At 37.4% G+C, this 144179-nt stretch overlaps 2 protein-coding genes across 6 annotated transcripts; both read right to left on the reverse strand.

Moving 5' to 3' along the window:
• Positions 1-2042: 2042 nt before the first annotated feature.
• Positions 2043-74491, reverse strand: LOC149795147 (TATA box-binding protein-associated factor RNA polymerase I subunit B-like). 2 transcript variants are annotated; one of them, XM_089964869.1, is made up of 15 exons: positions 74239-74491; positions 61710-61848; positions 59626-59719; positions 53601-53713; positions 48247-48347; positions 42356-42464; positions 37899-38063; positions 36361-36482; positions 28913-29009; positions 27261-27393; positions 24107-24272; positions 21034-21080; positions 20084-20168; positions 17089-17189; positions 2043-6370 (listed from the first exon to the last, which is right to left on the reverse strand). In XM_089964869.1, exons 2-15 carry the CDS (start codon positions 61794-61796, stop codon positions 5373-5375), a joined length of 2418 nt encoding a protein of 805 aa, XP_089820995.1. In that variant the 5' UTR covers positions 61797-61848; positions 74239-74491; the 3' UTR covers positions 2043-5372. The 2 variants fall into 2 exon arrangements, with proteins under 2 accessions (XP_089820995.1, XP_089820994.1); XM_089964868.1 differs by lacking the exon at positions 74239-74491 and adding an exon at positions 63631-63752.
• On the reverse strand, positions 66272-74222 carry LOC149795148 (uncharacterized). Of its 4 annotated transcripts, none has more exons than XM_089964873.1 (8): positions 69873-70058; positions 69314-69495; positions 68750-68909; positions 68240-68476; positions 67900-67966; positions 67519-67647; positions 67053-67136; positions 66272-66445 (listed from the first exon to the last, which is right to left on the reverse strand). In XM_089964873.1, exons 1-8 carry the CDS (start codon positions 69995-69997, stop codon positions 66350-66352), a joined length of 1080 nt encoding a protein of 359 aa, XP_089820999.1. In that variant the 5' UTR covers positions 69998-70058; the 3' UTR covers positions 66272-66349. The 4 variants fall into 4 exon arrangements, with proteins under 4 accessions (XP_089820999.1, XP_089820997.1, XP_089820996.1 ...); XM_089964871.1 differs by lacking the exons at positions 66272-66445; positions 67053-67136; positions 67519-67647; ... (1 more) ...; positions 68240-68476; positions 68750-68909 and adding exons at positions 70377-70546; positions 70779-70911; positions 71080-71343; ... (1 more) ...; positions 73058-73525; positions 73708-74222 and having other exon boundaries at positions 69320-69495; positions 69873-70059; XM_089964870.1 differs by lacking the exons at positions 66272-66445; positions 67053-67136; positions 67519-67647; ... (1 more) ...; positions 68240-68476; positions 68750-68909 and adding exons at positions 70377-70546; positions 70779-70911; positions 71080-71343; positions 71458-71720; positions 73058-74222 and having other exon boundaries at positions 69320-69495; positions 69873-70059.
• Positions 74492-144179: the final 69688 nt, after the last annotated feature.

The following is a 144179-nucleotide window of genomic DNA, read 5'->3' on the forward strand; positions in this document are numbered from 1 at the left end:
TGCCATGCTGGACCAGAAGCAGCCATTCGCATCTGACGACCCAAGAGCTATTAGTTGGCACAAAGCTATTGCAGAGTTCATGGCAGTAGATATGAAACCATTTTCCATTGTTGAAGACATTGGATTTTGATGTCTGATGGCCAAGGCAGAACCGTGCTATAAAATTCAAAGTCAGAAATACTTTTCCACATCTTTAATACCTGACATGCATAAGGCGATACAAAGCAAGGTGCGTGATTTAGTTTCTGCCCAATCTGACCTTAGTTTGACTTCTGATACGTGGTCAGACCCATCCATCAGCATAGCCTTGTTGAGTCTTACGGCACACTGACTGATGGAAGACTTTCTGGGGAAACAGGTGATTTTAGCAGCAACGCCTCTTGATGAATCACACACAGGAGAATATTTGGCGAGCAAAGTGGACAAATTATGACAGGAATACAACATTCCAAAAACTCATATCCATGTTCTTCTGCATGATGGAGGTGCAAACATGGTTAAAGCAATGTGTCTGGCTGAAAACAACAGCATCAGCTGTTTTGCACACACCATGCAGCTCGCTGTCAGTGATGGCATTCTGTCGCAACGAGTTGTCAAAGATGTTTTGGCAATCTCACGATCTAAAGTCAGCAAGTTCTGGCACAACAGCAGCTCGATGAGCAGCAAGAAAAAACTGGATGTCCGGACATGCAGGAATTCTACATACAATATGAACAAAACCAAGTCTTGGGGGCTTATGCTACTCTCTATGACCTGCCTAGCCTAACAGCCCAACAGTGGGTCTTGATTAACAATATTGTGGACATGTTAGGTCCATTTGCAGACATTACCAAGGAAGTAAGTGATAGCCAAACAACAGTATCCATCATTCTTCCTATGCTGAAAATGCTCCAAATGTTGCTGGCTCAAGGGCATAAGCTAGTCAAGGTATTCAGACACTGCGCCATGGTATGTTGACGTCACTGAACACAAGTTTTGCTGACATTGCCAGCGATAAGAAGCTTGTCTTGGCCACCACCTTGGATCAGTGATTCAAACATTGCCTAATCAGCGAAGAATAACTTGTGACCAGATTCAAAGAATGGCTTAGAACAGAATGCATCATAGTTGCATCAGCTAACAAGCACGAGGAACCCCCATCCAAAAAAAGAAAAACTGAAACTGAAACAAATGCCACTGGGCCATCAACGTTGCATATCTGGGAATTTTTACTGTGGCCTGTGACGAACCTGTCTGTACCATCAACGAAACAACCCATGTGGATGATGCTGTTGATGCGATGCTTGAATTGTATCTGGCCAGCCCTCTGTTGCCACGAGAAGAAGACATATACGGCTGGTGGAATGCTCACAGGTTTCAGTTCCCCATCTTGGCCACATTAAGTAGACTATTTGTCTGCACCAAATTCAAGCGTTTAGTGGCGCAGGGCAGATGTTTTGGATTGTCCTGGATCATTACTGGCGAGAAGGGAGAAATGTTGCTGTTGTTTAAATACAACCTACCTCAACTAGGTTTTCAGTATTAGCTGCAGCCAGTGGACAGTGACGTCTAGCTTTAGTCTTAAAGCATGCGTATTATTAATTTTAATTGTTATTGGGCTATCATTATTAACATGTTTTAGTCATTGATTGAAATCTAGTAATGGTGACCTGCATCACTGAATGTAAGTTAAAAGACTAGCTTAATACATTTTCATTCATTTATATCTTGAATTGGCAAACCATAAGTTTTATCATGTTTATTGTAAAGTTTTTCGTGTTTTACGTTTGCGTCATCGTTGCTTTCTGTAAATAGCAATGTACTTCTTATCCGGTTTCTATTTGTTTTTGTATAGAAGTTCAAATTCACTTGCCGCATAAACAACCTTGTTATAAGTCACACATCAAAATACCTGCTTGCGTTACACTAATAGGTTTACGTTTCTGAACCAGTCATTGTTATAAAACAAATAATAATGAAATAATCGGTCTCATAATCGGTATTTGCAATTTTAATAATTGGCTATATGCGGTATCAGCATAATTGGTAAAAAGTGACATCAGTACAGCTTTATATTTTATTCATGAAATAAAACTGAACACAGGATAATTGTTATTGACATATTTCTATAATAATCCTGGGCAAAAGTACAATCAAATTAATTGCATTATGTATCAAAAACAACAGTACAATGTCCTAATAACATTGAAGATAGCAATAGTACATACAATCAGCTTATTTGCATTATGTATCAAAACCTATAATACAATGTCCAAATAACACTGAAGATGGTAATAGTACATACAATCAGCATATTTGCATTATGTATCAAAATCAATAGTTGAATGTGCTTGTAAACGGTGTCACAAATCAAATATTTAGAAGCATTCAAGATGAAATGAGTGCATTATTCTTTTATTTAAGATTCAGAATTAAACACATAGTTCATATTTATATTATAAATAATAATCAGTATCAATAATTGTTCATACACAGATCTGGTTTATGACTATACCCTTGTTATTCACATGGGAACAAAAGATGTTTGAGTTTGGGTGTCCAAAATGTCCTATAGAAGGATTTGGTATCACAAAGCCTAAATTCTTTAGAATAAATACATACATCCATCTTAATCCTTCAAACTTAATCCATTGTGCATGCTGATTACCAATGCACACAGATCAAGTCCAAACTGACCAAAATTTTGCACAAATTTCCAAAAGAAATGAGTCTAAGTCACAGTGATTTACTAATTACTTTAGTGTTAGTTATATAACATAAAACAACATGTACCATATTTACTCACTCTGAAGTCAAGCAAAAGTGCAAACAACAAAGATCCTGATAGCATAATGCACCTGCAGATCAGGGTCTGTATTGTTTGTTCTACTGATTACTCATAACAAAATGCACTGACCCTTATCTGCCAGTTCATTATGTGATGGCAGATCTGGGTCTGTGGAGTTTGCAATTGGTCTCAACTTAGAGCAAGTATATATGATATAAGTTTTGTGAAAGTGAAACAATTCTTAAAATCACACAGTCAAACATATAATGATTATTGGACATCACACACTTTTGACAGTTTCAGGTGAGGCAAAGCACATAATTCTTTTAATTTGATAACATAAAATTTGTTTCTACTAATCAAATAATTCAGGTCTAAAGACTGAATAAACACAATAATATTCATTACTGGGATAGAGTGAAACTTGAATTGGCTGATCTCTATCTCAGGACACATACACATGCAAAAGCAAGTGACTTGTCATCTGAAGGTACAGTGTGCTGAGCAGAACAGCTGTGTGAACACAATGTTATCACTGTTTTGGCAGGTATTGTGGCACAAAGCAAGTAATTAACATGGATCTGGGTGAGTTGATACACATCAATGATAACCATCTTTTTTGAAAACAATGCCTTTGTCCAACGGACATTTCCTTATAAACAGCCCAACACTGAAATTTACTAGTCCTGGGTAAAGAACCGTCATTCTGTAAGAAGTGATTGTCTCAAGAAAACACATGCATGAGATAGGGAGTGATTACTGTCTACGATATGATGGCAATATTGTGTAGATACAGGTGTAGGATGCACACTATCCCTTGACTGACTGTCATGCTGGAAAATCATTGGTACAACAATGAACGGGTAAAAGATGTAGTGTGCATACAAATGACATCATTTATTTTTAAAAAAACTTACTTGGAAAAAACATAAAATCTTTTAATTAATTCCTTGTTATTTTAGAAAAATTCTACATCTTTTTCAAAAAGTCAAAAAGGGTGAAAATTTTATAATCATTTACTTTAGATATATAGCATCTATTAAGGTAATCTACAAGTGAAAGTTAAATGAAAGCAAACATCATAGTTGATATCAAGATAGCTTTTGCATGAAGACTGCAATAAATTATCTTGGGATGGACAAATGTGTGGTCATTATTCCCAAGCCATAACACATAAGGGACATAACTCTTGCAATAATCATCCAAGTCACCATTGAAGACAGACAACATAATCTGATGGTTTAAATACACAATATATATTAAAACAAATTTTTAAAAATTGAGTGACAAAATACATATACAAGGTTTCATAATCTTTTTTTTACTGGTCTATGTAAAAAAAGGGGAGCTAATTCAAAGTTTACCAAATATCAAAACAATCTGTCAAACTGAGAGTCAAACTAATTGCAAACAAAATATGTGTTCTACTTATCATTACTGCTGCCAAAAAGGCAGAAAACTCATTAGCACCTCACTGTGGTCTGCTAAGAGCATCTTGTGACATTCATTAAAAACAGAGATAAGTTGCCCAGACAAAGGCTATTATTGCTCAAAGTAAAAAATGGACAAAACTCTTTCAAAATCATGCAAGCCTCACTGTGGAATGGCATGTGCAGCTTCATTTCTTAGTGAAAAAAGACTACTAATAACAAAACAAAACACAGAACAAAAGAATCTGTAAAAATCTGAGAGATGAGTTGCACAAATAAGACTTGCTGCATGAACAGATTGACCAATGGATGGCAAAAGATTATTGATATGTACTCTTGCCTTTACAGTGGGAGATATAAAATTCCAAGGAACATTGTTCTGCCTTATTCTGTCTCCTGTTTTGTTTTAATTTTCAGAATCATTATGCCATCTAGTGTTGAGAGTATGCTATCTGATTTTAAAGGAAAAAGTCACATGATCACTAGTGCAAGAACAAGGTTCAATCTGCCATTTCTGTAAAGCGGGGAGCTCATTGTTGAGCTCCAGCATTTTCAAGTTCTATCCACTCTCATTGCAACCTGGAAAATTATGTGAGTACTTATTAATGTGATAACAGTAGATTCTTTAGACATGATTACTAATACAGTTTGCAGTTTTATCAGTGAATTTCTTGTGGCATGCATGAGGACACATTCTGGAGAAAACCATTCAAATGTGAAGTTTGCCCTTCAAATGTTAATTTCTGTATTCTGTAATTCAGATAGCAATAACAGAAGCCCTTAGTAGTTTCATCTGATGGCTAACTGAAGTATGTTTAAAGATATTCAATGATGATGTAAGACTATAGTAAATCAGTATACATGAGTCATTGCGACTATATAGCACCACCCACAGATTTGTACATTTTACGGTCTAGTTTAAGGGAAGGGTATACACACTACATATTATCATATGTGTAAATCTGCATGCCCCCAGTATTCAAAGGTATAATGAATATCGTATCTCCTTTGTGTTTTCTTTCAGTTTTACACTGCTACCAATTACACAAGAGACTGTTCAGTTTACAAGGAGATAAATTCTACTAGATTCATGTCATCATTTATGTCTTCATATGTTTCAATGAAACTATTTAGTCATGCAGCATTATGTGTAATGAGAACAGAATAAATATTAATTATGTAAATGCTTTTAATCTTTTGTGCACATAATTTTTCCTACCCTTTATTCTTCTAAGCTGTAAAGTACCTCTCTTGCTTAGATCCTCCATGTCTGCAATCAGGGCTACCTCAAACTTGCGAACTTCACATTCTAGTTCTGCTTCGGATGAACCAATTAAAGTACTGCACACCTTTAAAAGCCATTTCATGGAATGGGATATGGTCTCACCAGTTTTATCAAAATTTAGAAGAAATCTTTCATGTGCTACAGTGAGAAGACCAATCAACTCCTCATAACGTCTATTATCAATAATCTGACCATTTGAAGGCATTTTCGATTTTATCAACTGACATACAGATTCTCTAATAGAATGGTTATGTGACCTTTTTCTCTTACTTAATCTCAACTTTTTGCTGCTTACAAATCCTTGAGATGAGAACAAGTCTGCTGAGCCATAACCCTTCTCAATTTCCTCAGCATCTTGATCCGACTCAATATCTTCCTCTGAGCTATCTGCATGACAGCTATTTATTGTGACCTTTGTCAATCCCAAGTTACCAAGGTTATCCAGAAAAGTGTCTGGGTTTGTAATATATTTCAGTGTACTGGTTTGAAAAAATTTGGACTTATCTGTCATGGATGATGGAAGAAGTGGTTCTTGACTCAAATCTGAACCTAAACCAGATATGTCTCCCTCTCCTAGAAGAAATCGAACTGGATCTTCATCAATCAGAGTAGATATTAAAAGAGGATCACAGGATTCATGTACATTTAGCAACTTCTTCCTTTCTTCAGACTGGTGTGCTAATCTTTTATCTCCAGATTGACTACTCTGTGACTCCCTAAAGAATGATAATTCTGGATCATAATAATCACCACTGTTCTCCGTCTGCTTCTCTATTACATCAGTTTCTTTTCTGAACAGATACTTAAGTTGTTTATCGATTGCCCATTTCTCTGAAAGCTGGGTGAATGGTTTCTGAAGCAAATCCCTTGTATCTTCTCTGGCCTTTCCTATAAAAAGAAAGTATTGGTATTATTTGAAGTTAATATTATGTTAATAAACAAGGTCAACTATATATGTAGCTTCTATCTATAATATGACTGGGCATGAAAATGGGTCATACATAAAAACTTGTGATTGGGGCAAAATCTCTTTACAACCTCTATAGAATATGATTAGCAGTATAAATAGAATCTTACACAAGTACTCATCAAAAATTAAAGTTATGAAACAAGTCTGATAATTTGTATCTTCTGCGAGCCTTAGTGAGCAAAATATTGAAATTACATGATAAATTTCATAAAGTTCAATTGAAATGGACACAAATGTATGTGTGTGTGTGTGTGATTTGGATTTTTAATGTAGCTTTAACTATTTTCCAGTCATATCGCTATGATGTCTGCAGTGTGACAGTTTATAGTGACATCTAGCACTGGGGCATCATGCCACAGACATGTACCATGATGTCCCACCCAGTCACATTATCCTGACACTAGGCTGACCAGTCCTAACACTAACCTCTTAATGCTGAGCGCCAAGCAAGGCAGATGTTAGTACCATTTTTGTAAGTCTTTGGTATGACTTGGCCGGGGATCAAACCCACGACCTCCCGCATCTGACACAAATGTAAGATTTATTGAATGATAACAAAATACTAATTTTATTTCACCAAACCAAAGAATAGTATCATGAAATTGCTTTGAAATATATTTGGAAGGTGCTCTGGATAGAGCAAAGGCAGTTAATAGCTTTTGCCAGAAAAGTTTAATCTCATCAAACACATTCTGAAGCAATGAATTCTTGGGAATAAATCTCCCAAGATTTTTGTTCTCATTAGTGGTACTGATGGCTTATGGTCAGTTTCAAGTTTGAATTGTGACCCAATCATATAATTAAATAGCTTTTGAAGCATTCACATGCCCCAGTGATTGCCAAAGCCTCTTTTTTTATCTGAGTGCAGCATTGCTCAGTTTCTGACATATCTCACAATGTGAACGTTACCGATCTCAGAGTGCTACTGTGTTTCTGCCACAGCACAGCACCAAGTCCAAATGAAGATGAATCTGTAGATACAACTGTTTTTCTATCTGGATCATAATGTACCAAAGATATCATTTCTTGCTTGATATCTGTAAATGCTTGTTCTTGACGTAGACCCCAAGTCCAAAATTTTTTACTTTCCAAAAGCTCATGTAAACGTTTTGATTTTTCTGCCAAATTTGGACTAAATCTGCCAGGCTGATTTGCCATACTGAGAAACTGGCATTTATCTGTTACACATTTCAGAGTTTCCAATGCGTTATAGCTTTGACATTTTTTCAGGATCAGGTCGGTAACCATTTTTATCAACAACATGCCAAGAAACCTAAACGATGACCTTGAAAATTCACACTTTTCAGTTTTCAAAGTGACACCAGCAGTTTCAATTGATTACATGACTCTTTCTAGTCTTTCTTCATGAATACCATCCATAAGAAAGAGTGTTCTGCAATGTTGCTCTAGAGTTTCCAACATCCTTTTCTGAAAAAATTCAGGTGCAGAACTGATTCTGAATGGAAGGTGTTAAAATAAAACCTAGCAAATAGAGTAAAGAAAGTTGCAAGGTGGCGTGAATCTTTCAAAAGGTTTATTTGCCAAAAGCCTGAGTTTGCATCAAGTTTGGTGAAATATTTTGCACCTGCTAGCTTTGCAAGGGACTCATCAACTGGTGTGCAGATGCAGGAAAATTTGACTTTTGCTGCTTATTGGACCCACAATTTTCCATAACCCTTTTCTTACCCGATATCTCAAACTTATCCTACTTCTTTCAAATTTTCATCTGTGTGCAGTTCTGACTAGTCTGCTTTAGATCTAAGGGCAAACTCCAGTTCTGAAAGTGGCAGTTTTGATCCAAAAGAAATCCGGTCTAAAAATGTATGTTTTTCCTTTGTATCTTTTAATGTGAATAGAAAGTCTTCTTTATTTTATATCAATGTAAACTACACCTTTCTCCTTTTCTGAATACCATCAATTTGTTATAGAGGTTGGATGCATGGCAGAAGCAGGGTACAACCTGATGGTGCATAAATGAGACAAGCAGGGATAATGAGTTAAAATTAGTATTTGAAATGGATGGAATTCCTTGAGTATCTCTGACAGATCACTAAATGAAATATTATAAACTCAGTTTATTAAATGCACAGATGTTTGCTGATTGTACCAACTGTAAGGCTTAGGGCACGGTTTCCACGAAACCAACAGTCTTTGGATGTTTCCTCTTCAACCAGTTCTCTACTATTTTTACCTCAGGAGAGAAACTTTCCATAACAGTAGTTATGCCCCATCACCTAAGGTGTTATTTTGTGTACATGTAATGAGGTCCCAATAGTCATCATATTTTCGGTTTTACATTTAATACTATTAGCCAAAAGCTGCACATGTTTCTGTGAGAAGGTGTGAGAAAAAACAGCAGACTCTGGAATAAGATACCATCAGTCCGAAAAGAAAAACCTTTTTCTTCTAACAAAATATTTTTCTTAATAATCTGTATCCCAGGCTAAATTTTTAACTAAGAAACCAAGTTACCTGTCCACAAAGGTGGCAGTTATGGTGATTTCTCCTTCTTACAGGGACCAACACTAAATCATGTGAATGCTTCAGTTACTACTGGAGCAGAGTGTATGCACACTCCGTGTATTATGATCAGGTATATGACACCACGTGTATGTGGATTTGTCACTTAAGGCACCACTTTGGAAAATCCTAAACAACAATGCAATGGTTTGTGAACTTGGTTCCCCTTACTTTCTGAGATAATTCACCACAGGGTTGTTGGACAGGATGAGAATGCCCCTTCCATGTAGTTTCTCTAACAACCCATGAAATGCTTTCAGTATGGCTTTCATCTCGAGCATGTTGACATGCAAAAGATGATCCTGAGTTGGCCACACTCCACTGGCTTCATGGAATGATGGTATGAGAGGTGTACCACAGTCCTCTGTGCTCAAATCTGTATACACCATGACCAACAGATGTTGCACCTGCAACGGAACACTCAGTGTCAGCCAACTGAGGCTGTCCCATCTTCTGCATCTTTGCTAGCCAAGGTTCTGATAACCCTATCTACACCTTGGTATATTGAACAGATATTTCTGTGCTTGGGGTCTGTGAATTTCATTGAATGCGGCAGCAAGCCACCGCATCCAGTCAAAATGAAGTTGTTCAAATCTTAACACTGTTTCTACGTGATGGAGACAAGGGGAGCATGCAACTTGAACAGACTAATAAATAAGCCATTTTCAAGTGCCGGTCCGTGTTTGCACAAACACTTTTCACTCAAATACACCTGTAATGGCATCACTCTTCTACGTAGTCATACTTTTGATGTTAAATTTACAAAGTTTCCTTTTAAGGACAATTGCCACCACCATTTTCAGCCAATGTACAATGCACCATACTATTGGTTAATTGGCATTATATTTTAAGGGAGGCAACACATGAAATCCAATAGATGCCACTAGGACAAAGCACCAATATAGCTATTCAATCTGCCAAGTTGTAGATAGGGTTATCGGAACCTTGATTAGCGAAGATGCATCTTCTGTGTTGGAACATCAAATATGTAGAAACTATTATATGTTGATCCAAGGGGCAAAGTCTAAGCTACCACTGGGACAACAAAATGATTTGTGATAGTCTCATAAAAAGTACAACTAGAATGATGCCACATTGACCAAACCTTGCAGGTGTTGAAATTCTTGGGCTGAGAGACTGTCCCATATAATAATTGGAGCCACCACAGAACTAATTTTTTATGCCCATTCCTGAAGGTGACTTACTCTGTTTACCTATGTTTTGAACTCCATAACTAAATGGATAAAATACTTTACCTATGTTTTGAACTCCATAACTTAATGGATAAAATACAGAGTTGGTTTGAGCTTGGATTTTTCCTTGTTGACAAGAAATTCAAGTCTGAGAAGGAGAGTAACAAGGGTTATCATGTTTTGCTTCAAGATATAACTCCCATGGTGTTTTTAAAAATGTTGTCCAGGTAGTCAGATTGCACAGCTGTGGTGGTGGTCTTGAAATGGGCCATGATCCTATCATAAAACATGTGAAGACTCAGGGAATAATGCTGAGTCTGAAAGGGAGTGCCCTGAATTGGTAAACTGTCTACCTGAAAGCAACTGCAAGAGCTTCCTGGAAGTTTGTGAATCAATATATATAAGTACACATCTTGCAGTTCTGTATTGATTTGGAAGTCTCCTGCTTGAATGGCATTTTAAACCCATCTTGGAGTTTCCATTTTAAACCACGGGGACTGAATGAAATGTGAAGGTAATTAGGTCTATGACTGGTCAAAAAGTGTCATTAGCCTTGGAACCAGGATCAATCTCCAATAAAGACCCCATGATTTTAATGCAAAACATCTGCCATGAACTAACTCTGGGGAGGTTTTTAGTTGAAGGGACCTTGGAACAAGGAAAGGGGTGCACTTAATTTGATACTGAGGCCCTCTGTCAACTTATTATCATGCTTTCCATTTGACAGTGAATAATAGGAGCCCTCCCTCCACACAGATATCTGACAAGGAAGGCATGAAAATAGAGCCATTTCTTTTAAGAGGGAGGCTGTCATGGAGAGAAAATAGGGCAAAAACTATCATCTTATCACCGCATCTTTTCCACTTTTGTTCTTGAAAACTGGGTCTTCTATGGATATAGGATCAGTAGGACTGCTCGCATGCCTGCTACGTCCTTGGAGCCATTCTTTTCCTCCTTTTGTTGCTTACCTGACAAACCCTCATCAGTGCCTGAGCCAATGTGTTCTGTGTCATTAAGCACCTTCCAGTCAACGAAAGCTGAGTTGGGATTTAAAAAGCCTCCTACTAAAATCTGATGGCTGGGAAAAGATGAGTATCTTGACACCTGTCAGCAACTCACCCAGACTGTGGTAGGAGTTTGAATGCTGGTTGGTTCTTCCTAATTACAGGGTTCCAGCCACAAATTTAACAAAAGATTCCAGACCTTTTCCAAACCAGAAAGATAAAAATTGCCAGACCTTCTTTCAAATCCATATATTAGAACTTCTCCCCAATGCACAGGAGCAGTCACATAACTGATTTCCAGCTAAAATGGTTGTAAAAATGGAAATTTAGGACGTTTTCATGATTTTCTAGTCATATTTCAATTTTTCCATATATTTTTAAGACCTGGAAATGCAATTTTCAAATTTTAGACCTGCTCCAGATTTCCAAACCTGCATGGGAACCTTGTGATTACTAAATCAACTGATGTCAGACCTTGAGACTAGGGTGTTGAAGGAAAAGGAAGAGGACAAAACTCTTTGGTAACAAGAAATGACTTCCTCAATTGACGCTCAAAAGGTAGAGGTCTTCTTTTGTTTTAGTGAGATCAAGCAAAGGTGATGGAGCTCCAATGCAATCTGAGAGACGAAGCTGGCGTAGATTGTCGTAAGGGGCTGACCACAATGCTCAGAGAACATCCTGACTTGGACAGTTACTTTCAAACAATCACTAAAGAATTACCCTCTTTGAGTGGCAAAGGCTTCAGAGAACAGTGAATCCATAGCCCATGTGTACTGAAGCATTGAGCTGGGCACCGGGTAAATTAAGTGACCTATGGCACTACACTTGGGATGCTGATCCATGAAAGTACCTGTGTGGTTTGGGGTAGGCATAAATGGTAACATCATCTGTAGTGATGACCTGTTGCTATGTGAGACATATGTCAGAATCCAGTCATGTGTTATTTTTCTAGCATGATGTTGCTCAGCTTTTTGTGTTAGGATGGGATAGGGATATTTGATCCAGAAAACTGGTCCATCTGATGTGGGATATAATTTCTGAGTAGGCTTGCTTTGATCTCGATCTTGCTCAAATGATGCTAAGAAAGGTTGGCCATAGAATCCATGTGGTATCAGGTTTATTGGTTCTGCTGAGAAAGATTGGCCACTGAATCCATGCAGTATCAGGTTTATTGGTTCTGTTGAGAAAGGTTGACCATCAAATCCATGTGGTATCAGGTTTATTAGTTCTGCTGAGAATGGTTGGCCATCGAATCCATGTGGTATCAGGTTTATTGGTTCTGCTGAGAAAGGCTGGCCATTCAATCCATGCAGTATCAGGTTTATTGGTTCTGTTGATAAAGGCTGGCCACTGAATCCATGTGGTATCAGGTTTATTGGTTCTGTTGAGAAAGGTTGACCATCAAATCCATGTGGTATCAGGTTTATTGGTTTTGCTAAGAAAGGTTGGCCATTGAATCCATGCAGTATCAGGTTTACTGGTTCTGCTAATAAAGGATGGCCACTGAATCCATGCGGTATCAGGTTTATTGGTTCTGCTGAGAAAGGTTGGCCATCAAATACATGTGGTATCAGGTTTACTGGTTCTGCTGAGAAAGGTTGGCCATCAAATACATGTGGTATCAGGTTTATTGGTTCTGCTGAGAAAGGTTGGCCATCAAATCCATGCGATATCAAGTTTATTAGTTCTGATGATAAAGGTTGGCCTTTGAATCCATGCGGCATCAGGTTTATTGTTTCTGCTGAGAAAGGTTGACCATCAAATCCATGTGGTATCAGGTTTATTGGTTCTGCTGAGAAAGGTTGGCCATCAGATCCATGTGGTATCAAGTTTATTGGTTCTGATGATAAAGGTTGGCCACTGAATCCATGCGGCATCAGGTTTACTGGTTCTGCTGAGAAAGGTTGACCATCAAATCAATGTGGTATCAGGTTTATTGGTTCTGCTGAGAAAGGTTGGCCATCGAATCCATGTGGTATCAGGTTTATTGGTTCTGCTAATAAAGGATGGCCATCGAATCCATGCGGTATCAGGTTTACTGGTTCTGCTGAGAAAGGGTGACCATCAAATCCATGCGGTGCCAGGTTTATTCGTTCTGCTAATAAAGGTTGGCCACTGAATCCATGCGGTATCAGGTTTATTGGTTCTGCTAATAAAGGTTGGCCACTAAATCCATGCGGTATCAGGTTTATTGGTTCTGCTAATAAAGGTTGGCCACTGAATCCATGCGGTATCAGGTTTATTGGTTCTGCTGAGAAAGGTTGACCATCAAATCCATGTGGTATCAGGTTTATTGAATCTGCTGAAAAGGTTGGAAATTGAATACATGCGGTATCAGGTTTACTGGTTCTGCTAATAAAGTTTGGCCATCGAATCCATGCGATATCAGGTTTACTGGTTCTGCTGAAAAGGTTGGAAATTGAATACATGTGGTATCAGGTTTATTGGCTCTGCTAATAAAGGTTGGCCATCGAATCCATGCGGTATCAGGTTTATTGGTTCTGCTAATAAAGGTTGGCCATTGAATCCATGCAGTATCAGGTTTACTGGCTCTGCTAATAAAGGCTGGCCATTGAATCCATGCAGTATCACGTTTATTGGCTCTGCTAATAAAGGTTGGCCATCGAATCCATGTGGTATCAGGTTTATTGGCTCTGCTAATAAAGGTTGGCCATCGAATCCATGCAGTATCAGGTTTATTGGCTCTGCTAATAAAGGTTGGCCATCGAATCCATGTGGTATCAAGTATATTAGTTCTGCTGATAAAGGTTGGCCAGTGAATCCATGTGGTATCAGGTTTATTGGTTCTGCTGATAAAGGCTGGCCATTGAATCCATGTGGTATCAGGTTTATTGGTTCTGCTGATAAAGGCTGGCCATTGAATCCATGTGGTATCAAGTTTATTGGTTCTGCTGAGAAAGGTTGGCCATCGAATCCATGCAGTATCAGGTTTACTGGTTCTGCTAATAAAGGATGGCCACTGAATCCATGCGGCATCAGGTTTATTGGTTCTGCTGAGAAAGGTTGACCATCAAATCAATGTGGTATCAGGTTTATTGGTTCTGCTGAGAAAGGTTGGCCATCAAATCCATGCGGTATCAAGTTTATTAGTTCTGATGATAAAGGTTGGCCTTTGAATCCATGCGGCATCAGGTTTATTGGTTCTGCTGAGAAAGGTTGACCATCAAATCAATGTGGTATCAGGTTTATTGGTTCTGCTGATAAAGGTTGGCCGCTGAATCCATGCAGTATCAGGTTTATTGGTTCTGCTAATAAAGGTTGGCCACTAAATCCATGCGGTATCAGGTTTATTGGTTCTGCTAATAAAGGTTGGCCACTGATTCCATGCGGTATCAGGTTTATTGGTTCTGCTGAGAAAGGGTGACCATCAAATCCATGCAGTATCAGGTTTATTAGTTCTGATGATAAAGGTTGGCCACTGAATCCATGCAGCATCAGGTTTATTGGTTCTGCTGAGAAAGGCTGACTATCAAATCCATGTGGTATCAGGTTTATTGAATCTGCTGAAAAGGTTGGAAATCAAATACATGCGGTATCAGGTTTATTGGTTCTGCTAATAAAAGTAGGCCATCGAATCCATGCGATATCAGGTTTATTGGCTCTGCTAATAAAGGTTAGCCATCGAATCCATGTGGTATCAAGTATATTAGTTCTGCTGATAAAGGTTGGCCATTGAATCCATGCAGCTTCAGGTTTATTGGTTCTGCTGAGAAAGGTTGGCCATCGAATCCATGCGGTATCAGGTTTATTGGCTCTGCTAATAAAGATTGGCCATCGAATCCATGCGGTATCAGGTTTATTGGTTCTGCGAATAAAGATTGGCCATCGAATCCATGCAGTATCAGGTTTACTGGTTCTGCTGAAAAGGTTGGCCATCGAATCCATGCAGTATCAGGTTTATTGGCTCTGCTAATAAAGGTTAGCCATCGAATCCATGCGGTATCAGGTTTATTGGCTCTGCTAATAAAGGTTGGCCATCGAATCCATGCGGTATCAGGTTTATTGGTTCTGCTAATAAAGGTTGGCCATCGAATCCATGCAGTATCAGGTTTATTGGCTCTGCTAATAAAGGTTGGCCATCGAATCAATGTGGTATCAAGTATATTAGTTCTGCTGATAAAGGATGGCCACTGAATCCATGCAGTACCAGGTTTATTGGTTCTGCTGAGAAAGGTTGGCCATCGAATCCATGTGGTATCAGGTTTACTGGTTCTGCTGATAAAGGTTTGCTACTGAATCCATGTGGTATCAGGTTTATTGGTTCTGCTGAGAAAGGGTGACCATCAAATCCATGTGGTATCAGGTTTATTGGTTCTGCTGAGAAAGGTTAGCCATTGAATCTGTGTGGTATCAGGTTTATTGGTTCTGCTGAGAAAGGTTGGCCATTGAATCCATGTGGTATCAGGTTTATTGGTTCTTCTGAGAAAGGTTGGCCATCGAATCCATGTGGTATCAGGTTTACTGGTTCTGCTGAGAAAGGTTGGCCATCGAATCCATGTGGTATCAGGTTTATTGGTTCTGCTGAGAAAGGTTAGCCATTTAATCTGTGTGGTATCAGGTTTATTGGTTCTTCTGAGAAAGGTTGGCCATCGAATCCATGTGGTATCAGGTTTATTGGTTCTGCTGAGAAAAGTTTGTCAAGATGAGGTGTTGAGTGATAGCTGTTGCTGTCACTGACTGAAAGAATATCGATCACTTCATGACTTTTGAATTCATACTCTTTGAAAAGCGAATCATTCACCGCAGTGACATCAGCATGTATACTAACTGATTCTTCAACCCTCAAGGTGTGCATCTGCACCTTCTCCTGTACTTCCAGTACTACAGCCCATTGATATTTGGTCCAAGCATCACATTTCTGACAACATGAGCAAGCTAAACATAAAAATTCACCTGTAACAAGGGCCCACAAGGCAGCCTATACAGAAAAATACTGATGCATTGCTATTAACACATAAAATCGATACTATAACAATAACTTTGATAAAAACTTAGCTGAAGGACCAATTGACTGCCTATGCAGAAATAAATCACTGAAGTGTTGCTTATGATAACAACAAAGTGGATGCTATGATTGGATTATATACTTGTATGTATCCAATCTGAGCAGAAATTATACAGCAATTTGAGATTTCAACAGCACACACAATACCTGCACATAAAATAAAGCTACACCAATGTGAGGGGACAAGCTAGCAACCCAATCAAGTTCATACGAAGACTGCCTACTTGTGTGAACAACAATGTTATAATTCTACAAAATACAGAAAATTTAGCCTTCAAAAGAAAACAACAAGGAAAAGTTGGAAAAGTACAGATGGGTTATACTTCCCTTTCAAGAGACATTGCTCAACTTGCTTTAGGAAGAATACTTCGACAATTCTTGTAGGTTTGCATTGTGAGATCTCTTGTCAGGAGACAGCACGCTACTCAGCACAACTGAATTATTCAGGGGAGATGAATCTATCTAACTACCACCTATATGGGTGGGTAACTTTTCACTTCTTAACTAATAAGTTTAGCCTGGGAGGGCTGGATTTACAAAGTATTTATTCTCGTAAAGTATTATGATAAGGTAAAGAATCTGAAATAGAAAATGACAAAAACGACTGTCAGTAGAGGCAGATGCAAGAAAAAGTGATTTCCCAAAATTTTCAGTGAAAGACATCATTAAAATAAAGTATACAAAAAAAATCCAGTGCATAAAAATTATCGCTTGAAATTTTTTTTGATGTCTAACTAGTATAGTGTCCCAATATTCATGGTAAATATGATAACCTAGTCTTAGATGCATCAAGTTTCCTCTCAACTCAGAATAAATTTGATATCTAGTCACTATAAACTACTGGTATCAACAGAGATGACCAGTATGCACAAGTACCAAACTGTCTGACTTACTTAATTTGTATGAGAAATGGACTTCAACTTTTGGGTCTCCCTGTTTCATGTAGTAGTACTGCTGCAGAATGCCATCCACAGTGTGTAACTCAGACAAATCTCTGAAGTCAAAACAATACGCATCACTACAGTGTCACTGAATTAATTTGATCTGTTTCTTTAACCTGACATGTAAAAGTTAAAACATCATTAACATTCTTAATACCTACAAGACTGTTCCAAAATGAATTGGAACTTTTGCAAAAAAAATATTTTTTTAAAACTTATTTTCTGTAGCCTTACCTTTAAGACAGTATATTCAACAAATGTTGTTCTTTGACCAATCAAAGTACAGGTTACATTGGCAGATAAGTAAAACTATAGTGGTAAAACAGGAACAAAGTGTCTGCTGTCTCACATTTACTTTTTTTTTAAAAAATATTCTTAAAAAATAGGCTTGGTGGAAATCTTTTTTTTCCTTCTCAATATTTTATATCTGAAAGCACAACAACACAGACTTTTATTTTCAGTCCCCAGAGGTTTTAAATTTAATTACTCAGTTCAGTTTGAAAATCAGAGGAATCATATGTACACATTCAAAAAATAAAAATGTGTTTATGGAAAACAAATAAACTGAAGCCAAGTATGCTGTAGAAACAGAGTTAAATGAAAACTTATTCAGTGTACATGAAGAGTGAGTGACCTACTTTTGGTAGTAAGTGTTACACTCACCCAAATACATTCACATATAAAGTTGACTGAAGCTAACAATACCTCAAAATTTTACAGAGATTCCCCATGAAGACAGTATTTCAGGAGTCATAATTATGGTAAGGTGGCACTGTAATTACAAAAATTAAATCAAAACACCAAGTTTTGTGTGTCCAACCATTCCCAACGCATGCTAGACTCACAACCTGAAGGCTAAAAGTTTGGATCCCACCATCAGATCAGCCCAGGTCAGTTACTGTGGTGTGTCCCTGGATAGGTACTTTACTCCAACTGCCTTGGCATTAAATAAACTTTACATGTTGCTGACATAAAACATCAAACCACTTCAAGCCGACCTACCCCAAGAAACTGACCTAAATAGCAAAAGTGAAGAATGACATTTAGGTCACAGTAACTTCTTGTTGTTAAATAGTGCTGTAATCATGCAAAGTTGCATGACTCTGGGTTTAACAGTGCCTTAGAAATTTACCTTAATGCAAAACTTAACCAAAATCATGTGAGCATGAAATCTACAACAAAGGTACCTACTTTTGATAAATGATGTTGTTTTGACTTAGATCAACATAAAAAAATAAAAATAAACAACTCTGGGTCTAACAGTGCCTGAGAAACTGGCCAATGTTACCTAAAGTTCATGTTTCCGGGACATCATTAAGCTTTGTTTAATAAAACTTAACCAAGTCCCTGAAGGTTAAATTTTAGGTCACAATGACCTACTTTTGGCCAAGATGCATCTACATCCAAAGGTGAATGGCTATGGCTAACAGAGCCTGAAAAATTTAACTAAATGCAAAATGTAACCAAAAACAAAGAAACACTTGATATAGGTCAGTGACATACTTTTGGTTGAATCATACTATACCTGCTAAGATGCATCAACAAAGTTGCATGACCAAAAAATTAAATTTGACCTAAACATCAAAATTTAACCAAGGTGTAATGGTTGAATTGCCAAGGGTAACATTATATGTCCCCTTCACATTTGTGGTAGGAGATAATGAAAAAGGAAATTATTTGGAGATTTTATGTGTGATTTACAATCAATTTATAGACATTTTCAAGGGGAACTCTATTTATGCCCCATATCTATGGAGAGGGTATATAGCTTTACTGATGCTTGTCCTATTCACTGATGTCATGATATCTCATTTCAAATTTCACAAATTTCATTTCCTCTCAACAAGTTTTGAAGTACCTAATCAATAAAAGCAAATTTTGGTATGAGGCTTTACACTATGAATACCTAGCAAGAGTTAATATTTTTACCATTTGTAGGCAAAGTTTATGGGGAAGTTTTATTGCTCCCATTTGACTTTCAACTTGCCCTTTAATTTCATTTTCAACTTGCCCTTTAATTTCATGTTTTTTCAAACAGTCAGTGGACTGAAATCAAATTTGGTAAGAGGCTTTACATTAAGAAAATCTTGATCAAAATTGATTATCACCATTTTCTGGCAAATTTTTAAGGAGTTATGAGCCTGTGTTACCTTGACCTTTTTGGCCTTCAAAATAAATTTCACTTGTTTATTTTTTAAGGACTTTGGGATTAAAATCAAATTTTGTCTGAGACTTTAACTTAATAAGCCCTAGGTTTAGTTTAATTGTCACCATTTTCCAGAAAAATCTTACAGACTTATGGCCCTGTTTGATTTTGCACATGGCTTTTCAATTCCTTTTAGCTCCTTAACTTTTTGTGGTGCTAAAAGATTTAAAATAAATTTACTCTCAGGCTTACATTAAACCCAAGTAAAGTTCAATTTTCACTGTTTTGGGGTTTTATGGCACCTATGTAACTGAAAACTTTAATTTCCACTCCATAACCTATTGAAGCACTTCATGAACCGAAACTAAATTTGGTTTGCAGCTTTATATTAAAATAATTTGCATTATTTTCTCACAAAACAAAATGGAGTCAGTATCATTAGTAATTTCTCATACTCAAAGCATAACTATCTTCATAGATCAAAATTTTCAGCAATATCACACTGCTTTCATCTGTGAGTAATGTTGATCACATGATCATGAATTGTCCAGAGCAAGGAAGCAACCTTTCCAGTTGTACAATGGTGTAATGACCCCTGTTTGACTTTGATCTTTGCCCTTGAATTGCATCATATCAGCAAGGGCATCAGTGACATTTCTAGATTTCGGTTAGACACGTCTTCTACATACAAGTTCTCCATGCATTTCTTTTCCAAACTATTATCATTTATATATGCTAAAGAGATTTATAAAATCTGACAGCATCCAATGTTTGTCCACTGCCATAAAGTCCCAGACTTACATTGTTTGCAATGAATAATTCTGGCAACTACTCAATTTCTGATCCATATGTTTACACCAGTCTTCCCACACAAAGAGTTGGTGCCCTGCAATACAAAAATTAAAGATATTTACCATGCAGAAATTTGGCAAGTAAAATTTCTATAACATTTTTAAGTGTAAAATGTAACACTTAAAAATGTAAATTTTATATATCTATAAAAGAATTACTCAGGGCAAAGGGCACGTAACCTCCTGAAGTTTTCTATTTAAAGGTAAAAAAACAAGACTTGCTGATTACACTGAGTATCAATTAGTCAAAGGCAGAATCTTGTACTGTTACATTTTTCTGTTTTCCTAATATCTGCTAACAAAACCAGCTATTGCTAATTAAAGTTTGTCACACAATGGTTGTTGTTTTGGGTTCAACACTATTTTTCATGGCTACTGGTGGAGGAAGAACTCCCAGAAAATACTGGGAAGAACCACCAACATAAGGGAAGCTACTGGCAAGCTTTCTCAATTACACATACTGGCTGAACCTGACACTCAAACCCATGCAACACAGGTGAGATGGCAGTGATCGGTAAAGGCAAGTGCTTTAGACCACTCAGATACCTGGGGCCATCTTGTGACATACTGGATGAACTGATAAATATACATGTGGGTAGATTTAATAACATTACCAAGCCACACCCACCCAATCCACCTACCCTAACTAAATAGCAGAAAAAGGACTACTTAACAAACTATGACACCCTTGCCAAGAAAAGAACTGCATTAAAAATGTCAGATATAGGTATTACTTTTTCTGCAGCAACAAATATGGCAAAAGCATCATGATTGCCAATGTTAAAGTCTTGTCTTATGCCTTTGTATCCAAGTTTTTGCAAGCCAGGTAATGGATGCAGGTAAGACAAATGACTGTGAAGAATACCAGTTATTCTGTAGTATGATACTAAAGAAACTTACAGTTTTGAAGAACGTTCACCAACTCTGCAGCATAATTGGAAATCATTCTGAAATATAACCATATATTAGAAAGTCATGTTTTTTATTGAAAAAAAATAAAAAAACACAACATTTTGAGTAAAAAATTCAAGTTCATGCTTTATGATAGTATTAGAGTACTAAGTGTAGTACATTAAATGGTTGCCCCATGTTTACAGTCCTCCGTCAAGGCGTTCATGATCAATTCTCAAGATTATTAATTAATGGATATTAATGACCTTGACCCTGGTTTGCAGTCCCAAACAAGACTTAATCTGCAGAAAATCATTATTTTCATTTTATACATACCATGACCTTGACCAATGAGCTTTTTAAATTCCAAAATTGATAGACTTCTTCTTTACTCTAAATGTAAGCCATCCACAAAATTCAGCCAAAGAACACATTTTTTGTTATTTAAAAAATATCAAATTTTCTTTTGAGCAACAATGATCTATTAGCTACACAATCAATTCACCTCTTCTTCGACCACTCTGGTGGCCTAGTGGTTACAGGATCCACCTTGGATGCGGGAGGTTGTGGGCTTGAACCCTGGCTGAGTTATAACAAAGACTTATAAGAACGGTACTAACAGCTGCATTGCTTGGCACTCAGCATTAAGAGGTTAGTGTTAGGACTGGTTGGCCTGGTGTCAGAATAATGTAACTGGGTGAGACATCATGCTACATGTCTGCAGCATGATGTCCCTATGCTAGACATCACTATAAACTGCCACACTACAGACATCGTAGCAATATGACTGCAAAATTGTTAAAACTACGTTAAAATTCCGACACACACACACACACAACTCACCTCTTCCTTGCCTTATGTGCAAGCTCTCTACAGGCTTTGGCTACAGTACATAGTCTTGAATTAGAGCTATTATACCAAAACAATTGTTTTTTTTCTGTGACAATGACCCAAACCATGCTTCTTTCTCACCAAAAGTATAAGTCATCCACAAACTTTGCTGAAGGTGCATGGTTGAGAATAGAAATTACCATGCAGAGACCACTTTAATATTTTGGCCAGATCCTTGGACTTTGACCATTTTTTAAAGCCAAAAATCAATCGATTTCAACCTTACTCTAAGTTCCAGTCATCCACAAAGTTACATCTAATGTGTCATGCATGATGAATCTCACTGTGCAGAAATCATTTTTCAACAATTTTTTTTGAGATTTGACTTTATAACCCCAAATCGATCAGTTTCTTCCTTACCCCAAGTGTAACTCATCCACAAAAGTTTGATCCAGGCCTGTTTTGCAGAACTAATGTTATCCTGCTGAAACCATTTTTCTCCTTTCAGTTGGTGACATTGACCTGTGACTCCAGAATCTAAAGGTTTCTTTCTTATCCAAAGTGCAAACTATTCACAAAGTTTGATTCAAATATTATTGTATAGAAACCATATATTTTACTCAGTCACAGTGATCTTGAATTTTGACCTTATGACTCCAATATCGATAAGCTTCTTTCTTACCCCAAAACATGTCATTTACAGAGTTCAGCAATAGTAGATGGTGGAGAACATGAGATACTGTGAAGAAACAAAATAAGGAACAGACTGATGAATGGACATCATATCATTTTACACTCTACCTCTCAAATCCAATCCTGCTAAAAAATGAAGTCATATTTTCTGTCTTTTATATTCTAGATAAAGGGCAATAATTCTTACCCATTACCTCCCCTTACCACCACTAGGTTTAGCCAGTTTTTAAGCTGAATGAAGTGCCACTGAGGGTTCTCAAGTAGCAGGGTAGATGGGAGGATCTTTAAGTAATGTGATCTGGTAAGTATTCTTGGAGAAAGAAAACTTACCATCAAAATTTGCATTCTCTTTTGAATATATTCTCCAATGACATTAAAATTAGGAGAATACATAATAGGAAGAGGCTCGCTAAGCATCCTATCTATATCACATGTATCTTTCTAGGGAAGAAAGATTGGATTCCCTATGTGAATGGTAACTTGCTCCTACCTAAAGTCTATGGTCACATGAACTGTGACTGCTCTATCAAGTTATGGTAATCATTGTACTGTTCATGGAAAAGTTTGGAGTTTAATTACACAATTGGTCTCATTCAAGCATGCTTTCACATGACTTTGAGAAATCTGTCAAACTAGGGTCAATTAAAATGCTTCAAAGAACTCTATTTCTGACAGAAGGTGCTTCCATAAAACTTTGTAAATATGAAACTACAAAGACATCTTTCCCTATCTGAGATTTTTTTGGACATGCAGTTTATGCATGCAGTAAGATAAAATTAACATGAAAGCTTAAAAGAATATACCTGGACATCACTTTGTAGTATACAGATGCCAAATAAGCCAAAGCAGGTGGTGTATCTCGATCAGTAAATGAATCTGTCAAAGTGTGTACAAAACGTGACATCACCTCATCAACATAATGAAGAAAGAAATCACCTCATCCCATCAGCCAATGAAATAACTTCTACAGTAAGTGAAAGCCTCATTCTGGTCCTACAAATTTTACCAGACTCATTTGGTCGAATCTCAAGGAACCACACAAAAGTTTGGTTGAACTGACAATGGCAGTATCAACTTAAAAAAAGATTTGTAAGAGTGATTCTGACTGGTCAGCTGCATCTAGTGAAATGCACCAGCACTTGGCCCATAACTGGCTTACTGACCCACCATAGTGTGGAGATGGAATTAGATCTGAACCTTAGCTAGAAAAGAAGGTCCCCAAATTGCTGTCTTGCAAAATTTAGTTCCCTACCATCCTTTTTTAAGTTAAACATATAATTTTGCCAACAGAAATAGTTTAGCACAACAGCAGTATGAATTGTACTGCATTTCAGATTCATTATATATTAAACTGTCTAAATTGCTACATATATATATATATATATATATATATATATATATATATATATATATATATATATATATATATATATATATAAAATATATATATATATATATATAAAATTATAAATAGGCTGCAATTGAAATACATTTTTTTTTACAAATCCAGTTGACAAAATTGTATGAAAATTGTGTAATTTATAGTATTTGTTCATACCTCTCTGTTGTATCATCTAGTCCAAGGAGCAACTTGAGGGTGATGATAATATACGACATGGCCATGCCCTCCCAGAATGGCAGCCTATGGTTAAATAATGCTGGCTTATACTGCCAGGTGAAGCTCTGACACTGAACAAGACCCATAACATAGCCATGCATCTCCGCTGAAATAGGGATCAAATACTCATGTTGGATAATTTTATATGTGTAATTATAGAAATATGCACCAATGATTTGGAAATATTTTGTGGTTGTTTTGACATGTGCATTTTGCTGCACAGTTGGCTGCAATGACAAATTAGCCATTTAAAACAGATTTCATATCAAAATACACCTGACTAACCAGGGATTATAGAGATAAAACCAACTGTTTTTTTTAAACCTGGACAAGAAGTAACCCATATTCTAATTCAGACTAATACACTAATTAGTGAGGCCTCAGGTGGCCAAGTGGTCGAAGCTGCTCGCCTTTACAGATCACTGACATTTCACCTCAGTTTATGTGGGTTTGAGTCTTGGGCTCAGTTAATATGGGTATGTGAGAAAGTTTGCCAATAGCTTTCCATGGGTCAGTCGTTCTTACTGGGGTTTTCTGCATTTCTCCTCCACCAAATATACTAGCCACCATGTATAGCCTATCATGTGCTGAAAAACCCATAATAACAACATCTTACCTTTTCCTGAAGATGGAAACAGACTATTATGGCTCTATTACCACACTGGTTTTTAAAAAGGATACCTAATAAATTTATTCCAGCATGATTTACTACCTTGGGAACTTTTCTTGTTGAAGATAAATAACTTTCTTCTTTTAAAAAAAATCTGATTGGTGTCCAACAAATTTTTTAATTACAGTGAAATGATTTTTTCCCCCTCAATTAATTTGACTTCAAAAACAGTGGTCATTAGTTTGCTATAAAATTTAAAGTCAACTGCTGTAGCAATTTTGTTGCTTGTTGGTATGCTTGTTCCTATCTTACACTGAATGTATGATGAAAAGCTAAACATGACATCACATATAAAAATGTTCAGTAACAGACTTGTCAGATTTCTCTACAAGCAATTTTATTATATCATAAACAAATTTCTGGAACATGCCTGATTCATTCTAAAGATGCACAATCCAGTATTTCTGATAAGAAATATTCTTGCAGGGTGTAGTTAAGTTAATAAATGTCAGGCATTAAAACCACTAGGTAAAACAGAATGGCAGACAATCTATGCTTCAAAAGTCAAAATGCAAGTATCTAATTTATGATCCAAATACATGTGATATATGAAAATGTGTTACTGTGTAATTTATTATAAGTGTAAAATACACCCACCCACCCCGAATGAAGGCTTGATTCTAATTAATGCTGAGTTGTCATTTATCTGACAGGAGTGGGAAGTGGAAGCAAGGAAGGTAACTTAAACACACTGTTAACAATCATCTGCTCACATGCTTGTTGTTGTTGTTGTTTTAGGGTTTAACGCCATTTTTCAGCACACGATAGGCCATACATGGTGGCCAGTATTAATGGTGGAGGAAGAACCAGGGAAAACCCCAGAAAGAACCACCGACCCATCAGAAGCTACTGGCAAGCTTTCTCACATACCCACATTAGCCGAATCCGAGACTCGAACCCACGCAGACAGAGGTGAGATGGCAGTAATCCGTAATGGACAGCACTTTAGACCACTCGGTCACTCGGGGCCCCTCTGCTCACATGCATAGCCAACAATGACAGCAATGAAATTTGCAATGCATACTGATGATGGTAATTTGGCCAAAAGAGTTCAATTTGTGATGTTGTTGTTATTGTTTTGGGTTTAAAGTCGTTTTTCAGCACATGATAGCCTATAGATGGCAGCCATTATAACTGGTAGAGGAAGAACCCAGGAAAACTCCAGTAAGAACCACTGACCCATGTGAAGTGTTATGTATATTTGATTTAATTTATAACTGTTTGTAAGTTTTAAAATCTTTTTATTTTTTAATTTCATTTTATGTCAAAATAATGTAGTTTTGTTTACTAGGAACTCAATACTTTTCCAGATAATTGTTTGACCTTGACTGATTCATTTGTAAACACATAAAGCTGACCTAGTTCCCAACCTTAATTCACAATTACAGTCGGGTTAGAAATTATAAATCAATGAATGAATTGACTAAATTCCGTGCACTTTTTATCACATTAAAGGTTTCCATTATTGAAATCGGTAAGGGGGTACAAACAAACAGGTTAACAACCTTGGACAATTTTATCTGTGACTATGGAAAGAAATTAAAAATTTTGGGTTTATTTCAATTTTCAAAGACTTTTAAAGACCTCAGTGTAATCTGTTCGATTTTCCCAAACTTTCAAGGCCTTGAAAATGCTACCTTATTTTTCCCAAACTCTCAAAGACCTTCAAAGACCGTATGAACCCTGTATATGTGTGCTCATTGAGAATTCTTGAACAAAGACATTTCTTAAAAAATTTATTCAGATTTCCAACACTGGAGTGTTATTTCTTGTGTTTCTTCAAGGAACTGTAGATAACAACACTGTACCAGATACAGCACACCTCATTGCCTTCCATCTTGGATTCTTCATCGGGACTCAATCTTGAATTTGTTAGAACATTTCATTATTAGGACTTCTAAAATTTATGCGTAGATTATTCTTGTATTATTTTTGGATATGATTCTTAAAACCTTAAGTTCTTATTTTATGTATTTGTACAGAATTTTTCCAGGGAAATAAATTGTTAAATTTTTCAAAGTTTGTTGTTTTCACTCTTTTTTGTTTTACTGTTTATTCGAGACTAAACATGTAACATAAGAGAAGCTACTGGCAAGCGTTCTCATGTATCCATACTGGCTGAACCCGAGACTCAAACCAATGCTGACAGAGGTGAGACAGCAGTGACTGGAAAAGGGGAGACCTTTAGACCATTTGGCCACTCAGGGCCCCCTTTTTGAATGTTATGACTGTCTTGAAATCCATAAATACTGAGCCAAAAAGGTGGAGGAGGAGGGTAGTATGGGTTTCAAGATGGTCACAACATTCCTTCCAGAAATTTAACATATAACTATTAATATAAACAGATATTTAATTGCTGCATTAAAAACTGATACTTTTTTAAAATCAAATAATTCGCTTCTTATGAAGGAAGTAACTTGTTACCAGGCAAGTCCAACTGCTGGATGTAGCGACTGATCAACTGTGTCATTGGAATTTCTGGGAAATTCTGTATTTCTAAGAAAACTGCTAAGTTACCAACCCCCTTCTGAAGGGACTGCAGAGTGGGAACTCTTCTCTGAAAAATAGATTTAAATTTTTTTTTAAAATTTCAAGGTCCAAATATTGGGGAATTTATTGAGGTAAAGAAGGAGGAAGCTTGTAAATATTATGCGATAATTTAGCACATCTGGTTAACTCCTGGTGTGTGTGTGTTTTTTTTAATTAGCTTGAATTCCGCACTTATGTATCCTAAATAGATCCCATTACAAAAAAAAACTCCAAAAGAAACAAGGTTCTGAAATGAGTAAGCTGCATCTTGTTTTGTTTTGGCTCAGTCTGAATAAAATCAGATCTCCACTGTTATACATGAAGGGCTGATTTTATCAACCAATTAGATGAAGTCTTATAGCTTCATGTTTGGAGACTGAGCAGTGTGTTTGAAAAGCATGAATGTGTACAAACAATTTGATTCACTTTCAGATTTTTGAAAGCTGCATTTCCATTGGCTAATTCAAAGGTCACCAGAACATGACCCATAAGTGGTCGTCTTCAGATTTTCATGTAGGACAGCAGAGATCTGATTTTATTCAGATTGGTTTTGCCAAAAACGAAGCACAAAATAATTTTCCCTAGATGCGGTGCTCATCAATAAACCTATTCTTCATGAAATGAACAAAAAAATACAGAGTCCCTTGAAGACACTTACACTCTTGTTGCTGAAAAGTATTTCTAGGAATTCAAAACAAGAATATTTCTTCATTGTAACTGTTGAGTGCTAATTTGATCTCTGATATTCTTAGCCATTGGGGAAGCCATATTGGACATAAGATTGGCACTATTTTCATTATAATACTTTCACTGAAAACAGTATGTGAACATAACCATCCATTCAGGAGTAGTAAGGACAAGAATTTCATGATGTCTGCCATGGTGGCCATAAAGGATTTCAGACTGGAACCATTTTCATTTAGGTCCAACTAGATAGCACATTCTGGCATAAACCCATTGTCCATATGACCATCCGTCTAAAAAGATTTTCAAGACGTCTACTAAAGTGACTAATTTGGAGGTCATATTAGCATGACTTTCATTTGGGAATAACTAGACATGATAAAAGTCTTCCTATGAAAATCCCAAGTCAGTAAGACTTTCCATTCTGGAGAAGTTGCGATAAGATTTTCAAGATGCCTGCTAAGGTGGCCTTACTGGTATTCTGATCAGCATAATTTTTATTTAGAATCAACCAGGCATCATAAGAATTCTGGTGCAAACCCATGTCGATGTGACTTTCCCTTTTGGAGGAATAGCAATAACAGGATTTTCACCAGTAACAATGGCACCATTTTCATTATGGACCAAATAGACCATGTGATGAATGAAGGTGCAAAGTTTCATAAGAATTCTCCAAGTAGTTAAAGCAAACTAGTGTAATAGACAGATGACAGATGTCAGTTGAAAGACAACAAGCCATCCTATAAGACCTTCTGGTCTAAGACCAGTACAATCAAAACTAATATGGAAAAAAGAAAACCTCTAATAAAAATCCCATCAACAATAAAAATTTAAATAATTACAGATAACTGATGATTACTTACTGATCCAAACAGCCTGTCATCACCAACAAAACGTTTCATGTCACTGGGCAAAACTGAGGCAAGATCAAAGTATGGAAACTTCCTGCTCTTTATCCATCTGAAAGAAAATCAGCCTGAAGATGATGAGCTTGATATCATATTCTTTGATTTATTTTCTCCTAATCTAAATCTCTTATTTCTTTTTCTTTCAAAAGCAAAGTTTTTTTTATAAATTATATTTCCCTGACAAAACTTACCTGATCAGAAAATTTTAGAATAATTTTCTTTGCTACCCTCAAATCCAGTAATCCCAGAAAGATGGAAAAAAACATCTTTCTGTCTATATAATATATAGCAAAAATGAAGAAACTCTCAAAAGTTAACTTTCTACTCACTAGGGGCTATTGCTCTATCCTACTTTCACTTTAGCAACACCTTAAAGGATGCATCATTGCTCTACTAAAAGGACAGATGTCTCCTAATGTTAGTTTAGAACAACATCTGACAATTTGTTTATGTAAGTACATGGGAGATCCCTGTGAGATTCTGCACTTAATTTATCATCATCAAAAGCTTCCCAGGCCAATCAAGCGAAAGTGGCAAACACATGCCTGGGTCAAAGGTTGTCCTTTTATGAATGGGGAGTGGTCACTTGTCTGAGCAGCTACCACCCAGCAAGATTCAGTTCTCTCCTTATCAAGGGCATGTCAACCAAATGGAAATTTGAGACGGCAGACTGGGCATGCCAGTCAGCAGACTCCATTAGGTCCCGAATTTGGACATTACATTCAAAAAAGGCTCATGAAAGCTGTAAGCTAAGATCTTCCTTGTGTAGCTGATCCTATGAGAGTTCAGAGTACACTGATTTAATAACTCCCTTTAGCCAAGTGATATGTTGTGCATTCTTGCCTTCAGTGGTAGGAACAGTTTTTAACAGTTGATGCAGATACTGTCTGTGCATCTCAGGCAACATCTGATGGTACATATAAGGCCCTGCATCTCTGCTTCTCTTGACAGATTGTTCAAGGAGAGGAATGAAAATTATTGTTGGTTGACTAGTGACAGCCAGCTGTTCTGAGGAAGAAACCAGGTTGTCTCATTAAAACGAATGAACCATCCAAACAGAACTGCAAGTAGTTCTTCAGATCTATAGATACCATATGTAGCTTACTCACTCTGCATTACGAAGTTAGCATTATAATAAACTGCAAGTCATGCATGATAGCTGTATCAATGTATGTGCATGGATAAGTCAGAATTGGGCTACATGTCAGAGATTATCTTGCTGCAGCAAAAATAAAAAATTTCATTAAGTCTGAGATCAAGGAACATTATTCCTTGATTGTGATAGGAGCTAACCTCAAGGAGAAAGAAGTTTGCTACTAGGGAATAAGCACTGAGAGTGGTTTAATTTGTTTGATGTGACACCTATTCATTCGGCTGTTGTGATCCTCTTTAGAACTGAAGGTTGTCATCCTTTCCAGGTTTGATGCTGCAAACTCCTTTTCAATTAGGACATCTCTGAAAGGTGTCAGGAGTGAAGGAGGAGTTTGTTTGGACATAGATTAGTGGTGATCTCAACTGCTTCAGTGGAGCAGTAGTCACTGTGAGGTGGGTATGTCTGTCGCTAAGTTCAGCAGATCATTAATCCAATCCAGGGTGTTCAAAACTGATGGAGGGAAGGTGAATGCCAACATTACCGCACAGCTGATTAAATGAGCATGTATGTCCATGCCTCTGGAGTCATGAAAAATGAAAATGAATGTCAAGCATCAGATGGTCCCAAAGGGCACAGACCTGATGGAAGGTTCCTTGTGGGATAGCTCTGTAAAGTTGTCCTCCCTTCATAACTAGCCAGTCAGGGCATTGTGCCAGCCAAGAATCTGTTGGACTTGAATATTACCTGATGCTAGGAGTACCCATGAAGGTATTCCGTTAGTGTGGGAAAAATTTCTGGCGATTATCACGATATGTTTCATGGATATGTTCCACCCATGTGGAAAACTGCACTGAGAATGGCTTTCGTTTCAAGAGGTTGATATGATGAGCTTTCTCTTTAAGAATCCGTAAGCCATTGACCCTCGCAGGTCCTGTAGTAAACTGAAATTGTGACGGTTCCAGCCCTGCATTCAGTAGGCCAAGAAGCTGTATGAAACTTCCTCACCTAAACAATGTCTTGCTTGATGCTTTCTCCGACACACAAGTTATACTTCAATGTGTTTGGGAGAAAGACACCAAGTGGTAAGGGTTTCTTTCCAAGATGGACCTCAATGTTGAGAAGAGACAAGTTGTGACTTCTGAACATTGATCATCCACCACACAATGAGGAAGGATGTTTATGCATGTCATGAACCCCAAACCAAACTTAATGAATGTTTTTGTGCTGTGTAATGCAGGAAAATCACCATCTCTGCAGCAGATATTGAGACCTCATCAGTGAAGGCCCATAGGCTTAGACTGGGGCTGTATGAATCGGTATATGGAAGTATGTGTCAGACATCATAGGACTGATCATGTTCTAGTCTCATCTCTATCGTAGGTCTCAATTGGCATATGACTTTGAAAATGAAAATGTTCTGGCATGGAATCCCTGTTTGTGTGGTTTTCATACTATCTATACTGCTCTCTATAACCAGAAAAACAGGACATTTGTGTGATCATTGTCCCCATTCATGGAATCACATTGGAGTTCATTCATTGAGGTAAAAAAATGAGAATGGAGGGATTTGAATAGTGAAATATGGAGACTTCTGACATGGTTTGGCTAACCCACCATTTTGTGAGAATGACAGGTCCAAATCTGACTAAAATGGATTAGTCAGGCGCTTCAGGTTGGTCACTAGAAGGCATGGGTAAATGAGTATCACAAATGACTGACAGAAGGACTAGGGAAGGAGAAACTGTTTCTCTGAGTCTCCTCCCAGCTGCCAGTGAAATTAAGGGCATAGGATCACCTATGATTCCTTGGCTAGCAGAAAAAAAACAGTAAAATCCTGCCATTGTTGAAAACTGCCACTGCGAGATCTCTGGAATCAATCAATCCTTTTATTGTAATTTCCATAACAGTGTCATGCAGAGATAGGAGATTGCACTTAAAGTTAAAGGGCGACTCTTGTATCTCTTGCTTGGATTGTCTGGAGGACATCTTATCCAAGGCAGTTAAAGTATACATCTTATCCAAGGCAGTTAAAGTATAGAACTGCTTTAAACTGGCTGTAACAGTAGACACAGCTCCAGTGGCTTAGTGGTTAGTGCATCTACCTTGGATGTGGAAGTCGCAGGTTTGAACCCTGGCCGAGTCATATCACAGACTTATGAAAATGGTACTAACAGCTGCCTCACTAAACATTCAGCTTTAAGCGGTTAGTGTTAGGACTGGTCAGCCTGGTGTCAGGATAATGTGACTGGGTGGGACATCATGCTACATGTCTGTGGCATGATGCCCCAGTGCTAGACATCACTATAAACTGTCACACTGCAGACACTGTAACAATATGACTGATTTTTTTTTTAAAGCTATGTAAAAAATCCAAATCACACACACACACACAACAGTAGATACCAAGCATGTAGAAGAGATAAGAATTGCTTTCCTCTGACACAATAATGCAGAGATGGAAAGAGGTTTTGGTGTTAACAGAAGAGCTGTATTCAGAGGTAGCAAAGAAAGTTATTCTAGTGTAATCTGATCAGGTAATGTATTTGGCGAAGAAGTTCTAAAAACAGTTTACCTCAAACCATTGTGGATTATCAGTCTAAAATTCTGCAGTAAATGTCACTATACTTTTTCAAAACTTTATGCGACAGTTCACATAACACAACAAATTTGCACAAGATCAAGACTATAAAATCAGTATGCACATGAGAAGTTATTCAAATAAAAGCTGGATTAAGTTACAAACTATATGCATGCATGCATCTATAGACAGAATTGATTACTGTGGTCCCCTTTTATGCATTCAAATATCTAATTATTTTATAACAGAAAAATATTTAGCCAAACTATTATGTACTAATACATAACCACGGCTGTTCATTTTTTGGGGTAGACTATTCATGTTTATGTTTCTGCTTGAAGATCTGTAGAAAATAAGGACATACAGCTAAAGAATATGGTCCAAAGACAACTGCATAATTATAGCATACATACAAGTTAAAACATAGGTGCTTATCATAGCATACTACTGTATTTGCCCAAAGTTGTGTACACCATAAGTTTCTGGTAACTCATATTTTGTTTTCTAAACAACATTTTCATAAACTTTAAGTTTTTGGACTATCATAGTTTGCAATTTTAATGTTATTGTAATTTTCAGACTTCCTAATAAGATCTGTCCTATACAAGCTGTGTTACGATACATTAAGAAGGCATGTCTCTTGTTAAGTAACACTTTTGTTGCCTAATCACAAAATGTTGACAAAAAAGAAACACATACATCTAACATATTAAGAAAATATCTTAATTTAGTTGGTTATGTGTGTTTTTTTAGTTTTAATATACTTTTAACAATTTTAGTCATATCACTACGAAGTCTGTTGTGTGCCAGTTTATTGTAATGTGTAACACTGTGGCATCATGCCACCATGTCCCATCCAGTCACATTATCCTGACACCAGGCTGATTATTCCTTACACTAACCTCTTGATGCTAAATGCCAAGCGATGCTACTGCTAGTACCATTTTTGTAAGTCATTCATATGATTCTACATGGTAATGAAATTCACAAAACGTTTACCTTTACATAAATCTAACATCTGGAATTTTTAAATCCTATGGTCAAGTTAAACATTACTTCTCCATTTAATTAAATGGTGCCAATATTATATATCTTTCACTGAAAGCTCTTTCTTCTTTAACATTTAAGCAAGAGTGATAGGGAGAGAGATTCAAATCACGATGCTCAAACATGATCATATGTCAACAGGAGAATTTAATTACAATAATAATAATAATAATAATAATGAGGACTTTGTATAGTGCCTAATCTTTAGAAGCTCTAAGCACTTTACAACATTAGACAACACCTATCACAAAAAAAACATACATAATATAATTACAAAAATCAAACACCATGAAATTAGAAAACATAAAAAAAACATGCTGAAAATATTTAAGGTAGGAAACATTATTAGGTCTTTAAGTTTGTTCGTGCAGACAAAATAAGTGAGTTTTAAGAGCACTCTTGAATGGGATCACTGTGTCTTTGTGTCTAAGTTCAGTGGGCAATTCATTCCATGTTGCTGGGCCCTGGTATGCAAAAGAACGTTGTCCATATGACTTTGTTTTCATAGTGGGAATAATAAGTATATGATTGTCAGAAAAGAAGCACTGGTGTATACACATGGGTGAGGTGGGATAGGCATGTTGGACTGGAGTCCGTCAGTGAAACGTAGCAAAGAGAACAAATTTTGTGTTTGATTCTGGATCAAATGGATAGCCAGTGTAGGGTACAGAGATTGGGTGTGTGTGCTCTGATCGTGGTACTCTAAGTATGATCCGAGCAGCTGTGTTTTGAACTTTTTGAAGTTTCTGGAGTAGATATTGAGTAGATATTGAGATGAACCAGACATAATTGAGTTACAATAGTCCAGTCTTGAAAGTACTAATGAACACACAAGTGTTTTAGTGGTATCAACTGAAAGATATTTGCGAATGGAGCTGATGTGTCTCAGCTCAAGATATGCAGCCTTGCATATGTTCATGACATGTTGGTGCAATGTGAGAGTACTGTCCAGAGTAACACCTAGGTTTCATACTGACTGTGATGTTGCTGATATTTATTGTTTGAGGTAAAGGATCTGAATGAGAAAGTCTTTGTGTTGTGATCATTCATCTGCAGCTTGTTACATATCATCCATGATTTCACATCAGAAATGCACCTCTCTATACCTTGGATGTAGCATCAACTTCAGTTGGGTGGCTAGTATTGTATATTTGGGTGTCATCAGCGTACAATTGGTGAGACACTGGATGATGATTTATGACACTTGAGAGCGGCTGAGTGTATAGAATGAAGAGAACAGGTCCAAGAAAAGACCCCTGTGGAACACCACAACATAGATTAAATGGGCTGGAGTGTATTCCATTTGCAGACACAATTTGTGTCCTGTTGACCGAGTAGGACTTGAACCACAATAAGGCTGTATCATGAATGCCAAATACATGCTGGAGATGGTTAAGTAATATATCATGGTCTATTGTGTCAAATGCTGCAGACAAATCAAGGAGGGTGAGGACTGTAATAGTTCCGCTATCAAAAGCAGAGAGAATGTCATCAACTACTTTTAGAAGAGTAGTTTCAGTACTGTGGCAAGGGTGATATGCAGAATGTACATTGCTAAAAAGACTGTTTGAATTCAGATGAGATACAAGCTGGGATAGAACAACCTTTTCTAAGATTTTTGATATGAATGGGAGATTAGAAACTGGGCGGCAGTTCTTTAAATCGTTATGGTCTAGTGTTGGTTTCTTCAGCAGAGGCTTTACAATGGCAGATTTGAAAAATGATGGGAATTCCCCTGATGAGAGAGAGGTATTAATAACATCAGTTAGTGAAGGCAAAACTGGATCTAAGCACTCAAGCAGTAGTGATGTTGGAATCGGATCAAGTTCACATGACTTTGGTGCACTCTTCATCACAATTGTATGTACAAATTCCACAGAGACAGGTTCAAATGCTGCTAATTGTTGCCGCTCAAATTCTGTATCCCAAATGTATGGTGACGATGAGTCAATTGAAACTGTGGTGTCAAGCTTATCTCTAATTGTTTGTACTTTGTCACGGAAGAAATTTGCAAACATGTCCGGTAATAAGCCATGGTAATAATACTCACACCTGATTTTTACTCCATTTACAGCCCAAGTACTGACTGGCTACTGTGAAAATTGCAGCACACATTATATTGGAATCAAACATGGGACTATCATAGAGGGAGTGCAAATATATGAAGCAACAATACTCAAATCTGCACTAACACTTTTTAATTTAATCCATGAATTACAATGAGGTTATCATGCGCAACAGGTGCTGACAACTCAAAATTCACTTTGTTGTCAAACTGCCATTCTGATGCTGGTATTTTCTAGTGTGGAAACCATGGTAATTAAATAAAAAGATGCTAGAAACAACTGATACATAGACTATAAAGATTCTGACTTCATTACATCTAACTATTAATCAGCCAACTCAACGAACAAAAACAGTAGTAAATCTTTCACAACTGCACTCCAATCCTAAGATTTCTGACATTAGGAATAATTGTCTTTGTCCCCAATGTTTGGTACATCAGAAAAGATTTACCTTGTTTACTTTTTGAAAATATATGGTCAATAATGCAAACACATAGGGTAAGTATGGCAAATGAACATCCCACCTTATACAATTTTGAAGTTTGTTGATATTTCTGATAGAAAGTATTGGAAAGAGTTTGAAATAATTCAAATATTGAAGCATGCATCACATATTTACCTAAGTATATCAGACAAGGTTGTGATATTATTTGTGAACAGCAGGCCAAGATAACAGAAGCAAACTGTCTTGAGCATATCCATCCTCTCTGGTCTTGTTCGAAATAATTTCCTTTCTCTTTGCTGTGAAAAATATATCATATTCATTTAGTATCTATTCATAATAATAACAGTAACTCTTATTTCAATATTTAATATTCTTTAAGTACTGTGCTAAAATTTAAATTCAAAACAAAATAAGACTTCATAACAAGACAAAAGAATGGTTGATAGAAGTTTTGGGCTATGGATTTTCCCCAGCTAGTTTGGCATGTGACCCATGCCTTTAACATGAGTTGTTGATTCTGCAAATGCTCTGACCCCTTGAATCTTTTCTTTCAAAACCATTTCTACTTAACAATAAATATAGATAACCTTGTGAAAGGTGAACAAATCTAAGCACTAAATAAAATGTGACCATTCTTCTTGAACTTAAAAAACTTCTTTTATGCAAGGGAGATTATCTTGTGTATTTTACATCCAGAGCTAAAAAATCAATTAAAATTTGTCATTCAAGTTTGACTAAGATATAATTCTTTGATTTTGTTATGAATAGCCATGGGTTAATCTAAATACCACATCTCTTTTCATGCTTTCTTTACATTAAAAAGTGTTCAGAAACATTTCACATCAAAAGATAAAACTATTAAACTGAAAATTGAAATAACTTTTTTTTGCCGCTACTGTTCATCCTTGCAAGTCACCAGTAAGACTTTCTGTTGGGCATTAAAAGATGGGGCTCAACAAAATCCATTTGTCCACCATTCCTAACAGTCATAGTCTAATACCTTAAACAAAGAGTAGCAATTACAAAATTGTTGAGGGTGAACCTGAAATTTCCAAGCTGGCAAGTATCTCAGCAACAGTAATTTAATTTAACTGGAAGTTGAAAAACCAGTCTGATTGTTTAGTGAACAAGTCTATAAATTATGCCACAAACAGCAGCCAATGACAACAAGCAATTTAATTCATGCCAGATTCTGCCAGTAGGTAACATCTTGATAATTATTAAATAGAGCTGATTATTAAATCCAGATTATCATTAAATCCATATAATTATTACATCTCTGAAATATGTATAGGGTCATTGTCAGTTCTACATATTACATTGTTAACTGTGGCAAAGTCAACACTGACAATAAAGTTCAGGGAATGATAATGTGTACTACCATCATCTAAAAAAACTAATATTTATGTATTACACCAAACATAAATGAGCTTTGTGTGCATCTATATGTCAAGATGAAAACTGTTGCTGAATGTTGTTCATTCTTAAAGATAAAAATGCAATGTTACCTTTTGCAGTAAATGTGGGTTGCAATGAATTGTGCAATGTGTGAACCAATCAATGTTCAGAAATATACATAAAGTATAATTATGTGATTTGTTGTATTGGGACTGAAAAGTGTTTCATTAATGTAAATTTTTCTTCTGAAAATTTTACTTAATGAAAATTGTTAATGTGAATTTTCTCTGCATTCTACAAAAAAACCCAGCAACCTTCTTGTTCAGATATTTCCTGAAGTCATCACCCTCTTTTGTCTCCATCCATCCCATGCTGGAAGGGCATACTGAAATCTTGTCTATTTCAACCTCTTCATCTTGTGGGTTATCTCCCTCATAGAACTCTTCTGCATTTAGAGTCAAAGCAAGGTCCTGTTTTTCCTTGAAAGGAAAAGAATCATAATTTAAAGACACAGGTGGCGCTCTACAGCTGCGTATTTTGCATAGGGTTAGGATTTTAAAGAAAAAGAATTTCCCTGGCTTTCCTCACTAGTTATACTGGCTATTTAAAAAAGACCTTGTATATCTTAGGTATAATTCAAAAAACCTTTAATTCCCTTTATTTTGGTGTATGATTGATGGGTATAATATGGGTTATAGAGTATACAGCTTGGCCTTACTCCAGATGTGCACCTTTCAAAAAAGTGATAGCTCCACTTGGTCATTTTCACTTCCTGAACTTCAGAGGTAAATTGTATAAAAAAGAGCAGATAACTATTTTTACATTTTATATATTTGGTAATTCATTCATTGCACTTTCAGAAGCTGGTATTGTCTAGTCTGGCAAAATTCATTTCCCCTATTTTAATAGCTGCTATGGATAGTGTACTTTAGACTAATTCAGGCTGATTTTTTAGCACAAGGGAGCAGTCATTTTAGTTAGCACTGTGTTTAAATCATGTACAATTTCCAAAAGTACAATATCCAAAGAAATATCATCCACATTACATTAATGTAGCATAAAGGTATGCCAACATTCTCTCCATTGTGCATGTTTACATGCAAACAACTTCACCTTATATATGTCACTCTCTCAAAAGTACATAATAACTGGTGAGCTACTGCAATGTCAATTTCAGCAATTTTTATCTGACTCAAAAGGAAACAACATGCACACACATATGCATGTGCACAAACACACACACACACAACTGGGGACAATCTTGCCTGAACTGAAATAAAAAGTAAAATATACATCTTAACATTTTAATCAATGCAGAGTGTGTAAGATTAAACCTTGCAATTCTTTTATGTTTCACCAGTTTTCACTTTACTCTTAAGTTCGACCAAGATGTTGTTGGTGTCGCTTTGGGTTTAATGCCATTTTTCAGCGCAAGATAGGCTATACATGGCTGCTAGTAAAACTGGTGGAGGAAGAACCCAGGGAAACCCTGTTAAAAGCCACCAACCCACAGGAAGCTACTGGCAAGTTTTCTCACATTGACTGAGCTTGAAACTCTAACACACACAGACTGAGGTGAGATGGCAGTAATCAGTAAAGGCAAGCACTTTAAACCACTCAGTCACCCAGGACCCCAATTGTAGAGGTAATTTAAATAGTCTAGATGAATCCATAATTTATGATTTATGTAAGAAAAGATTACAAATGATCTTATTACAAAGCAAAATGGCATAAAACCCACAATAACAACAGTTATTACCACAAATCAATGGGGATTTAGTAAATTAACTTAGAAATGCGTTCATGCAACATGTATGCCTCACCAAAGTGCTTGAAATGACCTATATGCAAAACTTAAGATGTGATGGACAGAAAAATGGTTTTTGTTTTTTGTTTTTGTTGGTTTTAATAACAGTTTTAACACATTACTTGACTATATCATGCACAGGAAATGGAACCAGAATGCCTTTCCCAAGAATGCACCTAGACAGCTGACCCAAGTTTGACAGAGTCAGTATTAACATGAGACCATTCAATTACGAGTCAAATGTACTACCAGCTGAGCTACCATGGCAGGATTGTCAGACAACAGAAACACTATGCTACTACCACTATCACGTCCAGGCATAATGAAGTTGAGTATTGAGAGGAACTGAAAATACTACCGACAATAGAGCTGGTAATTAAGAAGAGGCTAATTATGTTATCTTATGAAAACAAAAAAAAAAAAGACATCCAAAGTGCAAAATATTCATCCAAAATGATGACAGAGTGAAATTTGGTAAGAAAATATATGGAGAAAACTTCCTTGTGATTAAAAAAAAATCTGAAGGATTGATAAAACTGGTGAAAAGGTACAAGCAAAAGTACAAACTGACAATGTTGGAATTAGGTGTTATCCCTCTATCCAACTGGAGACAGCTTTCTCTGACTTCCAACATTGCAAACAGATAGATGGCTTTAGGACTTCCATTGCTAAAACAGGCTAAAAGAATGTTTAATATCTTTAGCTTCAAAGGATTGGATCTGCAAGGTGGTGAATGTTCTCATAATATATTTTGATTGGGAAATGTATCAGAGTAAGAAATATGGCCATACAACATGGATGCCCCTGACATATGATACAGCTGGTTTCCATATGGAAAGGTCAAACAGGACGACTGAATTTTTTTATTTGGAAAAATTGAAAATTAATTTTCATCAATGGTTTGCAAATATAAAGCATCATGCTAAATTAGGTTTCAACTGATTAAGCCCTCAAAAAATTACTGAGTGGAAACCAAATAGATTTTAATTCATGAAGATCTCAAATATTATTGAGTCGAAACAATAATTTGGTTTCAATCTATTCTCACAAATTGCTCAAAATTTATTACAGATGTGAGATCATGTGATGGGCATATGTGGATTACACTATATGTTTCCTCCAGTGAATACAGTGGAGGAAAAAAATAAGTTAGTCTTCCAAAGCCCACTATATATGTCTGGAACATACTCTGTTTTCTTGATATTAAGTTATGTAAGTGCTTAATTTTCCTGCATGGAATATCTATCTATCCTATGTAATCATCCCCATACCCTGCCATTTAAGGCTAGGTCAAATAAATTAGGCAGAATTAAAACTACCATGTCCATTGCCATATACAGACTCCAAAATGGGTACTTTTACCAGAACTTCAAATTTTATATGCACTTTGTTTACATCTGAAATGATTTTGATATTCACTTTGCATTTCTTTGAATCGATTCACATTTATAATTCAAATATCTTGGGGGGCCTGAGTGGCCGTGCGGTGTAAAGTGTTCACTGTTACAGATCACTGCCATCTCACCTCTGTATGCATGGGTTCGAGTCTCGGGTTCAGCCAATGTGGGTATGTGAGAAAGCATGCCAGTAGCTTCTCATGGGTCGGTGGTTCTTTCCGGGGTTTACCTGGGTTCTTCCTCCACCATTAATACTGGCCGCCATGTATAGCCTATCTTGTGCTGAAAAATGGCATTTAACCCTACAACAACAACAACAACAAATATCTTGCTATCTATCATTTACTGACTCAAAAGCATTATGATTTTGCATTTATCACTTCCATTCATTGTTTTCTTTTAGTTCTCTTGGAATGAAAAGGAAATACATTTACTGATGTTGGGTTTTCCATGTTCGAGTGCTAAAGGGAGAGAACTACTGCTCTGTATATCTTGTCTTACTGAAAGTCTAGTGATACTGCAAATGTATAAACTGCAAAGCCAGTACTGAATTTGCAATAACAATTTAAAAACCCAACTACAATGAATGCATCTGTAGATGTGAAGAGTCTCTCTTTCTTTTGGTCAAAAAAAAATTGCACATACACACCACTTACAATGATTTCATCACATCAGTGATAGTCTTGGCTTGTAAAAAAAAGAACTGTGTGCCAAAGTAAAGAATCCGATCCTTGTTTATTGTGTGAATGGGCTTTCACTTGTGTAAATGTAGTAAATATCTATGCATGTATCATGTTTAATGGCACATCACCACAATCCTGACTAATAGTGGCAAGAAAGATTAGGTATTCCAAAAAAGGACAAACAAAGAAATGATAAATGTAAAAAGAAGAGTAAAACCAATTAAATACAAAGACATTATTTTTTCTATATAAACAAGACATAAAAAGTCCAAGACCTTCTCAAATCGAACATCATCATGGGACACATCCTGGGCAAAAAAGATAACTTACATTAATCACCTCTTACGACATGTATCCAAGAGCAGGGATTGGGGGGGGGGGGCGGTAAATTTAGCAGCAACCTGAAAATAATTAGTAGCTGACTGTTATATCCATTCATTGAATGAATTCATTTTTCATTCCATTTATGTTTATCATTCATGGTTTTGAGTTCTGTATTTAGCTTTTTTTTTTTCCCTTAATTCTCTTTAAACTGTAATTATATTTTCAATTGGTGTGTAGTCTGCATTTTCTTTCAAGTTCCCTTCTGCATTCCATTTTTGTTTCACTGGAAAAAATACCCGTTTCTTGGTCTGTATATAATGACCTAAGGAAAACTCAAATCAATGATATTCTGTACCCTAGTCTGCAATCCATACTACTAACCTGTACCACCTCTTAAGAGACAAGTGGTTAAGTGAAAGCAGAGAGAAAGCAAGAGAGAAAAAGGGAGGGAGAGAGACAAAAGATAATGGCAGAGAGAAAGTGAGGAAGAGACACGCTCATGCTGATTGACCACTAATGGAAAGATGGACTAAAATTATTGAAAAAGAAGCAAAATTTACAATTTGGATTTCAGCAATTTCTTTTGACATGCCATACAGCTTTTGCATGCTAACTGCTTTTCGCACATCCTTCACTTGGGGATTTTCAAGGCTGCCTGGATATTTTTCCCTAAAATATATCAGAAATCGGATAAAAAGCAACACAAATGCCAGAAATTCTGTGCAACTAGTTTCGCATTTAATTTATGCTTCTTCAGACACGAAATGTTTTGAAAGAAATGGATGACATCTTTTATTTTAAAATAACAATTACATCATTACGTAACAGCATAAATGATATTCATATATATATATATATATATATATATATATATATATATATATATAGTGGAACCCTGCTATAACGAGATAATACAATAATTGGGGACCAAAAAATTGGATCGCGTTAGTATCGGGATCGCATTAATGCTGGGTTTTACAGTATTTTACTTTTTTCAGAGAACAACTCATTGGCAAATGTATGTGTATTCATGTCTAATGTATATGATGAATAGGGTATCAACACCGTTTACTATCGTGCCGTCGTTGCATGCAGTTCATCTATAATGTATGTAATTCCATTGAAAAATTTCTCACAGATTTACAATATTCAGTAATTTTTTCCCCAGATCATTGTGTCTGAATTCAACGTCTAATATACAGCATGAACAGAGTATCAACACCGTTTACTTGCCATCTGATATTGTACCATCGGGACTTGCAATTAATCCATAATATATGTAATTCCATTGCAAAAACTGCATATATATTTAAACTATTCAATAATTTTGTCACACATCATTATGTGTCTGAATTCAATTGGAAAAATTAACAGCAAAATTAGGTTAAGAACGACAAAGCACGTGTATGGTTCATTACGTTCCAGGGTCTATGAACGGTGTCTGTACAAATTTCATACTGCTAAATTTTCTCATATGCATTTCCGTGTACATTTACCCATTGCAAATTTCCAATAATTAACGTGTGTATGCCTATTCGTTTGAACGACTACAGCAAGAATAATTAACAATCAACACATGCTTTCAGCGTGCATATAACTTTCACTTCAGATTTTGTGAATATCGAAAGAAATGTGTGAGAACTCCTATAACAATCATTGCGCAAAGTGCAGAGACTGATTTGCATTTGTGAATTTGCTTTTCCATAATGGTAAAATATTTTTATAAAAAATAGGAGATTAATAATGAGTTCATAAACAAACACCATACCCATGTAAAACCAGACAACTATGTGCAGTAGACCTGCAATGGTCATGAGTCACTTTTATAAAAAAATTAAGCTGAATGTACGTACAATTTCCTACCCTTTCAATTTCCAGCTAATAAAGCAGACATTATTTACTGGTCAACTGATTACGTCTAATAACACCACCAAGCCCAGCAAACATCTTGGCGGCTTTTGTTTTTTGATGTTTAATAAACTGTGAGAATCTTTTATCAACCACTGCATTGTCTGCTGCTTGGTTATGTATGTAGTTAATGAAAAAACACATGTCGGCTATTGTTTAAGCAACGATTGTATACAGAATTAATTGAAGACAATCACAAAGATGACTTACTGGCTTTACTCCAATGTTTATTTTGGCATAACACTTCAGGAACCTAGTGATATTTTTAAATTTCAGAAGCTATGCCACAATCATATTATATTAAAATTCATACACGAACTCTTCCCCAAAATGATAAGAGATATTTTACACACTATTTCTCGTACTTAAAAAAAATATTCTTTGCCGGTACAAGAAGAATACACATACATGTATTTAAAATTTCAGGAACCATGCCACGATCATATTAAATTTGAATTCATACATGATCTCTTCCCCATAATGATAATAAATTTAATATACACTATTTCATGTACTTTGAACAAAAAATAATTTTTCATGTGCGAATGAATATATGAAATTTCAGGAGCCATGACACAACCGTGTTATATCCAAGTTCACGTTATAGCAGGGTTGCACTGTGTGTGTGTGTGTGTGTGTGTGTGTGTGTGTATATATATATATATATATATATATATATATATATGAATGACAGGATCTAAAAGATACAAGAGTCTCTAATGAAACCTGATTCATTAAAATAATAAAATAAAATAGAGACAAACAGTCATACATATAATTATATTGTTATAAAGGATATATAATATATCAATTTAAAAACAAAATACAATTTTATATAGTGCATTGACATTAAGGTCATTAGGATACAAAGTATCTAACTTATGAATCCAATAAGTTCCTTTTATGAGTTTATTCATGTCACCATGCACAATATCTATTGGCATGAAAGAAAAATCGAGTAAAGAGTGATTACTGGTGTTAAAGTGTGTTGAAATATTAGAGGAAAACTGAGGATCTCTATAATTTTTTATATGAAAGCAATGATTATTCATTCTCTTAGAAACTTGTTGAAGTGTTTGTCCAACATCCTGCATGCTACATTTCTTACAGATCATCAAATAAATTACATCAGTTGATATGCAGTTAGTGTTATCATGTAGAGAAAATACATCTTTTGTCTCAGCACTACTGAAAGGTGTACTTTCTCTTATGTTTGCACATTGAAAGCACCGGTGTCCGTTACGTTTAGATGAAAATTGTCTTTTTTTATTATCTGCCTGTTGAGTTCTAATTAGAAAATCTTGCAAATTCTTGGATCTTCTATAAGCGAGAATTTGTTTATTTTTTGTAAAGTGATTTTATGGTGGTTTCATTTGATAAATTTAGGAGACTATACTATTTATTAATTATAAGACCTATATTAGGTAATGAAGGATTATACTGTATTGTAAAAGGAATTATATTTTTCTCTATTTTACATTCTGCTGTGTTTAAAGGGTCATGTTGATTAAGATTACAGGCTTTGTTCAGCACATAATAATAATAATAACAATAATAATAATAATGAGGACTTTGTACAGCGCCTAATCTTTAGAAGCTCTAAGCGCTTTACAACATTAGACAACACCTATAACATAAAAAACATAATGATATGATTAAAAAAACAAACACCATGAAATTAGAAAATATAAAAAAAACATGCTGAGAATATTTAAGGTAGGTAGGAAACATTATTAGGTCTTTAAGTTTGTTCTTGCAGTCAAAATAAGTGAGTTTTAAGAGCACTCTTGAATGGGATCACTGTGTCTTTGTGTCTAAGTTCAGTGGGCAATTCATTTTCATAGTGGGAATAATGAGTATACGATTGTCAGAAGAGGAGAGTAAGTATCTCGCTGGTGTGTACACATGGGTGAGGTCGGATAGGTATGCTGGACTAAAGTCCGACAGTGAAACGTAGCAAAGAGAACAAATTTTGTGTTTGATTCTGGATCGAATGGATAGCCAGTGTAGGGTACAGAGCAGCAGGGAGGTGTGCTCTGATCGTGGTACTCTAAGTATGATCCGAGCAGCTGTGTTTTGAACTTTTTGAAGTTTCTGGAGCAGATATTGAGATGAACCAGACATAACTGAGTTACAATAGTCCAGTCTTGAAAGTACTAATGAACACACAAGTGTTTTAGTGGCATCAACTGAAAGATATTTGCGAATTGAGCTGATGCATCTCAGCTCAAGATATGCAGCCTTGCATACGTTCATGACATGTTGGTGTAATGCGAAAGTACTGTCCAGAGTAACACATAGGTTTCGTACTGATTGTGTGAATTTAATGTTGGTGTTGCTGATATTTATTGTTTGAGGTAAAGGATGTGAATGAGAAAGTCTTTGTGTTGTGATCAGAATGGCCTCAGTTATATGTGTAGGATAATTTCTATTTTGGAAATATGTTTGTAATTTATTCAACAAATTTTGAAATTGACAATCATCTGAAATAATACATTGGTATTTTTTGGCCTGGCTATATGGTATACTGTTTTTACATGACATGGGATGATAAGAAGAATATTCCACATACTAGTGGATATTAGTTTCTTTGATATGAATATTTGTAGAGATAGTGTTATCAATATTTTTTATTACATTTGCATCTAAAAATGAAACATGCATACCTGATGCAACATAAGTAAATTTAATTGTTGAGTGAAAATGATTTAGGCCATCAATAAATTTTTCAGTTCTTGAGTTGAATGGTTCCAGATCATAAATATGTCATCTAAATATCTAAACCAAACAGATGGATTAAACTTTTTGTTTTGAAGAAAATCTTTTTCTAATTTTCTCATGAAAATGGAAGCATAAGGAGGAGCCATAGGACTACCCTTTGCTGTACCCATTATTTGGATATTATTCATATTAATTGAAAATAATTATTTTCCAAGATAGGTTTTATTATTTTACAAATATCTTCATTAGATAGTGTGTCATTATTAGGATTGTTATCAAGAAAATATTTAAACGCTTCAATACCATCTGCATGTGGAATGTTGGTATATAGTGATGTTACATCTAATGATATCAGGGTTGAGTTATCAGATAGCTGTGGAAGAGACTTCAACTTTTTAATGAAATCAGTAGTATCTTTAATGTATGAAGGAAGTGATTTCATTAAAGGTTGTAAAACACTGTCAATAAATTTGGATAGGATTTCATTATATGAATTACAACCTGATATAATGGGTCGTCCTGGATACTTTAAAGGTAAATTATGGTCAGGTTTTTTTTATGAGTTTCGGGTAATATGTAGAATTATGGTATACGTATGTTAAGAAGGAAAGTATCAAATTCCTCATATACAAAATTATTATTTTTAGCAATCTCATTGATGCATGTTGAAATCTTTTATTTAATTTCTACTGATGGGTCTTTGTTAATATGTTTGTAGTATTTGTCATCATTTAATTATGTTCAACTTCTTTAATTTTTTTAAAAATTGATATATTATATATCCTTTTTAACAATATAATTATATGTATGACTGTTTGTCTTTTGTTTATTTTATTATTTCCTAAAATATATAAAAACCAAACAATAGATTAACTGGTGCCAGCTAAAACTCATGATACTGCAAGACAATATCTTGAAATATCTCTTCTTATTTCATCCCACTAAAATGTCATATTGTGTGGGCATTTTTTGGGAATCTTACACAGCAATTGTTTACCATTTGCCATAACTACCTAATTTGGTGATTTTTCCAAAATATGTCACCTTCAGTTTCCAATTTACCAAGCCTAGAAAAGCCACTATTTTTTCAAGGAATTCCAGAATATGTGAAAATTACTGGAACCATTAGTAATGTACCTACAGACCTGGATATTACTTACTTGCCTGGAATCAAGACTATCATGAAATCAGATATAGCTCTGAATATTTCCTTTCTAGTCTTTATAAGGTGCAGTGCAACTAAAAGAAATTCTACTTGTCCATCAAAATTTCCAACCTATTCCAGGCTGGCTTACAATGGATTTTCCCACAATGATGCAACTACCATATTGTAGATAAAAGCCACACATCACAATAAATGCAAACCCATCATTTTAACCTAAACCTGTATAAAACATCCATTACTAAATGCTTGTCTTGAACTGACCATGCACCACTGGAAGGAAGCAGCAGCTGAATACCACCTAAAAAATCAGGATTTTCTCAGAACTAACCACCATGCTGCAATGCATACATGGCATCTTATTGTCACTTAATTTCAAGGCTAAAAAAGTCTCAAAAAAGGATCTTATATAGGTTTTATTTGGCATGAGCATATTGGGAGACATAATCCACCTTGAAAGTGAAACATAAAGGGAGTTAACTCTTTGAGTATGTGCATACAAAGTCTTAGCATTTTTTCTGGCAATGAGCAATAGCTGCCTGAAATTCACTTAATAATATTTTTTAAGTACACAGTGCATTTGATATTTTTAATAAGGTAGAAGAACAAAATCCTCTTATTTATCCCTAGCCCTTGCTTAAACTATTATTGAAGATAAACCTTTGTCTCTCATGCTTGATTAAGCTCCTCATCTTGGGTTGGCTGGTGAAGGCCACACCTAACTTGGCCAGATATGTGATCCAGAGTTTGAACACACCATCCTGGATAAAAGACATGACAGATTAAGTAAGTTACATTATATCTGCAACCTTATTCATCATATGCAATGTAGACTATTACACTGAAACTTACCACCCAAAGTCTACATCTCCATATAAAGGATACCTGTACATAAAGGACAATATTAATAAACTCTTTCTTAAGCTGATTTATATATTTTACTTCTGTGTAACAGCCACATATTGAAAACAATAAAATGGTGTGATCACTTGAGTATTCTTTATGGACAGGTTTGACTGTATTATGAAACTTGTCTTAGCTGATACCTCCATATAAATGACAATTGAAATGTTTTTTAAGATCTCATTTCATTTTCTTATAACTTTCAATGAGAATTCATTGGTACCTCAAGTGTCCTTTATAGATAAGTTTAACTGTATTTCACTTTTTCAGAGGGGCCCTGACTGGCTGAGTGGTCTAAAACGCTCTCCGTTACGGATCACTGCCATCTCACCTCTGTCTGCATGGGTTCAAGTCTAGGATTCAGCCAATGTGGGTATGTGAGAAAGCTCACCAGTAGCTTCTCATGGGTCGGTGGTTCTTCTTGGGGTTTTTCCGGGTTCTTCCTCCACCATTAATACTGGCTGCCATGCATAGCCTATCGTGTGCTGAAAAATGGCGTTAAACCCCACAACAACAACAATCACTTTTTCATGTATTCTAACACACTATAAGGGGGATGATTATTAAAAAACGTAACAGTGTACCATGAGCAGTATGTTATCTGTGTTCAGTAGTCCTTTATGTAGGCACCAGAATATTACGGTTGCCTTAGGAGATTACAGATAAATAAATTTCAATGACCTTGATCTTTGGTCAAGATATGCAGTCTTGAATGTGCTGAAAGTAGGCTTATTATGATCATGGCCTTTGATCTTTAATTCCAATTGCTCTATAGGTTTCTTTATCACAGTAAGGGCATGCCATAATCATTGTATGGTCAAGAAACTTGCTTTAGAACAAATGTTTTTCTGCAAAAACTAATTTTCCTTTGAGCCAGAGTAACCTTGACTTCTGACCCTTGATCCCCAAATTAACAGGCCTCTTTGATACATTGTATGCAAGCTCACCACAAGCTTTGGTCAAGATACTTTATCTGGAATGAAAGTTACCATAAAAAAAAACACATTTCTTCTTTCAGAGTCTACTGATTATTCCAATCAATATCCTACCATATGAAACATTACAGACAACCCTACCTTGGGTACTACAAGTGTACAAAACCCAAAAATGATCAAATCAATGAGAGATGCAAGCAGAATGATGTGGCAGATAAAAATCCATTCCATGATTAGCAAGTACAAGTCTCAAAGTATTAGGAATTGGATCAAATTTAATGATCAGTCATAACTTTCTGCCAACCAAAGAAACATCTAATAATAAAACAACTAATCTGTATGTGATATCTTGACAAACTAGGGATACTTTTCGAATAGCCTGAAGTCATAAAAAGTGGGTGAACAAACTCAGAAATCATAACCGATTACATGGTCATTTCATTGACAGTAACTGATGGTCAACCAAACTGATTCATGGGAACAGCAATATATTCCTCTATAATACAAACAGGGTTGCTAAATAAAAAGAAGTTATAACTACTGAGAAACAAGATTCATTCAAAGTGAATGATGCTCTCCTGGCTGAAAATAATTTCCAGAAATTCAAGACGACCATTTCTTTTTCTTTCTCCATTTTTATTTATGACAAACTACACACCATAAAAGTCTATTACTGAAACTGCCATGTTGACATGACTATCCATTCAGGAGGTGTGGTAATAAGATTTTCCAAGATGATCACTATGGTAGCCATATTGAAAGTTAGAGCGAAACCATTTTCATATGGATCAGCTAGATATCACAAGAAATCTCCTGGTGAAAACCCCACATCAGTGTGACTTTCTGTTCAGGAGGAGTTGCATGAAAAATGATAGTAAGAATTCTGCTGAATGCTATGTCTTGCCTACTTTGCAACATCAAATTCAAAATACCCCAAAGAGTCGATGGAGCATGAAAACTAGGTCACTCTAACCTCCTTTTGCCTGTGATCAGAAGTACCCTCTATGATGCACATGCAAGTTTCATGAAAATAAATACTGAAATGTATCACCTGAACCAGAATGACACTGCTGTCAATAAGTGATACAAATTTCTCACACATATATTTTAAAAGCGTGACATAAAAATAAAATAAAAATCATGTAATTAGTAAGGAAATCTGTCAGGTCATCTGAATTTACATAAAAACAGGCCTATAGTGTATATCAATGTGATCATGTAGGCACATTTACTGATCTTAAATTAACTACTAATTGTCATCCTAAAATTTAATACTAATATAGTTTAGCCAAAGTTTATTAAATCCTGATTATCAATTGCTCTGCCATCAAGAAACTTCCAGACAATTTTTTTATCACTATGGACTTTTACAATGGTGGCAAGGGTGAAGAAAACAGCACGTTGAGTCTAACTGTCACAATGTTGGGTAGTACAAATGTTTCTCACTATGTGTAGCCTTTATTGTGACATAAATAATAACCTTCTAAAGGAATATGGATGTAGGAGGATTCAAATAAAGTGAATAACTGCCATTTAAAGGTGGCCTAGTGGTTAGAGCATCCATCTCGGAAGCAGGATGACTTATACTATGCCAAATTCCAATTGTCTAGCTCAAGTGTCTTTCAACTAATTGTACTTGATTAGTAATGGATGCCAGTAGAGATAGTGTAGCTGATGTCTGTAGAGATAGTGTAGCTGCAAACAGATGTCTGTAGAAATAATACAAATTGTAACAGAAGGCAGTAGACACAGTGTAAGAGGTAATAAATATTGGTAGAAATAGTGTACTTGGCAATACAGTAATACCTCGTGCATTCATGTTTCTGGATTCCCGAATTCACGGATTCGCGAAATTTTCATTGGTACCCTCTACGTACATGTTTTCTTTATTTTATTGAATTGTACCTTCATTATATGACTTCTGTGACATATGAAGTTTACCCTGTTTACCTTCCTGACAATGACAAAGAAAACGTCAGTCATTAAGTTTACAGTCCCATTTGTTACTTGGTTTTACCTTACTGTGAGTGCAAAAGAAGATGGCAGCCAATGAATTAGTATAGGGGTAATATTAGTATACATGTACCGTACTGTAAATGCGCTAGTGTGGCAAATACCCATTAGGTGATACTGTACTCTATTTTTACATCAACCATTTATTTCTCTTTTTAAGGGTAATGTATTAAGCTAACTTTTAAATGAAATTAAAGTGTTTTGGGAGCATGATTTGGGTCATATTTAGGGTTTAAACCCTAGAAATAAGCATTTATTAGCATTTTTAGTGACTTGTACCAAACATTCGCGATTCCTCCTGATCCGTGACTGGTTCTGGAACCTAACCTCGCGACTGTTCGAGGTATTACTGTATATGTCAGTAGCGATAATGCAAATCAAGATCACACATGCAGTCAGGGTTTTACCTCAAGATTGAATAGTATTGTGGTGCACCTTTACATAAGCAATACAGAGACATTATAAAGCCAGGATCTGCTCAAGAGGTACCACCATAAAAAGATACCTTGACAACACAGGAGAGTTAAATTGGTTCTTTTTATCAATCATTCAACTGTCCATAATCTAATTCAGTTCTTCATGACAACAAATTTAGATCAGTATCCTGTGTGATTATGATTAAAAAGTGTTAATCATAATCACAGAGGAACCTAGCATCTCATCACTTGCATCCACCACCAAGTAATAATATATCCCCCTAAAAAACATAACTGAATGGAAAAAACTAGAACAAAAATATTAATATTGATGACATTGCTCTTGACACATAAACAGTAATACCTAAGTCTACAAATAAAATAATTTATTACATAGTAAAAACATTTCAATAGGAACATAAATGCAGTGAATGCACATTTAGTGCAAAGTGAATTTGCATTGTATGTTGAAACCTGAACAACAAATTATAAAGAGATAATGAATCATGGAGACAATGAAGTGACTGTTGCAGTCTAAAGAGATAATGAATCATGGCGACAGTGAAGTGACTGTTGCAGTCTAAAGAGATAATGAATCATGCAGACAGTGAAGTGACTGTTGCAGTCTAAAGAGGTTTTGTAACGAATCATGGAGACAATGAAGTGACTGTTACAGTCTAAAGAGGTTTTGTAATGAATCACAGAGACAATGAAATGAATGTTGCAGTCTAAAAAGGTTTTGTAATGAATCATGGAGACAATGAAGTGACTGTTGCAGTCTAAAGAGGTTTTGTAATGAATCACAGAGACAATGAAATGACTGTTGCAGTTTAAAAAGGTTTTGTAATGCATCATGGAGACAATGAAGTGACTGTTGCAGTCTAAAGAGGTTTTGTAATGAATCATGGAGACAGTGAAGCGACTGTTGCAGTCTGTCTAAAGAGATAATGAATCATGGAGACAGTGAAGTGACTGTTGCAGTCTAAAGAGATAATGAATTATGGAGACAATGAAGTGATGGTTGCAGTCTAAAAAGGTTTTGTAATGAATCATGGAGACAATGAAATGACTGTTGCAGTCTAAAGAGATAATGAATCATGAAGACAATGAAGTGATTGTTGCAGTCTAAAGAGGTTTTGTAATGAATCATGGAGACAATGAAGTGACTGTTGCAGTCTAAAGAGATAATGAATTATGGAGACAATGAAGTGATGGTTGCAGTCTAAAAAGGTTTTGTAATGAATCACAGAGACAATGAAGTGACTGTTGCAGTCTAAAGAGTTTTTATAATGAATCATGGAGACAGTGAAGTGACTGTTGTAGTCTAAAGAGATAATGAATCATGGAAACAATTAAGTGACTCTAAAGACTGGTTTTGTAATGAATCATAGAGACAATGAAGCGACTCTAAAGACTGGTTTTGTAATGAATCATGGAGACAATGAAGTGACTCTAAAGACTGGTTTTGTAATGAATCATGGAGACAATGAAGTGACTCTAAAGACTGGTTTTGTAATGAATCATGGAGACAATGAAGTGACTCTAAAGCGGTTTTGAAATGAATTTAGCTGTACATGGTACGAGCCACATCTCATGTCTCAGTTTAAAAGAATTGATACCAAACATGATGCAGCATGTATTATTAATTAGTTTAAAACTAATCCTTCAGTAATTACATTGAAACTAATCCTAATCAGTCCAAAAAGTAAATGCAAATCTGGTTATTAAACTCTGTTGGTCAACTAACCTTCAATACAGGCTTTGCCCCATTCTTGATCAGTGCCTCTACCTGGTGCTGAATTATGATCTGGAAGGCCTCGTATACGCTCCATGGTCGACCAAGGTCATGCTTGATTTCCACTGATAAAAACAAGTTTATAGATATGCAGAGAAATTGTAATATATCATTTTTATTATGGTTTCATAATGCGATTAAACAAAATTTGTTTGCAACAAATCTTTGTCTAAGATCTGTATAGTCCTGAAAATGGAATAAGTTATCTCTAGTGCATCAAGTAAGCAGTAGGGTAAGGTGTTCAAATTCTAACCACTGACAGTGTATTAAATTTGCTGCAGGGTAGGATGGCCAAATTCCGACCTGTAGATTAATTCCAAACACTAACATTAAGTGCTACTGATATAAGATATTTCACAATAGCTACATGCAAAATTGCCTGTCTTGTTTTACACGAAAGAATAGATGAGGCATATTCCAGCACACTGAGAATTCTGATTTACAAATTACTTTATCCCATCATCATTTGCTTCTGCGCTATCACCTCGAAGTGTCGATTCCAAAAGTAACATGTGGATAGCAGAAGCAAGAAAACACATGTCAGATTATGAGGGAGTTAAAACTATGTCAAATATTATGGGTGTGCACAATAATGTCTTGATCTCTAAAAATATATGGAAAAATAAAGAGACAAAATGCAGATTTTATTTCAAGATTTCAGTTGTGGTCAGAATTTCCATAGGTAATATCGACCAGCTAGCTAAGTCGGACCATCCAAGATAACTAATGGGCAAAACAGAACAATTATCACTAATAATGAGCAAATAGCTTTAAGTGGAAAATAAAACATGAATTCACATGTTTCCTTAAGAATTCACATGAAACTATTTTTAAAAGATTTATTTAATTTTCCCTGCAACCTTCTCTCTTCCCCTCTCACTTTCTCTCTCTCTCTCTCTCTCTCTCTCTCTCTCTCTCTCTCTCATATATCTCAACTAATTGGACTGTGTACTCAATAAATGGTTTGTAATTAATAAATGGTTTAACTCTAAGAAATTAATTTTAAAATGATCAATGAACTTATTAGAAAAATGAAAATAATATTCGAATATACAGAAATGATTCAATACATTCTGTAGTGGTTGACCATTGTTCTCTTTTGTGGACACAATTAATCTTATTGCTGACAGAATTACCAACTTGTTGCTAAAAATTACTCATCATGGATAGAATTACCCATGTGGATGTCATATTTACTCATTATAGACAAAACCACCCATTCTGAGATCAAAACTGCTCATCATTGACAGAATTACTCTTGCTGTGGACAAAATTGCCCACTTCATACAATAGATAAGAGATCTCAAACACACAGCCCATGGAGCTGGCCCACAACAACACCTGGAATTTGTTGTAAAATAATTAATAATAATAAAAAATTCTTCATAGCCAGGCATTTTTGATACAAAATTAAATGTTACATCATTTACTTCCTGTTTCCAACATTTCAACTGGCTACCTTTTATATGAGCCACTTTCACTGTATGAAAAAGTTCCAGTGATGCGGCCCTCAGGCCAATGTACTAGTCCTCATGTGGCCCACATGGTGATCTGAGTTTATGATCCCTGCCCTAGATATAACCTAGCTATGAATAAAATGAGTATGCTTACTTACTTGCTGAGTACATTTCGATAGCTCAAAGATGGAGAATATAAGTAGGGACAATCTATTTTCTGATAGGGATTTAATCTAACAATATATATTTACCCACATGCTTTCTCCACCACAAACATAGAATTAATGATGATATAACTATTAACTAATAGTACCTAAACAATGTGTACCATGCTGTGTCTGAGACAACTCTCCTTTGTGATTGGTCAGTATTATGTATGGCATTATTTATGTGATTTGAGAAGTGTATGCTAGCATACTTTGATTGCAAAGAAACTAATCTCATAGATCAATTTTCCCCTTTCATTTAACTAAGTCTGGAAATAATATATTTTATAATATCATAGAATCGATGATGAAAAATAATGATACTTGTGTCTTTCTTTTGGAATATGACATTTTTTTTCATACACTGAGAGACGGAACATTTTTGACTGTGCAGAGTCATCAGCCAATTTATTTACAACTGATTCTACAAATGCCACACTATAAAAAGAAGGTAAGATGTCAACAGGGGTCGCAAATTAAGATTTCCCTTTTGTGATTCTGAAATGGTTGCCTATAGTCATATCAAACATGAGAGGTTGTTGTTGTTGTTGCTGTTGCTGTAGGGTTTAACACCACTTTTTAGCACATGATAGGCTATACATGGCAGCCAGAATTAATGGAGGAAGAACCCGGGAAAACCCTGGAAAGAACCACCGATCCACGAGAAGCTATGGCAAACTTTCTCACATATCCACATTGGCTGAATCTGAGACTCGAACCCAGAGAGACAGAGAGAGAAGTGAGATGGCAGTGATCCGTAACAGAAAACGCTTTAGACCACTCAGCCACTCGGGGCCCTTGTTGTTGTTGTTGTAGGGTTGACACCATTTTTTAGTACAAGATAGGCTATACATGGCGGCCAGTATTAATGGTGAAGGAAGAACCGGGGAAAACCCCAGAAAGAAGCACCAACCCACGAGAAGCTACTAGCAGGCTTTCTTACATAACCACACTGGCCGAGCCCAAAACTAAAACACATGCAGACAGAGCTGAAATGGCAGTGATCCATAATGGTGAGCGCTTTAGATCACTAGGCCACTCGGGGGACCCACAGGAGAGGTCGTAAAGGTTCAAACTGTTCATAAGTAATAGATGGCATTATTAAAAAGCAGTCTCATCTTTTAATTTATTCTCTCCAGCATTTTTCCTGTTTTTCATGTTCAATTTTAACTGAATAGGGCATAAAATAATTAATTTTAAAATAATAATTAATTTCAAAACATTGTATCTTCAAAAAAACACCTGTGAAATATTCTAAATAGCTCATAAAGCTGCTGAATAGTAATTTTACTCAGGCAAGCATATATGTTCACATATTCATATATATTAGATATAAATTTATTGCCACTAACTAGTGGAAAAATGAAAACTTGGGTACCTTTGATTAATTGTGTATGAACTTGACTCTTGATCTTTTAAGAGTCATACTTGGATTCTCATGCAGTGATTGAATTTTAAAATATTTACAAATACTGTCACTTGCTCTCCCTCATAGATCATTGACACGTCACCTCTGTCTCTGTAGGTTTCAGCCATGGCTCAGCATACATAGGTATGTGAGAAAGCTTGCCAGTAGCTTCCCATGGGTCAGTAGTTCTTCCCATGTTCTTCTTCCACCAAATATACTGGCTACCAACCCGCAAAACCACAATCATCACCTCAATAGTTTGAGATGAATTCAAATTTTCCAGACTGTACTGCAAAACATTTCATTACATTTCTGAGATTCACTGCATAATTAACACAATTCTTAAATAACAATAGGTCTGACAAAATGCTGCAGAGCATTTATTATGTGTACACTAGTCTAAATGCACAGCATAAATCTTTTTAGTTTAGACTGAGTTGTTTCATAGAGTCATTTCAAAAATATGCAAAATTGTGAATATTTCATATAATTTCAGAATAGGCAGAGTTGCATAATTGATGCAACTCTGCCTATTGATGCATACCATCAATTATTTATGATCAAAATTTAAGCTAAGTTGCTGCATAGCAATGATTATTCTATAATAGGCAAAATCCTGTATATCATTATTAGATTGGTCAGGTTGCTACACTGCATAAATTCTTAACTGCAGTAAGCTAAGTCTTTGCATTGTGACTCTCCAGTCAAGCAATAATTGTTTTACTTCAGGATAATTCACTGCTTAGTAAAAGAATTCTTACCAAGGTTCAGAATTAGTTTACATCTGGATCTGAATTGAAATCAAATACATGTACATGCAATTCAGTTATGTAAAGCTGTAAACTGTATAATGTGATCAAGTTAAATACATGTCAATGTTATGGTAATTTACTTAAAGAATGACAGACTTTTTCACAAAAAATGAACTTCATTTTGTCAGATCATCAAGTGGTAACTATTTGAAGCAGCACTGTTGACCAAAGGAATTTTTTAATTTAACCAACTGGAAATCCTGCGAGATCAACAAGGGAACTTACTCTTGTTATATGATATGAAACTGTTTATTAATCATAATTATTTTGTGTTCAAAATAAAAAAAATTTAATCAGTACTCTGTGCTCTAGGAAATAACCAGTTATCAATATTTTAAAACTCCACTGTCAGAAATTCCTTGACCTTTCCAAACATTTCAAGACTTAAAGAAATTCAATGACTTTCAAGGCCCTTGAAATTTTTTTTTTTATTCCAAAACTTTTCCAGAATTCCAGGACCTGCAGGAACCCTGTTCAACTTATCAGCACCCCAACATATATCCGATGAATGATAACCACTCATCTTTTGATAGCTGTTAGGTTTAGCTACATAAAGGTGATGTAAAGTCCCCAACCTCTGATGAGGCAAAATAAATCGTTATGACCAAAATGATAATATATCGATGCATGTGCTCAACATAACATATTACTGAGGTCAGAGTAGTGATTGAAATGTGTAGTGGCTAGGTGATCTCACGAGCAGGCCAGGTTCTGGAGCCTATTTCATCTCACATGAGCTTACATACTCGAATCCAATGAGATGGTTCAATAGGTCTCAGCCAAAATGATCAAAGGAAGAATATTTTCGATACAGATTGTGACCCTGCAAAAATGTCATATCAGTGACCTGGAGCCTCTGGGTGACTAACAAATGTCATGCATCTAGATAATGTGTTCCCAAGGAATAGATCCATGCAAGTTCATGAAGCCTAAGATCAGGTGAAAGGGGCAAGCTTATAGAGATAAGCTTGGCTGCTATTACTATTTTGTGCATGAACTCCCAAAGTACTGCACCCTTTCCGATATATGAACTGCCATCATTGAGAGCTGTCCTGTCTTAAATCTCAGAAGGTTTAAACATTGCATATTGTGCCAATTAACATGCATTTTCGCATCATAAACTGCTAGTTATAAATGAGCCTTTACCATGCTAAAAATGCCATGACAGGCAGCCAACACCCTGCCTGACTGGTAGTATGGGAAAAATGGTTTTAAAGGTGATAATAAAATTAGTATTGCTTTTTTTGTAATATGATTGCAATCCTCCAATGGGACTCTTTTAGTTTATATTTCTATTTGTTAAATTCATAAACATGAACATTAATGATGACAGCATTCAATACAAAATGTTGTGCTGTAAAGAATACAAATACCCTATTCCTTCAAAAAGATTTTTGTATCTCAATACACATTCAAATTATGTACCCCTAACCTGGCTCTCCATACTTAAAAGTACAATTACTTTAAATCAAAACTGAAAATAACTGAAGAGGAATAGATATTCTTCTGTAGCAAACTGAATCATGATGTCTGGACTGGAGTCACATGATAAACTATTTGTTGATCACATGACAAAATCCTTCTGTACAAAGGCAGAAGTTCCAATCCTGAATCATGGTTCAACACTGGCTTCCCGTGTTATCTTTCTTCACCAAGTACTCTGATGCTATCCCACAAAACAGTATGCAAATGCTGAACTGTAGTTCCAGACTGGAACTTCCACATTTGTACAGAAGGATTCTGTCATGTGATCAACATTTAGCTGATCATGTAACTCCAGTCCAGACATCATTCCTCTCATGAAGGCCTTGTGATACGGTCAAAAGCTGAGGAGTCATGATTTAGTTTCTTACAGAAAAGTATCTATTCCTGTTCATTAACTATAAATGGCTAAAGCAGGAAACAATATTCACTGTTGATCTGAATATGACTGAATGTTCTCTATTTCAATAAATTCAGCAATTGATATATCTATGATGAATGTATCATTTATATTCACACTGGTAATACTCATGAAAATTTAGTATCCATACCATTTTACTAAAATAAATGTTGCTTTCTGAAAACCATCTACATTTTCCTTATTTTTATCACCTTTCTCCATTTGTTTTTCTGACTTTTCTTTGATCAGACTGGCATAATTAACTTCTTTCAGCATCTCTTCTTCTCTTTCTTCAACTCGTATATCCTGTGGGGTAAAACATTATTAATGAGCAGATTCAATTAAATTATCTGTCTCACCTGCAAATGGAATTATGAGGGTGCTGCAATCTGCTAACAAAGCGTAAGACTGGAATGTAAGCATGTAAAGGGTATAAACTTTAGGAATATCCTACTGTTAAATTAAAGTCTGACATGACTGCAGCAACTGAGGTAGCAGTTATATGACTTGAATGCATCAACTGAAGAAGAGGTTATATGACTAATACACCAAATGAGGTAGAGGTTTTTTGACTTTAAAACTCTTAAACCAGGGAGCTACAAATCCACATGTTGGACTCCCATCACAAGCTCAAATTCAACCCAGACAAGCTCAGGTTTGCAAGGAAAAGAGGAATACAATATGCAATAAATGTAATTTAAAAGGGGGTGATCTGGGTCAAATGCATAAAACAGTCTGTCAAACTAGTTTACTAACAAAGGGCCATGTTCAGTTCCAAATTCTTTATTTTCCACAAGATTTATATCCTGCAATTTCACCATAATAATATATCATCACCTTTATTTTGCATTTCTGTATAAGGCATTCTTCTACTACATAACTAGCCACAGTTTCTTTCCTCTTTTGTATGTGTCATTTCCATCTTGAAATCAATGTCAAGGTCAGTCTCAGATTTTCTCACACAGATATTATAATGTGATTATTTACTATTTAAAGCATCGTTACGGTGGCGTAGTGGTAGAGTGTCCACTACGGATGTGGAAGGTTGCTGGTTCGAACCCTGGCCGAGTCATATCAAAGACTTTTAAAAATGGTACTAACAGCTGCCTCACTTGGTGCTCAGCATTAAGTGGTTAGGGTTAGGACTGGTTGGCCTGGTGTCAGGATCATGTGACTGGGTGGGACATCATGCTACATGTCTGCAGCATGATGCCTCAGTACTAAACATCACTATAAACTGTCACACTGCAGACATCGTAGCGATATGACTGAAAAATTGTTAAAGCTACATTGCAAATCTAAATCACACACACGCTATTTAAAGCAAACTTTGAAAAATAAGGAATAAATATTTATCTTTAAACTTATCTGTTACATGTTAATTGTAATATTTGTACATGTATCTGGGATTTGCCAATTTCAGGTTTGAAGTAGGCCTCTGGCAATTTGTCTTTTTGCCAACTCTTATCAACTGGCTTGTCAGAGATTAATCTGATGCAGCTGGGCAATTCCATAGCGAATAGGTTTTAACTGTCAATAATAAAACTTGTAAGATTTCTTTAATGGGTGTGTTTGGAAATATAACTCTATTCATTAACCAAAAGGAGGATTTCATTAAAATCATGACTGATGTTACATAAATGTAGTACCCACAAGGGGTATTATGATCTGTTGTTTATGTGATAATTACAAAGACAAATACTTACCTAATGCTTGTCCAACAATTAAATGGACACAAAAAGGGATGTTAAATCATTTTTAAACATCAGACTGTCAATGCTGACATAAATCATTACATGCCTAATATGTACCATACAATGACATCAGATGGAAATGCATTGACATGTACTGGTACCACACAATGACATCAGAAAGAAATGTATTGACATGTACTGGTACCACACAATGACACCAAAAAGAAATGCACTTACATGTACTGGTACCACACAATGACACCAGAAAGAAATGTACTGACATGTAATGGTACCACACAATGACACCAAAAAGAAATGTACTGACATATACTGGTACCACACAATGACACCAAAGAGAAATGTAATGACATGTACTGGTACCACACAATGATACCAAAAAAGAAATGTATTGACATGTACTAATACCATACAATGACACCAGAAAGAAATGTACTGACATGTACTGGTACCACACAATGACACCAAAAAGAAATGTATTGACAATTAAAATATTAGTCATGAACTTTCTTATAAAAACTTGTGTTATCACAAACAAAAAAGTCAATGACTTTGTTAAGACTTTTATGTAACCATGCTTATACCTGAGATTGTGTACTGCAAGTTGTACAATAGAACAGGCCATGCTCTTCATTAAATTCGGTGTCTCCACACACTGTACAAGTTGGCATTTCACTGCTCTTATTTCACTGAGATTTATACAATGTAAACTTCAAACCACAACTGAAAATAAAAAGCAATTCAAAGGTAATTAAAATTCATTTACTGCTGTAATGAAAATAATTTTTGACAATAGTCGGATTAAATTTTTCTGTATGTAGACCTCGTTAACATTTATAGACTACCATACATACTTGCTTATAAGTCAAGTCCTAGAGCAAACAACATGGACCTTGATCTGTCTCTGCATAATGCACCAGAAGATCTGGGTGTACGTTCACTGTTCTGCTGATTAGTCCTAAAAAGACCTGCACTTAACAGATGTGCCTGCATATTATGTGATGGTAGAATTGGGTCTGTGCAGTTTACAGTTACCGGTAGATCCAACTCCTACTCCTAAGTGGCCATAGAAAGTACCAGTTTCATATGCAAAGAAACAGCCCCCGAAATGTGTTTCTTACTCACATTTCAGGCAAAAATGACAAAAACCTCCAGGGGTTAATGAGTTAAGTAAATGGATTAATCCTTTACATGTGAGCATAAATAAATAATTTCAAGCAGTCCATTGTTCATTATTGTTGATGTTGTTAATGAGATGAGTCTGCAATCCTATCCAGAAAACAAAATAAACTTTATAAAGTTTCTAGCTATAATGCTGGGATTTACAAATTTAAAGAAGTGGGAAAGCTGACTGGAAAATTGAACTGCTTTTCGCTTTTCTAACTGGATCTGCATTCTAAACCTTTCTCATCACCAACAAGAGAGAAATAAAATATAATATCGAATATTTTATTTTATCGTTTCTGGGACAAGCAGATAAAATCTATTTTCCAATGATGCTGTATATATTTACTTTTCTCCCTTTCTCCAAGTGTAATATATCATCAACGTTTGTTGAAGGAATATTGAGTTGAACTGAAGTTATTGTGCCAAAAACAAATGAAAAAATGGAAAATAGATACAGAAGCATTTTCAGGAAATGTTCAAGAATATCTTATATACGTTGCAGTCGAAAATGATAGTGTTGTACAGCTTAGACTGTAATTGCTTTAGTCTGACATTACGTTCTGAAATATAAATTTCTATCTGAATAAAATCCTAAGACAATGAAGAGGATACATTATAAAAATAAATTGATCTACATGTCGGTTACTTGAAATGCGATGGTAGCCGAGGCTTGCCGACGTTGGATAAAGTATAATTTAAGCTTCTTACACGAAACGAATCTGTTTCATACACAGGTGCTCGACGCGAGCTTGATGTTAAAAAATAATAATAAAGTAAAAAAATCATACAGAGTGACAAAAATACCTTAGATTACCCCGATGACCCGTTCTGACATAGGACCCTCTCTATCATAATATATAAGACACAGGTGCTCGACGCGAGCTTGATGTTAAGAAAAAAACCAATCATCTAAAGGAAAAAAATCATACAGAGTGACAAAAATACCTTAGATTACCCCGATGACCCGTTTTGACATAGGACCCTCTCTATCATAATATATAAGAGAGAAGGTACGGAACTTCCAAATACTTCGCTCCACCCATGACCCTCGATTTCCTTCTGCTATTTCCGTCTTTCACGACTATATTATATGACTTGTTTTACTTCTGAGATATTTTTCTATCCATCAAGCTATCATTGACTTTTCTGCGTTGTACCAAACTGAAGTTACGGGCTCCGAAACGTGCGATTTTCGCGAAGTTTTCCTTTGTGGACACTTCCGTGCTCATCTGAAAACCGGTGACAAGAGCGATATGGGCAATGTTTTCAACTCTATGGTGCATCCCTTCTTGAATTACAGAACAGCGGTAGATGCAAAAGTAAGTTTTTTTTACTTACCATTAACTCGATTCAACTTTAGGAATCCTGTTCCATGCAAGTATTATACACTGTCTTCTTCGCTGCACAATATTGGGCTCCAACTTGGAATACGCCATTTCTCGAGAAATTGCGCGCAACAACTTGGAATTTCTAATTGTTGCGCTCTTTCTCGAGAAATTGCGTGGTAGTTGGCTCCAACTTGGAATAGCCATTTCTCGAGAAATTGCGTGCAACAACCTGGAATTCCACATTAATCGGCGTCTTTACTTTTGTAAATTCTAAGCACTAGTCTGCTATTTAATTATTTCATATTAGTTTTCAATGATTTATATATTTGTTTAAAATCTTTATATTTATTTAATCTGATGTTTGTTTCCATGGCATTTTTTTTGTAAATTCTAAGCACTAGTCTGCTATTTAATTATTTCATATTAGTTTTCAATGATTTATATATTTGTTTAAAATCTTTATATTTATTTAATCTGATTTTTGTTTCCATGACATTTTTTTATATGTTAAATATGTTTCCAAAAAATATTTGTGCTTAAAATATATGTAAAAAAATTTAATAAAATAATAATATATTTTATTTAGATGTATTTTGTATTCTTTGTTTCTTTTGCCATTGTTTTTACAAATTAATCCTTTTAAATACTATTGTAACTCTAGGAAAGGTCTTGAAACATATGCATGCAACATTTTGGAATTTAGTACTGGATTGATGGATTTAAATGTAGAAAATGTCTCAAGTGGAGATGTAGCACAAAATTAAAATCTGGAACATATTAAACATCTCAAGAGACTATTAATGTTGCCCCATAGGGTTATATTTCACAGCCTTGGGTGTTTATTCTAAGTTGTTGCATCATGTCACCATACTTTGTTTTTAAAATTTTCGTTCTGAAAAGACTAATTTCAAGGTAGGAGATACCTAGAGGGGAGATGTTGCATAACATTAATAGTAGGAAGATATTAAATGTCCAAAGTATCTATTAATATTGATCCATAGACTTGTATTTCACAGTTATGGGGGTTAACTTCAGTGAATGTTGTGTGATGCATACATGCCATTTTTAAAAAAATTAATCCTTTAAAATTATATTGTAAATATAGGAAAAGTCTTAAACGGAGTTGTTGCAGATATTGAATATTTGGAACATATTAAAGGTCTAAGGATCTTGCTATTGTTGTCCCACTGAACTTATTGGAGTTATTCCAAGTTGTTGCATGATGCTTGCATGCAACATTTTGGAATTTAGTACTGGAAAGATGGATTTAAATGTAGAAAATGTCTCAAGCGGAGATGTAGCACAAAATTAAAATCTGGAACATATTGAACATCTCAAGAGACTATTAATGTTGCCCCATAGGGTTATATTTCACAGCCTCGGGTGTTTATTCTAAGTTGTTGCATCATGTCACCACACTTTTTTTTAAAAATTTTAGTTCTGAAAAGACTAATTTCAAGGTAGGAGATACCTAGAGGGGAGATGTTGCATAACATTAATAGTAGGAAGATATTAAATGTCCAAAGTATCTATTAATATTGATCCATAGACTTGTATTTCACAGTTATGGGGGTTAACTTCAGTGAATGTTGTGTGATGCATACATGCCATTTTTAAAAAAATTAATCCTTTAAAATTATATTGTAAATATAGGAAAAGTCTTAAACGGAGTTGTTGCAGATATTGAATATTTGGAACATATTAAAGGTCTAAGGATCTTGCTATTGTTGTCCCACTGAACTTATTGGAGTTATTCCAAGTTGTTGCATGATGCTTGCATGTAACATTTTGGAATTTAGTACTGGAAAGATGGATTTAAATGTAGAAAATGTCTCAAGCGGAGATGTAGCATAAAATTAAAATCTGGAACATATTGAACATCTCAAGAGACTATTAATGTTGCCCCATAGGGTTATATTTCACAGCCTCGGGTGTTTATTCTAAGTTGTTGCATCATGTCACCACACTTTTTTTTAAAAATTTTAGTTCTGAAAAGACTAATTTCAAGGTAGGAGATACCTAGAGGGGAGATGTTGCATAACATTAATAGTAGGAAGATATTAAATGTCCAAAGTATCTATTAATATTGACCCATAGACTTGTATTTCACAGTTATGGGGGTTAACTTCAGTGAATGTTGTGTGATGCATACATGCCATTTTTAAAAAAATTAATCCTTTAAAATTATATTGTAAATATAGGAAAAGTCTTAAACGGAGTTGTTGCAGATATTGAATATTTGGAACATATTAAAGGTCTAACGATCTTGCTATTGTTGTCCCACTGAACTTATTGGAGTTATTCCAAGTTGTTGCATGATGCTTGCATGCAACATTTTGGAATTTAATACTGGAAAGATGGATGGATGGCCAGTATGCTATGAGTGTCTTGTGTATATAATACTTTTAAATTCTAAAAATAATCAGAAATGACCTGTGTCCCTCTAAATTTTATCAAGAAAAGAAAGAAAGAAATGAAAGGGAAGGAAAGAAAGAGGAGCATTATGTTTATTAGTTTATTAGTAAGCATCGAGTTTCCCATTTTATACATGGTTGGTTAAATTTTATTGATTTAGTTGTATTATGTGTGAGGTACCAGAGGATCATTGACTGCAAAATAGGTAGGATTCATTTTCTCAAACAACAACTAGGTTATTATTTTAATTATTTTATTTGTGATATTATTTACAGCTGTATAAACTTTAAAAAAAACAGCAAGATATACACATATCAAGAACAAATTTTCTGCTGACAACTGTCTTGGATGAGAACTTCAGCCTCAAGGTAGGAGATTCCTTCAACAGCTGCCATCAGGTGTATCAGTACCTTGAAGTAAATTTTAATAAAAACACATTATACAAGATCACAGAGTTTATAGTTACCACAATGAAAGCGTGTGGTCAGGTAATAAAAATAGATAAGTATTATAGGAGTCCTCCATGAGGAAAGTACAGACAAGGACGTTATGGGGCTATGTCACATGGCGCTACGTGAAGTGAACAGACCCATAAAAGAGTCTGGAGAAGAAGAAAAAACTCAAATGGACAACATATTTTATAGATATACCTTCATCAGATTACCTGTACCCCTCCCTTTATTTCTTCTTCCTTTACACATACTAACATAATGCAGCTGCAATGCTGCGCCAATACCCCGAAAGGGAAAACTATTGAGAATTTTTTCCCGACCTTTTGGCATATTTTAAAATGGGTGGACATGCTCTAGATGGGAGATATACAACAAATATTGACAATGCCCAATTCACATTTGACCTTTAGTGAGGTCCGGATATTTTCAGTATTTCAAGTCACATTTCATTATTCTTCACAAGGTAACAACATGCATAAACAAAGTGGTTCCAGTGGTGGTATTTCATTCTTTGTAGGTCTAGGAAAAATAGTAAATATAATTGCTTGCTTTTTGTCTTCTTTACCTCAGGAAACAGCACTAAGTCGATTATTTTGGTGTTCATTGGATTTAGAATCAATTCCTCTATGAACTTTCGTAGGGCTGTAACCTGGAAGCAAAAAATCAACAATTGTATCATTCACTTCAGTTCATTCTTGTTTACAAAAATTTTAGTGAGTGAAAGTCATGAAACTACTTTGAAACCTAGTTTGTCCATCATGAACAATAAAATTATTCACATAATGAGAGGTAAAAGCTATTATCTCAATACAGTCCTGGTTGAGCCTTGTACTTGATCATGATGTGCTCGAACAAAATCTATACTTGAACTTTTTGAAAGCAGGCCATGAGCTGATCATTGGATAATTTATATTATTAACATCACCATACTAACTTCATAACACATGTAGGGTCATGTATGTTTTGCAACACAATTTCTAGTTATCTGCCGTCATTATTGTATAGATGTAAATTATAATATGCATACTTACTACACTTTCATTTGGAATATTCAGGCCAGAGCAGAGGGTCAGTCTCCGGACCACATGTGAGGACCTGCTGTCCAAATCTCTCATTCTCCATGACTTTGATGTCTTTGAACATGTTTTGACCACAACATTCTATCAAATAAGTATAAAAAAGTAACATTTATTACAAAGGTTCTTTTTTAGAAGGCTCCCATGTACAATGTTATCTAGATTATAGTTTCAGCATAAGTCTCTGTTATAATATTATGTTGAGGGTGTGCATTTTCGGCATCTTGTGGAAAACTGACAAATACTGGCTTGTGCAGAATAACCAATTTTTATTATCACTAATCCATGTTATAGCAATACAGAGTTGTGACCCACTGTCAAGAAATTGCTACCTACCTTGAGTTGACTTCTCTGCTTTTTCAAAAATACACTGACCAAGGATGTATTATTGAACACTGGAAACCTGAAAGTTAACAAAATGTAGCTATTATACATTCATACAGTAATTGATATATCAAGCATCATCATATTCATTATCATCCTGGATTTTCTGCATTAACAAGATATTGGCATTATGCAAGTAATGTTGCCCCCCAGGTAATACCACTTTGTAAAAGAATTATATTTTAGTGTATAATGCAATAAACAATAAAGATACTAATTCTGACTTACTGTTTCCATGTGAATGGATGGATTCTATCACAGTAACTTTCAAACTCTTACTAATCTCACTTACTGTTTCAACTGGAATGGACGGATTTTATCACATCCACATGTGAATTCCTTTTCTTGGTAGTGTTTAAAACTGTGTCTGCCTATGCAGGCACAGTGTGCCCATCGACAGCACACAATACAAGCCACCCATCCCATGCTGTCATCTTCAGTGCAAACTCCAAAAGAGTCACAGATGCACATGTCCATTGCATCTTTTTCTTTTGGTGTGAATGGTATGGCTGGTACCAGGTGACTGAGCCTGAAATAGGAAATGGAATCAAGCATACATACACTACCATCTACCGTATACATTATGTGTCATAAGAAAAATCGACATGATACAAATATGAACATTAATAATGTTCAATGACATACAGCAACACATTCATATGTCATTGAAGATAGCCATTGTTTCAATGGAGTACAGTAGTTTTAAAGAAAAGTAGGTGCAGGCAGTTTCTCCACTATTCATGGTGGAACTGAAAAGGTATTATTAATAAAAGTACTAGAAATTGTATGGGCGTACGAATACCGAATATTCCCATCAACAGATGGCAACTCTACTGGTACTTTAAGCAGGATGATCTCTTCTCCAATGCCAAATATTTCTTGGGGATAAATGTCTTCATTATAGTTTCTAACGGTGATCTTTTTCCAGAGTAACCCAGCCAAAGACATGAACTGTACCTGGGCTGTAAATAGAAATTATTTTGGGCATAAGCGATACAAAGTAAAACATGTTTATTACGTTTTTGTTTATTCAGGACCTAATGTTCATTGCATATCTTGTCATCAATATTTGCTATAATTTTACAAGGATTCATTACTTCATTACGCCTTCAGGTATGTTACTTCTATAATAACTATTTGTAAACAGTAGATCCATGAATGCAACAAGCTATGTTTTGATCAAAGTAGACAGTTAGCCAAATAACTTAGGGTATGTTTTTGAACGTGTTTCTGGATTATATTTGATATGCCCCTCTTAAGACAGCTACTAATGATCATGGTTTACCTTGCACAACATTAAAATCCTTACCCCTAAATCATATGAAAATTTTTATGTACACCAGCGTAGTCAAATATTATTAATTACCAGAGTCTGTGCCTTTGAGGGTTGCAAACAGTTCTTTTTCTATGGCTGTCTTTACCAGGTGTCGTGGCTGCTGCATCATGGTGGTATCATCGGAAATGTTAGCTGTTGTGGACCTATTGACCCATGCCACAGCATCATTCCAGTCCATGATTCCTTCCATCACCGGAATAATGCCAATAAAACTGTTATAGATACTACAATAGTATTAGATAACATGATGATATGATTAGATACAATTAGAGATACTATAAAGAATGTGATAAACCGGGCTAATTGTGATAGTGGCCCAAAGTTTTTTCTTTTCATTGATAATCCTATTTCAGACCTATAATAACTAGAAGGAAAACTGGTAAATAAAAACAAACACATCTTATCTTTTCAGATTAAAATGGCACATGCATTGTCAACCTTAAGAGAATGCTACCTGGATTGTATGGAATTTATTAAGCCATAAACAGTTTATTAATACACATATTAACGTTTTCTATTATTTCACAAAATTTGATAGTTTAAGTTTTTTGATGGCAAAATGAGATCAGAGAGTAGTTATTAGGATCACCTGATCAACCATTTTCTCGTGGTTAACAATGCCATAGATGGCAGCTGCAAGGCGAAGAAAAACTGTCTTCTTAGCGTGACCCCAAAGGACCAGAGAGTTGGAGTTAAACAGACAACTGGTATCATCCACAGATGTCTGGAACACTGTGTGTGATGACCGTATGTCCAGAGGAATGAACTGGATAAAGCTACTCAAAGTAAAAGATTAAATGCTTAATAATACACATTGGTAATTCAACACAAAGCAGATCTGTCCTTAATACTAAATATAAATGTTAACACATGAGCAAAGTGACAGTGTATTAGAGTGTCAGTATTCGCAAGTGATGCTGTAAACTGTATGCATTCAACACATATAACAATGGGAAAAATATGTGAATAATGACTTACAATGGTTTCTTTGTCATTTATATTGGTGTCATTACAGTTTTATCACAAATCTGATATATCTATGCTACAGTGAAGCATTCTTTGTATCACTTTGTAAGTTTTAAACAATACAAACCCATCACCATAGATTCCTAATTTCTTAGCACGGATAATGGGAATGGGTTCCTCTGTTTGCAGGTCAGGCAGTCTCTCAACAATGTACCTTGCAGTAGAACTTAGTGCCTCCCATGATCCTGCATGAGAAATAGCATTCAAGCAGGACTGACATTCAGTTTCTTGAAAACCCTGTAATGATATTAATTCTCTTTTATTTTTTGGTTCATAAGGCAATATTAGCAGTGGGTCAAAAGTGCATAATTCACTCAAATTTGAGAAGAAGAATGTCTGCTTTTGTGGCCATCTTGCTGTATGATATAGTCAATAATTATTGTCTTAAATCCAACACAAACAACCAAAAACAAAAAACATGAAAAGTAAATCTATATAAATTATTTGCTAAAATTTCTGAATAACTTACTGACTCAATTAATTGCTGGACAAAGACCTTGAAGGTGACTGGAATATCACACCGATGGTCTTCTGTCCTACTGTCAAGTTCCTCTGATCCCACGTTTTCTAAGTCCTCTGACCTCGCATTATCATGTTCCGTTCTGAAAATTTCACATACAAGAGATAACATTATAATAAAAGCAATACATACACATACAATCTCAATACAACTGATATCCATAATTTATATTGGTGTAGAATATGTTTTCAAACTTATCTGTATCAGACTCATTTACGTTAAGTTAAAAAAATGTTTGATGAATACAAACCCATTTTGGCAGCATCTACCAGCATGGCAGGCAGCCTGGCACTGAGTCTTGTTCCGGAAACAGATGCAACGCCTGCTCTGGTATCCTACTCTGCAACTGCAAACATCTGCAGGGCATGCAGCTTTGGAGAAGCACATGGAAGCAGTCCTTAAGGAGATGACTTTCTCATCCTTCCAGCCATCCACACTTAGTTCAGGAATGGCTCCTTGGAATGGTAGAAGGGAATTGCCTCTGTATCTGCCTGCAAGCATTCCATATTTGCATCTAAGAAGAATGATAAGAAATATTTACTTTACTTTGCTATGATAGCTAGAAAAAGTCATAACTGATGGCAATCGGATACAATTTCATGTTTTTAGCACAACAAGCAATCTATACCGAATACGAAAACTTGGATCCTTCTCTCCATGTTGGTTCACTACTATTCCAAGGATCCTTTTGCAGTCCGTCTTATGGCGATCAGACCTGGGAACTTTGATGGGCACCAATTCACCAACTTTGAAACGGACAACATCTGGTGCTGGGGCATTCATTCTTCTGGATGCCTCTTGAAGATATGCCTGATTAGCTAATACTCTTCTAGATCGGAGTCTTTCTGTTGTAGCCAGCTCCTCAGGCTTCCATATCCTGTGTGTGGCATTCTGACATATAATAAGAACAAGCATAAATCATTGAATATCATTTATAATGAATGCTAATGTCTTGAATCTTTAAAGCAATGAAAGAAGCAAGATTAAAAGTACATTAGTGTCTGTTTCTTAAGTAATCAGGAATCTTATGACTCTCTAGCTGTACCTAATTAATATCTAATATCATTCACGAAATCTGGTGTCTTTATAATAAGAAATTGGTCTCAAAAAGGAGCAGGAGAACATGTACATCAGTTTTTGTTTCTTAAATAATCAGGAATCTTATGACTCTCTAGCTGTACCTATCATTACACCAGGGGAGATGTGAATGATATCCCCATTCCTTTCCATACACAGTTCGATAGAATGATGCTGTAAGCAGTTAGACTTTTAATGCTTGTACCAACGATCTCAGAAGTAAAACAAGCCATATAGTATGGTCGCGTGCCTTTAAAGACGGAAATAGCAGAAGGAAATCGAGGGTCATGGGTGGAGCGAAGTATTTGGAAGTTCCGTACCTTCTCTCTTATATATTATGATAGAGAGGGTCCTATGTCAGAACGGGTCATCAGGGTAATCTAAGGTATTTTTGTCACTCTGTATGATTTTTTTACTTTAGATTATTATTATTTTTTAACATCAAGCTCGTGTCGAGCACCTGTGATTTAAGAGAGAAGGTATGGAACTTCCAAATACTTCGCTCCACCCATGACCCTCGATTTCCTTCTGCTATTTCCGTCTTTAAAGGCACGCGACCATACTATATGGCTTGTTTTACTTCTGAGATATTTTTCTATCCATCAAGCCATCATTGACTTTTCTGCGTTGTACCAAACTAAAGTTACTTTTTTTTTTTTTAAAAATATTTGTATAATTTAATATATGTTAGAATACACTAAAGTAAGAAACTGCATCCACCACTTTAGTCCAATCTTCTTACAAACCCAGGCCCTGGACTTGTTACTGATTGCAAATTTAACAGACAAATTGCACTCATCAATGCCAATCATGTTAGAGAAAACTTCCCCAACATCTGACATTTTCCTTGCTTTGTCAGTTGAGATGTTTGCAAGGTGTACAAACAAACAGCATTTACTCTTCTGTACTTTACATGTATACATATAGAGTAAACAATTTCTTGTTTGTTTTTCCACAATAACAATAAGAAACATTGCGACCTAGAAGCTATAAATTTATAGCCTGATAACATTATATACAGTAGATGAGCAGTTTCAAATTTCTAGTTCATTTCTCAACTTCAGTTTCTAGAAGAATGTTAAAAAGCTCATTTTCTTCACTTGAATATTGCAGATTCACTAATCAACAAGATGTTCCATCTCTCTCCTAACCTCCATGTTTAGTGCTTCCAGTTCTTTTTTCTTCATATCAAAAAGTTTGTTTATGATGTTCGTTTGTCTTTCAATCTCCAGCCTGATGAATCCTCAACTGTCAGTGATTCTACTGGCCTGCCATTTAGCTTGAGGAATGGACATTTCGGGGAATGTTTCTTGTGCTCAGTCCAAGGATATCATCAGGTTCCCATCCATCTAACTCTTTAAAGCACAGAAAGCAGCATATACCATCAGGCTCTTGCTCTGTCGGGATGTGGAAAAAACCAGCTTTGGCCATCCTATCTGGGTTACAATTACATGTTTGATCAATGGGCCAGTTTTCAAATGTTTTTTGTCTCTTGCTTTCGAAGTGCATGTGAAATGCCTGTTCACTGTAGAAGCGTGACAATTCTTCCATATTCGTCAGTTTTCAAATTTCGCAGTGCGATTTTCGCGAAGTTTTCCTTTGTGGACACTTCCGTGCTCCTATGATAATAAGAATAACCTTATGAGCCAATCATATTTCGGCGTTGACGTTAGTGCCGCCTATTTTGAAAATAGAGATGCATGTATACGATGTGTTGTGCAGTGAAGAAGACAGTGTATAATACTTGCATGGAACAGGATTCCTAAAGTTGAATCGAGTTAATGGTAAGTAAAAAACTTACTTTTGCATCTACCGCTGTTCTGTAATTCAAGAAGGGATGCACCATAGAGTTGAAAACATTGTCCATATCGCTCTTGTCACCGGATTTCAGATGAGCACGGAAGTGTCCACAAAGGAAAACTTCGCGAAAATCGCACGTTCCGGAGCCCGTAACTTCAGTTTGGTACAACGCAGAAAAGTCAATGATGGCTTGATGGATAGAAAAATATCTCAGAAGTAAAACAAGTCATATAATATAGTCGTGAAAGACGGAAATAGCAGCAGGAAATCGAGGGTCATGGGTGGAGCGAAGTATTTGGAAGTTCCGCACCTTCTCTCATATATTATGATAGAGAGGGTCCTATGTCAAAACGGATCATCGGGGTAATCTAAGGTATTTTTGTCACTCTGCATGATTTTTTTCCTTAACATCAAGCTCGCGTCGAGCACCTGTGTGGGCAGGCAATTTCCATTGTAAGAGTACTAGAGTCCCACGCCAGTGGCTACAACCCACTTATCCCTTTAGCAAGCTTCGATCGTCTCAAAGAATTACCTATTTTTTATTCTAGCTTACTGGCTTCAAATGTTATAACAGTGTGGCCGTTTAAATGCAAACCCAAACGTTATTTCCACTCGTCCCAGACTTGGGTTATCCTTCCGTACGCGTGTCCATGTTGACAAGGGAAGTGACTCTGTTGTCATTATTGTATAATTGTAACTAACCAAATATATCTCTGCCAACTTGGTTCTATTTCTTTCAACAGTATTTTTTCAAGAAAATATTTTCATGTGTCATTTGTAACAATATAATTTATATGTAAATTCGGTAGAAAGCTGGAAGCTTGCTGAAAACTGTCTCCCCTATTACAGATAAATTTTACCATTCTACCGATTTAAATGAAATAAATCATAACTAAATTTAAAAGTATACTTGGTCTTTTATAATACATGTAATCGTTTCAAAGATCCTGTAATGGTAAAATAAACTGGAATATATTTGTGTTGTTCTGACCTGTGTGTTAACTTAAAAATCGTCTTTATAATTGTATGAATGTTTGCACTGCCATAAATATTTACATTTTTATTTCATCATAATTACTTGGATTGTCGGATAATAATGTCTTAATTTTAAGTCGGATCAGTAATGTGAACAGAACACCATGTCAAAAAGTTGTATAATTTTTACATTCTAATAGAAAGCGTTTAGCTGTTTCTGGTTGTTCGAACGCGCAGTACCTATTGTCAGTCACGTGCTTTTGGTAATTGTTGTTGTGGGGTTTAACGCCATTTTTCAGCACACGATAGGCTATACATGGCGGCCAGCATTAATGGTGGAGGAAGAACCCAGGAAAACCCCGGGAAGAACCACCGACCCACGAGAAGCTACTGGCAAGCTTTCTCACATACCCACATTAGCCGAATCCTAGACTCGAACTCACGCAGACAGAGGTGAGATGGCAGTGATCCGTAACGGAGAGCGCTTTAGACCACTCGGCCACTCGGGGCCCCACGTGCTTTTGGAATAGATCATTATATAAGATAGTGCATATAGTTCTCAATCGCGGTCCTACTAAATACTTCTGAACCTGACAAAGCCACACAAAGCCTAACAAAGCCCGACAAAGCCTGACAAAGCCAGACAAAGCCACACAAAGCTCAAAGCCTCACAAAGCCACACAAAGCCTCACTAAGCCATGCAAAGTCAAATTAAAAATGTGTATTTATATTGTTAAAGATATTGACGAATAAATAAACCAAACCGAAAGACTAGTTTTCAACATAATTATGCCAAAATAATTACAGAAAACAGAGTTCAAATTCGAACAATTATTAAGTATTGATAAAGTCTTGATACAATTATATTTGAAATGATTGTTATTATTTTATAAATAGTTCTTTCCACTGATTATGGACAGAAATTGCAATTTCCAACATATGCTATTACGAGTTATCAATTTTTATCTCTACTTTTGTCTATATTCAACACAACATAACAAAGGTACACAAAGCCAGAAAAAGTCATATTAGGAAGGTGTATTTATGTTGCATATCAGATTGATGAATAAATCAACCAAACCAAACCAAAAGACGAGGGTTATACACGTACCCCATTAATAGAATTGGGAGATTAATTAATTTGGATAATATCAAAGTCAGACAAAATCATATTTGAAATGTTTTGTATTTTTATAAGTTTCTTGGATAAACTATGAAAATAAAATGCAGTATCTTTAAGTACGTATTATTGAATTATCAAACATTTTTTTGCAAACTCAACAAGTGTGTCGATGACTGACAAAGCATAACAAAGGCACACAAATCCTGACAAAATCGTAACTAAAATCTTCTCTCTCTCTCTCTCTCTCTCTCTCTCTCTCTCTCTTTTGCTTTGGGCGGTTTGACTTCTTATCATTTACCATCCTCCTTCAAGGATCCAGAGACATTGTGGTAGTTCACAAGCGAAAATCCTCTATTCTCACGTTTTAATGGATTTTCGCCCTTATCTTGATACGATGGTCAACACACAGAGAGAGAGAGAGAGAGAGAGAGAGAGAGAGAGAGAGAGAGAGAGAGAAACAGAGAGAGAGAGAGAGAGAGAGAGATAGAGAGAGAGAAAGACAGAAAGGGACAGACAGACACAGAGAGACAGAGAGAGGTCTTTAGACATTTTAAAACTGATTAAATAAAAAATATATTTTAGAACCATATAATCGGTTTGAGATATAACATCAACATCAACAAAGCCTTAATACATTATATATGTGTGCCCGTTACCAAGATATTTAACTTACTGTGTCGACGGGCAATTGCAACTCTGTATCATTGATTATATAAACGCTTTAGATAGGTCACAAGGGAAGTGTACACATACGTTATGACGAATGATATTCTTGTTGGTTTCTTGGTGCAATTTAAAAAAATTCAATGATTTTTTTTATACAGCCCAATTTATTTTTCTCTCTTGAGACCGTGATCGTCTTTTTAGATCAAATATTTTCTTTTCTTATTCTCAAGATAAATATTTTTTCCCTCCAAATAATATTAATGATATAATATTTGGTTTTGGTATACCCACTTACAAAAGTTTTCGCGGTTACCAGCTGTAATTATTTTATCGCGTTGTTTCTTTGCCTGTCGGCAGTGTCTCGCCCAATAAGCTTCGTCCCCAAGACGTATCGGTCCTACTAAACACAACATAGACGTGCAAAGACATATATAACTATTGTGTGTTATGTTAAATATTAAATCATTTATTTTCTCAAACATTTTCTTATTATTATTTGTACAATATTGTAGCATTCTAAAAGTATTTAATTACGGTGAGTGTAATTTATGCAAATATCGTCAGTAGTGAATAGGGGCACCCTAGCGTCAATGGGAATTAGCATTAAAAACACCCCTGAGCAACTCTAGCGTCAAGGGAAATTTAACATGGAGAAAAATCGTGGGCAACTCTAGCGTCAAGGGGAATATAACATGGAGAAAAATCGTGGGCAACTCTAGCGTCAAGGGGAATTGAACATGGGGGAATAAAGTGTGGGTCTATCTAGGGACTAGGGGAATTTAACATATGGAAACTGAACATGGTGGGTCTGTATAGCGTCAAGGGGAATTGAACATGGTGGGATTGTCTAGGGACAATGATGGTAGAGGGTCAAACACAACAGAGACAGAAACATACATACACTAGTACAAGCGTGAGATTTATATATAAAGCATTACCAAGACCTGAAATCTTGCTGGGGTGTTCAAAAATTTGCATAATTGTAATAATGCTATAAATAGCTATAATCAAGGAAATGCTCAACGACAAAATGGATGTGACTAAAAGTAACGCTAAAATGACGAAATTGTCCCAGAATTTAAAGGAAAATAAACATATCCCCGAAAATTAAGTTACAATGGTTTAGACTAAAATGGATAAAATTAGTAACTACTTACAATATCAACTTCTGTGACGATCGTGGATAAATACCTATGTATCTATAATCAGCTGAAATTCCTATGAAATCCCACTATCTATTTATAGCTCCAACTTGTGGGTTATTCCTTTGGAAAATCCCACTATCTTTTTATAGCCTCAGCTTGAGTGACGTTCCTGTTTATGAACTCTAGTATATATGTATAGCTACAAAATGTGGAAATCCCCAAGTCGATATTTATAGTTTCAAAATTTCCAGCGTCAGTGACGTCACTGTAGTGAACACTAGGGGATAAATGGCAACAGTGTTGCAAGTGGCTGACCTGAATACGCGCTACTGTAGGTAGGTAGGTAGAGTGTATCTGATAGGGATAAAGTGAGTTTTATAGGGACAAAAAGAGACCAATACACACACACACACACACACACACACACACACACACACACACACAGAGGGAAGAGGAAAAAACAAACCCCAAATATACTATCAACACAGAAGGGAGATAATACAAACCCCAAATAAACTATCCACACAAACGTACGCGAACGCATACAAACCCCAAATAAACTATCCACACAAACGTACGCGAACGCATACAAACCCCAAATATACTATCCACACTCGGGAGGAAGAAGAAAAAAACAACTAAATATACGATCTACACAACGTACGCGAACACACACACACACACACACACACGCACACCACAGAGGGAAGAAGAAAACCATTATACACTATCCACACGGAGTGAAGAAATAACCCTTTATATATACTATCAACAGAGAGTGAAGAAAATAACCCATTATATTCCATTAACACAGAGTGAAGAAGAAAAAGTGTTTTAAAGCACCTAAGCCCTCACCTGCAATGACCAACTCTGCCAAACACCTACACCCCACCCACCCCACTCCCAACACTACAAAACCCATTTAACCCGTTATTTTATGGCATCAGTGTGTGATTTAGGAAACATCAAGACACAAAATGATGGATGAATAGACTGACTATTATTTACGGACTTGCATGCCTAAAGAGCGCGCGTGAAGGAAAACATCCTTCCATTTCAATTCTAACTAAAACATGATCCAGAGGGATAGAGAGAGGTGAAAGAGCACAATTTCATAAAGTGTGAGTAAAAACAAAACACGCCATCCTTATTATACAATGTCAAGACCAAGAGACACTTACGTTTTCTTTCTGGTCTATTCTCTTTTAGAAGGTAGTATGAAATTTCACATCAGGGCCAACGCATCGGCTCACATTGTCAATTTTTCCATTTCCATGTCTTTACTGGCACAAGTTCTTCATCATCTTCAGTTTCTTCTTCTTCTTCTGAATCCCTCTTCTCTGTTTCGTCTTGTTTCTGTTTCTTCTCTTTTCTCGTAGGGCACTCTGAATTCCAGTGTCCTTTCTCCTGACAACGATATTAGGTATCTTGACTTTTGTCTCTCTTTCTTAGACGAAGCAGGTATTCTGGAGACAAATACCCATTTACCTTTGCAGATATAGCAAACTTCATTAGCACACACTTTCGTATGACTCTCATCAAATCAACGACCAAAAGAGTAAGTTTTGTTGCCACTTTCGCCTGTGAATTATGCTTTCGTATGACTTTTAGCAAATATTTGACCAGCAAGTCGATCTGTGCTGATTCCTCCATCTTCTTGATCGTTTGAGAGTGGAATGAATACTCTGACGCTAAGATACTCTCCTTATATACAGGGACCTGCTGCGTATGAAACCTAGTCAAATGTAATTTTGCAATAAGATGAAACGATTTCATTGAGGAAGTAAAAGGCAATGATGTACCGTATCGCCTCACACAAAACCTGAAGTGTTCGCTCAGATCCGTGTCAGCGATTTCGAAGACGACATAACTGAGCTTTCATCAATGCTCTCCATTTATGCCACAAAACCACGAGTCCTGATTCACGCCAAAAGAAATTTCGTTCGGTCCATAAAAAATAGTATCACATCTGAGAAACGCAAAAACGAACTTCCAGAAAACTGAGAACGACAGCTTACACCTACAATGTGATATGTATGAGTTCAAGTAGTGCGTAAAACTTAGTCAAATTAAATTTTTATAGTCAAGACGAAACGATCTCTTTTCGAAGAAGAAAGCAGACACCAAGCGACAATGGCGATCCGTGTCACACAACACTTTTCAAAATGTATATGATCAGAGGTTTGTTCTAGCGATCTGCACGGTTAAATTAAATGTTGATGTATTTTGTAATAAGACGGACACAATTTCCATGGGATCGCCCATGGAACCATAGTTCGTGCATTAGTTTAATTTTTTAAAATATTTTTTTTATATAAATCGCCTATAGGATAGACCCAGTAAAGCATGGCCATTCTCGTCACTGTGTGAATAGCTACTCAAGTCAATTCGAAGTGAACGCGGTAAGAAAATAAGTATAGCCAATGAAATGGCTTACAACGGGTGATGCATTGGTTTGTTCTAGGACTGTGTGGCATAATAATCCCTATGTTCTTGCGTTGTTACCATTACAGTGCAGACAGACTGAAATGTGAACTTACAAGCCCTCTTTGTGTGTGTTGTACCATTTCTTCTTACCACATCAAAATACTGAGCGTCACAGTATTGGTTCGCGTTTTCAAGCTGACAATTTTTTTTATATCTCACTTAAACATTTTAACATAAAACACACTCACATCGGTAGAGTCAGAACAGATGTGTTACAGTATTGAGGGGCATGTTATCTTTTTTTTTTTTTCAAACTAATACATTTGGGGTTTGTATGAAGTAAAGAACCGAAAGTACAGTGAAACTCAAGGATGATGACCCAATCTGTCTGTCTATTGATGCGTGTATTTACTTAAGAAGAAATATGACCTCTAAAACACAAAGAGATACGGCAAGCATGATTAGAATGAACATAACGATGTCTTCCTTCACGCCCGTGTAATTTAGAGTTTCAATCGTCTTTGAAGACAAACTTGGTCTCTTTTTGTAGGGCTTGAAATAATAAAAAACCTGAAAAAATCTTAAGCACTTTGCTATAGATAATTTCATCAACAGACTAAACAACATAAATACCGTTACAACACTAGAAAGCCTTAAATCTTCTATCAAAAAGAAATGCATCAAAAAATTAAAGATTAACGATAACTAACAAATGAAACCGAATTTAACAAAGGCAGTGACATGTGAAGAAATGTCTCTCACTTTGGAAAGGTAGGCGAATGTACTCTGTCATGCACCATCAACTTGAAAAAAAATTATAAACAGAGAGAAACCTGAATTCAAAATTCAGTTTTTTTTTCTTCAAAATTGTTTCGTTTCTTTTTTCTTCTTTTGGAACAAATCTAAGCACTAATATAGAGTGGAAAAGGGAAAATGCACATACAAGCTTTGATATATCTGAAAAAATGAGGGGATATTCCTAACGTTCATAACCACCTATGGACTTGGACTTGTCTGTGACTTATCCACAAAACAAGATGTACATATTTCTGGTCAAGCTGCAAGTGTGTGCGTGTTTTTGAAAATGGTAAAAACTGGATATACAATTTTCTCGTGACACTTATAAAGTGAAGAGTCTGTACAAGTGTCAAAAGCCAAAGTCATATAAGTTTTGTATTTTGTACGGCTTGTAAAGATTTCCACTTTAGAAAATGTGAAGTATCACAAGTTATTATCACAAACAGAAGTGGAACATAGGGGCTTGCAAGAAAGAAAATAACCCAGACAGTTGGTGTCATCAAGAGTGCTAGAGACGGTACCCGAACTTGCTTGCTTGCTTACTTGAATTAAAGTGATTTTCGCTCTAATGGAGCATATATCACTGGTTTAATAACGCACCGCGTGATTTTTAATTACTCCTGGGGAAGGAAAGAGAGCCTCATCTCCCAGGCTTTTATGTACTCACAGACTACTTTTAAATTTAGCCACTCAGGTGTAGGACTAACTAGTCCTTAACAACCTGACTGAAAGGCTTTAAACATGAGTGGGAATAGTCTCACCACACACTCATTTTTCTGTCCGAGCGTGGTAAAGGAGGAAAAAGGTGCTCAAAAAGACAGCCATGGGTGTTAAGTACTCAACAAAACGCTAGCCCGTACTTATTTCAAATCAAGTCGTGTCACCAAAAAAGACGACGTGTACGACATCAAAGGCATTGTCAAACGCAGAAACCGTAAAGTGGGCAAACGACGTGTCAAAGAAGTCAAAGTACGTTGGAAAGGATATCCACCCAGTTTTGATTCTTGCATCGACGCTTCGCAGTATAAAAAGAAGTGACCATCATGCCCTTTCACACAGATTCAGCTACTGCGATCACTCCTTCACCCAATTCTTCTCTGCAAGATTTACAAACACAACCCTTGTGGGTGTGGTATGGAAAACGTGTGCCTAAAACGCAAATCGTCTTTTTCTGCCAAACCTTCGTGGTGTATTGTGTCATCGGTGCAGCCATTGCCAATTTGAGTTTGCAACAAGGAGACAAACACTTGTGGACCATTGTATTGAGCAGTTACATCGGTTACCTGCATCCTAATCCCTCCCTGAAATTCTCCTCGAACGGGAACAACGGGAACCTTGTGTCCAGTGTCAGTGCCAGTCACCACTCCAACAACAACCCCATTTTGGGCGGAGACACTCCTCTAACTTCCAGTATCGCCTCGGAGAGCCACAAAACTCTGGAATTATGAGCAATAACAACCAATTTTACTTAACTTTATCCAGTGACAGTTCCATGGAGGTGTTTGCCAAGAACACGTTGTGCTGTTACACGGTCAAATTACCTCAGACCATCCAATTAGATCACGAAGCCCATTGGGAAGTGGCTTTAGTGGAAATCATTCACCCAACACAAATCAAGAACATCACCAAAAAGCAAAACACTTTCGAGGTGGAAATCCTGAATGCCCAATTGGAGGAAGAAATCAACAAAATCGGGTTTTTAGGGGACACAAGACCAGCCAGCAATCCAGCCTTAATTATCTACACCTTGAAAATTCCTTCAGGTTATTATTTTAGTGGTGAACATTTGATGGACACTATTGCGGACAGGTTCAACTTAGCCTTTGGCAAAGCACTGAACAGAGCCAAAAAAAGTGTGAAGATTGAGTACCATAAAGTGGCTCATCGTCTCGTGATCAAATTTCAAGATACGGACACATTGTCCCTCAGGTTCAATGGTAGTTTGTTTGAAATTTTGGGTGGACATGCAGAAATGGTCGCAAACAATATGAGCCCCAAGATCAAAAGTAATATGGATTTTTACAGAGCTTTTGGAAACCCGGTAGAACTGAACCAAGGACTTAATTTGATCTTTGTATATTCCGATGTGGTGGAGTACAACGTGGTGGGACACACCTCTGTTCCGTTACTGCGTGTAATTCCTTTCAAAGTGGATAGTACCACAAACAATGACCAGGAAGGTGCAAACACCTATCACGTACACCGTGAGTAGTGAAGTGGGTCACCCTAGGGACAATGGGAATTACCATTACAGACACCCCTGGGTCACTCTGGGGACTATGTAAATTTAACATGGAGAAAAATCGTGGGTCACTCTAGGGACAAGGGGAATTAGCATTACATGGGAATAGAGTTTGGGTCTGTCTAGGGACAAGGGGAATTGAACATGGGGAATAGAGTTTGGGTCTGTCTAGGGACAAGGGGAATTGAACATGGGAATATAGTTTGGGTCTGTCTAGGGACAAGGGGAATTTAACATGGGAGAAAAAAACTACTTTAGGGACAAGCGGAATTGAACATGGGATTTTTTTTTAAATTTTAAAAAATGTGCTAGGCAATTGAAAGTCATTCTCTTTTCGAGAAATATGGGTGGCCCTGAAAAGGGCCTTTGGGTTTATGTTAATATGCCCTTAACATAAAGGGCATCTGCGGCATCTTCTTGTCCTCAAGCTGCGTCTTACTCGAGGGCCATAAATCAGTGTCCTCTTGAGGCAACCTTGTCTTTCTACATACACTCTTCGTATCCACAGACTGGTGTCTGACTTGTCGACAACGGTCCACTTGGACCGGACATACATGAGCATGTCCGTCCTAAACATCTTGGAAGACACAAGGGTGGATGATTCGACTGTGGTCCACATCTTGAAGCGACGAGAACAGGCGAATCAATGCAGTGAACTGCGCTTATTTATAGGTAGAGGAAGGATTGAAACGGATTGAGTTCATTCACCAATCCTAACACGCGTTACAAAATTCAGTCAGCCCTCATCCAATCCGAAGAGAGCAGTTTGTGACGTCACGGTCTATATAGATTCGCTAGCGCCTGTGTGCAGTCAATCTATGTGACAGTGATTCAACATGACGGAAACTCAGAAAACGATTCATTGGGGTGCACCAGCAGTGGAGACCACCCAAGGGAACCCGGACTTACTTTCAGAAGAGGTAAATTGGGATTTTGTGGATTTTCTTACCTCGCAAGAATTTGTTCCGGAACCTTCGTTACCTTCTTCATTACCGCAAGTAGAGAATTTTAGACAGAGACAGAAAGAAGAATTGGATAAATTTATACAACGACAAAAGGAAGAGGAACAAGCTTTTCTCCTACAGCAACAGCAGCAAAAAGAAGAGGTAAGAAAAAAACAAGAAGAAGAAGAAGAAGAAGTAGCAGCAAAGAAACAAGAGGGTGAAAATCAAACGGTCACGGTACTGTTGGACATTTTAGCGGAGTTAAGAAGTCTGAAACAAATGTATCAGACTTCTTTATTACGACCGAAGAGAATACGACCTTCCCGAGCTAAACACGTCAACCCTGTGACTAAGCCTGTCGTACCACCCTTAGTGATTTCAACCAAATCATCATCATCAACAGTACGCAGTCCAGAAGTAGGCCTTGGCCGTGGCAAAGGCTTAAGGCAGTTAAAGTTGATTGCTTAAACTCACCCCTGCACCAAAAAAAGGCCCTTTTCATGGCCACCCACATTTCTCGAAAAGAGATAGCCTTTCAATTTGCCAATAACTCAAAAAAAACAACCCATTTTACCCCTATAGTACGTTTCTTTTGTATGAGTGCATGAGTGTACGTTCTTATTTTAAAATCATAACTCAAAGACACTTACCTTATATAATTAATTTATTCTTTTATCCATTGTTACAATCCAATTCACAATTCACAACATAACACTTTAATTAAAAGTTCATTGACTTCTTTCTCCTTGTTTAGTCTCTCTGTTTTTTGAATTTCTTCACCGTCTTTTCCTCTTCTTTCTCCTCATTTTCTTCCCTTCTTCTTTTCTTCTCCTGTTTCTTTGCCTCTTGTAAATAGAATTGTCTTCTTTCTTCCTCTTCTTCCTCTGAAGAATCCCTCTCTTCTTCTGAAGAATTCCTCTTTTCTTCTGACTCCTCTTGTTTCTTTTTTGGGCAATCTGGAGACCAATGTCCTTTTTCATGACAATAATAACAGGTATCTTGACTTCTGTCTTTTTTAGCCCTTTTGTTTCTTTTTTGACGGTCTGGACACTCTGAAGACCAATGCCCTTTCTTCTGACAGATATAGCAAGTATCTTGACTTTTATCTCGAAAGGAAGGAGAGTAGTCCGTGGGCTGGTCTGAAGAGAATTTTCTAATGACCCCTCGCAAAGCTCTGACGAAACGTTCGATTTGGCTAGTCTCTTCCATCGTTGTGCTCGGTTTGAGAGTGAAATGAATAGTGAAAGGACAAGACACACACCCTTTTATATACGCTGGTTTGCCAGAACTATAAATTAGTCTATGGTGTTTAAACATGCGTCATTTGACGTTTTTCACTCAAGATGAAATGATCCTATTCATTCGAGAAGAAAGAAGAAGAAGAAAGTAAGAGGCAGAAACGTGATCTATCGCCTCGTACCAGGGCTGAAATCTTGGCACAAATTCATGCCAGTGATTTTGAAGAGGACATGAGTGAACCAGAATCCGAACCCTCTAAACCAAGTTCACCACCCTTAGTCAACCCTGAAAAATACTATTCCATTCGAGAGACGGAAAAGCGCTCCTCTAGAAAATTTAGAACCACGGCTTACAAATACACAGTGAAGTTTAAAGATTTCAAGGCTGAAGTACCCTTAGAGAAAGCAGAAGTGTTCATCACTGGGGTGTGGGATTCTTTGCTGACCGCACTCAAGCGACAATGTCAACCCAAAGAAGACGATCGCTTGAGACTTTCCATACAACACGACGGTTTGAAATCCCCTGTTTGGATCGAGTTTAGCAGCACTGCAGAATTGACTGCTTCCAAAGTCATGGACAAGATTCAACACGTACAACAATCTAATGATCAGTTTGACATCACCGATGGTAAAGCCACACTGGACATGACCCACGTCTCTCCTCCTCAAGGGACTGGACGCAAAAAGATGTTATTGGTGGACGACCTTCGCAACACCAAAACAAGTCTCGTCCGAATTAACAACCCTCAAGACCAGATGTGTTTAGCCCGTGCCATCGTGGTGGGACTAACCTATGCCGACAAGAAGGACACGGTAGAATGGAAAAGAACCTGGGAGAACATTCGAAAATCGAACCGAGCCAAACAACGAAACGAAGCAGAACTCCTGTTACAACAAGCCGGACTGTCCAAAGACATACCCTGTGGCATTCCTGAGATGCAAAAATTGCAAGATGCCCTAGCTCCACGATACACCTTGAAAGTGCACCCTCAAGAAATGCGTGGGTCTCTGTTGTTTCGAGGCCAAGATTTTAAGGACGGAAAATACATTCATGTCTATTATCACGATGAACATTTCGATACCATTACCAGTATCACTGCATTCCTGGGATATGTTTATTATTGTGAGAAATGTGATTATGGTTTGAATAGTCGAGAGCAACACAAGCATTGTGGGTTGAAATGCTCAGGATGTTTGGCCTCTCCACCCTGTCTGAGCGAAGAACCAGTGCCTTGTTCAACTTGTCTGCGCACGTTTGTCAGCCCTACCTGTTACCAACAACATTTGAAAACACAAGGTTCACAGAAGAAATGTGCTTGTCAACTGCTGAGATTGTGCCCTACCTGTGGACAAGGCATACTTACCAATAATGCCAAGGCACACGTATGTCGAGGAAAGAAAAAATGTCACATTTGTCACCACATCGTGGACTTGGAACACCAATGCTACGTGCAAAAATACCAACCCCCACCAGAGAAAGAGGACGGTCACAAGAAGAAAGGCAATTTCATCTTTTTCGATTTCGAATGCATGCAAGAGACTGGCATTCACATTCCTAATTTCTGCGTGGCTCATCGAGCGTGCGAAAAGTGCATTCAAGAACCTATTTTCAGTCATTGCCCTCACTGCAGCAAGATTCCCGGAGGGCGTGAAAAAATCTTTCGGGGACCGAACACGTTAGCCGATTTTGCCCAATGGGTCTTAGACCCCATCAACAAGACGTGGAGCCAAGAGGACATCGAACGTTACGGAGATTGTCATCGTCATGCCACGGTGATGGCTCACAATTTTTCCGGATACGATGGACAGTTTCTTTTGAGATACTATACGGAACAAGGCACCGAGCGTCCTAAAGTCACTTTGAACGGAGCCAAAATCATTTTCATGCAAGTGGGACAAGTACAGTTTAAAGATTCGATGAGTTACTTGGCCATGCCTTTGAGCCGAATGCCTAAAACGTTTGGAATGACAGAAATGGCTAAAGGGTACTCTCCACACTTTTTCAATACGGAAGCCAATCAACACGCCGTTCTACCCCATTTACCTGAGGCTTACTATTACGACCCCGACAACATGCGTACCGAACAACGAGAAGCTTTCTATGCTTGGTACCAGGCTCACACCTCGGACCCTTTCGACTTTCAAGAAGAAATGCTAAAGTATTGTCGTTCCGACGTGGACATTTTACGGCGTTGCTGTGGAAAATTTCGAGAACTGTTCATGGAACACGGAGGGGTCGATCCTTTGAAAGAAGTTTGCACCATTGCCAAAGCGTGTTCCTTAGTGTACCGGCAACGATTCATGCCTGAAAACACCGTAGCTGTCATCAGCCCTCAAACGACCCACTATGTCAAACGTCAATACTCGGTCAAAGCCCTACGTTGGTTACTTTACTTGTGCGACAAGGAAGACAAGTGGATTCAGCATGCTCGCAACGGAGGGGTTGAAAAGACCATCGGAACGTATTCGGTAGATGGCTGGGACTTAGAAAACCCCAAGATCGTGTACGAGTTTAACGGTTGCTTATTTCACGGATGTCCCGTCTGTTACCCTGACCGTGGCACTAAAAATCAGTTTTTGCAACGAACCATGGAAGACTTGTACCAGGACACTTGTCAGCGGCGCCTAAAGTTGGAACAGGAAGGATACCAAGTGGTGGAAATGTGGGAACACGAGTACGATCACCGTATGAAAACCGATCCCGAGTTTAAACGCCTCGTGGAAAGTTACCAGTTCATGGACCCGCTGAACCCGAGGGATAGTTTGTACGGAGGAAGGACCAATGCCACCTGTTTGCTGTACCAAGCCGACGAAGAGAAAGGAGAAGAAATCAAATACTTGGACGTGTGTTCGCTGTATCCCTACGTGTGCAAATATTGTCGCTTTCCTGTAGGGCACCCGCAATTGTTAACGGAACACATCGACCTGAAAAACATTCGACAATACGAAGGCTTGATCAAGTGTAAAGTTGTGCCTCCCACGAGCCTATACCATCCCGTCTTACCTCACCATTGTCAAGGCAAACTGATGTTTCCCTTGTGCCGTACTTGTGCCGAAACGTGCAACCAAGACCAACCTTGTCAGCACACCCAGGAAGAACGTGCCTTGACGGGAACCTGGGTCAGCGTAGAATTGTTCAAAGCTCTGGACATGGGATACCAACTGTTAGAAGTGTACGAAATTTGCCACTTTCCCAAGACAGAACAATACCACAAGGGTGATCCCAGTCAGAAAGGCATTTTCGCCGACTACGTGGATGCCTTTTTGAAAATGAAGCAAGAAGCCAGCGGCTATCCTTCCTGGTGTCACACTCCCGAAGACCAAATACAATTCAAAGAGAAATACTATGAACAAGAAGGCATCTCTTTAGATCACATCGAGAAAAACGAAGTCAGGCGATCGTTTGCCAAAGTGATGTTAAATTGCTTGTGGGGTAAAATGGCACAACGACCGTGTTTACCCAAGACGGAATATTTGACAGAACCTTCCCGCTACTTCCACATGATTCACGACAAAACCAAGTACATGAAACACGTGGACGTCGTTCGCGAGGATTTGATCTTGGTCAATTACTAAGAAGATCTGGACTTTGTACAAGACGACCCTTTTGGAAATGTCATCATTGCGGCTTACGTGACAGCCCATGCTCGCTTAAAATTGTACGAAGCTTTAGAACTGTTAGGGGAACGCGTCCTGTACTTTGACACGGACAGTTGCGTTTACATTCATCACCCGAGTCAACAGCACCCTGATATCGAAGGAGACCGTTTAGGAGCCTGGACAGACGAGCATCCCGACGACGAGATTCTAAGTTTCGTCAGTGGCGGTCCCAAAAATTACGGCTACGAATACCGGGACAAACAAGGAGAAGTGCACACGACGTGCAAAGTGAAAGGACTGACTCTGAATTATCGTACCAGTCGTGTGGTGAACTTTGGGGTATTGAAAGAAGCCTTGCAATCGAGAGAGGATGAACACTTTAAAGTGACCACCTATCAACCGAACAAGATTGTACGTTTACCCACTCACCACATCGTCAGTCGACCCTTGGAAAAAGTCTATCAAATCGTGTACCAGAAGCGAGTTCGACTTCCCAATCATTTCACCTTACCGTATGGACACGTTGGTATAAAACATTGGTTGTAAGAGGATAGTCACCCGCTAGAAGGATGACTTCGCCACAGCAAGAATCGAGTGAGAAACCCGATGAGAACTCCAAGTTCAAACCCTACCATTTTCCAGTCTTCTTACCTGACTATTGTGATTGTGCCCGTCGATTGGACACGTTTCAGAAATGGCCTACGGATAGGGAAGGATTACCTTCTTCGCATGTTTTAGCTAGAACAGGATTTGTCTACTTGGGGCCTGAGTCAGGATTGGGATACAGGTACAGTGTTTCGCTTGCGGACTGAAGTTACGAATGGATCTATGTATCTATAAAGATTCAGCTATTCTGGAACATACTCGATGGTCTCCGCACTGCCCTTACCTTTCTATGGCCTTTCCACCCATCACACTACGGTACATTGATGACGGTACCTTAGAGACGCTACCTTCCAAAACAAGACATAAAAAACGTAAAAAAGGAACGATGTACAAGCTTGAGACTGCATGCGACTAGTATAAAAAGGGGCTATGGTCAAGATCGATAGTTCATTGTGACTACCAAGACCGAGCGAACAAGATGAATACTTTCAGAGAAACACAAAACAAGTTGTTTAGAAAGGCACAATTCAAGTGTGAGGCTTCTGAAGTGGAATGCGATTGTGAGCCTTGCGATGGGTACGATGCTGTACGTTGTGACCTGAGCGATGCCGTAAAGCATCATGGGAACTTTGTTCTCACGACCCCTATCATGGAAAGTGATGCTGTGCGTTTCAAACCTGAGGGATGTTAAAGTGATGCCGCTCGTCCTCTTGGACATTTTACTGGGTTTCGATTTAAAGGGGAATGTTCACCTTCACGTCTACCCCCCCTACGGATGTCATCCAGCCCTGAGCAAACTCCTGCCCATGTCACTCAACCCTTATCGAAACGAACCTGTGAAAGACGAATATTCGTTCCCTGTGCGTTTGTCGGAATATTGCGACTTTGAAAATCGTCTTCAATCGTTCAAAGGAAAATGGCCTAAGTATCTGGGAGGACCGACCCCCGAAGAATTAGCCAGAGCCGGATTTTTCTACTTGGGCGAAGGAGATAAAGTCAAGTGCTTCAGTTCCGGTGTGTCACTTCACCACTGGGAACCGCAAGATTCGGCCTACGTAGAACATGCTCGATAGTCACCGAATTGTCATTACTTACCCTTAGTGGGACCGAGACATTGAAGTAACTTACCATGTCGTTGACGAAGAAGAAACCAGATTGGTTAGGAGTCAAATGTTGGACATCACCGAGACCAGTATTTAAACTTCATTTCAAAAACGATATTGAATCATTACCTAAAGAACTGCAAGAGAAGATTTACAAAGAAGTTTGGCAGGGGTTTGCCAGAGTGAAATCTCAATGGGTCACTGTAGAACTTTTGTGTCGAGAAATTCATAAGAGGAAAGTGAAAAAAGTCAACCAGTGTGTTAGATTTCTTTGGGTCAAGGGTGCATTCATCCTATTATATCGCTTTAGACCGTTTACATCAAAAGAGTTCAGTGACATTCTTGGACGTTACCCTGCATGGCAGTGGTCAGAAATTACTCACTATGTGGATTACTTTTGCTCTAGGAGAAGATTGTGAATTGTACGGACTGACTTATTCATGGATACTTTACAAGAGAACATTCGTGCTTTGCCTGTGGAATTGAGAGAAAGGATTTACCGAGAGTTGGTCAAAATACAAGTGAAACGTAAGGAACAATTGCATCCGTTACGTCACCAGATCTTTAACCACTGGTACCTGAATGGTATAAGAGAACTGATTCGTCAGAAATTGTTTCAGTGGTCAGACCTTGTTCAATACTTCCAGCCCCCCGATCATCCACGTGTTGATCATTTTGGTTACTTCGAGATTCACCTAGTACAACACATTGAGGAAGACAAGGTAAAGGATTACCGACATATTTTACGTGGAATCTACTTAGCGGAAGAGGAAACTTCTAAACAAAGTCTGACGTTTCGGTTACAGTATGCAACATTTAGATTCCCCACTGGAGAACGAAGATGTCTGACTAGAAAGTACGTGTATTGCTTCCGAAACAAAGAGACTATAAAAACAGGCTGCCATGCCACGACTTATGTCGTATGTAATCCAACAGATTCCGTGGAAGGAACTCAATGACCATATTCAAACCGTGGATCATTACCATCAATTATTACAAGAACTGTATCCATTCAATTTGGGTCGACAAGTGGTGTGTGTCTTAGTGACTTGTTTTCTGGGATTTCGTTTACCAGCCGATTCCTTGTGGACTCTTTACGAACAGTACTTACCACCTCAATGGCCTTAAATGGTCACGAGAGACTCCTTTTGCTCAAAGCCTTGCGGTTTCATCTGGATACTTCTCGACCTCTACGGGAAAAAAAGATTCGTCAACTTTTAGCTAGCCAAGACGTGTATGACGATGTGTGTGTAGCATGTGACTTACATCCCCACTGGACAGATGTCCGTGCCTGGAAAGAATGGGATTTTGAGGCTTGGACCCAAGAAGTGGCCCAGTATGCACGAGAGTTGTTCAAGGAAAAAAGTTACTTTTCAACCCGTGTTAGTGACGGTGCCAGAAGAACCCGTCACCCAGGACAGGACTGTCGTGGACAGGCCTGAAAGACCCTTTCGGGAGGACACTTGTGTGACCTTACCCCCTACTATAGAACTGGTTAGAACATTACCCAAAACATGTTGTTGTACAGACACTTGTTTTTATTCCACGTTAATGGTTATCATGTGTCTTTTATCCTTGTACTTAAGCCTTTGGCTTTTATGTATTTTTGTCTTTCGTATTCATGTTTGAAACATTCAATAAACGTGTTCTGAAAAAAGTATATAAACTCTTGTCTTGTTTGTTTTCGTGTCACAAGTGACATTTCTCACACTATGGCTACCTCTGCTGTCTCTGCTCCCTCTTCCTCTACTGTCAAAGCCATCGACGAACACTTAGATCGTGCCAGTTGGGAGGCTTTGTATCTTCGCCATCCCTTTAACATGCTCATTGCTGGACCTAGCGGTTCAGGCAAAACCGAATTCGTCAAACGCTTGATCGAACATAAACATCATTTGATCGATCGGCCACCTCAGCGGATCGTGTGGTGTTACAAAGAGTGGCAATCGGCGTACAGCCTCTTGCGAGAAAGTCAAGGCGATTCCATCGTGTTTGTGGGAGGCATTCCTAAAGAAGACGACGGCATCGTCTCTGACACCCGTCAAACCCATTTGGTCATTTTTGACGACATGTTAGGAGAAGACGAAGAAGAAATTAAACTGTGGTTCACGCGCAAAGGGCATCACCGTAATGCCAGTGTCGTTTACATCACCCAAAATTTGTTTCAACAAAGTAAAGCCCATCGCACCATCAGTCTCAATGCGCATTACGTGGTCTTGTTCAAAAGCCCTTGAGATAAATCGCAAGTGCAAGTCTTAGCCAAACAGTTAGGAACGCCTTGGCTGACTCAGGCGTACGACGATGCCACTCAAACTCCACACGCCTATTTACTCGTCGATTTGAAACCTACAACCCCCGAGGATTTGCGATTTCGTACCCACTTGTTTCACCACTGGTGCCAAGACGGAGGGCCTGTCCTGTACACGTCTCCGTTCCCGACTTAATTTCACTCCACATAAAAAAATCTATAAAGTTATACCCAAGAAAAAAGTCCAACGAAGCCCCAAGAAGAAGAAAAAGACCAGGTCCCCAAGGAGAACTTCTTCAGTGGCGGGACCCTTTTCTTACCAGACACCACCCCGGAAAAAGAAAAGAAGCCCCCAGAAAACGAAACAGAGAAAAAGTCCCCAGAAAAAGAAAAGTCCACAGAAGAAAACTAGTCGCAAGAGAGGCACTTCGGCCAGGACGCAACTTTACACTCGCAAACCAGTGACTGCGTCTCCGGCATCCTCACGTTCATCCACTTCTCCGTTGATGACACCAAGAACTGAAGAGTACTTGGAGACGTTGATTACACCAAGAACATCTTCGTTGATGACCCCAAAAAGAACTTCCCCAGTGGCAGGACCCTCCAATTTAGTGGCAGTGGCTGCTGCTCACAAAGTACCTTCTCCCAAAATCAAAGTTCAAGAAAGATCGGGCATGTTACAAAGTTTACTGGATTTGTCCAAGCAAGAACTGGCTCGATTTAGTCCGTTGCGTACCCCTGCACGACGTGTCATGCCTGTCCTGAAGTTGATACGACGTAAAGACAATCAGTGGCGACGCGTTCCAGTATAAAAAAGGCCTGTGAACAAGTCGGGGTATCAGTGTTTTTGGTGCTCCTGAAGACTCAAAGATGTCACCCTCCAGAAAACCCCAAGGAAAGAAAAGAAAAGGACTACCACCACGTTTAGTCAAACATGGGGACATGTTATCTGTCCTGTCCAAAGCTTCTCCACCTCTACGAAAAAAACTCATTCAATCGGCCTCCAAAGAGGTCATCGATACCGTGTGCGAATGTTGTTTGAACGTCTTGAAAGGCACGATCCCTTTGTCCAAACACCAGAAACAATGCTTAGGCAAACATCGTCACGTTCTTCGCCAAATGGTTCAAAAGAAAATTCCCATTCGTCAAAAGAAGAATATGTTGGTCCAACGTGGAGGCATTTTGCCTCTCTTGTTAGGCCCCTTACTGAAAGGATTCTTGGGAACCATGTTGGGAGGACTGGTGGGAGCAAGATAAAAAGGCCCTCGGAAGTCCCAACATTTCAGAATCGACCCCTGACAACCCCATGGAAGGACGAAAACTAGCTTTAGTGCCTTACAAACGATGGATGGAATACCATCGGTGGCAAGAACAACACACCCTGCATTTACCTCCCAATCCCCATTTGAGCGAGATGTCCCAGTTACAACACGAATTGCAGTCCTTGATGGATCGCCAAGATTTGTCCGAAACAGAAAAATCGCAAAAGTACGGTCAACTTTTGCAACGACTGCAACTCTTTCACCAGAAAGCTTTAGACGAAACAGCTCTACCCACTCTGAAAGATCTTAAGACCTTGATGAAAAGTCCAGCACCATCACCATTACCAGTACCAGTGACCAAGACAGAAAAAGGAGAAGAAGAAGGGTTTCAAACTCCACCAGAAAAAGTACGCAAGTTAACAACACCACCTATCTCCAGAATTGGATGGATTAAAAAGATGATGGCCACCCCTTCTTCATCACAAGAGAAAAAGAAAGTGAAGACAGAAGTGAAACAAGAACCGATATCCCCCGCTCAGACATCCTCCTCCTCTTCAACACCTATTGCCGGTCGCACACGCAAAGCATTGCAATCCAAGAAAATACTCCAAGAGAAAAAGAGTAGGATCTTCCAAGAGTGGGTGCCATATTAACACACAAACAAACACAAAAAAATAAAAAATGGAAAAAGTCTTAGCCAGCATTTACTACGATCCCTCGCATCCTGCAGGTTACGCAGGAGTTCAAAAACTGTATCGTGCTGCCAAAACTCGATTGAAAAGTCTCCGTTTACCTCAAGTGCAACGATGGTTACAAGAACAAGCTACCTACACTTTACACAAACCCATTCGACGCAAGTTTTCCAGAAGTCGCACCCGAGTGGAAGGCTTCGATCATCAATGGCAAGCCGATTTAGCCGATGTCTCTCATTTGGTCAGCTACAATCGTGGCTACAAATATTTGTTTTGTGTCATCGACGTCTTTTCCAAATTTGCCTGGGTCGTGCCCTTGACTTCCAAATCGAGCAGCGAGTTAGTGCGAGCCCTGCAACGGGTGTTGAAACAAAGTGGCCGTCACCCTCTTCGATGGCAAACGGACAAAGGCACCGAATTTCTGAACCAAGCTTTGCAAAAAGATTTAAAGAAACGTGACATTCATTTTTTTACCACCGAGAATCCCGAAACCAAAGCCAGCATCGTGGAACGTTTTCAACGCACTTTGAAAGAACGCATGTGGAAATATTTTACGCATCACCACACTCTGAAGTACATCGACATCTTACCACACCTGGTGCAAGTGTACAACCAATCTTACCATCGAAGCATCGGACGTGCCCCGCAAGACGTGACTCCCGAGAACGAATTGTTGGTGTTTGAGCGCCTGTTTGGTACGTCTCCGACGAGGGCTGTCCCCAAGAAAAGTGGAGAGTTGGCCGTAGGAGATTGGGTGCGCATTGGCAAAACCAAACGCACTTTCGACAAAGGTTACTTACCTAACTGGACCACCGAACTGTTTCGTGTCACTGAACGAGTGCATGGCCGTCATCCTACCGTCTATAAATTGGAAGACATGAACGGAGAAGTGCTCAAAGGAACGTTTTATTTGCCCGAATTACAACGTGTCACCAAAAAAGAAGACGACGTGTACGACATCGAAAGCATTCTCGAACGCAGAACCCGTAAAGTGGGAAAACGACGTGTCAAAGAAGTCAAAGTACGTTGGAAAGGATATCCACCCAGTTTTGATTCTTGGATCGACGCTTCGCAAGTCATCGACTATAAAAAGAAGTGACCATCATGCCCTTTCACACAGACGCAGCTACGTCGACCACTCCTCCTTCACCCAGTTCTTCTGTGCAAGATTTACAAAAACAACCCTTGTGGGTGTGGTGCGGAGAACGTGTGCCTAAAACGCAAATCGTCTTTTCCTGCCAAATCGTCGTGGTGTATTGTGTCATCGGAGCAGCCATTGCCAATTTGAGTTTGCAACAAGGAGACAAACAATTGTGGACCATTTTATTGAGCAGTTGCATCGGTTACCTGCTTCCTAATCCCTCCCTGAAATTCTCCTCGAACGGGAACCACGGGAACCTTGTGTCCAGTGTCAGTGCCAGTCACCACTCCAACCACAATAACAACCCCATTTTCAGCTGAGACACACCTTTGACGTCCAGTAACCCCTCGGACAGCCACAGAACTCTGGAATTATGAGTCACGAAAACCAATTTTACTTAACCTTACCCAGTGACAGTTCCATGGAGGTGTTTCCCCACAACACGTTGTGCTGTTACGCGGCCAAATTACCTCAGGCCATCCCCTTAGATCACGAAGCCCATTGGGAAGTGGCTTTAGTGGAAATCATTCACCCGACCCAAGTCGAAAATGTCCTTCCCAATCAAAATAAATTTGATGTAGAAGTTCATGACGAGCAAATGCAACAGTGGATGGATACCAATGTCAAATATGACAAGAAATTCCGTACACAAAATCAAAAGTCGACCATCTATCACTTGTTCATTCCCCCAGGCTATTATTTTAGTGGTCAACATTTGGTCAGCACCATAACCACCAGGTTTAATGGCGTGTTTCTGAAAGCTTTGGAGTATTTCAAAAAAAGTGTCACCCTGGAATACCACAAAACAGCTCGTCGCTTCCTGATGAAATTTCCTGAGGGGGGTAAAATCATGTCTTTCTTATTTTGTCCAGAATTGTTTGACATGTTGGGCGGAGACATGAACATGAGAATGGCCATGATCAAGAAAAACGAATTACCCATCGTTTACGACAACGAGTCTTTTAACAAGTTATTTCGTACCCCGGTAGAACTGAACCAAGGAATGAATTTGATGTTCGTATACTCCGATGTGGTGGAGTACAACGTGGTGGGACACACCTCCGTGCCGTTACTGCGTGTCATTCCTTTCAAAGTGGATTCTGCCACGAACGCTGACGAGGAAGGTGGAAACACTTACCACGTCCACCGCAAATTTGTCCATCCTCACTATTTGCCTGTCAGCAAGTCGTGTATGGACACGGTCAACATTGCTATAAAAGGAGATCTGGGACAAAATATTCCATTCACCAAAGGAAAAGTCACGGTGAAACCCCATTTTCGAAAACGGTTCTCTCACGACTCGTAAGTCATGTATCCAGTGTACCGAGGGGTTGCTCGACAGCGAGGACACGGTTTAGGAGATATGTTAAAATCGGCCTTTCGTTCGGTGGCCCCGGTGTTGAAACCGATGGTGACACGCGGATTGCACGCCTTGAAAGATGCGGCACTGACGCAAGGCAAAGAATTTCTCCAAAATGTCATCGTCGACAAACAAAACCCTAAAGAAGCCTTCATGCGGGCAGGCAAAAATGTCTTGCTGCAAACGGGCAAAGACCTTTTGGGCCGCCGAGAAACACCTATAAATGCCCTGCACGCTACGAGTCAGGCATTCAGCAAGGACAAGGCAGAAAGAGACGACAAAGAAAACACCCTTTCACCAGACTTCAAGCTAGAAAGGCCAAGAAAAGAAGAACCGTTCGAGACTTAGACGTTTTCGATTATTGAGAAAGAGACAAAAAATGATGCACCGAGAGTCATGTGCTTGTTCCAAGTCGGAACTGGATATGTTTGCCATGCCCCCCACCATGATGACCATGCAAGAATCCCAGTGGGTGGAATTTCATCCCGTCTCCTCATTGACCGATTCCGCTCCCATCGAGTTTGAAATCAAAGGACAGCCCGAAGATTACATCGATCTGAATAGCAGTTACTTGTACTTGAAAGTGAAAGTGATCGAACCACCCAACGCTAACCTAGACAATGATGATGCAGTAGCTCCCGTCAACAATTTCATGCATTCCTTGTTTAGCGAAGTGGACTTGTACTTGAATAACAAACTGGTCAGCAGCAGCATGGATACTTACCCTTACCAAGCGTACCTGGAAAATCTTTTGACGTACGGAAAAGAAGTGAAGAACACTCATCTGGATGCTTGCGTGGTATGGAAACCTGACCAAGCGACTAAGTTCAACGGCATTACACTTGCTGTGGATGCTTCAAATCCAACGGGATTTGTAGAACGACGAAAGAAAATTCATCTAAGTCGTAGTTTAGAACTGATGGATCGTTTGCATTTGGACATGTGGTTACAAGAAAAGTATTTGCTGAACGGGGTGGATATCCGCTTGAGACTGAATCGCAGCAGTGCCACTTTCCATTTGATGGCTGCTGCTGATGCCACTTACAAAACCATCATTCAAGAAGCCAGGCTCTACGTGCGTCGCGTAGAAGTGTTACCTAAAGTGGGAAACGACATCAGTCAGACGTTGAGCAGAACGACCGCCAAGTATCCGATACGTCGCGTGGAAGTGAAAACGTTCACGATTCCCACTGGACAGCGATCTATGATCGAAGATCATCTGTTCCAAGGACAGCTACCCAAACGTTTAATCCTTGGCATCGTAAGCAATGCAGCCTTCAATGGAGTCTACAACGAAAATCCTTTTGAGTTTAAGCATAACAATGTGTCCAAGATTGAAGTCAGTCGCGATGGCAAAACCTTGTGTACCCGACCTTTCGAACCTAACTTTACCCAGAAGAATTACTTGAGATCGTACTTGTCCCTGTACGAAGCCACTGGTCAGTTAGGAACCAACACCAGTCACGGCATTACGTACGACGATTATGAAGGAGGCTATGCTTTGTGGGCTTTCGATTTCACTCCTGACCAAGGCAGCGACGAGGGACATTTCCACCCTATAAAATCCGGCCAGATTCGAGTGGAAATTCAGTTTGCGAATGCTCTACCAAACACGGTGAACGTGATCCTGTATGCAGAATTTGATAATACCATAGAGATCAACAGTTTGAGAGAAGTCATTCTAGACTATTAGAAGCTATGGAAGACTCTTATCCCTCTTTACCTAGTGGAGAAACTTTGGAGATGAAATGTGAGGAGACCGTGGAAAAAGAAGAAGTGATCATGATGAAGTCAAGATGGCAAGAACAAGAAGCCCATTTAGTCTCCTGTTTTGCCAAACACTTGGTGGAAAAAATGACGGAATTGATCAAGAAAAATTGCTATGGATGTCAAAACGATCATCCCAGTCAAATTCAACACGATAAATGCCTGATGTTAAGTCAAGAAGAAAAATTGGACGAGTATCTGGACGAAGCTTGGAGTCTCATCTCGGACGAAGTCGTGTGGCACCAGTGGTATAAAGACTTGCGTGAACATTCTTGTCCACCATTAACCACTCAAGAGATCCATCGTATCGAAGCTCTCCTGAATCAGAGTGAGGAGACGAAACGAAGAAACGGCTATTTGTCAGACATTTTCAAGCAAAAAGTCAGGATCGAATTGACGACTTATTATTACCTGTGAAGAAAAAAACACACAAAACAATGGATACCTGGGAACTTTATTACCTTTTGAACCACAGTTCGTATACGGCTTCTTGGAATCCTGTCGTCTGTGCTAAAGATGAACTCCCTCATCGCAAACCTCAAGACCATCAAGCTTATGTGATCAACACGGACGACAGTTATCTCCCAGGAACCCACTGGGTAGCCGTTTACTTTCCTCAAGAAGGATGTGTGGAATATTTTGATTCGTACGGATTGCCCACTTTGGAAGACGATATCATTGACTTTATGAGAAGAAATGCTCAAACCACCCGATTCAATAATGTGAAATTACAAGGCACAGATTCCTTGGTGTGTGGACAGTACTGTGTGTATTTTCTGCATCATCGCAGCCTGGGTTATTCCTTAGAACATTTAGTGACTCATTTTGATCCTCGTTCTTCTTCTAGAAACGATGTGAAAGTAGGTAGATGGTTTTGTGACCATTATGCTTATCTTTTGTCTCAAGCTAGGAAACGTAGTGTCCATCAATGGCCTAATGATTTCCAACAGTGGAAATCACAGTTTCATTCACAACGTTGTCAGCCCTGTTTGAAGTAGAGTGTGAATTGAAAAAATGTTTGTCATTTTTTAAAAAAATGTTTGATGTTATATGGTTGGATTATTGTTAAAAAATTGTTAGAGTTGTTGTTTAGTGTTAAGTGATTTTTGAATAAAAATGTTGTGTTTTGAAAAAAAATGCCTTTGTGGTTTGTTTGGCTATAAGAATGTTTGATTCATGCTCTTTGACTTCTCTCTATCCCTCTCATGACACTCATTGAACGTTGCGACTCGAAAACCGTGTGGGGGATGTTTTCCTTCACGTCCGCGCTTTGACTTTAAGAACCGGGTTGTTTCCAGTCTAACCATCCATTGTCGACTCATCCTCGTACGAAGATGTGCTCCAAACTAGCTAAGCTAAACGAAGCCTACGTGAATTTGCATAGGGTCAGACACAGTGTGATACCGAAGCCAGAAGAAATAGAGAATGTGAGAATGTTAAAAGTCACTGAAGACCTGATAGAAGAGCTCTTCAGAGAAGAAGTGAACAGGGAGAAAGAAGAATGGACAGAGAAGTACAGACTTCAGAGACAGCAGCAACAGCAGCAACAGCAACAACAACAACAGCAGCAGCAGCAGCAACCTGAACCTGACAGAGGCTTTGTCGATTGCCGTATCGACACCAAAGAGTTCTTCTTCTCTTTCCGAAGAAGCAGACCTATCGCCAGAAAGTCTATCCTCAGAGGACATCGCATTCTTAGAAACTAAAAGATTGCCATAGCAAACAAAAAAAACAAAAAACAGCCCTTTTCAGGGCTACCCAATTCTCAACAAAAGAAATAACCATCGATTTGCCAATGTGTGTGTGTGTAGGTAGAGTAGTGTGAATATAAACACTAACTCTTTTTTTAATAGTGCGAGGGTATGTGTTAGTGTATAGGATTGTGTGTTTGTAAGTGCTCACGTACGTTGGTGTGGATAGTAGATTAAGGTCATGTTTTTTTGGTGTTTGAGGTGTGGGGAGAGTAGATTTGGGGGTTTTTTGATTGAATTGCTTTGCGTATGTGAATAGTCTATTGAAGTGATTAATGAAAAAATATTTTTAGAATAGGAATGGGAAGTATAAAAAAGTGAGTGTTTCTTTTAGGTCCGCACGTTGTTTTTGGTCATGATCTAGGTAAGATCAATTTTATGTTTTTAGGGGGATGTTTTCCTTCACGTCCGCACTTTTAGTATAAATTGAAACTCGTTCGGCAGTCCAGCTACCCTTGTTGATTGATCAACACCAAAAATGAACACCAGACTAGCGAAACTGTTGGAACTTCATGTGCATCTGGAATATGCCAGGCGGCTGTTGAACGAACTGGCCGCGGAGGCCATTGTCGAAGAGGGAAGGATGAGAGAGGAGGAGGAAAGAAGAAACAAAGAAGAGGAGGAGAGAAGATACAAAGAAGAGGAGGAGAGAAGAAACAAAGAAGAGGAGGAAAAGGAGAGAAGAAGAAGAAATTTCAGAATCCCAGAGACCGAAAATTGGGATTCTGAAGCCACATATCCTGCCTCTGCTCTCTCCCCAAAAAAAGTTAAAAGCAACTGGGGAACAAGATGTGTATGTGGCGCCAGGCCTGGAAGGTGCCACCATTAACCAGGTGTCCATGAAGTTCCAAAAAAAAAAAACCAGCCCTTTTCAGGGCTACCCAATACTCCAGAAAAGAAATAACTATCCATTTGCCAATGTGTGTAGGTAGAGTAGTGTGAATATAAACACTGACGCTTTTTTTCATAGTGCGAGTGTATGTGTTTGTGTGTTAGTGTTTGTGTTTGTAACCGTTGTCGTATGCTTGTGTGAATAGTAGATTATGGGTTTCTTTATTGTTTCTTAGCGTATGTGGAGAGTATAGTTTGGGTTTTGTTATATGAAATGAGAAAGTAGGGGGATGTTTTCCTTCACGTACGCGCGTTGTTTGGTCATGATCTAGGTAAGATCAATTTTATGCCTTAGGGGGATGTTTTCCATCACGTCCGCGCTTTCACTATAAGAACCCACAGTATTCGTCGTTCAAACCATTCTACAAAGAATCAAAAAAAAGAAGATGGAAGTGTCCCAACTGTTCAATGATTTAAGGCATGTTTATTTTTGGATGGTGGATGGTGAATATGGAGTTGAAAGGATTGAAAGAGATTGGAGGTTAAGAACCAGTGTGCACTACGTGAACGAACTAAAATTAGCCAGGGAGATGGTAGAAGGATTAATTGAAGAAGAAGTGAAGAGACTGAGAGGGCTAATAAATCCCCCTTATGCCAGAGTGGGAACATTAAAAGAGGCCCTGGAGAAGGTAGAAGAAGTAAGAAGGTTTATGGAAGAGATAGAAAAAAGGTCAGAGTGGCCCTTTGTCAAAAGGACTGTTGAAAGATTGAAAAAAGGGGAAGAAAAGATGAGAAAGGTGATAGATGAAGAAGTGGAGAAAATAAAGGACAGGTGGGCAAAAGATAGAAAAGAAGAAGAAAATAGAAAGAAAAAGGAAGAACTAGAAAAACTGAACGCTAACTGGATAAAAATCCAAGAGAAGTTCCGAGCCATGGGTCACCCGGACTGGATGCCGGAAACAGAAAAGAAGAAGAAGAAAGGAATGATGGAAAAAATAAGAGGATGGTGGAAGGAGTTAAGGAGTTAGAAGAAGAAGAAAAAACCCAAAGGCCCTTTTCAGGGCCACCCATATTTCTCGAAAAGAGAATGACTTTCAATTGCCTAGCACATTTTTTAAAATTTAAAAAAAAATCCCATGTTCAATTCCGCTTGTCCCTAAAGTAGTTTTTTTCTCCCATGTTAAATTCCCCTTGTCCCTAGACAGACCCAAATTCTATTCCCATGTTCAATTCCCCTTATCTCTAGACAGACCCAAACTCTATTCTCCATGTTCAATTCCCCTTGTCCCTAGACAGACCCAAACTCTATTCCCATGTAATGCTAATTCCCCTTGTCCCTAGAGTGACCCACGATTTTTCTCCATGTTAAATTTACATAGTCCCCAGAGTGACCCAGGGGTGTCTGTAATGGTAATTCCCATTGTCCCTAGGGTGACCCACTTCACTACTCACGGTGTACGTGATAGGTGTTTGCACCTTCCTGGTCATTGTTTGTGGTACTATCCACTTTGAAAGGAATGACACGCAGTAACGGAACAGAGGTGTGTCCCACCACGTTGTACTCCACCACATCGGAATACACAAAGATCAAATTAAGTCCTTGGTTCAGTTCTACCGGGTTTCCAAAAGCTCTGTAAAAATCCATATTACTTTTGATCTTGGGGCTCATATTGTTTGCGACCATTTCTGCATGTCCACCCAAAATTTCAAACAAACTACCATTGAACCTGAGGGACAATGTGTCCGTATCTTGAAATTTGATCACGAGACGATGAGCCACTTTATGGTACTCAATCTTCACACTTTTTTTGGCTCTGTTCAGTGCTTTGCCAAAGGCTAAGTTGAACCTGTCCGCAATAGTGTCCACCAAATGTTCACCACTAAAATAATAACCTGAAGGAATTTTCAAGGTGTAGATAATGAAGGCTGGATTGCTGGCTGGTCTTGTGTCCCCTAAAAACCCGATTTTGTTGATTTCTTCCTCCAATTGGGCATTCAGGATTTCCACCTCGAAAGTGTTTTGCTTTTCGGTGATGTTTTTGATTTGTGTTGGGTGAATGATTTCCACTAAAGCCACTTCCCAATGGGCTTCGTGATCTAACTGGATGGTCTGAGGTAATTTGACCGTGTAACAGCACAACGTGTTCTTGGGAAACACCTCCATGGAACTATCACTGGGTAAGGTTAAGTAAAATTGGTTGTTATTGCTCATAATTCCAGAGTTTTGTGGCTCTCCGAGGCGATACTGGAAGTTAGAGGAGTGTCTCCGCCCAAAATGGGGTTGTTGTTGGAGTGGTGACTGGCACTGACACTGGACACAAGGTTCCCGTTGTTCCCGTTCGAGGAGAATTTCAGGGAGGGATTAGGATGCAGGTAACCGATGTAACTGCTCAATACAATGGTCCACAAGTGTTTGTCTCCTTGTTGCAAACTCAAATTGGCAATGGCTGCACCGATGACACAATACACCACGAAGGTTTGGCAGAAAAAGACGATTTGCGTTTTAGGCACACGTTTTCCATACCACACCCACAAGGGTTGTGTTTGTAAATCTTGCAGAGAAGAATTGGGTGAAGGAGTGATCGCAGTAGCTGAATCTGTGTGAAAGGGCATGATGGTCACTTCTTTTTATACTGCGAAGCGTCGATGCAAGAATCAAAACTGGGTGGATATCCTTTCCAACGTACTTTGACTTCTTTGACACGTCGTTTGCCCACTTTACGGTTTCTGCGTTTGACAATGCCTTTGATGTCGTACACGTCGTCTTTTTTGGTGACACGACTTGATTTGAAATAAGTACGGGCTAGCGTTTTGTTGAGTACTTAACACCCATGGCTGTCTTTTTGAGCACCTTTTTCCTCCTTTACCACGCTCGGACAGAAAAATGAGTGTGTGGTGAGACTATTCCCACTCATGTTTAAAGCCTTTCAGTCAGGTTGTTAAGGACTAGTTAGTCCTACACCTGAGTGGCTAAATTTAAAAGTAGTCTGTGAGTACATAAAAGCCTGGGAGATGAGGCTCTCTTTCCTTCCCCAGGAGTAATTAAAAATCACGCGGTGCGTTATTAAACCAGCGATATATGCTCCATTAGAGCGAAAATCACTTTAATTCAAGTAAGCAAGCAAGCAAGTTCGGGTACCGTCTCTAGCACTCTTGATGACACCAACTGTCTGGGTTATTTTCTTTCTTGCAAGCCCTTATGTTCCACTTCTGTTTGTGATAATAACTTGTGATACTTCACATTTTCTAAAGTGGAAATCTTTACAAGCCGTACAAAATACAAAACTTATATGACTTTGGCTTTTGACACTTGCACAGACTCTTCACTTTATAAGTGTCACGAGAAAATTGTATATCCAGTTTTTACCATTTTCAAAAACACGCACACACTTGCAGCTTGACCAGAAATATGTACATCTTGTTTTGTGGATAAGTCACAGACAAGTCCAAGTCCATAGGTGGTTATGAACGTTAGGAATATCCCCTCATTTTTTCAGATATATCAAAGCTTGTATGTGCATTTTCCCTTTTCCACTCTATATTAGTGCTTAGATTTGTTCCAAAAGAAGAAAAAAGAAACGAAACAATTTTGAAGAAAAAAAAAACTGAATTTTGAATTCAGGTTTCTCTCTGTTTATAATTTTTTTTCAAGTTGATGGTGCATGACAGAGTACATTCGCCTACCTTTCCAAAGTGAGAGACATTTCTTCACATGTCACTGCCTTTGTTAAATTCGGTTTCATTGGTTAGTTATCGTGAATCTTTAATTTTTTGATGCATTTCTTTTTGATAGAAGATTTAAGGCTTTCTAGTGTTGTAACGGTATTTATGTTGTTTAGTCTGTTGATGAAATTATCTATAGCAAAGTGCTTAAGATTTTTTCAGGTTTTTTATTATTTCAAGCCCTACAAAAGGAGACCAAGTTTGTCTTCAAAGACGATTGAAACTCTAAATTACACGGGCGTGAAGGAAGACATCGTTATGTTCATTCTAATCATGCTTGCCGTATCTCTTTGTGTTTTAGAGGTCATATTTCTTCTTAAGTAAATACACGCATCAATAGACAGACAGATTGGGTCATCATCCTTGAGTTTCACTGTACTTTCGGTTCTTTACTTCATACAAACCCCAAATTTATTAGTTTGAAAAAAAAAAAACATAACATGCCCCTCAATACTGTAACACATCTGTTCTGACTCTACCGATGTGAGTGTGAGTGTTTTATGTTAAAATGTTTAAGTGAGATATAAAAAAATTGTCAGCTTGAAAACGCGAACCAATACTGTGACGCTCAGTATTTTGATGTGGTAAGAAGAAATGGTACAACACACACAAAGAGGGCTTGTAAGTTCACATTTCAGTCTGTCTGCACTGTAATGGTAACAACGCAAGAACATAGGGATTATTATGCCACACAGTCCTAGAACAAACCAATGCATCACCCGTTGTAAGCCATTTCATTGGCTATACTTATTTTCTTACCGCGTTCACTTCGAATTGACTTGAGTAGCTATTCACACAGTGACGAGAATGGCCATGCTTTACTGGGTCTATCCTATAGGCGATTTATATAAAAAAAATATTTTAAAAAATTAAACTAATGCACGAACTATGGTTCCATGGGCGATCCCATGGAAATTGTGTCCGTCTTATTACAAAATACATCAACATTTAATTTAACCGTGCAGATCGCTAGAACAAACCTCTGATCATATACATTTTGAAAAGTGTTGTGTGACACGGATCGCCATTGTCGCTTGGTGTCTGCTTTCTTCTTCGAAAAGAGATCGTTTCGTCTTGACTATAAAAATTTAATTTGACTAAGTTTTACGCACTACTTGAACTCATACATTTCACGTTGTAGGTGTAAGCTGTCGTTCTCAGTTTTCTGGAAGTTCGTTTTTGCGTTTCTCAGATGTGATACTATTTTTTATGGACCGAACGAAATTTCTTTTGGCGTGAATCAGGACTCGTGGTTTTGTGGCATAAATGGAGAGCATTGATGAAAGCTCAGTTATGTCGTCTTCGAAATCGCTGACACGGATCTGAGCTAACACTTCAGGTTTTGTGTGAGGCGATACGGTACATCATTGCCTTTTACTTCCTCAATGAAATCGTTTCATCTTATTGCAAAATTACATTTGACTAGGTTTCATACGCAGCAGGTCCCTGTATATAAGGAGAGTATCTTAGCGTCAGAGTATTCATTCCACTCTCAAACGATCAAGAAGATGGAGGAATCAGCACAGATCGACTTGCTGGTCAAATATTTGCTAAAAGTCATACGAAAGCATAATTCACAGGCGAAAGTGGCAACAAAACTTACTCTTTTGGTCGTTGATTTGATGAGAGTCATACGAAAGTGTGTGCTAATGAAGTTTGCTATATCTGCAAAGGTAAATGGGTATTTGTCTCCAGAATACCTGCTTCGTCTAAGAAAGAGAGACAAAAGTCAAGATACCTAATATCGTTGTCAGGAGAAAGGACACTGGAATTCAGAGTGCCCTACGAGAAAAGAGAAGAAACAGAAACAAGACGAAACAGAGAAGAGGGATTCAGAAGAAGAAGAAGAAACTGAAGATGATGAAGAACTTGTGCCAGTAAAGACATGGAAATGGAAAAATTGACAATGTGAGCCGATGCGTTGGCCCTGATGTGAAATTTCATACTACCTTCTAAAAGAGAATAGACCAGAAAGAAAACGTAAGTGTCTCTTGGTCTTGACATTGTATAATAAGGATGGCGTGTTTTGTTTTTACTCACACTTTATGAAATTGTGCTCTTTCACCTCTCTCTATCCCTCTGGATCATGTTTTAGTTAGAATTGAAATGGAAGGATGTTTTCCTTCACGCGCGCTCTTTAGGCATGCAAGTCCGTAAATAATAGTCAGTCTATTCATCCATCATTTTGTGTCTTGATGTTTCCTAAATCACACACTGATGCCATAAAATAACGGGTTAAATGGGTTTTGTAGTGTTGGGAGTGGGGTGGGTGGGGTGTAGGTGTTTGGCAGAGTTGGTCATTGCAGGTGAGGGCTTAGGTGCTTTAAAACACTTTTTCTTCTTCACTCTGTGTTAATGGAATATAATGGGTTATTTTCTTCACTCTCTGTTGATAGTATATATAAAGGGTTATTTCTTCACTCCGTGTGGATAGTGTATAATGGTTTTCTTCTTCCCTCTGTGGTGTGCGTGTGTGTGTGTGTGTGTGTGTGTGTGTGTGTGTGTGTTCGCGTACGTTGTGTAGATCGTAGATTTGGTTGTTTTTTTCTTCTTCCTCCCGAGTGTGGATGGTATATTTGGGGTTTGTATGCGTTCGCGTACGTTTGTGTGGATAGTTTATTTGGGGTTTCTATTATCTCCCTTCTGTGTTGATAGTATATTTGGGGTTTGTTTTTTCCTCTTCCCTCTGTGTGTGTGTGTGTGTGTGTGTGTGTGTGTGTGTGTGTATTGGTCTCTGTTTGTCCCTATAAAACTCACTTTATCCCTATCAGATACACTCTACCTACCTACCTACAGTAGCGCGTATTCAGGTCAGCCACTTGCAACACTGTTGCCATTTATCTCCTAGTGTTCACTACAGTGACGTCACTGACGCTGGAAATTTTGAGACTATAAATATCGACTTGGGGATTTCCACATTTTGTAGCTATACATATATACTAGAGTTCATAAACAGGAACGTCACTCAAGCTGAGGCTATGAAAAGATAGTGGGATTTTCCAAAGGAATAACCTACAAGTTGGAGCTATAAATAGATAGTGGGATTTCATAGGAATTTCAGCTGATTATAGATACATAGGTATTTATCCACGATCGTCACAGAAGTTGATATTGTAAGTAGTTACTAATTTTATCCATTTTAGTCTAAACCATTGTAACTTAATTTTCGGGGATATGTTTATTTTCCTTTAAATTCTGGGACAATTTCGTCATTTTAGCGTTACTTTTAGTCACATCCATTTTGTCGTTGAGCATTTCCTTGATTATAGCTATTTATAGCATCGTTACAATTATGCAAATTTTTGAACACCCCAGCAAGATTTCAGGTCTTGGTAATGCTTTAGATATAAATCTCACGCTTGTACTAGTGTATGTATGTTTCTGTCTCTGTTGTGTTTGACCCTCTACCATCATTGTCCCTAGACAATCCCACCATGTTCAATTCCCCTTGACGCTATACAGACCCACCATGTTCAATTTCATATGTTAAATTCCCCTAGTCCCTAGATAGACCCACACTTTATTCCCCCATGTTCAATTCCCCTTGACGCTAGAGTTGCCCACGATTTTTGTCCATGTTAAATTCCCCTTGACGCTAGAGTTGCCCACGATTTTTCTCCATGTTAAATTTCCCTTGACGCTAGAGTTGCCCAGGGGTGTTTTTAATGCTAATTCCCATTGACGCTAGGGTGCCCGTATTCACTACTATCGTCCAAGAATGAAAGTTGAATTTTCTTATTTATTAATTCTACTCTTTCTCCTTTTCTTTGACAGTGAAACACCCTCGTGTCAATTTATAAAAAAAATATTTAATTAGGTTAAGTGCTGGGAGAAAAAAAAGATAGGATCACAACGGACAATTTTCATGGCAATTACTCACAATATTAGAAACTATATAGTGTTGATACAAAATTTATATCAATATATATAACAGGATTAGAAAATGTTTGCTTTGTCTATGATCATTGACTTTTTATATCTATTTAACTCAGTACAAGGATAGAAATGTTTTTAAACTTACAATACTGGAAATTATTTACTGTTGATACAAAATTTACGGCATATGGTAGTCAAGTGCTACTGTATTCCAGGAACAAGCGTGAACGCCTGTTACAATCAAAATTAGGTGAGTAGGACAATGTTACCTTTAACTTAGTTAATACATTTATATTATGCCATTTTATGACAATGTGTGCCTGTGTAAAATAATAACCATTTATGTCGATAGTTTATCACATACAGACATTTTAAAACAATAAACATTGCAGTTAAGACTGTGAGGCTCAGTGTACCTTTTTTTGAGATGCAGTGTATTTGGAATTTGTCTCCCAATTATCGGTCATTCATTATGGTGTGCTTAGTAAATCCAACATTTATCTTGGTAATTTATGCGGCAAAAACACCATACAATAATAGTACAGTTTTATGATCACTTTATATGACTTGTCAGGCTGTGTATGCCTTTCTTATGAAATATCGAAATGTTTGTTGAGTTTGTCAACCTATGTTTCGACAATCAGTCAAATGACCCCTCAATCGCGTATGCTAAACTGGATCCACCCATTTACGATGAAAATAATACGAAGGAATTTTATTTGTTCCGATTCAGGTAGGTTTTGAAATTTTGAATTGATGGGCTACTAATTATTTCAATCGGTAACGTGTTCTACAGTTGAATTCTGGGAGGCAGAAATGATTTTTTATAAAGGAGGTCGAATGGTAGTCGATGATTGAGTGGTGTAGGTAAGTAGTAGAAGGGGGTACTATAGTGTCTATCGAAATCCCAGTCAAACGACACTCAAACCAAAAAGCAAATCATTTTGAAACCTGGAGGTAGCGGAGCTCTAGGAGGTGTCATCATGAGTTTCCTCTTAAAATGGGATCACAATACCCCAGAGTCCCCTCCCCCAAGAATAAAGCCACTCCCAAGAAAGCCAAACAGATAAAAAAGAAGAAAAAGAGAAGTGTTGTCAAGATCAGGTTACAGCAACAGAAAAAGCAAAGCCTACAAAAGCAGAAAATGAAAAGCCCCCAGAAAGAGCCCCAAAACAGCGTCTTCCCTCAATATGCCACGGCCTTTGATGAAACAATGGAAATCCGCGTCTCCAAAAACTTATCCTCCAGCGGTGAAACCCTCATCCTCTTTAGCTGCAATGGCACCTGCTCACAATGTACCTGCCCCCAAAGTCAATGTCCAAGATAGATTGGGCATGTTACAGGGTTTATTGGATTTGTCCAAGCAAGAACTGTCCCGATATAGCCTCTCCACGACAATCAGTGGTGACTCAATCCAGTATAAAAAGACCTGCGGAAAAGGATGGGGATCAATGTGTTTCTGATCCTGCACGCCCAAAGATGTCCCCTTAAGAAGTGCACAACACTTTCTGGCTAAAAAGGAAAGAAAAGGAAAGGACGTCCTTCTCGTTTAGCCAAACATTGGGACGTGTTGTCTGTCTTGTCCAAAGCTCCTCACCCATGCGAAAACAACTCATTCGATAGCCTCCAAAGATGTCGTCGATACCGTGTGTGAATGTTACAATCGTCCCTACAAATATTTGTTTTGTGTCATCGACGTCTTTTCCAAATTTGACTGGGCCGTATAATTGACTTCCAAATCGAGCAGTGAGTTAGTGCGAACCCACAAACTGGTGTTGAAACAAAATGGTCATCACCCTCTTCGATGGCAGACCGACAAAGGCACTAAATTTCTGAACCAAGATTTCCAAAGAGAATTGAAGAAACGTGACATTGTTTTTTCACCACCGATAATCCCAGAACCAAAGATAGCATCGTGGAATGTTTTAAACGCACTTGAAAGAACGCATGTGGAGATATTTTACGCATCGATACACTCTCAAGTATGTTGACGTCTTACCACACCTGGACGAAGCGTACAACCAATCTTACCGTCGAAGCATCGGATGTGCCCCCGAAGAAGTGACTCCAGAGAACGAAGTGACTGTTTTTTTTAGCATCTGTTTGGTACGTCTCCAATGGTGGCTGTCCCCAAGAAAGATAAAGTGTTGGTAGCAAGAGGCTGGGTGCGCATTGTCAAAACCAAACGCACTTTCGACAAAGGTTACTTACAAAACTGGACCAACGAGTTGTTTCGTGTCATTCGATGAGTGCGTGTACGTCATCCTGCCGTCTATAAATTGGAAGACATGAACGGGGAAGTGTTAAAAGAAACGTTTTACTTGCCATAGTTACAAAGCATGACCATAAAGAAGACGAAGTTTACGACATCAAAAGCATTCTGGAACGAAGAACCCGTAAAGTGGGAATACGACGTGTCAAAGAAGTTGAAGTACGTTGGAAAGGATATCCTCCCAGTTTTGATTCTTGGCTCGACGCTTCGCAAGTCATCGACTATAAAAAGAAGTGACCATCATGCCCTTCAACACAGCCTCAACAGCTACCACCGCATTGACCACTCCTTCACCCAGTTCGTCTCTAGAAGATCTACAAATGCAACCCTTGCAGTTGTATTGTGGAGTTTGTGTGCCTAAAATTCAAATCGTCTTTTTTTCTAAAATCTTTGTGATGTATTGTGTCATCGGTACTGCCATTGCCAATTTGAGTTTGCAACAAGAAGACAAACAATTGTGGACCATTTTATTGAGCAGTTGCATCGGTTACCTTCTTCCCAATCCTTCTTTGAAATACTCATCTAACGGGAACAACGGGAATTTTGCGTCCAATGTCAGTCACCACTCCAACAATAACCACAACAAAAATCCTCTTTTAGACACTCCTCTGACTTCGAGTGACTCCTCGGACAACAGCAGAGCTCTGGAGTTATGAACAACAATAACCAATTTTACCTAACGTTACCCAGTGACAGTTCCATGGAGGTGTTTCCCAACAATAGTTTGTGTTGTTACACGGCCAAATTACCTCAGGCCATCCAATTAGATCAAGACGCCATTGGGAAGTGACTTTGGTGGAAGTGATTTACCCTACACAAATCAAAAAGATCATTGAAACTCAAAACACTTTCCAGGTTGAAATCCTGAACATCGCATCGCAAGAAGAAATGAATAAAATCGGGGTTTCCGGTGATACAAAGTCAGCAAGCAATCCATCATTCACCATATATACTATGAAAATTTCGGCAGGTTATTATTTTAGCGGTGAACATTTGGTGGACACAATTGCTGACAGGTTCGAGGCAGAGTTTGGCAAAGCCCTGAACAGAGTCAAAAAAGTGTTAAGATTGAGTGCCATGGATAAAGTGGTTCGTCGCCTACTGATTAAATATCAGGATACCGAAACGTTGTCCATCAGGTTTATGGTAGTTTGTTTGAAATTTTGGGTGGGCATCCACATATGGTAGCACAGAATCTGAGCCCGAAGATCAACAATAATATTTTTACAGAACTTTTTGATCCCCTGTTTTTTGTGTTTTCCGATGTTGTGAAGTACAAGGTAGAGGGACACACCTCCGTACCGTTACTACGTGTCATTCCTTTCACAGTGGATTCTACCACGACCAATGACCAGGAAGGTGGAAACACATATCGCTTTCACCGCGAATTTGTACATCCTCACTATTTGCCCGTTAGTAAGTCGTATATCTAAACTGTCAGCATTGCTATAAAAGGAGATATGGGACAAAATACTCCATTTTACAAATGGAAAATCACGGTGAAACTCCATTTTCAAGAACGATTCTCTAACGAGTTGTTAGGCATGTATCCATTATTCCGAGGCGTCGCTCGACAGCGAGGACATGGTTTAGGAGTTAGGTAAAAATCGGCCTTTCGTTCGGTGGCCTCCGTTTTGAAACCGATGGTGACACGATGATTCCACGCCTTAAAAGATGCTGAATTGACGCACGGCAAAGAATTTCTCCAAATGATCATCATCGACAAACAAAACCCCAAAAAAGCTTTCTTGAGAGCAGACAAAACTATCTTGCTTTAAACGGGCAAAGACATTTTGGGTCGAAGAGAAACTCGTATAAATGTCCTGGACTGTGCCAAGTCAGGCATTCCTGCTTCCCTGACGCCACAGCAAGGACAAAGCAGAAAGAGACGACGAAGACACCGTTCCAGAGGCCTTCACACCACAAGAGTTAGAAAGACTGAGAAAAGAAGAACTGTCCGAGACTTAGACATTTTTGATTATCAAGATAATCACAAATAGAAAAAGAAAGAAAGAAAGAAAATGATGCACCGAGAGCCTTTTGCCTGTTCCAAGTCGGAGCTGGATATGTTTGCCATGCCGCCCACTAGGATGACAATCCAAGTATCCCAATGGGTCGAATTTTATCCTGTCTCCTTTGTCAAGGACTCAGGATCAGCTCACATCGAGATTGAAATTAAAGGACAGCCCGAAGATTATATTGATCTGAATAGAAGTTACTTGTACTTGAAAGAGAAAGTGATCGACACATCGACAGACGGTCCCGATATAAAAGACAAAGATAAAGTAGCCCCCGTCATAAATTCCATGCATTCCTTGTTCAGTGGAATGAATTTGTACTTGAATAACAAACTGCTCAGGAGCAGCATGGGCTATTACCCTTAACGAGCGTACCTGAAAAATCTCTTGACGTACGGAAAAGAAGTAAAGAACACCCATCTGGATTATTTTGTGGTATGGAAACCTAATACGGCAGGCAAATGCAACAATACCGATTTGATTACAAATAAAGAACATACCACAATGTGGGGTTCAACGGCCGAGGAAACAAAATTAAAGGACCTAACAAAATTTTAAAACTGATGGATTGTTTGCATTTAGACATGTGGTTGCAAGTATTTGCTGAACGGAAGGTATGTCCGCCTGAGACTGAATCGTAGCAGCGACGCTTTCCATTTGATAGCTGCGTCTGCCTATTACAAAACAGTCATTCAAGAAGCCAGACTCTACGTACGACGTGTGGAAGTGTTACCTAAAGTGGGAAACGAAATCAGTCACACTTTGAGCAGAACGAAGGCAAGTATCCGATACGATGCGTGGAAGTAAAAACTTGTACCATTCCCGCTGGACATCAATCGATGATCGAAGATCATCTGTTCCAATGACAGTCACCCAAACGTTTGATCATTGATATCGTCAAAAAAATACAGTCTTCAGTGGAGCCTTCGAGGAAAATCCTTTTGAGATTCAGCACTAGAATGTGTCAAAGGTCGAAGTCAGTCGAGATGGCAAAACTTTGCATACCAGGCCTTTCGAACCTGACTTTAGTGACTAGAAGAAGAATTACTTGAGATCGTACTTTTCCCTGTACGAAGCCACCGGACAGTTAGGGGCCAACACCAGTCTTGGTATTACGTACGAGGATTATGCAGAAGGTTACACTTTTTGGGCCTTTGATTTAACTACAGACCAAGGCAGCGACGAGGGATATTTCCACCCTATAAAATCCGTTCAGATTCGTGTGGAACTTCAGTTTGCCTGTAAACAACACGGTAAATGTAATTTTGTATGCCGAATTCGATAATACCATAGAAATCAACAGTTTGAGAGAAGTCATGCTAGATTATTAGAAGCAATGGAAGACTGTAATCCCTATTTGAATGGTGGAGAATCATGGAAATGGAATGGGAGGATACCGTGGAAGAAGAACCCCAAGACAAAGACGAAGAGGTCATAGTAATGAGGTCCAGATAGCCAGGAAAAGAACAACACTTAGTCTCCTGTTTTGCCAAACACTTGGAAGAAACAGTTACAGAATTGATCAAGAAAGATTGCTATGGATGTCAAAAAAAAAGATCATCCCAGTCAAATTTAACACGATAAATGTCTGATGATGAGTCAAGAAGAAAAATTTGACGAGAATTTGGACGAAGCTTGGAGTCTAATCTCTGAAGAAGCAGGGTTGCATCAGTGGTATAAAGGCTTGCGTGATCATTCCTTTCCTCCACTGATGCTCTAGATAGCCATCACATCGAATCTGTCCTGTCTCTGAGTGCAGAGACGAAGCGAAGAAACGGTTACTTGTCAGAGATTTTCAAGTAGAATGTTTTGATTGAATTGATGACTTATCATTACCTGTGAAAAAAATGGATACCTGGGAACTTTACTACCGTTTGAACCACAGTACTTACACTGCTTCTTGGAATCATGTCGTGTGTGCTAAAGATGGACTGTCTCATCGCAAACCTCAAGACCATCAAGCTTATGTCATCAACACGGACGACAGTCATTCCCAGTAACACACTGGGTAGCTGTCTACATTCCCCGTGATGGTTATACGCATTATTCAGATTCGTATGGATTGCCACCGTTGGAAGACTACATCATCGACTTTATGAGAAGAAATGCTCAGATGACACGACTCAATAATGTGAAATTACAAGGCGCAGATTCCAATGTGTGTGGACAATATTGTGTGTATTTCCTTCATCAACGTAGCCTTGGATATTTGTTAGAACATTTAGTGAATTATTGTGATCACCACTCGTCTAGAAATGATGACAAAGTAGATAGATGGTTTTGTGACCATTATGGCTATCCTATTACTTTAGCTAGGAAATGTAGTGTACATAAATGACCAAATGACTTCCATTCGTGGAAGTCTAGCTTGACTTCACAACGTCGTCAACCTTTTAAAAATAATTTGTTTGTTTTATTGTTAATTGTTAATTGTTGGTTGTTTGAGTAAAAACGTTGTGTTTTGAAATAAATTGTGACTGCCGTTTGTGTTCAAATTTTTATAAATATACATGCACTTTGAGTTCTCTCTATCCCTCATCCAAAAATCAACTATCATAGCGTTCCGTCCCGACAAAACATTCGTAGGGATATTTCCTATCACGTCCGCGCTTGAAGGATATAAAGTGAGCCAGTCTCCTGTCTGACCATCCATTGTTGACGCATCCTCCATATGAAAATGGGTTAAAGACTTGCCAAGCTGAACGAAGCTTATGTGAATTTACATCGTGTCAGGCAAAGCCTGATACACAAACCTGAAGAGATAGAGAATGTCGAAATGTTGAAAGTGACCAAAACCCTGATAGAAGAGTTCTTTATAGAGGAAATCAAGAAAGAGAAAGAGGAAAGGACGGAGAAGTACAGACTACAGAAGCAAAGAGAACAGAGAGAACATCATCAGCAACAGCGGACAGAGGACTTGTATATTTGTATATTGTAGTGTAGACATGAAAGAGTTCTCCTTTTCTTCCGAAGAAGCAGGCCCTATCCTGGAGGAAAGTCTGCCGCCAGACGGGGCGCAATCTTAGACGATAAAAGATTGCCATAACTTACAGTCCACAAAAACAACCTTTATCAGGGCTACCCCAATACTATAGAAACCATTTTCTAGTTTAATTGCCAATTGTATGTTAGTAAGTAATAAAAGAATATAAGTGTGTCTATAAGCACTTTGTTTCTTTGTTTTATATAAAAATAAAGCGTGTCTATAAGCACTTCATTTTTTGTTTTATGTATAAAAAATAGAAGTGCGTCTATAAGAACTTCGTTTCCGTAGTTTGTCAAAAATAGTCTGTGTTTTTGTTTGTAGATAGTTTTTATAATTAAAAAAGTTCCGCGCGTTCCATGTTTTTGTGATAATATGAGTCTTGTACGATTTAATAATCTGGGATGTTTTCCTTCATATGTGTCTTCACACATATACAGCAAAACGTTCGTATGTCTGGCTATCCGTCGTTGATTCGTGAATAACGAAGAATGAGTAACAGAACTGCAAAATTGCTTGAAATCCAAATGTACCTGGAGTATGCCAGGCGCATCCTGGATCAGCTTGCCATAGAGGCAATCTAGGAAAATGCAAAAATTGAAGAGGAGAAGGAGGAGGAGAGGAAAAAGAAGAAAGAGATGGAAGAAAAAAGAATTCTGTCGCAACTCATTCTAAGGCCTTGTGCGAGGTCAAGCCCGAAGTTAGGACGCCTCCACAACCAGTACAAAGTCAGCTACAGCCACAGCCACAACGACAACTACAACCAGTACCAGCACCGCAGCCACTACCAGCACCAGAACCTCATCATCCACGGGCGTGGCATAGGAGAAAGTGGGAAGTCTTCACTATTCTACAAAGTGAAAACTGGGATGATGAGGCCACGCATCCACCTTCTGCGCTTCCAACTACTCAGATCAATTGATACAATGATTGGCGCCGTCGATGTATCTGTGGTGCCCTGCCTGGGAGGTGTCACCATTAACCAGACGCATCTGGAGTTCAAAACAACAACACTTCTCAGTGCTACCCCAATACTCTAGAAAGTAGACTACTCAAGTTGCAAATTTGTGTGAATGTGGGGTAGTGTGACTATAAACACTCACTACTTTGCGTGCGTATTTGTGTGTTTGTATGCCTTCGCGTACGTTTGCGTGCATAATAGAGTGTTTTTTCCCTTCCCTTTTGTGTGGATAGTAGTGTGTTTTTGTATGCGTTCGCGTACGCTTGTGTAGATAGTAGATATTGTGGTTTTTCTCCCCTTCCCTTCTGTGTGGATAGTAGAGTTTGTGTTTGTATGCGTGCGCGTACGTTTGTGCGGATAGTAGATATTGTTATTTTTTTAACCTTCCCTTCTGAGTGGATAGTATATTTTGGGTTTATTTTTTCTTCTTCCCTCTGTGGTGTTTGTGTGTGTGTGTGTGTGTGTGTGCTCGCGCGCACTCGTTCGTTTGTATGGATAATAGATATTGGTGTATGCATGAATGCGCGTACGTTGTGTGGATAGTAGACGTTTGTGTTTGTATGCGTTCGCGTACGTTTGTGTGGATAGTAGATATTGTGGTTTTTTTGTTCTTCCAGTATGTGGGTAGTAGAGTTTGGGGTTTGTATGCGTTCACGTACGTTTTGAAAATAGAAAAAACCCAAAAGCCTTTTTTAAGGACCACTCATATGACTCCAAAAGATTTGCTTTCCTGTCAATTTATTTTAGTCGGTTGTATAGTTGTTTATGTGATAGATTGATGCTTATCAATTTATGTCTATGTGCTATAAACATCTATTTCTCTACTGTATTTGTGTATACTTAGGGTAGCGCGTATTCAGGTCAGCCACTTGCAACATTGTTGCCAGTGTTCCGCCCTACTGAGGTCAGCCCTTTGCTACATTGTTACCAATCTCCGTACCGTGACGTCACCCCTCTCCAATTCTATTGACCAGAGACAGTCCCAATCCATTTTCGCTTTACGTTTCCTATAATTCCAATTTTTATAAATGAAACGGATTTCTGCAATACGATTGGCGGCAAACGGTCACGTGATACTGATCTGGAACTTTTTATACATCGATAAATTCTGGGACTACATTCGGTTTTGTACTGTTTGCAATATAAATAAACATTTGCAATGATTTTTTTTATATCTCTTAAATTTTTTATTAAGCAAATAAATGTTAACTATACCCTTGTTATTCTTTTTCATATATTCTTTGATTAAAATACATAGTTTACAATTTTGACGTTCGTCTGCTACACGGTCACGCAAAATGGCCAATTACCGTGATTTTTCACTGCAATTTCCTGCGGAATATTTTAACAATTCGATGACAAGGAGTTAAAATAAATAATAGCCGCGACTGAAGCAGATGAAGATGGATTTGACGATAATGCGATGGATGTTGCAAACGCTGAAAATGAAACAGAACAACAGATTGATAAATTCCTTCACACAGCACCCCATGACCTCAGTCACCCTAGCCATACACAACAACAATAATATAAGCGTGGGAACAGGGCCAATCAATTTTGAGGCCGCTGAGGGATATAAACCAAGATTCAAGAAATTATTTGAGGAGGACTTAAAAGCTATTGAAATAAATCAGTACTCAGAGGCTACTAAACGAAAAAAAATGGGGCATCGGCGTTTTTAATGGTAATTTTTCAAAACTTGTTTATTTTAATTTTGTTTGCTTATTTAAATAAACGTGGGTGGGTGTTGGTGGTATGGGGTCAATATAAATACTTACAAAAAAATAAAACAAATATTTATGAGACCATTATTCAAAGACTGAGTAAAGTTTTAAAATGGTAAAACTACCATCTCCACCAAAGTGACTCAACACCATTGAAAAATGTATATACAATCCATAAAGGTGATTGTTTTGCTAATTTAAATTATTTTGGATGTGTAGATATTAATTCCTTCCAACACTCCAGCACTCAATTATGCAACCAAACAAAACATATGGCTGGTTTTGCGAGCAACTCTACATATAACAACTGCACATTTAATTGTACATTAGATAACTGAAAGGGTCTTGTTAAGTAACAACGCTGATGAAAAATATATAAAATGTTATTCTTGTATAGGACTGACTAAAATTAAAAAACAATGTTTTTTTTCATATGAAAATAGATGTGCTGACACCACGGGTAGCCATTGCCTAAGATGCAAAGTATGAAGTTGCCGAATCAACTGAACTGTGACATTAGATCCCTGAACGGGTCTTCACAAGAATTAACGCTGTTGAGAATAATATAAAATGTTATTCCTGTGTGCAATTTATTTAATTGTTACCTTTATGTTAGCAAGGGGTAGCATCATCTTGTTCATATTTCCATGTTGTTCATTGAAAAAATCATTATTATTTAAGGTTTGATTGGAAATTTAATCAAGCACACTTGTTCATTCCGTATCAGCTGTTATTATGTAAGGTCACGATCATCTGACGTAGCAGATGGGAGTGACTAAAATTGAACAAGACTGTTGTAAATATGCTAAATATGTTGAACCACCGGTAACCATTGCCTAAGATGTAAAGTATGAAGTTTCTGAATAAACGTAACTGTGACAATAGTCAATATTTTCATGTGATTCTGTACTAGTTATGTATTATGGGGCGATATGAAGCCGCAGAATGAAAGGAAGGTACGCGCTGCTTAAATTGGAAAGCATTGTTGATGGAATAAGTTGATTTGACGAAAAGCAGCAGAGGAGGCGAACAGACCACTTGCTGGAAGGTTTATTTGTGAAAACTAAGGCTTCCCATGAAAACGAAAGTCAATGACGTCAAACTGTTTTTTTACATATCTGGACACTTATTCGAGGTCGCGCCTCCTCTGCTCACGTAATTAAATCATTATTTATATCAATAATGGCACCTGGTGCTGAATCTTACACAGCTAGATTAGCTCGAGAAAGATTAGAAGCAATCAATTTTTGCCTGTTTGTGATTCTCTTAAACAAAAACTTCAAGAACGTCAATAATCACAAGTAGAATACGCAGAAGGTACAGAATTTTTTTTTAAAACCCATTACAAAGGTTACTGAAAGAGTTGCAAAAGCTACTGACGATCTTCTTTCAACGTTAAAACAGACTGCTAAAGAAAACAATAAAGCTCTTGCAAAAACTTCCAACTGATATACTGCTGCTCAGCCACCCCGCGCAGATGAAGAAATACTTAAAGGTATTGGTGAAATAAAAAAAGGATTTTTTACCCGAACCTAAAGTAAAGAATAAAAAAGTGAAATTAATTAAAAGATTTAGAAAAGGCTTTATTAAAGAACTTAAGGAAGTTGAAGAGAAAGATTTTCCACGTGCTGCACTTGATACTTATTTTCGAAGGTCTGAAATTTTAAGAGAGCGCGTTGACATAAATAAAGATGGTTATTTTAAATGGATATATCGTTTGTATTATGACACACCCAGTATCAGAAAGAACGATAAAACATATGATAAATACATTAAAGAAGTAAACATACTTTGGGATCAACTTCAACAACAAGAAATACAACCTCCCCAGCAAGAACCTTTCTATCAACTTCCTCTACCGCAGCAACAAATAGATCGAGAACAATCAAAACCACAATCTCCTTCACTAATTCCTCGGCCACAACGAAAACCACAACCTTCCCAGCAAGAACCTTCCTATCAACTTCCTCTACCGCAGCAACAAATAGAGCGAGAACAATCAAAGCCACAATCTCCTTCACTAATTATTATTCGGTCACAATCAAAGCTAAAACCTCCTAAACAAAAAAGTCAGAAATAACATATTAAAAATAAATTTACAACTAAGGGTTTTAGTGATATCAGTAATTCAAAATACGATGAAGCAGTAAAAATCGCTGCACGTGGGTACCATCAAAAGGAAAAATATGCAAAACCTAGATATGCTAATTCCTGGAAAAGTGAAAATGATTAAGTTAAAGATGTGTATTCCTTATTTGCTAATAAATGTGCCAAAGATAACGATTCGTATTTTATTTATTTTAAGCATAAAGTATAAACAAAAAACAAAGAGAAGAAGATGCCGTTGAATTACTACTACCAGCTAAAAAAAAAAACGATGAGTAGGAAGAATTTTATGATCCAGAAGATCCTCCCGGCGCTATTGGAAGTGGTTTTTCTACTCAAGGAAGCAGTCTAATTACTTGTCCTGACAGCGTTCTTTCTGACGTGGATAGATTAAAAGTTCTGATTGGAGGAAAACTTGAAGAAATAATTCGTCTGAAATAATTAATGAAATATTTTATATTTGTCGTAGATTATTTACTGGTGGTATTATGAATCGCAACATTTATCGTTCTCTCAACAATGAAATTGTTGATGATTATCACAGCGATTAAACAACTAACTATTCATTATGTAATTAAACAAATGATTATACACACTGCTCAACGCAGACCTGTAATGGTCAGGATAATAAACTCACGATTACCAACGTACAAAGCGTTTTACGGAGATGGAATCGGGATACTTTATAGGGTTATTCAAAAGGATGGCTCCAAAAGTAATACAGATTGCAAAACAATTAGGGATGAAGGCTATTGATGTTATTCGTGATAAAGATATTAATGTTATTTGTGATCTTGCCGGTAAAGCCTTCTCGACAGTCAAGTATAGACTAGCTCGATTAGTATAAAGAAAACCACAACCGCCAGAGAAACTGGCCAGTACTGATGTTATGCCTGCAAATGCCAGTAAAATAATAAATCAAGCCGCAAATAATAAACTATCAGAGTTAGCTGGTGAATGAGAAAAAAATAACAGCAAATTTAACAGCAGTAAGTGGTCTTCGTGTTAAACGAGAACAATTATAATACAATGTTCAAACGTGTATCCGATCCGGCCTTCGATATAGATGTACCAGTTCTCAAAGATGACACTGTGCGTGATTATCCATTTTATTCTTATGACGCACGAGAACCAGATCAGCGGGAAAGAATCGAATTACAAGTTCGGATACAAGCAGACAGTTCTTACCCGCTAAAGCTTTTATTGAAGTGGAAGGTGAAATTATAAAAGCAGATAATACTGTATTTGCGGATGGTTTTAGAATCGGTTTTGTTAATAACGGTATTAATGCATTGTTTGACAGTGATACGTACATGATTGATGGAAGTAATATTGAAAATATTCAAATACGTTGATGTTGTCACAACAATATTAGGTCTAGCAAGATATCAGATGATTATACAAGATGAGGTAGTCCATCAGTGATGCTTCAAAGGATATTAATGACCATCCTGACCATAGACCTCATCTTTTGGTACAAGTAGAACAAAATACTGCGTCTAATCAACAACCACCTGGAGCGATAAACCGACCCGCCGCAGCATTTATGATATTACTGTCTGCCAATCCAAATCATAATTTAGGATTTGCAGCGCGTTTATCAGTATTAGCTGATAATCGCAGAATAGTTTTATGTGCAATTCTATCATCCCACATTTTTGGATTCTGCAGAAATGTTAGAAAAGTAATTTTTGGAGCTAAACATACAGTTGTGCTTGTAAGAAAGGCTACTGATGATAATGCAATTTGGCGACCTGCTGGTGATGCTGGTAAAGTAATTCTGACAAAACTTTCGTTGTGGATGCCGGTAATGACTCCAACGAATGCCGAAGAACAAAAATTAATTTCTTTTATGGACCAAGGTGGCAAATCGTTTTTGTCATGGTTGACCATGACCACACACAGCGCTCAGAGTAACATTAATGGTTTATTTACATGGCATATAACATCACATCAAGGTGTTTCTGCACCACGACATATATTTATTGCTTTACAAAATACAGCACGACTAAACTACAAGAACGAAGTCCAACGGTATTTGACCAATTTGGAGTTAGTGAAGTTTCTTTACGGATAAACGGACTTCAAGAACCAGCTGAGGATATATTGCTAGATTATGCTACAAATCGTGTAGCACGTGCATATCATCGTTTAATGACATTTATGGGACATGATCAAAATGCAGATACTGGTTTACAAATATCACAATTCGATTTTAGAAATCTGTATCCAATCTATTACTTTTCGCTGGAGCATCTTGATTTATCAAGACAATCTGTTTTTTGATATTCACTTTCGAGCTCGCGTAAATAAAGGAGCTATCCCAGAGTATAGAGCAGTTGCAGTTATTCTTTCAGATAAATCAGTGCTACTTGAAGGCGTTGGTGGAAGAATGCGAGTTATTGACGCTCCAGAAGAAAACATGTAATTAGATCGCTTATCATATTATAAAAATGTCGTACAGTCACGTTGGAGTTACTCTGACTTCCGGTCAGGTGAAAAAATTAAAATCAAAATTTGCAAGTAAATGCGGAACAAAAATATCACTAAGAAAAGATCAAATTGCTAATGGCGGTCCAAACAAGTTGTCAATAACTAAGACTCAACTTAAACATTTTAATAAGGCTTTAGGATCAAGAACGGGAGTTCAACTTCATCTTTCTCCGAGTGATATTAATTTCATGATTAAAGTAGGTGGTATATTTCCACTTCTTACAGCTATACCAGCATTAGTAGCCGCTGCAGCCCCAGCTGTGGCGAAAGCAGCCGCGTTAGGTGCTTTTGGAACCGCCGCTGCAATGGCATTAAAGAAAGCAACAGGACAAGGATATAATAAAAAGGGAAGGGGTCTAAGATTAACGGGAACCCATTATAGATACGGAAAAGGCCTGTGACTTCCAGGAACACTTCGATGCTCTTTCCAGTGTCCAATTTTGATTTAATATCACTAACAAATTAAATATAAAATTTTTTGAGGTGTTTTTATGCGTGACCAATTACCAGGACAACCAAACAATCCTGAGACAGGTATTATTAATCTTGATGATATTCAGGACCTGGTACTCATTGGGTGGCATACGCAATTGATTCAAGTGGAATTGTTTATTTTGATTCATACGGGCTTCCTCCACCAGCTGAGTTTTTAAAATACATAAATACGATATAAAAAAATCCAGTCTGGTATTCAACATTACCAACCCAAGTACTAACTGATCTGCCGATATGTGGTCGTGAAGTAATTAATATACTTAACGCCATATCAAAGAATTCAAATGCACCTCATAAAGTCGTTCATGATTACACAAGTAACCACGTCGCTTTAAACATATCTTAAAGTATAATGGTTGATATTTACGGAAGATCTGCTCCCAGTACCATCAAGGGCAAGAAGAAAAAAAAGATGATATTAATTTGTCAAATTACGCGACTAAATATGAACTTGCTGATATCATGATCCTCTCTTGAGTTGACAAAGATGAAGTTGTTATTTTTCAGGATCGATACGGTGTTTTAAAAACTAGCGACATCAAATGGAATGATATAGTTCGTAGAGTTCTTGGTACGGCCACGGATAACATTCCAGTATTTACTAATGACGGAAAAATCAGAGATTCAAGCATATCATTCACAACTATTAGAAATGAAATTGCAAAGAGCGTTGCTAATCGTCTGCGGAACACCGGTGATATAATAACTGGTGAACTCAGCATGAAGGGAAATAAAATAGTTGTTTTAAGAGATCCAACATCTGATGAAGACGCCGCGACAAAAAATATATGTAGACACAGTAGATACTAAATTATCCACTCTACGAGCTGAGTATGATGTTCATGTAAATATGTTTTTAAATACTCGCAGAAATTTTCAAAACTCAATAAAATCGCAGATGATTTCTTTGGCACTCCGTTGACGGCCGACGTCGATGATATTAAAACAGCTATATCAGAAATTGAAACGATTAGAAAAAAAACCCATAGAAGATGTCATAAGTGGGATTCCTGAAATCGTTAAAAAATTAATCTAATTAAAATCCCCCACGGGCAAATTACCAACATAGTATACACAGTATTATCAGGAGTCTCAACATGGTCACTGCAAAATAAAACCATCAAACATACTGCAGAAGTAACTAGTGAGTATAGACTGTCTGTCTTCAGCGCTGCACAATTTGAGATATTTGTTACGTATCCCTGGCGGCATTCAACCGATAAGTTTTCTGGAGTTGTGTCTATCATATTAAATAAAGGAAACGAAGAAATATTGATTCTGGAAGCAGCTGATACGAAATTAACTGCAGCATCTTACTGGTGGTGTCTGGAATTTGTGGCTGAAACCCCTCAATTGGTTACTAAGTAAAATATTATGAGCACTTTAATCAACGTTCAAAAATTTGGTACAATCAAGCACGTGAATGGCAGATAAAACTAAAAAATATCGTTGACGAGAACACAATAAAAATAAAGAAATATCGCAGATGTGTAGTTATTGTTGATATAATTGTTTATTCAGCGTCTGCTGTTATTGCTGGAACCGGCGTGTTATTATCAACAATAACAATGATGGCGGTAGTAGTTGTAACAATTTGCGTTTCAGCCGCAACGATGATTGCCGGTGTTCTCAGTATCATTGGAAAAAAAATATGTACTTGCACAAATGCAAAATTACATGATTATATGATAAAATTACACACAACGACATCAGCATACTCCAAATTGTCATCGTTATTATCAACGAGCCTTAGGGATAGAAGAATATCGGATTTTGAGTTCGCGGAGATGACCAGAATCTACAATGAAGCAATGACGGCGATTGATTTAGAAAATCAGAATTTAAATAATAATGACATCGCAAGAGCTACTACAACAAATCGTAGCGAATTCGACTTCAACAAGAACAGCGATGATATCAGTAAATTCAATTAATCCAGAATTTAGTGTTAACTTTCCAACTGCGATTCCAGTGAAAGAAATCGCACCAGCACAATTACAAGTATATCACAGCTGGCCAAATATCAGATCTAAATCATTTGGTGGATTACAGGCGAATAATTCACTTGTATTCGCAAATAGAAATAAAGATGATGGAACTCCCTTTTGGTTAGTTGTTTCTATTCCTACAGGAAGTTATGAGATCGAACAACTCAGTGTTGAATTTCAACGTAGAATCAAATCAATAACTGGAAGAGAAGCGAAAATAACTATAACAGTCCACGAACCAACATTATCTTCCGCGATAGAGATAAATTCCCCAGATTACGTAGTAGATATTTATCAATCATCAGTCAGATCTGTTTTAGGTTGGCCTGAAATTCCACCAGAGTATCATGGAACGCCAGAACCAAAGTTAAATGAATACCTCATTGATGAGAAATAATTATAAACACTCCAGAGTACCGAGAAACTGTTCCATGGTCGTATGGTACATACCATGGAAGAGTATATTTTACCGCATTTAATGGTAAGTTTCTTTATGAAACACGTACACCATTCTTTTTTATTAATAATAAAAGGACAATCGTTAATGAAGCTGAAATTAAATCATTTTCCGATGCAATTAAGTCTGAATATTCTAAATGATTCATAAATCTACAAAATTTATTTTCTGGTATCACACAACATTACAGCGATGATACGAAACAACAAATCATTGAGGTGATACAACATTTAAATCAGGTTACATCAGATCTAGAATATATTAAGAAGATTATCACTGGCGCAATATACGACTCTGGTTATCATGAAGTTGACCCTCGAGTTTACAGGGAGGGTAAGCCAATGGTAATTAGGGATGTATATTTGGATCATTATAAATTAAAATCAGTGAATCTATTAAATTTTGTAATACCATGATATGAAACTGATGAACTAAAACAATTAGTATGAGATCTTACCAACAAAAACTTTACTAAGATACTCGAGTCATGGAGAAAAATAAATCATCCTGCAAGTATTCTTAAGCACAATAATAATCAATATAGTGAAGGTCGTCATATTTCACCGGGAATTGTTAATATAACTTTAACGGTCGCAGTCAATCTTGTATGTGACGTAACTGATGGCAGATTTCAAATAGATCTTGAAAAATCAAATCAAGCTCAGCAAGGATATTCTTTATACATTTACTCCGCAAATACCTCTTGGATATTTGATTGTGTAAGAACCAATGAATCCAGTTTATCTGCGATGTCATAATCCGTCATTGTCAAGAATAAATTTCAGACTTACTGATCAATCCGAAAATTTGATTGATCTGCGAAAAAAAATTCTAAGCATAAATTTGTACGTAAAATCTTAACGATTTGATATTTTTGGTTTCGTATTCGTCAGATAATTTTGATCTAATATTATCATTTGCGATGGAAAGAGGGACGAATAGCTCTACTTCTGTATCTTTCACTGCTGATAACGTTGTAGCATAATTTCGTGTATATTTTTTATCAATCGATCTTCAGAAATTTACGATTTTGTAACGATTCAAAATCAGACATAATTTTTTCAGGATCAAGTTGAATTTTTATGCCGTCTTTTTTTAATGCATTTATTATATACATCTTATATATTTAAAATAAAAATATATTTGGTCATTGACCGTTTTTGAAGACGAAACAACCCCTACCCATGTGAACCCCTAAGATGGCAAATGACACCCTAGGAGGTTCGGAGGGCATTTTGTCTAGTTTGCCAAATTAACGTTTGCTTAGTTAAATTTATCAGATGAGAACAGTCAAAGTCAGGTTTGTCAGATGAGAATAGTCAAAGTGACTATTGACTTGGAGGGGGCATTGAGTGGCGGAGTGGTCTAAAGCGCTCACCGTTCCAGATCACCTCTGTCTGCGTGGGTTCGAGTCCAAAGCTCGGCTAGCGTGGGTACGTGGGAAAGCCCGCCAGTAGCTTCTCGTGGGTATGTGGTCTTCCCTGGGTTTTCCAGGGTTCTTCCTCCACCAGTTATAATGGTCGCCATGTATAGCCTATCTTGTGCTGAAAAATGGCGTTAAACCCTAAAACAACAACAACAACAACAACAACATATTTGACTAGGAGAATAGTCAAATTGAGATTTGTCTAGTAAGCTTTCTAAGCACGGCACAAAAACATATAATTTTTGCTTAGATAAATAGTTAAATATAACCGGCCTAACTACTTAATACCTGTACCGGAGATAGCTTAGCTTGACAGTTATCTCAAACAATATTGAAAAGTGATTTTTTGGTTTATATTGTTTTGAAAATGCCGATCTGGTTACATTATTTGCGACGGAACGTATTGATGCAAAACAAATATCAAAATATCTCCCAGCTGCAGATGTCGATGGAAATATTATTTATTCGCTAGTTTCTTTATTTATAGACACAACTGATCTTGCGCTCTTATCATTACAACCAGTATTTCCAGATTTACAATTCTGACTTTGTGTGATAACTCTTAAATTAATCAAAGAATTATTTTTATGATTCAAGTCAATATGATCGATCACAAGACCGTCTTTGAGTACTCCGCTGAAACACTTGTAAATAAATCGATGAGAGTGATATATTCTATTTTTCCCTGTATTGAATTATAAGGTCGTGAAATGGCTTCCTTGCCAAATGGAACTAAATTAGGTACAATTGTGAGCTATATGGACGCAATTTACTCATTTAAGATCCTCAATGCTCGCATACGTTTCGATAAATCTATTATCGATGATAAACAGAGTTTCTAAGTTTGCTGTCAGAGTCGCCACAGATTCCTTTTTTATCAATAAAAAATATTCAGGATTACTGGAAAAATTGAAATTCAGCACTTGTGCATCATGGGGCGAATGGAGAATAAAACAAGAAAATATACTCGATTATTCTGAATCAGCCGATGTTGAAATCAAAGATATTTATTGCCAAAATAATCAAATATCAAAATTGTCATCTTCACTGTCAGTGTATGATCCCGTAACTAGACATAAAACAATTTATCTTAATGGAGCAGGAAGTTCTGGTAAAACAACTGGCGTGATTGAACTATTTCAGAATTTTGATATGATCGTTTTAACCCCTACACACAGACTTGCAAGAGAAATGAGAGAAAGAAATATTAAATCATATACTTATCACAGCTTTTTTCGATGGAAAGGAAAAGCATGGACTCCTGATCGAATGGTCAAAAAATACATTCCAAAGATAATTGTTTGGGATGAAATATGTACTGTGTCGTTAGAGACATTAAAAACATTTATTGATTGGTTATTAACAAAAAAATACTGCTATAATAATGTGTGGCGATCATGATCAACCACCACCTTTTGTTGGATTGTCTCCACACGAATGGTTAAAGTATTTCGTGGATTATTATGAAGAAATAACTGATGATCATAGAGCACCTGATTCAGAATTAAGAGAGTTTAAAAATTTAATCAGACTACAACCGAATAAAAGTCAGTGTGAAATAATGCGTGATATAATTTCAGAAACTCTTATGAGCAAATTTTGGAATTTGTGGAGACCAGATGATTTGATAGTTGCAAATAGAAAGATCCTTCGTGATACACTTCAACGACAATTATTTATGTTACATAAAGAAAATTTTTCAAATCTACCCGTAAAGTTATGTTATCGACCGCTTGATACGCGACGGCAGTATATCGACGTTGATATACCAGGATCGTCAGAGAAACAAAATCTTGTGTTAAATGATATTGTTTTAGTTGATGTCAGTGTTGTTGAGAGATCGTTAACTGTTGACAAATCTCCATGGATGCTAGGATACGCAATGACGATTCATTAATCTCAGGGGTTAACTATTTCTGATTCGCGAGTTTGGATCGTCGATGATCGTATCGAATGGTCAAATTTAGTTTATCTCGCAGTGTCTCGAGTTAGAAAAATATCTTAGTTGCGGAGGGTTATCATAGACGTTACATAAACCAATGGCGATGTTACTGACAGCGATATAATAAGTAAAAATTAGTTATAAACAGTGTGACACAAAACAAAATAACCGCAACTTTGACCTTGATGCTGAATTTATAATGATGATGAAACAACAGCAGAATAATCATTGTGGGATCTGTAATACAGTAATGGTGTGGCGATACTCGAGTAATGATTCAAGATAATTTACTGTAAACAGAATTAATTGTGAGCTTGGTCGTACGCGCGGAAACGTAATGCTGACCTGTCTTGAATGTAACCGACGTCGAGGTGCTAGTTAAGTGAATGAGGTGGTAATTGTGTGTCTTCAGGAATTACTTGTAATTGCTCATGTATAAATCCACGTTGAGGAGCAGATGAATCTAGTCTGTAGATTGCAGGTCTACCAGTAGATCTTACCACGCAAGATATTTTATGTGTCGTTACACTCCAAACATGGTCAGTCGCTCTTTTTTCAAGTTCACCGGGTTCATAGAAATACCTGACAGTAACATCACCTAATACTGGTTCTTTTGAAAAATCATTTCGTTTTGTTGGTATGTGCATTTTTTGGAATCGCATTAATAGGTTTCATGGCAGTTGTTCGAGTAATTTCATTGTTTAATGCAGCTATCACATTTCGGTAATCTTGTAACCCATTCGCGAGATCTTTTGTCCTGTATTATTTCCTTTGCATATTGATATCCAAATAACCGTTCAGCAAGCGTTCGATTAAATCGTTCAACAATTGCCTCATCACGATGAATTGCAGTATGTCCTCGTCTGATCTCGACATTATGTTTTTTTCATCAGAGATGATACTGTAACAAGAAATTCCTTGCCAGGATCAACTTGTAATAGTTGTGGATATCGTAAGGGTCCTCGTTAATAAATTCGCTCAAAAGCAGATATAACTTCAGCAGCTGTTTTAGCTGATAGCGGCTCTGGTTCTTTATACCTACTTGCAACATCAACGACAGTCAACGCGTATTTGTATGTCATTTGACGTCAACCAATTTTGATAGTATCATGTGGTAAAAACAAAATATCTGCTTGATGAACTTCATTAGGAGTGCTGACATCAAAACGTGCATGCTGAATTTGTTTAGGCGGTGCTAGAAAAATGTGCCATATTGCCTGTCGTGCTAACCAATTTGCAGCGGCAGAACGTTCGACGCCTGCTGCATCAGCTGCAAGTTTACTAATTGCTGCTCTACCTCTCCAATATCCCCTTGGGCTACAATAAATCGATTCCATTATTTTAATAATTAGTTAATCAGTTACCGGCGCCAAATACTAGTTTACCTTTCATCGCAGATCTTACCAACCAATTAGCTAATGATTCTCTGATTATTTCTATTTTTTATGGAATTTAACTAGTGAATCAACTTCACATCTGCAATATGTCTATCTTGCACTTTTTTGCTTTTATAAGCTACATCATGAGCGTGACATGCTTTATCAATATCATTTGTAGGATACTCTCCAGATTTTGTTTGATTCTGGTTATTAAGTCGAATATCAAGTCGGGTACCAGGACCACAATAATTATATCCAGGAAGATGTTTTTCCCCTAGGTATTTAGCCCATGGTGTTCCTGGAAATTCTGAACTTATTGTAGCAATATCATCACCGTGTTTACGTTGAATTTTGTTTAAAACGAACAATTTCTGTTACATAATGTACATCTTCCACCATATGCAATTTTTCCGTTTTTTGTTGTAACCGTGACTAAATCAGTGGTTGTATTTTTAACATTCAACGTAAACAATATAGATTCATGTATATTTATAAGATGGATGTAATTAATTTCTCAGCGACTCGAAAGCAAGAGGAAGTAAAACATATTTCAGCATTACCAAATTCTATCAAAATGATTATAATAGGCCCGTCGGGAAGTGGAAAGACACAATTACTGTTTAATTTGATAATGAGATGGTTAAAGTGGGATAAATTATATTTAGTTGCACCATCAGTTGATGATCAGAGATGCTACGAAGAACTTAAAGTTTTTAACGAGAATGCAAGCACCGTCTCTAGCAGAACTAGATGTAATTATTAATAATTTAGTTGTGTACGATGATGTGATAATCAATAAATAATCAAATCCAGCTAGAATAATTTCTCGAGGTAGGCATAAAAATACAGATATAATTTATGTAACTTAACAATATGCACACATTCCTAAAGTGATCAGAGATAACTGCAATATTTTAGTTGTATTTAACGGAGTTGATACACATGCCTTAAGAAATATTCATCAAACTTGGTGCAGCGGAGATATGGATATAATTAAATTTAAAAATTTATTTTCAAAAGCACAATCTACTCCACACTGATTTATAACAATAAATGTACACGATCCTCGATCTCGATATCGTATAGGTCTTGATAAAAATTTTGGTTGATAATTATAGCAGCAGAGGAGGCGCGACCTCAGAAAGGTTTCCAGATGTGTAAGCAACAGTTTGACGTCATTGACTTTCGTTTTCGCAGGAAGCCTTAGTTTGCAAAAATAAACCTTCCAGCAGTAAAAGTTTCACCCTTTATTCATTTGTCGTAGGAAGCCTTAGTTTTCAAAAATGGACCTTCAAGCAAGTGGTCTGTTCGCCTCATCTGCTGCTCGAAAGAAAGGATTAAATGATCATGGTTGGGTATTTATCGATGTGTATATTTTACCTAATCACTCACAAAGTTAACATAAAGTGCTTCGAACTTTATTTACTTTGTGAGTAATCACTCACAAACTAAATAAAGTTCGAATTTGGGTAAAATTTAAACATCGATAAATACCCAGCCATGATCATTTAATCCTCTATGTTAAATTCCCATTGACCCTACAGTATCCCACCCATGTTAAATTCCCATAGACGCTAAATGTTCCCATGACCTTTTAGACTGGGATTTCCATAGACACTACAGTATTCCCTTCAACTACTTAGGTATCATTGTTAACAAGAGGCTTAATTATATCTTGTAAGTGATTTTATAGCAAAACCATGGTACATTTTAAACAGCTGAATGTATGCTTGTAGCGTCGATAATTCAGGCTATCCAAATCTTATTCAAATATGATTTGAAATAAATAACAGAAACAAGAAAGGAATGGATAAATAAAAAAACGAATGAGAAGATGGATTACACATTGCTCACTTTTGGAATTCTTAGGCTGCCGACATAATGACGGATATTTTTATAGCTCGCATAATCAAGATGATATGCATAGAAATAGGCTTCCACAAGATTCATTCGTCCAACGGGTTTTGCATAATCACGCTAAAAAACTCTCATCGCAGAAGCTTGAATGAAGATTGATTTATCACCATTACAGTGGACAACAACAACACATGTACACAACATTAATAGCTCAATTATTGTGCACATTAAAGAGCATATATTTTATCCACCTTCGTAATTTAAAATGGAATGCTATGCTAGGATTTATAAAAGAGAAATACAGATCCGTTTTATTCAATCAAAAGACAGTGTATATATATATATATATATATATATATATATATATATATATATATATATATATATATATATAGCCGAATACATCTTTGAGACAAAAAGGAACAAATGCATTTGACAAAGCCTTATTTAAAGTCATAGATAATGATGTTTTCTTTTAATAACTGGAAATATAAAATAAAAAACCTATTATTTGCAACTGAAAGAATAGATAAAAATATAATATTAGCTGAAACAGCAAGAAAGTAAAATGAACTAAGCGGTGCTAAAATTATGTAAGTTGCTTATGTTTGATTTCTACTCCAAAAAGGAAGAAGAAAAAAACCAATATAGATTTTTTTTAGGACTGATATGAGTCAATGCTGAAACAGGTAATTCTTACAATGATATGACAGACAATATTTAGTTTTACGACACATGTGACAACAAGAACTAAGTCAAAAGGGACAAGGACGCTTGTTATATGCTTTTGTCTCTAACGACGCAGATTTTCAACCCAAAACCCACAAAATTAATTTTATTGCAAAAGGCAAAATAGTTTGATATATTTTGCTCTGAATTTTTTGAAATCCTCAAAGAGTGTGGTTTCTGATTTAATTTAAAGTTTAAGAGATAATTTAACAAGACGATATTTACAATTTCGTATATATTTGGGGCTTTCCTAATCTTAAAGCACAGTTTAAGATAAAGCGCCAATGAGTACTTCAATACATTTTACCCCAAAGAATCGTCGAACAAAATTTTTTTTATAAAAGTTAATGATGGCGGTATAGGACTGTGCATTGCACGAAAAATATACTGAACATATTTCAAAATGCGATTTTTAAACTTAGAATGCTATTAGGTTATATGAAAATTTAACCATGGTGAATGTCGTCGTTAATTGAACCCAGACTGTACATTCATGGGACAGTTTAACCAAGGTCTCCAGATTGAAATCCAACGAAAATGTTAAATCCAAGGAAATTATTGTTTCTCCTTGATTGCCTTAAAATACTGTCAGAAGCTCAGTCGTTTCTCTTTTTACTGTGGTTCAAGTATGTTGCTCTTTCACACTTTAAAGAAGAAAAATAAATTTATTGCGAGATTGCAGCATTTTTCCCCATCTGATAATACAACCTGTATAGCCATATAACAGATACAATGGCGATCCGTGATTGGGGAGCAGAACTGTAAATAGAGGAAGTGGAACTACATTACGTTATTACCGCTCTCAGGCTAGAAGCTCAGTGAGGACTTAAATGATCAAAGTGTCCATTGTCCTGACTAGATTTTAAAAAATATAATGTAATTTATGATCATATATTTAAAGCATTTTGGGGAATAATTAAAATCATTTACAAAGACTGGTGACAAGAAAACATATCGTAAAAATCTTAAAGGAGAGACCGACTATTGCATATTTAACTAACAGAAGTAAATTATGCCTAAGCATTTGTTTATTTATGCATTTATTCATTTACTTATTGAGAGAGAGAGAGAGAGAGAGAGAGAGAGAGAGAGAGAGTCGCAGAATAGAAACCGAGTGGGCTTTTGGACTAAATGAATAAGACAAACACAATGAGAGAAAGATGGAAATTTCTGAAATGAATTAATAAAGAAAAATATATGATGTAAAAGTACAATGATTCTCTCACGCTCTCAACATACAATTGACTCAAATCACTCTACACAACATTCACACATTGAAAATAAACCAAAATATTAAATCAATATGAAGTACAGATCCAAGAAACCTCATGGACTGCAGCTACGCTTCAAACAGTATTTTATACTGTAAGAGAGATTCACATAATCTAGAATATGAACTCTATTAAGATTCAAAATAATCTTATGAACACAACTAAGATTCAAAATAATCTTATGAACACAACTAAGATTCAAAATAATCTTATGAATATGAAAATGCAATGAAACAACAACTGATCCAAACGTATGCTTCTAGACCCCTTGTAAAGTCGCACGATTCCTTGGGTTGGCCCATACTCTTATCGGCCGCTCGCACCTTTTATGGATCCACCATGGGTACAGTCATACGTATACACACGTACAGACAGCATACAGCACCGGTTTTAATTTGCTACGCCTACGTCCGTGGCACAGACATACATACATACATACGTATCGACGGCACGCAGCCTTAAATACTCTGGAAACTCCAGACAGCTCTAAACAGCTTTAGACAGCTTCAGACAGCTCTAGTCATATTCACAGTCACATTGACAATCACACTTCACAGCGACAGACACAATCACAGCGACAGACACAATAAAACCAAATTGGTCATAATAATAGTTTCTGTATAATCTCTAGATATATGCTAATACTTTAACCTCTAATAGTGACTTGTAATTCAAAGTTCAAATATGCGTTGTAATAAATGCATTATTACGCGATAAGACATTACAAACCGAATAAGCTTCGCATATCAAATGAAAATGTAAATTTAACACTTACCCTTATGGCTGGAGAACAATGGAGAGCGTACACTCCTTGACGTGATCCAAAACGACCAGTGTCGGTTTTAGAAATTGATCTTATTTAAATCCATAGGAGAGTGAGCAAAAGTCAGGGTAGAATACCCGTGCATATCATGTTAGTAATGTTACTTCGTCACAAGTAATCTCTGGCGAGGTACATGTTAATACAGTCGCTTACCTGAAAAAACACGTATTCACCCTAGATAACGTTGTACGCATGTACAACGAGAAATAGTCAAATAGTTCCAAGGCAAAACCAGGTTATTTCATTGCCTAATTCTGTGTGTGTGTGTGTGTGTGTGTGTGTGAGAGAGAGAGAGAGAGAGAGAGAGAGAGAGAGAGAGAGAGAGTTATGGATGAAGATGTTGTATTATTGCTTCGAAGGAAAGAAACCTCTAGGCTCAAACTTAACATTTTGCATCTCAAAAATACTTAATTTCGCTCATACACATTCCACTACCATAGACATGGTTTACTTTTAAAAATCAAATTTGTTCCGTATTTCAACGAAATGTAAGTTTGTCTCCTGTTATGTAGAAAAAATGTGGCACCTATCTTTAAATATGTAATTTATATTTATACTTTTGTTAATTTCTATCATTTTTAAAACAAAGTAGTTTCGATACAAACTTTAATCTGTGTAACCTAAACTATAGGCTAAATTGGCAACTTGAAATAAATTAACAAATATGGTCCCAATTTCTTGAATTTTAATTTTAAATTTTTATTTTTGCCCTTCATTTTAGGGTACTATTAACGCAATATACAAATACAGGAAAACGACAATCGAGCCTTCCACACAAAATTAGAACACTTATTTTTTTTAAGATATAAAATCCTTTTAAGCGACCTTAATTTTTTATGGTAGTGCAAATATTTGATGTAACTTTGTATTTTTCTTTTTGCCACAAGACTATGTTCAAATAACCGTGGTAATTATTGAACACAATTAATATACATGTATGCATTCTATTATTAAATAACAATATGATTTTAAAATAAATATCAGAAGCAATAAAGGAATGGGTGACTAAAAAGAGCTGAATGACAATATGCGATTCATGGATTACATAGTACTCACTTTTGGAAATATTTGGCTACCTACATAATGACGGGATATTTTTTATAGCTCGCATAATTGCGATAACGTCATTATCGTCAAAATGATGAGTTGTCATTTTGCAATATGTTGACATTATTATATATGCCTAATGCAAATCGATGAATCTATAACAACCTATGGTGGTAAAAATGTGTAGTTATTTCTATATAATCATGTCTCAATCGGTAACACGCCTGTCTGACTGACGTTAAAGACTTCGTCTCTATCATGTGTACAAAATATCTTACGATGATGAAGGCAGCAAACAGGGTCCCAACTAACTTGCTTACTTTCTTCCACACGTTACTTGCTTCATTACCTGCAGATGGTATCGGCTGATGAATGTACATCTACTTTACGTACACGGAGACATAGCATATTAAAGAATAATGATGCCATCGAGGGGACATTTTGATCTGTTTATTAAATATGTAAATATTACGATCTAAATTTAAACAGCACAATGACACCATATTTGATGATTGTTACTAACCAAGATATTCTCAATAATTATTACCGTCTCGCAATTTTCACTGGAGTATAGTTTTATTTGGTACTAATTAATGGTTGTTTCCAACAAATCGCAGGGTCGGATCAGGTCAAGTGTTGGGGAGGAGTGGTCAAAATTTCAAAAGGGCTTAGACTTTCCTCGAAAGGGCACCAAAGCAGAAGTCTGTGTGTCTATTAACTCAAATTATGCATGATATAATACCCAATAAACATGCGCATGAATAAAACGATGTTCAAATTTAAAGTGATACGTGACTGTACGTTTGTGTGTGTGCATTGGGGGGGGGGGCTGGAGGGAGTTCCGGACACACTGGAACCTCCCTATTCCGCCCCCATATTGCCCTGAATTTACAGTCTTATATGTTGCTTCAAAGTACGTGACTAGTTTTTAAGTCACATATATACTAAGTATATCGAATTGACACATCGTACATCATACTCTCGTTGACATCTATTTTTTTTCCCGGCGCCGGAAAAAGAACTAAACATTCGATATACGAGATCTATGTCTTAGAAATATTATTTTATGATGTAATATCGCCGGTTTTTCACACGACAAAAATCCTAATCATGGAAGAAAAACGATCGAACATTATGAAATTCCAGTTCTAAGATATAACGGAAGTTTTAATTTATACAGTAAAACTAAATTATAATTTTCTTATTAATTTTCGGTCTTAAAATTCATAATGTTTGCATGCTTTGTCTTATCACGTTCACTATCACCCATCCTTTGTAGAAATTCCCAATAATTATGGAGATCGCCTTTAAAACGTTCTGGTTACCTGGAGTCAGTAGAATTCGAAACATTAATTCCTTTCTTCTCATCGTAAAAATGAGATGTTAACATTTTTTGGTCATGAGATGTTCTAACAGTGAAATTAGGAAGAATGCTGAACAAATCTGTCAAAGAGAATACAATTTAAAAAAAAGCAATGGCCATTATCCTTCAACTGCAGTATTGTCTAAAACCGAAGTGTTTGTATTCTATGTGAAAATAATCTTAGGTGTTGAATGTTTGGTTTCTATGGCAATGGGATAATAAGCGTCATTGCAACAACGCGACCGTCCCACAGGCCACGAGGCAAGACGTAGTGACAACTCCAACAAAGAGAAAGAATAACCAGAAGAAGAGAAAATCCAATGCATCCGCTACATCAGGCCATCGAACGTCATGTTTTGACGCCCTCTTTGTGTCCCCACCCCAAAGGACGTTGACGTGCTGGCGGGTGACACAGCAATCCCGGCACTGCAACTTGGTCGTGTATTTGACGAAACCTTGAAGGCACCCCGGTATAGGTATCTGCGGCGGGCGGTGGAAGAACCGTAGTTGCAAAACAGTCAATATCGTTACGATTGTACTCAAAAACATCATGAAGAGAATATAAACTCCCATAATAGACACCTTGGTAGAGTTTTTCGGAATTATTTGAGAGACAATGGTCATGAAAAAAGCGTAGGCCAAAATTACAGTAGCCACGTAAGTCATCTTTTCTCGCGAAGACCCAGGGAGTAAGAAAACGAAAATATTCATCCATGCCAACAAAATAATAGGTATAACTATTGTCAGAATGGAGTAAAACGGTTTACGCTTTAACATCAGCGAGAACGTCACTCCAGAATGATTGCTCATCGTGAACGTCGAAGCGCTGGTTGAAACGAGCGCCCATTCACTGTTTTCAGAGTAATATGTCTTATTCACACCATCTGAACCTATGCTTGCTTTTACCTTGTCATTTGTATTGCTCCATATGAGAAATTTTATGTCGCACTTGGTTTTATCCCACGGGAAAAACGTTGGATCCAACCGACACTGGCTTTCGAATGTTTCTAAGGGTATCCACGTGACTGTGGATCCAGTTTTGGTTATGGTTACGTACAAGCGAGAGCTACCTAATCCCGTCAACGCATTGAACTCATTAACAAGCGTTATGTCTGGAAGCCATACTGCGGTCTGGGCTACAATTACTTCCGGAACGTTATTTGGCGTCCAGCTGCTGAGTGCAGCATCATTCCAAATTATTTTTAGATACGCTGTTGTGATGAGTTTATTGTTATCGTCATCATACTCGTTAATCACGTGAGAAAGAAATCAATGTTTAAACTAACGGCTAGTTCTTGAGGATCTATGGGTCTCACAGATTAGGTCTCACTGGACAGTTTATCTGGTGAATTTTCATGCAACGATGACCAATTACAGATAAATGAGAATAATTTTACACTGAAGATACAAATAAAAACAAACTAATGATTTTTGTAGAAAGCATACATGTGAGATTTTGACTGCAGAAATCAGGTTAATTCCTGATGCAACTGGTGGTTTTTATACTGAACCAACACTGCCACCAACCCCTAAATTTTACATTCATTTTTGACAAAAAATAGCTATTTTGAATATTTTTCTGTGACAAGGCAGCTAAAACAATCAGTATGTGCCTTATGCATGAATAAAGTTCACTAGTACTATAACAAATTAGCATACTTTTCATCACCCCTCAACCATCTAGATTTTTAGATATTTACCTCTGTAGCAGACACACATAAATACGTAAGCCAAGTCGACAGCTCATTTGCAGCCCAAGTTACGCATTTGATCTCCAATGCAAATCTAACTGTGACAGGCAGTCACCAACAAGCCAACCTATTTCCAAGCCTAACTCAAAGCAAATCTGAACCACATTATAGATTTAGCTTATGTGTGAATTTATAAATGCTAGGCTTGTGATAATTAGGTTCATGCCTTCTACCTTAAAAATTAGGGGGGGTGTCAAAATACGAAACTATCCAATGAGACCTTATAGTATCCAATAAATATGTTTGTCATGAGAGTTTTGACATCGGTGCTGCTGTACGCATCAATCAGCTGTATTCCTTGCATCAGAACGAACAAAAAAAATCCAACGCTGATTTTCGAACTCATTTTCGTCACCTCTACAAAATTTTGTAAACGTCTGTCTCTGTAAGAAAAACTTCTATGTTAATACGAGTAGGGTGGGTTCTAGTTTACAATTACACTAATTTTCATTTAAATTCATCACAGGCTCGTTTTTCAATACATCTGTAATACTTTTTTAAATATAATTATCGATGCATAAAATTAACACAATAGCGTTCATTGCTATGATAGAAAAAGGGGAGAAAGAAATTTTCAAATATAGGTCAAAAAGTTGACACGCTTTTCTATTTGTCACTTCTTTTGCAATGATCACCAAGAACGTTCTTTGTAAATGACCAAGAGATCCCAGTTCTGGATCATTGACACTCAAATATCAATTGCAAACTGAAGACAATAGAAACCAAAACAAGTACATGGTGACGCCTTTTTAAGTTTGATAATTGCCACACCAGATAAAACCAATGAAGAGAGAGAGAGAGAGAAAGAGAGAGAGAGAGAGAGATTGATTTACTTAACTGATTACTAACAGAATTAACGAACGAGCAGTGAGCCGTACTTCACGAATTTACACTGTACTCGATTTATTCACAATAAATGATCCGAATAGCAACCTATCGTACTAAAAGCCCCCCTGGGTAAAATGACTGTCTAGAATGTTATATTTATGTCATAAACAGCATAAAATGTCATAATTATGTCATAAAGAGTGTAAATGTCATAATCATATCATAAACAGTGTAAAATGCCATAATGTCATAAACATTGTAAATGTCATAATCATGTCTTAAACCATGTAAATGTTATAATCATGTCTTAACAGTGTAAAATACCATACTAATGTCACAGTGTAAATGTCATAATCATGTCATAAACAGTGTAAATATCATAATCATGTTATAAACAGTGGAAATGTCATGATCATGTCATAAATAGTGTAAATGTCATAATCATGTCATAAACAGTGTAAATGTTATAATGATAACATAAATAGTGTAAAATACCATAATACTGTCACAAACAGTGTAAATGTCATAATCATGTCATAAACAGTGGAAATGTCATGATCATGTCATAAATAGTGTAAAATGCTATAAACATGTCATAATAGTGTAAATTATCACAGTCATGCCATAAACAGTAATTGGTTACATCGTGACTTATAATTTTATAAAATCAAAAACTCCATTATATGTCGACAAGTACTTGAAACACTGCTTTCAAGATCAGTTTTTGTCTTCGATCTTCTCATGAAAAACACACGGACAATTTCCACCTATCTGTTTGATACAGCTGTAGAGTTCAAGTCGTGATACAGACATGTACCAAGTTTCGCCTGTCCGTCTGATACAACTGTTGAGTTCAAGTGGAGATACATACATGTGCCAATTTCCACCTGTGTGTCTGATACAGATATAGTGTTTAAGTCGAGATACATACATGCACACATTTCCAGTTGTCTTCTGATACAGCTGTAGAGTTTAAGTTGAGATACGTACATGTACAAATTTCCACCTGTCTGTCTGGTACAGCTGTAGAGTTTAAGACGAGATACATACCTGTACAAATTTCCAGCTCTCAGTCTGATACAGCTGTAGAGTTCAAGTCGGGATACGTACATGTGCCACGTTCCACCTGTCTGTCTGATACAGCTGTCGAGTTCAAGTGGAGATATCTACATTTGCCAAGTTCCACCTGTCTGTCTGACACAGCTATAGTGTTTAAGTCGAGATACATATATGTACAAATTTCCAGCTGTCTCTGATACAGCTGTAGAGTTTAAGTCGAGATACATATATGTACAAATTTCCAGTTGTCAGTCTGATACAGCTGTAGAGTTTAAGTCGAGATACGTACATGTACAAATTTCCACCTGTCTGTCTGGTACAGCTGTAGAGTTTAAGTCGAGATACGTATATGTACAAATTTCCACCTGTCTGTCTGGTACAGCTGTAGAGTTTAAGTCGAGATACGTACAGGTGACAGGTTCCACCTGTCTGTCTGATACAGCTGTAGAGTTCAAGGGGGAAAATGAAAAGCCGCACAATCTGCCAATTATTCTGTTTGTTGGACTTGCCGAATAAATTATAAATTAAAAAAAGAAAACAATTTGAATACAACAACAACAACCCAGTACTACTATTGAAGATCTTGCTGAAAACGATATACCAAAGTAATTCCGACTGCAACGTGTAAGTTAATGATTTCTTGTTTTATTTACGCCGATACTACTCATGTTATCTGCTCTAAATCCACAGTATCCGGATAAGCTGGCATAGAGAGTCAACACCATAGACTTCTGGCCGATACGATTACATATAGAGGAACTGCACCATAGTGATTCTATCCAAAATATGATTACATATAGCGGGACTGCAACATAGAGATTCTATCCAAGATACGATTACATATAGAGGGACTGCGCCATAGTGATTCTGTCCAAGATACGATTACATATAGAGGGACTGCAACATAGTGCTTCTATCCAAGATAATTATTACATATAGAGGGACTGTACCATAGTGCTTCTATCCAAGATACGTTTACATATATAGAGACTGTGCCATAGTGCTTCTCTCCAAGATGCAATTACATATAGAGGGACTGCGCCATAGTGCTTCTTTCCAAGATAAGAATACATATAGAGGGACTGCAACATAGTGCTTCTATCCAATATACGATAACATATAGAGGGACTGCACCATAGCGATTCTATCCAAGATACGATTACATATAGAGGGACTGCACCATATTGCTTCTATCCATGATACGACTACATATAGAGGGACTGCGCCATAGTGCTTCTATCCAAGATACGATTACATATAGAGGGACTGCACTATAGTGATTCTATTCAAGATACGATTACATATAGAGGGACTGCACCATAGTGATTCTATTCAAGATACGATTACATATAGAGGGACTGCACCATATCGCTATTATACAAGAAACGATGATATACAGAGGGGCTGTACCACAGTGCTTCTTGCCAAGGTACAATGAAATACAGAGAGACTGCACCATAGTGCTTCTATCCAATATAAAATGACAAATAGAGGAACTGCACTATAGTGCTATCATCCAAAAATAAGGTGGCATAGAATGAATGCACCGTAGTTCTTCTATCCAAGATACGATTACATACATACAAAGGGGCTGAAACATAGTTCTGCTATCAAATATGAGATTACATACAGTGGGACACTACCATAGTGTTATTGTCCAAGATAAAATGACATACAGAGGGACTGCACCATATTGCTATTGTCCAAGATAAGAGGACATGCAGAGGGACAGCACCATAGTGGTATTGTCGAAGATAAGAGGACATGCAGAGGGACTGCACCATATTGCTATTGTCCAAGATAAGATGACGTGCAGAGGGAGAGCACCATAGTGCTATTGTCCAAGATAAGAGGACATACAGAGGGACTGCACCATAGTGGTATTGTCCAAGATAAGAGGACATGCAGAGGGACTGCACCATAGTGCTATTGTCCAAGATAAGAGGACATGCAGAGGGACAGCACCATAGTGCTATTGTCCAAGAT

Source organism: Sinohyriopsis cumingii, chromosome 7 (genome assembly GCF_028554795.1).
Source record: "Sinohyriopsis cumingii isolate HCF-2022 chromosome 7, ASM2855479v2, whole genome shotgun sequence".
Taxonomy (NCBI): Eukaryota; Metazoa; Mollusca; class Bivalvia; order Unionida; family Unionidae; genus Sinohyriopsis; species Sinohyriopsis cumingii.

What these genes read in the sequence shown, in the direction of transcription:
- LOC149795147 (XM_089964869.1), bottom strand. Translation starts at nt 61,796, where the DNA reads ATGCCAACTTGTACAGTGTGTGGAGACACCGAATTTAATGAAGAGCAT. An exon ending in ATCAAGCATGAGAGACAAAG is followed by an intron (nt 42,465 to 48,246) that starts GTTTATCTTCAA and finishes GATATATTTTAG; the next exon opens with GGAAAAATATCCAGGCAGCC. An exon ending in GGAAATATCTGAACAAGAAG is followed by an intron (nt 36,483 to 37,898) that starts GTTGCTGGGTTT and finishes TATTTTTCACAG; the next exon opens with CAAAGAGAAAGGAAATTATT.
- LOC149795148 (XM_089964871.1), bottom strand. Translation starts at nt 73,093, where the DNA reads ATGAAGAAAAAAGAACTGGAAGCACTAAACATGGAG. An exon ending in GATCCAAGTTTTCGTATTCG is followed by an intron (nt 71,344 to 71,457) that starts GTATAGATTGCT and finishes CATTCTTCTTAG; the next exon opens with ATGCAAATATGGAATGCTTG. An exon ending in TCCAGCAATTAATTGAGTCA is followed by an intron (nt 70,547 to 70,778) that starts GTAAGTTATTCA and finishes ATATCATTACAG; the next exon opens with GGTTTTCAAGAAACTGAATG.